At 34.5% G+C, this 105030-nt stretch overlaps 7 protein-coding genes, 2 long non-coding RNA genes and 2 pseudogenes across 12 annotated transcripts; 5 read left to right on the top strand and 6 right to left on the bottom strand.

Annotated features, from left to right (window-relative positions):
* Nucleotides 1-5084: 5084 nt before the first annotated feature.
* On the bottom strand, nt 5085-19752 carry LOC145597571 (uncharacterized). 2 transcript variants are annotated; one of them, XM_081653766.1, is made up of 23 exons: nt 19572-19752; nt 18248-18527; nt 17783-17851; nt 17563-17700; nt 17326-17443; nt 16082-16164; nt 15736-15831; nt 14920-15088; nt 14078-14220; nt 13892-13978; nt 13604-13789; nt 12697-12864; nt 12025-12145; nt 11870-11939; nt 10910-10997; nt 10695-10815; nt 10017-10210; nt 9802-9910; nt 9356-9511; nt 8086-8188; nt 6871-7044; nt 5706-5851; nt 5085-5582 (listed from the first exon to the last, which is right to left on the bottom strand). In XM_081653766.1, the coding sequence occupies exons 1-23, from the start codon at nt 19691-19693 to the stop codon at nt 5392-5394; spliced, it is 3132 nt and encodes a 1043-aa protein (XP_081509892.1). In that variant the 5' UTR covers nt 19694-19752; the 3' UTR covers nt 5085-5391. The 2 variants fall into 2 exon arrangements, with proteins under 2 accessions (XP_081509892.1, XP_081509893.1); XM_081653767.1 differs by having other exon boundaries at nt 5085-5579.
* A 1631-nt stretch (nt 19753-21383) lies between these two features.
* DUT1 (DUTP-PYROPHOSPHATASE-LIKE 1) lies at nt 21384-22529 on the top strand. The gene is made up of 3 exons (XM_081655313.1): nt 21384-21623; nt 21712-21803; nt 22184-22529. The coding sequence occupies exons 1-3, from the start codon at nt 21442-21444 to the stop codon at nt 22426-22428; spliced, it is 519 nt and encodes a 172-aa protein (XP_081511439.1). The 5' UTR covers nt 21384-21441; the 3' UTR covers nt 22429-22529.
* A 1878-nt stretch (nt 22530-24407) lies between these two features.
* LOC145599335 (uncharacterized) lies at nt 24408-25713 on the bottom strand. The gene is made up of 3 exons (XR_014103732.1): nt 25372-25713; nt 25164-25275; nt 24408-24699 (listed from the first exon to the last, which is right to left on the bottom strand). It is a non-coding gene; the product is annotated as an uncharacterized LOC145599335 (long non-coding RNA).
* A 1122-nt stretch (nt 25714-26835) lies between these two features.
* LOC145597371 (glucose-6-phosphate isomerase, cytosolic-like) lies at nt 26836-35979 on the bottom strand. The gene is made up of 24 exons (XM_081653526.1): nt 35828-35979; nt 35529-35582; nt 35364-35440; nt 35133-35214; nt 34988-35035; nt 34668-34823; nt 34477-34573; nt 34334-34376; nt 33587-33654; nt 33420-33504; nt 32757-32805; nt 31774-31846; nt 31348-31408; nt 31195-31261; nt 30962-31018; nt 30780-30833; nt 30513-30641; nt 28605-28668; nt 28413-28486; nt 28041-28094; nt 27890-27958; nt 27636-27725; nt 27342-27449; nt 26836-27004 (listed from the first exon to the last, which is right to left on the bottom strand). The coding sequence occupies exons 2-24, from the start codon at nt 35577-35579 to the stop codon at nt 26954-26956; spliced, it is 1707 nt and encodes a 568-aa protein (XP_081509652.1). The 5' UTR covers nt 35580-35582; nt 35828-35979; the 3' UTR covers nt 26836-26953.
* Nucleotides 35980-38838: 2859 nt separating this feature from the next.
* LOC145596558 (UBP1-associated protein 2C pseudogene) lies at nt 38839-40754 on the top strand (annotated as a pseudogene). Its single transcript, XR_014103257.1, has 2 exons — nt 38839-40140; nt 40363-40754. The product of XR_014103257.1 is annotated as a UBP1-associated protein 2C pseudogene (transcript).
* Nucleotides 40755-44682: 3928 nt separating this feature from the next.
* On the bottom strand, nt 44683-49987 carry LOC145598171 (uncharacterized). Its single transcript, XM_081654484.1, has 5 exons — nt 49649-49987; nt 48804-48865; nt 46471-48708; nt 46259-46349; nt 44683-45990 (listed from the first exon to the last, which is right to left on the bottom strand). The coding sequence occupies exons 1-5, from the start codon at nt 49731-49733 to the stop codon at nt 45383-45385; spliced, it is 3084 nt and encodes a 1027-aa protein (XP_081510610.1). The 5' UTR covers nt 49734-49987; the 3' UTR covers nt 44683-45382.
* A 5844-nt stretch (nt 49988-55831) lies between these two features.
* On the top strand, nt 55832-69082 carry LOC145597296 (ATP-dependent DNA helicase Q-like 2). The gene is made up of 20 exons (XM_081653431.1): nt 55832-56057; nt 57287-57507; nt 58456-58602; nt 58697-58912; nt 59462-59566; nt 59675-59779; nt 59862-59984; nt 60078-60166; nt 61115-61151; nt 61241-61274; nt 62541-62593; nt 62664-62741; nt 62842-62907; nt 63836-63902; nt 64026-64079; nt 65629-65736; nt 66776-66840; nt 67787-67865; nt 68282-68502; nt 68728-69082. Exons 1-20 carry the CDS (start codon nt 55991-55993, stop codon nt 68911-68913), a joined length of 2121 nt encoding a protein of 706 aa, XP_081509557.1. The 5' UTR covers nt 55832-55990; the 3' UTR covers nt 68914-69082.
* A 6976-nt stretch (nt 69083-76058) lies between these two features.
* Nucleotides 76059-77464, top strand: LOC145598306 (F-box/kelch-repeat protein SKIP25 pseudogene; annotated as a pseudogene).
* Nucleotides 77465-78589: 1125 nt separating this feature from the next.
* Nucleotides 78590-83091, bottom strand: LOC145598240 (phytochrome-interacting ankyrin-repeat protein 2-like). The gene is made up of 3 exons (XM_081654571.1): nt 82261-83091; nt 79280-79451; nt 78590-79144 (listed from the first exon to the last, which is right to left on the bottom strand). Exons 1-3 carry the CDS (start codon nt 82402-82404, stop codon nt 78933-78935), a joined length of 528 nt encoding a protein of 175 aa, XP_081510697.1. The 5' UTR covers nt 82405-83091; the 3' UTR covers nt 78590-78932.
* A 564-nt stretch (nt 83092-83655) lies between these two features.
* Nucleotides 83656-87271, bottom strand: LOC145598049 (uncharacterized). The gene is made up of 2 exons (XR_014103473.1): nt 87002-87271; nt 83656-84182 (listed from the first exon to the last, which is right to left on the bottom strand). It is a non-coding gene; the product is annotated as an uncharacterized LOC145598049 (long non-coding RNA).
* A 1114-nt stretch (nt 87272-88385) lies between these two features.
* LOC145599504 (LRR receptor-like serine/threonine-protein kinase FEI 2) lies at nt 88386-104790 on the top strand. 2 transcript variants are annotated; one of them, XM_081655871.1, is made up of 14 exons: nt 88386-88607; nt 89809-90015; nt 91135-91270; nt 92146-92217; nt 93603-93674; nt 96090-96161; nt 96717-96788; nt 96872-96943; nt 97391-97467; nt 97709-97873; nt 97991-98323; nt 101339-101584; nt 103663-103796; nt 104143-104790. In XM_081655871.1, exons 2-14 carry the CDS (start codon nt 89919-89921, stop codon nt 104359-104361), a joined length of 1767 nt encoding a protein of 588 aa, XP_081511997.1. In that variant the 5' UTR covers nt 88386-88607; nt 89809-89918; the 3' UTR covers nt 104362-104790. The 2 variants fall into 2 exon arrangements, with proteins under 2 accessions (XP_081511997.1, XP_081511996.1); XM_081655870.1 differs by having other exon boundaries at nt 97391-97479.
* Nucleotides 104791-105030: the final 240 nt, after the last annotated feature.

Below are 105030 nucleotides of genomic sequence, written 5' to 3'. Positions count from 1 at the left end.
AAGGAAGACAGTGCTTTGACTGCTTGAATCCCAATCGGCCTGCATGCCTCATCCAAACAACACCAGCATGGATCAGCACCGCATTGTTTTTTTGTGCAGCCTATTACTTCAGGAACTACTTTTGTTTTCCTGCTCATCAGCCTCATTAATCTAACTTCATCTCCAGCGTTATTCAACTTAGTTTCATCACCTATACATTTACAAATTATGGGAAAAAAATTAATGAGAAAATTGTAGTATGTAATAAAAACCAAGTCTATATTATTGAATTAAATGAAATTATTAAACTGTCTCCTGTTCTTATTACTTGCAAGAATATTTTATGTCTCACAAATAATACCCATTGTTATGAGTAATAAGAACTCGAGGTAGTATATAGCTAATAATAATTATTATTATTGTTATGATAGAACTCTATTACTAGCTAGCACAATTTGACGACAATAATAATGTACGTATTGCTAAATACCTAGACATTCAAATAACACGAAAAAAATTAAATAATAGTGGGACTTACAATTTGCAATAATCAAAAGAGAGAAGACAATAACAACTGAAAAAATAAAAGTGCTTGATGCCATTATTGTTTTTGTTATTGAATTGATTGAATAATGGAGAGTAAATGATAGTATTAGTGAGTACATCATGCATGGATTCAACTCGAATTATTTATAGGTGCATTTTGTTTGTAATTATGGAACGTTAAGATTTTCTTAGCTAGCAAAATAATAATAATATATCTAATTGATCTGATCTCCTCTATATAATTGATATGATATGATTTGATTATCTTTGTGATTTCAATTGCTTGTCAAAATTAATGTTTGTCATTTCTCATTAAGCAAGTGAATCAATTATTATACTACGTATTAATTGGCTGTTAATTTTAATTTAGAAGATTTTTGAAAGGATTGTTAATATATTATTTATTTCCATTATGCATCTTAAAGATACTATTGACAATATTATTTCCTAGTATTATTATTTTGCATGCCATAATGTAAAATTATTAAGATTCTATTTTAACAAATACTGCCTATACTGGTATATATATAATATTATTGATTTTCTTTGTAAATCTTATAGGTACTGCTGACAGTATTTCCAAATAATATTATATAGAAAATTAGAAATGTAAGAATATTATGTATATTTCTTTCCTTGTAAAAATGTTTTTTTTTTTTTTCCTTTTTATTCATTCTAAAAATATTCACATTTATTTAAGGGAATTACTATTAAAAAAAAAAAAAAAAGCAAGTATCTTCAATGAATTATTTGTACAATATACAGTAATTATTTTGATGTTAAGGGCAGGGTATCTATTCCTTTTTTTTAACCTCTTTTAGACTTATCAATAATCATCGATCAATAATCATCAATATCAATAATCAATAATCAATAATCATCAATCAATAATCAATAATCAATAATCAATAATCAATAATCATCAATCAATAATCAATAATCAATAATCAATAATTATATACTAAAAGACACACCAGCCATGACACGTGTCATCTCCTGGTGTGTCCATAGTATATTTTTTTGAAAAAATAAAAATAAAAATTTATTTAAAGAAACAAATAATATGACAAAGATACAATAATGACAAAGATATGAATATATACTCCCACCATCAATTATCTCACAGAATTAAGGAAACAATAATAATCACCAACAAAATATTTACTAAATATACCATGATTATCCTAACATATATACAGTGATATATAATTATGCAATTTTTCCCTTAAAAAAATCTTTGATTTAACAAAAGGAGAATTCAATTTTAAATATGCAAACTTAAGAAGGATACCCTTCAATAAAAGACTTAACAAAGATAAAATAATAATAATAATAATAATAATAATAATAATAATAATAATAATAATAATAATAATAATAATAATAAAAGGTCAATAGACACACTAGCAATGACACATTTCAATTTCTGGTGTGTCCTTAATATATTATTTTTTAATAATTAATTATTACGAAGTATAGTTTATTTAAGGAAATTATTTTTAAAAAGATGTTTATTTTTGTCAACTATATAAAATGAGCAATAATATTTACCATTCTTATTCAATTTTGTTCAAGATATTTAAAACAATTTTTTTATTTTATGCTATAAATAAATTAATTTGTCAAAAGAAAATATGGGGTAATTAAAATAAACGGGAACTAACCTAGTAGTGCATATATATTTACACCCACGAGGCCGCAGGTCACAACCTAAGGGCCTATTCTGATTTGCCACAGTACCATGTAATAGCTACCAATAAAATCACTTTAGAGCTTTTTTTTAATATTCAATTGTAGGTCAACATGATCAATAGTTTAGATTTAAAACTTTTTTAGATGGCCATGATTATAATTTATAAGCTTATAGTGGCTACAAAGTTTTCTTTTTAGTTTTTTTTTTTTTTTTTGGACGAAATAGTGTTTACAAAGTTATTGTATAGTAGTATATACTCCCTCAGTTTCTTTTTATATGCATCGGTTTGACCGGTATATTTGCCGAGACGTTACTTTGAACATTAGTATCTTTAATTTGTGCATTAGTAAAAATTGTAACAAAATTATATTATGAAACTAGACGTTATGACAAATCTATGATATACTATATAATAACATTTATTTATTTTTTAGAGGTGAAAAAATTAAGTCAACCATAGTATGTAAATAGTGCAATTATCAAAGTGATGCATATAAAAAAAAAAAAAAAAAAAAAAAAAAAAAAACGGAGGGAGTACTAGTAGTCATTGTAAAATTATACACATTATTTTCCCTGTTAAAACATTGGAGTACATTTTCTTTTTGGAAAAGTTAATTATAGACAGATGAAATGCCTTGCAGAAATTAATTTAAATCAATTTAAGTAATTAAAAATGATCACGTAATTGGACTTAAATTTAGGTTAAACTAATTATTAGGACAAATTCTTATGTATGGCTTACCATACCAGGACTTGTTGTCAACTAACTATTATGGAAGTTACTTCGTTGATGGAGAATTAGAGATTTCTCAATTAGAGTTTATATGAGTAACTTTATTTTTGTTATAAGCGATCACCATCATATGATGTGGTCAATCGCACGCAAAACGCAATGAATTATTATTAGATAACCTTAGTAAAATGATTTTAATTGTTGGATCAAGTTTCATAGTAATGGTTCCTAAAAAGAAGAAAAAAATCATTGTAATGTGGGCAATTAATGTATCATTAATTTTCTTACGGAGTATCAAAAAAATAATTGTATCATAGTCCTTAGGGCTATATATAAGAATTAAATTTAAGAAAATGCTATACATAGCCCTTAGGGCTATATATAAGAATTAAATTTACACCTAAAAATCGTAAAAAGTTAAGAAATCATCAAAATATAAACACTAATTACACTGATTTACGCGTGTTTTTGTCATGAATTCCTAATCAATTAACCTATACTAAAAGCGAACCTAAAGTGACACTTGTCACGATGTCATTAAAATTTTTCCCGCCTTTTTTTTTGCCAAATTTTAATGACTTTCATTATATATCCTATAATAATAATACTTATTTCCATTTTGACAACACATATAATCCAATCATACTCAATTAATTTTTTTTTTATTATTATTTTAACATATAGTTTACATACTAAAAATCTTTTAGTTACAAATATACTAACATAGATTATAATTAAGGTATTGAAATATATCATTATCCAAGATTATTATAATATTATCAATTTTTTTTCCTCCAACTTAAAATTTCTTTTCATTAAAAATAGAAAAAAATTACTTTGGTAGCATACTTTGTATAAATCTTAAAATTGTACATAACGTTTATAAGAAAAAATTAACAAAGACATTTTACTATATCATACTCCTCCATTTTTTTATATGTTATAAGAGTAGTTGGATTTGCACATTTGTCAAGACACAACTTTGACCATCAATACATTTAATTAGACACTACTATTTTGTTACATATATTTTTTTTGGTTAAAATATTGTTGAATTAACACCATTCTTTATAATTTTTGTTGTAAAATTTAATTATGACCGTGCATGGCACGGGACTTAACCTAGTTTTATACAATTTCCAAGAGTATATTTAATGCTTATATATAGCACTTAGGGCTACATATAGCATTACCCTTAATTTAATTTACTTCATATCAGTTCAGTACAAGTGTACAACTCCTAATTTTCTTCTTTCATAATATATTCATTTCATCTCACTTCAATTCAGTTCAGTTCAGTTCAACTCAGTTTAGTAAATGTAAACATACCCTAAATTAAGATCAACTTTTAACTTGGGCCATCCATCTTTGTTTTTTCTTTCTCCGTACAACTTTATTTTACTACTCTATCTTCCTTCCGTTTTTCTTTTTCATTACATGGCAAACTCATTCTTTTTTCAGGCTAGTTTTGACTGAAAACTTTCCAAATTTGGTATTTTTTTTCACGGGATTCCAATTTTACAGAAAGGAAGGCTACACATACATTTACACATATTGACATATACAGAAATTTTAGCTTTGTTCTTTGGAAAAAAAAAATCACTTTGTCATCTGTGCTTTATTCGGCTATAGTTAAGAGTTAAGACTTTTGCATTTTGCCTTTTACGTACTAATTACTGTAGTATATTCATTATTTAATACTATTTAATAACTTTAAGCAGCTTTCAAAAAGCCCTTCAAAATAAAAAAAAAAAAAAAAAAAAAACTTTTAAGTAAGAATTTCTTTGGGCAAGTAATGAGCTGTACAAGATAATGACAAGTAAAAAAAAAAAAAAAACGTACGAGTCTATGCATTATGTACATGGTGGGTTCAGGTAATTAGATATAGAGTATGATATTAGGCTACACTTTATGAATTAGCCAATTTTTAATTTTAAGTTAACGATTATATATAAATACTACTTCGTAAAAGATACTTGTAATACATATTTTGATTTAGTACTCCGTATTATATAAACACTATGTCCTCTTCACCTTATTTTTGCTAAAGTGAAATTATATTTATTGAACTAAAAACTAAAATTAATTATCTATAACTACTAGAAATTTATCTATATATTTGAAGACTATATATAGGCTTAGGCAAATGAAATATCTATCCGAGAGAGAATTTGCTCATCAGAATGACCAAGTAAGGTACGGTATTTAAGCACTTTTCACTTGTGTCATTATTACAAAAAACATAATTAATTAAATCTAGTTACTCTAAAACATTTATTAATGGCTTAAGTTTATTCTTCATTCTAAACACGCTTTCATTTTACATTATATCAATGCAAAGGCTGTGAGCATGAATCCAGACGCACCTCTCGGTACAGCGGTACTTGATATCTGGATCCTTTTCCTGCTTTGTGTACGATTACTGAGAAGATACGAGGTACTAAGTCATTTTCACCCTGTATTCATGTGATATGCTTAGAGGTGATTGCTTAGAAACAGGCCTTTGCTCTGACCAGAGCTCCAAATTAACAGTTCCTGTACCCCAGTGGATCAAACACTTGTAAACTTCTTTGATATCAAACCGGTTGACAAGACTAACACCGAGACATTTATCAACTAGTGCCCATTCTCCTGAAAATTCACAAATTTGAGTGTATAAATTCAAAGAAAATATCAGCTAAAACAAATCAGATGATCAAACTAGCAACTACCTTTCTACTACTAAAAATGCTATTATCATTGTTTGAGAATTACCATTTGGTCGCTGGTCACCCTCGTAAGACAACTCATCTGACTCTGGATGAATCTGATGCTTAGATCCATCAACTGCGGTAAATGATACAAATGATTCTGTAGGGTGCATGAGAGCAAATGTTGGATGCACACGCAAGCACACAAGCCTACACAAAATTCCCATCATCAGGCAATGAGTATGAGCATAACTTAGACGACTAAAAGAAGAAGGCTTGGATTGACTCTAAAAAAATATTCTAAAAAAAAAAAATATTCCCATCATATAGAACTGAGCAAATGTACTGCAGAATGACAATTTTAAGTTGCATGCTTAATTGGGTAAGCATTAGAACATTTAAACATATAAATATATAGACATTTAACCAAATCATTATGTAGATTATAACTACTAATCCACAGCACTGGAATTACATAGGTTAAGGTATGCAATATAATTATACATTTTCCAGTAGGTATACTTACAACACAAAAGGCCGACTGTTTACATTAGCATATAAAGATATAATGAAGGCTGTTCTAGAATCAATAGGTAATAAGTAAATACAGTTCAAGATGCAAATGGATCATAAAATCATAATTTCAATGCATAAAGCTTTAATATTCTGATGATAATTAACCTTAGTCTTTCTCAGGGCAAATAGAAAATTCTTATCATGATTGCACCTTGCACCACCAGAGTATGTAGATAAATTACCCAAATTGTTAATCAATCAGCCACCTCTAGGAACAATTTTCTTCAGCTGCAACAGCAGAATTCGCTCATGTTGCTAATCTGTTGTACAGTTGCAAATTGGCACCATTCTTTCCTCAGTTTCATCTTACCCTATATAATAATCTACATAAAGCCCAAGCATAGGGGAAGCCTTCTGAAGTTTGAAATGGGTCTGGGCATTGATTAATAAGGGTTATCCAATCGAATTTAGCAGGCAATATAGGTCATGTCCAGTTTCTGTGAAAATTAGTATATCTAACTAAATATGAAGCTAGGTTGTGCATGTTCACCTAAAACTGTGAAAGCCCTTCCCCAATTCTTTTATAGACAGGCTATGTAAAAGTAAACAAATACACTATAGCATTAAAACCCGTGCAATACAAGTGCATGTTCTGATCATTAGTAATTGTGAGTTGTGAATGAAATGATCCTGGAGTAAAAATAAGGACAAACCTTGAAAATCCTCCAGAACCAGCACCAACATTTCGGCCTATGATACTGGATTTAATTTGGACAGCATTGGGTTCAGTCTTTGGAATAGATATATATCTCTCCAGGATCAACCCTCCACCAATATCACCTTCCATTAACAGGGCTTCTTCTTCTCCAGCTTGCTGAAGATCTCGCCTGCATTAATATGAATTTGGAGAAGGCAACAGGCGCTTGTTGTCATGAGATTCAAGAAAGAAATAAATAGAAGTACATAATGTACATTAACTGCATCCCCAATGCAGTCATGCACAGACAAATTCAATAGTGAGATCACTGGCATCTTCAATGCCCTACAAAGAAGAAGCTCAGACTTGACAGTTCCAAAAATCCAGTTATTATTTCCAGCCAACATAAAGTTTCATCACATGTGCAGAGAAAATACAAAGACATATTCAGACTCAACAAGTCAACAATTCCTGAACTAGTAATTTACAGCCAAAATAATGTTTCATCATTTATGCATAGAAAATACAAAGGTGTTAACTTTGACTTAATATGATCACTACAGCTGTAATAGTCTATATGTGGTGTGATTGAAAATACAAATTAGCATAAAGCGTAATAATCCCATATACTAAGTTGTATTTTAAAAAGCACGCACACAAGTTGGAATACTAATGACAAGCTTGCATAAATTGTAAGCAATATTATTGCTCATGAGGTACATTCAGTCAATCAGAGCGTATTTCAATCTTTTCTTCGTAGAAAAGCTCACTTGTGTAATTGAGAGTAATGTGTAATATACCCATACACTAAGCAGTAATTCCAAAAGCATTAACAGCTAAATCCAGAACACATTGTCAGGCTACGCAAATAAGCAAGCAATAATGCTGATAGGTACAATTAAAGCACATTATCATCTTTTATTCGTAGAATATTCAGCATCATTGGTGTTCATTGCGGGCAAATCAGTACAGGATTTCTTCAGCAGCTTAATATGTGCATTATATGAAATAAAATTTCTGCACTTGAGTTCCAGGCAAATAAATTCAGACAAGTTTTGGAAATCTGGATAAGATCCAATAATGTCCACCCAAGTTCAATTCACTAATAAAATGGGTGTCAGTTTAATGATATAAGTGAACAATCAATTAATCATATTTTAGCATCTTGGCAGCAACTTTCAAACCCAAGAGTCAAGACTCAAAAGTCACCAGCATTAACAAGAGCACTCACTCAATGACAATATATTCCTCAGTGCATCCAGGAGATCTATACTCTGTGCCACTGTACTCCTCATAGCCATCAATTTCAACCCTGCTATGGAGCCACTGTATTCCTGTACCAAGTGAAGGTGCATAGCATTAAACAATTGCATGCAGAAGATGACATTCAAAAGAGGAATTATTATGAGGCAACAAAGTTTGGGTAGGAAGTCCAGCCAAAAAGAGTGGCACAACTGATCAAAACCATAAAAAAGTCGGTTTAAGAATGTTACTTACTCACAAAATCAGGAGTCATGCTTTCTTAAGTATTTTCTGTTATGTGATGTATGCCTACATATACATACTTTTTTTTTTACTAGTATTTTTTTGGGCTATTAGTTCCTCTGAAAAGGACAAGGTTCTTTAGAAATTTTCAAAACATATTTTATGAGCTAAATCGCCTGCATTGCAGATAAACTAAGAGAAAATCGCCTGCTTTGGTTGGGCATGTAAGACAGAGACCCGAGGGTGCACCGGTTCGAAGAGTAGAAGAGTGGGACCATGAAGGGCTTAAACGAGGGAGAGGGAGACCGAAAATGACTTGGTTGGAAGGAGTTAGGAAGGATATGAGGTATATGGTTTTGCATGGGGATGAAGCATTGGACCGTAAGAGATGAAAGAGGAAGATTTATGTCGATGACTACACAAAATAATCAAATTTGGTTCATGTTCGCCGACCCCACTTATGGGATTAAGACATTGATTGATTGATTTTATGAGCTAAATGCTATTTTTACCCACTTTTAACTTGAATGTATAGAGAAATAGATATATAGAATGATACATTCCAGAGAATTACTCCCTCTTAATCAAAGAGTCAACATCAGATTTTCAGTAATGATACAGACAATTGGTGATAATAATTTTTAAGAATTAACAGAGAAAGATTTACTATTCACCCTTGAATTAGTATATAATCTAACAGCACAAAGTTCTTCCTGTCTTCCCTAAAAAAAATAAAATAAAATAAAATCCCTCTTTGTCTAGCTAATAAATTCGGCCACAATAGTTAAAAGAGTTGAGGTGGATAAAAGCAGCTGAAAATTTTCCTTCGGTTGAATGAATTATGCTTTTCTGTTTCGGGTAAAGAAGAGTAAATGTTAATGTTATAGGAGGCTTAAAATGCTGCTTTACTCATGAAAGATTTATGCCCAATCATTTTAGATAAAGCTTGTACCCTCTGTTTTCCTGTAAAGTAAATATTAGCTTAGTAGATGGTCATCAAAGAGACAAAGTCATACCTGTGGGATGATGCTCCATTGCAATAATTCTACCACCAATCCAGGGAACCACTCTAAGAAGCCAGTCACCACCTTTTAGTTCAACAGGAGTCATTGAAAGTTCAGTACCCTTCTTTCCTGCAGTATGTTCAACCTCTGGAATACGCTTCACAGTTTCTGCAAAAAATAGATATAAAATTGAGCTCAAAAGTTAACCAGGAAGAAGGGTCCTATATTTTCTGCAAGGGATTTTAAAGGTAATTTTTTTTTTGAGAAAAGACTTACATGGAACTATTAATGGCAATTAAAAATTTCCTACTTTAGTATTACATAGCTAATACAAGATTACAAAGAAAGTGACAAATTCCTGATGCCAGGTACAGGCAGCTGGAGCAAAATAACTGCAAAGGAGTAGGCAGTCATAAATTCAAAGCATGTAGCAGCTTGCTCAATGTCTTTCAAGTTACCTATACGAGTCTGATACTGCTTCTGACTCACTGAGACCAAGTTAGAAACTTCTTGTTCTGATGGCATGGTAATCTGCACTTCTTCTCCATCAGTGGCCCAGGAATCAATCTGCATGAAAGTAACAAACTCTGAAGACAGATGAAAACAGATCTATCTATGAAACAAAATAGCAATAATATCTAACAAACTGTCATTTTTCCACCAAATTTCCTACCATTGCACCTCCACCAAGCAACAATTGCACACACAGACGACGTTTCGGCCTCTTCCAGGATCCTTCAGTTTTAGAAACTTTTATTGTCACAATAGAAGAGTGGAGTTCAGCAGTGTAAGAAGTTAATAAATAGTTCCCTCTGGTGAATTCATATCCATCACCATCATCTTCAAATAATACACCTTCAGCTTTTCCTGCAATTATACGGAAGCCTGTCATACACCTACTGATAACCTAAGCACAAAAAAATGCTTCCCTTACAGCAGGAAAATAGAAACAAACAATGAACCAGTATAGAATATAACAGCCAACATCTTAGAATGGCCATTAAACAGACTCCAGTAAATGAAGATCATGAAAAAAATGAGAGCAAAGAAAAGGGCAGCTTGTGGACCAAGAAAAGAGGGTATACAGTGGTGGTGAAGACAAGGAAGAAGTTGCAGTAATAGTATAACATGACCTTTATTTTGTGAATAAGTTCATTTAGAAAATATATTTATAATGCGTCTAATTCAAAAATCATGGCATATTCTATATAAAATAAATAATTAAATACATAAAATGACATTGGGATCTCTAACATGACCACATCTGCTACAACCCAATTATTATATCTGCTGTAGCTTAAGGAGTTAAAGATTTCAACTTCTGAAGCTAAATAGAAATGATGGAACATACCATTTTCATCTAAAGCGACAAGAAGTGTTAAGTCATCTGTTGGCTTAGCTTCCCCAACATGTTGATGTGGAGGGACCAAGGGAATTATTGATCCTCCTCTGAGATACAGCAAGGGTAAGTCCTAAATAACACAAGACCAAAAGCTTCAATAATTGTCATGAAAACTTGTTTTCCATCACCCATCAAAGTACGCTTAAAGGAAGGTAGCCAAATACCGGATGTGAATCATTAAAGTCAAACTTCAACCAAATGCCTTTAGGCAGCACTGGCTGTATCTGGTCTGTCCCCTGATCCTGCAAAGTACTGTAGATAGTAGCGCTTGAATCAGTTCAAATTTAAGCAATCAAGTCAGCTCCTAGTTCTTAGTTACTAAAAGATGATCCCTATGAAAAATCATATCCAACTGAGCCAAAAATATATTGCAATTTTAACACATCTACTGCAAAGGATTGTATTACTTCCGCAGTTGCTAACTTGCTACCACATCAATAAAACAGAGATAGATGTTGTAGGTTCAATTAATAAAGACTCCGAGGTTTGGAGTTGTGGAATCCCACATTCTACCATATCATTAGAGGGTGAGATTATGCATATAGCAATAATTATTCAAACTAATCATCCTACATGCACCTATTGTTTTGTAGTTTTGTACAATATTCATATAGGAAGCAGTCTTCTGCACTAGTTTCTTAATGTTTAAGAACCTTTTCACATCCTATTTGGTAGGCTGGAATAAATAGTGATAATGGTTATGAACCGCTATGTAGATCGACAAGGAAAGTCCCATGTCAGTGTCCATGGAGATACAGCCCCTTCTAAGAAGTGCTTCATAAATTCTTATTGCCTCTCAATACCAATACAGTAATAATGGTGGGCGCACAAGGAATTAATGAAGAAAAAAACAAAGCTAGTTGGGACTTGGGAGTGGGCAAGCATTACCAAGAATACTCGCAAGGGACTTTGCTCACAGTTACATTTGCGTTCCTTACCATTATCACCAATGATTACCACCTACCAAATGGGTCGACAAGACAGCAAGCCCTAAAGGGTATTTAGCTGCAATTAATCTGCTTGATTCATATTACAATGAACTAAAATTAAAGATGTTCTAACAACATATCAATGGTGTAATACAATCAACACATGAAAAAGAAATAAGATGATAGATGGAAAACCTTGTATGTATAAGAAGTGGTCCCAGCAGAAAAGAATTCTCAACTGTACGAAGGTGTATATCTTTTGGATCTAGAAATATGAATAACTTTAATGATTAAGATGGCAAATGGATCATTGATGAAATTTCAAGCTATGTCATCGACAATTATACTACCTGCGAAAAAGGCTGGTGAAGCAACTGGAGTTCCCCTCGTATGTGCTAGATAGAATAAAGTATATATGTGTGGTATAAGCCGGTAGCGTCTCTTCAAAGCAAGACGACACACTTCCTCACACTGGTAAATGAAAGGAGGTCAGCAGTTAGCCTCAATCTTACTTTCTAATTGCTACATTTTCCTAATCTAGAAGTTTCGTATTAATTGCTACATAACCATTACATGATCCCTCATTTTATATATCTATCTCTGTCCAATTCCTTACATGTGTGCCACCCCTAGCAATCAACTGAAGTATTATTTAAGAAATACACCTTTATTGTACTAATGGCTAATGAAGCACCAAGCGGTGCCATCAATACACAAAAGGTGGGCTGGATAGGAAATCATCACACTTAATTTTCATGTCATATTATTCACAATCATCATTTTGAATGCAGCAACATTGGTTCAACTAAAGCTGTGAAAGAAACTTTAAACTTTGACATGAAGATGATATTCTTAAAGATCCACAGGTCTACTTTATAACTCTAAACAATCGAATTGGTTGATAGAATTTTGTCACAAAGTTAGCCTTGCAAAAACTAAATAATCAATAGCATTAAGCATTGTAAAAGGGCATATAAACCAGCATTAAATTGAAACTTTTATGTCCTGAATTTCCAACATACCTCTTCACCAAAAGCCCAAGGTTCATGGTCATCTGTACTCTTCTCAGAATGCCCGCGACAAAATGGAAACATGGCACCAATACCCATCCACCTTCCAAATAGCTTTGGTGTTGCATTACCAGCAAAACCACCTATGTCTGGGCCTGAAAGAGGCTGTCCACTAAGGCTCTGTGACCCAAAAAGGGGGGAAACAAATGAAATAATTAAGCACATATCTTTTCAACCTTTGATTCTTAGGAGAACAGTAATTCTACTCATTGTAGTAAACAAATAGAAACATATAAACACATATTTTCATTCCCAATACTTCAATTCTTATTATTTCCTTGCGTGTGTATCAATGTACTTCCTCCTCTTTTTTTTTTTTTTTTTAAACTTTATGTTTTAGAACTTCTACCATTTCTCTTTAGTTGATTTATTACGGGCAGCGGTTCATAGACAAGCCCATAGGTGACTAGGTCAAAAAGGAGCTTTGTCATTTAGAGCATTCTAACATACTAAAACCTAATTACCAAAAATGAACATGTAGATATCCTAAACGAAATATGGTAGAACTAAAAAAACAGAGTAAGTATATAGGATGGCCAAGGTGAGGACGGGGTTTTCCTCCATGAAACTCAATTAGGGCGAGAAGCCCAATTTATGCTGAACCTCACCTTCCAATTACAAGGGTTTGATACCTTGTGGTGCTACAAATCAAGTTATACCAACAAGGAACTTGCAACGTCAATATGTATAAGGAATGGCGCCTTTGGTTGCATTAGAATGACAGCCACACTACTTTACTAATTGACTTCAGATGGCACCACAGGATTCCTTACTAAGTCAAATATTCCTATTAAAATTACTGCATAACAGGGAAAGAATAATAAACAACAAATAAGAAAGACCCCTCCAGATCCCATACCAATTGAAGTACCATGGGAACACTCATGTGAAGGTGTTCCCAAGTTGAAAGGTTGTCACCAGTCCATGTTGCAGCATATCTTTGACTGCCTATAAATCCAGCTCGAGTAAGAACAAATGGCCGCTTATCTTCTTTTGCTAATCTCATGCCTTCATATGTAGATCTAGCCATGAGCATCCCATAGACCTGAAAAACCAACAGAATTTCATATTAAAAGATCAAGCTCTGTCAATCATATAAAAAAATGTGCGCAGGAAAAACAAAAGGCATAAGAATATAGAGTAATACATTGTGGTAGTATGAATGATTTTGGCTGCCGCCTAACTCAGGATCTCCATCATGAATATTGCTCTCAGGCATTGTCTTTGTTACCACCTGATAAACAATTAACAAGATAAAACCAACTTACAACCCAAGAGAGGTAGAAGATTAAAGGTTGGGTGCAATCTAGATACAAATGTCAAAATTCGATACCTTAAATATTGCTGGTTCATTCATATCATTCCATATACCATCAACGCCATTGGAAATGAAGTCTTTAACTAAATTTGCCCACCATAATCGAGCTTTTGAGTGTGTAAAATCAGGGAAGACACAAGGTCCAGGCCATACTTCACCTGATTATAAAAGAAAGCATAAGACAACCACAGGGTTCGACTATTGCTTATGAAAATTTCATATAATCCTATTGAACTTCAAGATGGATAACATTGATAAGCAATGGATGAATAAGGTTTCAAACAATTACGAGTACATAATTATGTTACTTATCTAGTGAGTCAACAATGCATCAACAATAACTCTCTATAAAGAAGCTAGAGAAACAGATTTTCACCAGACTAATCACTGATGCTTTCAATTTTTTCTTTTCCAAATATCCTGCTGCACAGTCCATTACAAATATTTTTCCCTTTCTTCTTAAAATCAAAACTCCTGAACTTAAAATCTTCTATTTATTGGCTCTCTATATGAGTGAATATAGGCACTTTTATTTCAAACCAAAAAAATTTTAAAAAGAGAGGAGTAGCCAACTCGTGACTCCGTAAGAGTATGAGACCAAACAAGTAGACTTTGCACAGCATTAATGGAAAATGTGGAGTTAGTGACCTGCTAGGTGCTATATCTAAGTGATTGAATTGGAAATTGAATCCCATCAAATCGAGCCACTTGTCAGCAATACACTCGTTTATTCAACAGAAACAAGATATTAAATAGGTTATAAAAGATCAGACTTCAAGATAAGTCCATGTACGAGAAATCCTTGTGCTATCAAGGTCAAGTATCCGTAGAAAAAACTTACCTAGTAAAATTCTTACCTAAAAAAGATTTCCCATCAGCAGTTTTGATCCAGACGTCGTTTTTAGTTCCACTGTCATAAACAAAGTAACCCTTTTCATGTTTGATTCCAGGATCAAGCATCCAGATAGCTTTGAAACCATTAAGATGAAGATCATTCACCAACGAGTTTGGGTCTGAAAAACGCTCCTGGTACAATATTTTGGTGAAAAAAGAAAAACTTCATGATCAAAATAAAGAATAAAAAGGACATTCAGTGGGAAGAAGTAATATCATCCAGGGTCTTGACTAGCACAAAGGCTCATTTGCAAAGAAAATCTAGAGATGGTGGCCGGATCCGCCAGAACAGATAATTTTCACTTTTCAGTACTACACTAAGGTTATGGAAGGACCCAAACTGAGACAAAACCCATTTCCCCATTAGGTCCTTTGGCAGGTTTTTTTACACCCTTTTTGAGCACATATTAGAAATAATCCTTATTCATTCACCTTTCCACATTACATAACTGACTAGTGTCTTTTAAAAAATGAAAGAGCTGGGTATATAATATGACATTATGGCCAGTCTTTATGGTAGAATAGTGTTTAAGCACATATATATAACCATGTTGTTCATTCACTGAAGATTGCTGACAGAATAAATGAAAGTTAAAATCACCCATATCTTGTCATTGAGGGGCTCCTCTCCCAACCTAACTTTAGTATAAAGAATGACTATCATACAGAGTTAATTATGGATATTACTGTAAAATTGCAATATGTATTATTGCAAAGGAGCAACTCCTAAAATAGTATTGTTGATATGATCATTTGAGAAAATAAATGAAATAGCTTACACTGTCAAAAGTGAAGCAACGAAAACCATCCATGTAGTCTATATCCATCCAGATCACATCACAAGGTATGTCCTTTTTCCGAAAAGTTTTAGCAACCTGCATATTCAATAGATAGTTACACACACACACACACACACACACACACACACAAAACGACACAGAAATATAGATATGAGTATATGATAGGCCAATAGGGAAAAGGGAAGGAAATCCAGGCTATGAGCAACAAATCACTTAGCAAACACCAAACTTACATGACAGATGAATAGTTTATCGTGCTTATGTTTGCACCACAAATAGAGATAGGATTTAAGTGCATCTTTTTCAAGGACTGAGAATTACTAACCTCAAGAACTTGTTTATCAGTATCATAGCTCCATCGACATTGATGATAGCCAAGTGACCACTTTGGTGGCATAAAGACAGCTCCTGTAACCAGAATATAGGTTATAAGTCTGTACTCTGTACAAAATGCAATTGGGATATCGAATGTCCAGAAAATCAGAAATAAAACATACAATACGGCTTATTTCAATTTGCTTTTTTAATGCTCCTTCCATATTTGAGACAAACTCAACAAAAACAAAGAACTATAGCTTTAAGCATCAATACTGATGTCACTGGTGTGTATCAAATTTCTGAAAGATTCATATGGTGTGTCTCTGTGTTCCAAAGATGATTTAGATTTGTCAAATCCAATTTAAAATTAATAGATGCTTGTTTCTCTTAGGCTTCTACTGTTTCTAAGATGAGCATGTAGATGAAATAGCTAGTTTGAGACACCAAGGAAAGCAAAAATTGGTCAATCAATAGCCACGTGATCCTCCCCTCTTATAACTTGCATAGCAAAGTTGACCCTCCCCTCTTCCCTTTCCTCTAATCATCACATGATAAAGTAGCAAACAAGCACGGGTCTTAAAGAAGTTTTCAAAGGGGTAAGGTGGCCATTTCAATTAGAAAAAATGGCCATAGCATTGAGTATAATACTAATATATACTACTACATAGATAGTCTCTAGTGCATTTCCTAGCCTAAACAAAACAAAGCTCCCAATTAATTGCTCCAGGCAAGAATTAAAAGACAGAAGGTGTACACATATCAAATTTCATTAGGGAGGAAAATGGAAGGTAATGAGGGTGCAAAAGTTATCTATCACAAGAAGCATATTTAATATATATTCATAACTTTAATATATCAAAAGGTTGTAATTCTAATTTGCAAATTCTCTTAAGATTGGTATACGTTATTGATTTTTTTTCTTCCTTTTCTTCTGGTAGAGATGAATAGTGAAAAGTGCAACAAGCCTGTACACAAGGTTATGCTTCTCTAACTGAAAAGAATGTAACCTTTTTCCCTTCTTTTGAAACTTAAGAAGGATTTCCATTATTAGTACAGCATCCACAGATATTGACCATATGAAGTATTAAGATTTAAATAAAGATGCCCATAAAGGCATCATGAAATTCTCCCTTTGCCCTGTTGTAATTCTCTCTAATTCTAAGCTAGCCAAACATCCAGCTGTGTAGAAGTATTGGGGGAAAGTGGGAATATGCAATCAAATAATTGTCTTATATGAGTAACAGTGATTACCAATTGCATGAGATAAAGACACCAGAACCTGAGTTGGGGAAGAAAATGGACCAAATGTGATAACAGGGTAAGATGATGGTGCAACAAACTTTATGGTAGATTCCTTCCGTAAATCAATCTGCACATGAAAGATGATTATTTAGGGAGTAAATGCAAGAAAAGCAACCACTCATAAATTTTCTGTGAACATTATAAAATCAGGGACTTCAAATGGAAAACCATAACTGAGGATTTTACCTCACAGCGTTGTGTTGTATCAGCAAGCACACCTAGTGTTTCCCCATTTGGCAAAACGGCCAGAACCCAGGGATGTGACTGATATAAAGACGTTGTACCAGGACCATATCCCCAAGCATCTGTATTCCAGGTAAAGACCTAATGCAGAAAGAATAAGTGAAGACCCAATATATAAATTATGTGATTCACATAGGATAGAATGCCAGGATTGAAACTTTACTCTCTTTCCTGTCCTCTCAAGCTGTCCACTGACTTCTCCAGTTCCATAAAAAGATGTACCAACAGGAAGCTGCAGTGAAGAAATAAGTTTGAAAACAAACTGTTGTAAAAGTGAAAAATAAGAGCATAACAATTCAAACAAACCAAAGGGCGCCAAAGTGAAGTCATAACTCACCATGTAGAGAACAGAGACGGGGCATAGTAGAAATTTTAAAACTTTAGGTGGAAGAATTAGCAGAAGTTAATCAAAATTTAAGTTCATAAATTTCAAGATAATGTTTGACACCAACAGAGAGAAGAGAAGGCATAACAGATTAAATATTATAATATCTTCAATTATTTAAGGTCATCTACATGGTTTCACTTCTGGATTCAGATAAAATATACCAACCATTCAAACAGAACAGAAGTAAAAAAAAAAATGTCCCAGATTGCAAGCATAAAAATAGTGAGTACAGGATTTAACCTGAAGCTGAACAACTTGTTGCCCTAGAGTGCACTCAAATGTAGGTATATAGAAAGGAAGTTTTTCACTCATCAGAGGTGTGTCTCTGACTTTAGAATTCACAAATGAGAGGCTAGGAAATGCTGCATTTCTATGATCAGATGAGCAGTCGAATCGAAAGACGCCTTCTTCTAATATAGGCTCATAAATCATAGTTCCAGAACAGACATCACTCGTCATTTCCTTCCTGTCGATTCCCTCCATGCTACAAGCAAGCTTATAGCAACTGATTTTTTTGATCCTGCAAACAAAAGCTGATATTGTCAACATAAGCATCTCTTACAAATCTCTACCTTGCAGTACAACCTTTCAATTACGGAGTAACTAATTACGAAGACTTAACACAGACGTAGAAACAAAGATGGCAAATACATCAACACTTCCTAATCCCTTATACCCGAGCACTTCATTCCAATTCAAGTGCAAACTTTGCCCGTGTATCAAATTGGAGGTTGAGAAGGGAGGCAATTTAGTTACAATAGGTTAAAAAGCATAACAAAAAGCCAGGAAAGGTGCTAATGGTTACCCTTAGCAACCTTATGAATTAAAAACAGAAAGTAAAAAAACGGTTATTTGACTCCATTTTCACCACACAGGCACACCATGCTCTAAAAAGAATCAATCATTAAAAAACGCTAAGAAACACACCAATCCCTGATCATTACACTTCCTTCTATTGTGTGTAACAGCTCCTTAATAAGCATTTACATTCACAATGTTACTTCATATGTAACATATATTACATGATTTTTAATTTTGAATGCACGTAGTACTATAAACTTCAAACATTCCCAATTAAAATTATTTGACAAATAATAATTTTTTAAAAAAAAAACACACACACACACACACACAAAATATATATTGAAATCCATGTGTTAGTAATTTGTGGCCAGAAATTAAAATTTCAACCAAAAAGGACCTAAAAACTACTCCATTCAAAAATTAATACAAAAAAACCGACTTATATAACCCTAACTTGAGATCATAAAACATTATATGTTACTTAATTGCATCAGTACAGTATAGTAACAACTAACAATGATCAAAATTCATCAAAAAAAATAATACTGTAATAAGTAAATAAACTTAATAACAATGACCAAAGAAAATTACACAATCAGAAGAAAAAAATTGCGGAAAGCGATCAAATTAACCTAATTAAGTGGAATTGATATTCAAATCATCAATAAAATAGACAAAAAAAAAAAAATCATAATAATTGAAAGCATTAATCATCAAAATTGCATAAATATGAACATTAACATGTGAGCGAGAAATTCACCAAGAGCTTGGAAAACAAAATGAAGATGATCGACGATGATGACGACGATGATGAAAGTAGCACAATTTCAAGGAAGAGGTTGAAGAAGCAGTAAGTGAAACTGCTCCAACTCCAACTGCCATTTTTGTAGGTCGGTCTTTTTATATTTTATTATTTCTCACCTTCATTTTTTTTTTTTCCTTTTTTTGGAAATAATTTTTTATTCATTGGGGAAATTGAAATACAAGTATACAAGTATACAACTATACAAGTACACCATTATTTTTTTTTTGGTAAGGAAAAGGAACCTATCGAGTCAGAATTTTTGAGGTTCTTTTGGACGGGTTAGAGGGTTAGGCACTTTAAAACTAGTGAAACAATTGAAATATAACATACAAATATTAATTAATTTATTGAATTTTTTTCAATTAGAAAAAAGAACTATTTATATATTTATCCACGTGTACAATGAATGGAAATAAAATAATTTTCTCTGTTATGTTTTTTTAAATGTTTAGTGGATAATTGGTTTTTCAAAGTACATATAATGAAACAAATTTGTAAATCACAAAGTTGTTTAAGGGCAGGATAATCCACTAATTCCTTTAGGGTGTGATTGCCATATTGTTAACAATGACTTACATTTACTACTAATGCTTAGATATAGACCATATAGTTATGAAATAATATTAATTATCTTCATGTTTGTAGGTGATATGACAAAGCGAAACGTTGAATGCTCCATCCGTTTTCAAAATAATTAAGAAATGGAGATCAAAGCATGTAAACCGGAACTTTAATAAAAGAGGAAGTCTCAGTTAATCAATTTGATGAATAAAATTGATTTATCAAATGACAAAATGGTAAGTAAAACAAACCCCCTTTTAATAAAAAGCAGCTAAGCAGTCTAAAAATAAACTTACTCAATTGTTCTAGATTATCATGGACTAGGACTGTTGTGTCCCAAAAAAAAACATGGACTAGGACTAGTGGACTAGTTTACAAGGATTTGCATGTGGTAAGCCTGTAAGAGTTGGACAAGACTATTGGGCCACGTAAACCAATTGCACCTGGTCTTTAATTGGCCCAAATAAATCTAGTTTGGTTCAATCCAATATCTTATTGTACTTATTGTATTTCTTTAACCTACATTATTTTACAAATACCCCCATCATCTAATGATTTATCCCTTGTGGAAAAAAAAAAAAAAAAAAAAAAAAAAGATTTATCCCTATAAATACCCCATATCTAAATGCAAACTGGAAATCAGAAAATGAGAGATAATTTGGTTTAAAAAAAAACTAGTTTAAGAGTATTATTGAATTATTAAAAAAAACAATTGACAATTTTCGATTTTGACATAGTAAATAGGAAATGAAGAGTATATACTAACCGGGGATCATCCATTCATCCAAGCCCAAAACTAGTTTATTAACTAAAAGGAAAAGTGTTACATTTAACTTGAAACTTTTATTTTTAGAATGTGATATATTTAATAAAAAAACGGGTGAAGTACTTCTTTTAATGTATGTAATAACTAAAAGTTAATTGTTTAATAAGCTAATTTATCATGGCTCGCCCTGTATAATTTATACTCTATCAAATATTAAAAATTTTCGAATCGAATTTGAATATCGGAGATTACAATTTTCTCGGCTTTCGGAAATGCTTAGCCGGTCATCCCTATGCCCCCTTATAAGTTATAACTACTCATCAGTATCCGTTTTGTTAAACCGGTACATACCAACTTCTCCCGAAAAACACAGATAAAATGGCGGGAAAAATTGGCGCCATAATCTGGAATAAAATTCCTCAAACCCAAACCCTATTTAAACTGCAAAACCCTCTTTTCCGTAGTAATCGTCGCTTCATTCATCACAAACTCATAAAAATGGCAGAAAACAAATCAAATACCCAAAGCCCAGAAATCAAGGAACCTTCCACCAAACTTCAAAAGCTTCAACCCCATGAAAATGGCGATGAATCCTCCTTCTTCAAGGTCAAGAAGCTCTCAGATAAGGCTGTTCTTCCTTCTAGAGGATCCCCTTTTGCTGCTGGTTATGATCTCTCCAGGTTTCTCTCTCTTCTTTAGGATATTATTATTGATTTGAATCCCCCATTTTTTTTGTTTAATCTGGGAAAGTATTGAATGGTTTTGCAGTGCGGTTGAAGTGAAGGTGCCTGCTAGAGGAAAAGCTCTGGTTCCTACTGATTTGAGTATTGCTGTTCCTCAAGGAACTTACGCCAGAGTTGGTAGGTTTTTTTTCTTTCTTATTCAATTTCCCAGAAAATACCCATGATAATTTGATTGAAAATATATCTGTTTTACCTTGTTATTCTTTGAAGCATTTCGTCGAACATATTGTGTGCATGATAAACTTTCCTGCTTCTCTTTTGATAGAACGAACATTTCAACTGCTTGTTTGCCTCTTTTGGTATAAACGGAAATTCCCAATTTGATTTACGTTTTGTTTGATTATGATTGTATGTATTTGGACCTTAATTGGTTTTTATCTTAAATTCTTAACTTTGCCCAAATTTAACCTAATTAAATGGCACATCTTATTTGCCCAAATTCAACTCAACCATGATCTAAATCTTCTGAAACTGGTTTAATTTTGTAACATTTGCAGCACCTAGGTCAGGACTGACATGGAAACACTCCATTGATGTGGGAGCAGGAGTGATTGATGCAGATTACAGAGGACCAGTTGGGGTTATCCTGTTCAATCACTCTGATGTCGAATTCGAGGTGAAAGTAGGTGATCGTATTGCACAGTTGATCATTGAGAAGATTATAACTCCAGATGTTTTCGAGGTCGAAGATTTAGACTCTACTGTCAGGGGTGCTGGTGGATTTGGTTCTACTGGTGTTTAAACTTGCTTAGGAATTTGCTAGTGCAGTAGTGCCGTCAGTAGTAAACTAGTACTCTAGCCGTTTTAATGGGAAGATGGATATTGCTCTGTGATTCATTTTGCGTATATTAGTAGTTTAATTGTACTTTGAACTTGGTATATTAGTAATGAAATTAATGGTTCCTGAATCCTGAGAGAGCAATCAGAGCATTGATCATTGTGATCGAGTGTTTTTACCATTACCATTGTGTTCGTATATCTTAGTTCCGAAGTGGTACAAAATATTGGCTCATTTATCAGGTCACCAGTCTAACCACTGTCCGTCCACTGGTTGAAGATTTAAAGTGTGCATTTTATGCTAGGTGTTTTGAATTTCGGATTCTGAGTTTAGAACTAAAACTATCTCTAGTTCTCTACTTCTTGGCAGTTCTTGGCGTACTGCTAGTTGTTGGCTATTAATTGAGAAATGCTGAAATGAGAGTTAATTGCCACTAGACTCTACAAATCATGTTATCTCTTTGTTTTGGCAGCAGTTAAAATTCAGGCTTAGAATCTTGATCTCCTAATTAGAAAATTATGCATGTTAACAAAATTAGCTTCTACATTTGCAATCATCCAGCCATAACCAACATCTAGCTAGAGGTAGTAGCACGTAACTACGTAAGGATGCTGGAGGTAGGAGTGAGTTTGTATTGTTAGCTCCTTTCCCCAAAGCTTGATTACTTTGGCGAAAATTATTCTCATTTTTAGCTGATGCTCATTTTGAGAGTTATCCCTTATACACTCAGCTAGACATGTTTCAATGTTGTGGATTTCCTTCACTCTGTAATACCCAATAGCTAAGGTTTTTCATATGGAGAATTGGGTTGTACTTTTTTGTGAGCTACTACTTAATAATTGCAAAGCTAAAGTTTGTAATATGATGGTTCTTTCTCCTATTCAATTGTAGGTTTCATGCTAAAAATTTTCTTTTAAAAATTGGTAATCTTGTATTCCAATTTCCAATATTTATTTTTTATTCTGGCATAATTACAGGTATATAGGCAGCATCCATAATCTTTCCTGCATGTAAATTTGGGATCTCATTTTTAAATCCTTAAAATGAAATAGTTTGCAAATAATATTCAGAGCCCCCTTGATCAAATTTTAAACAAGAGCATACGATTCTACTGTTCATCCTTGTACAAGTATAATAGATATGAAGTACTGTATATATTAAAGCATGGGATCAAATTAAAGACTACAGAATAGGGGCATATATCTATGATAAATCAGAAATCATATGAACAAGACTAATATTATAGGCATGAACATTGTAGAAATAGTAGCTCACGGAAGCATTAAGGCGAGACTTACAGGAATGCATCAGTGATCAGGATGCATTGTAAAGGAGTGAAAGGACAAATAGAGTCCAGTTGATTACATTGTGGCAGGTGAGTATTTTACAAGTCTGAAGCCTAGTGTCCAAGCAGTTAAGTAGTTGTTGCATAAGATAATCGGACTTTAGTTAGTATAAAGCATATGACTAAGGAGAGAAAAAAGAAATTTACCCCTAAATTTGGTGAAGCGAATAGATTATGTGTGTGTATATAGAGCATATGATTAATGGTTGAGCTTAGAAGTGCGAGTGAGGGTCATAATCCACCTCCCCGCTTCCTCATGGCTAGAATGACTACTTGAGTAGTGTAAATTTGACTTATTTGAGCCAAAGAAAAACTTCCTAATTTTATACTTGTATGAAGTTATTCTCTGTGATAGTCCATAGTCCATATACTCTGTTACTACACATGCCAAAAGTGCTAATTGAACAGAATTGTTAACAAGAGCATCATTTTCAATTCTAAAGCTCTACTACTTTTATCCTCTACTATACTTTTTTCACCCCTCGATTCTACATAGGGTTATTAAAAAAAAAAAACAAGCAGACTTTTTCCAGAAAACTAGGACAAAACACAACAAAGCAAAAATCATATTACAGTATGAAGGAAAAAAGAGAGCAAATTAAGCCAGAAGCAAGCTGCCTGAACTTTTAAGCTACTGTTCGAAAAGAGTAACCACAATTAATTGTATTTTTTACAACAAGGAAATCATATTAGTGTTGTTGAGACTTGAAACTAAAGTGACCTACAGTTCAAATAAGTTGAAACTGCAGTAGTAATGTTAACTAAAAAACTCATGCCTACAATAAAAAAGAATCGGCCACAGGGATTCATTTTGCATAAATGAAATCTGTGTATAGAAAAGGTGACCGTCCCAACTCCTATGTGGCATAGAACAAGAGATGATTCAGGATCTGCACAATTAGTGAAAATGTATAAGCCATGAAAATTTAGAATAAGAACAAGCTATGAAAATTTAAACATTGAAGTCAATTAACTAGCAAGGGTCTTACCAAATCACCAAAAAGGCTCAACAGAACAATTTTACATTCCACTACAGCTCGTTTGGTAATAATGTTGTATATACCGAATTCCATATTGTACACGAGTTTAAGAATAGCAGCCCAATTCAGAAAACTAAAAGCATAGATAAATGGAAATATTGCTCCCATTGATCTGAACTTTGCCTCGTCCGCCCAAATTAATCCATACTTTTGATTATTATCTATTACTCCCAACTTTAGGGGTATTATATTATATCTATATTATACAAAGTATAATATATAATATATATTATATATTATATGAAATTAATCACCAGAAAGCATAAAAAGGACTAGAAAGCATAAAAATGTAATTCATTTTCATAAACACATACCAAGTCACCGCGGAGGATGATATGAAAGTACTCCTGAAGATTCGCCTCATTAAACATTGCATAAGATTCAGCCATGGCAAGATATAAGGCCCAAATGCATATTATCGAATTCCTAGAAAGAGGAAAATAAAAAGTAAAATTAAAAAAGTCAAGATAATACCACGGCAATAAATTTTAAGTCAAGATGAAAGGAGGAAGGACGTAATACCAGAACCAAGGGCTGTTAGTAGCCCGCAAACTCCTGCAATATATAAGTACCATAACAGATAATCCAGCAAATAGCATTTGCAGCACTCTGAGACGAATACTGGACACTGTCCCGTAAAAATCAGCCATCCTTTATCGCGATGCCCGCGAACCACGCGAGCTGGTTAGATATGTGGGGCAGAGGGCTCGTAGTACCCCTTTTCCTTTTCTTCGCTTCGGTAGTGAATCACCCACACAGCAACACCTTAGGATAAAGGGCCGTCTCTTCACCGCCACTGCTCCGTAATAATTAATTAATTATAGTATTGCTTGATGTTAATTTATAATAGGAATTTTGTGTACTGCTTTTTTGTTCTTTTTAAGTCGGACCATTTGCAACATATTTATAGAGGCTATAAAAGTGTACATTGAAAGAGGTTAAATATGTTGCTAAGAACTTGGAGAACATGCTCCTAAAAATTCTTCCCTAACTCTAATATCAAAAGTTACTGATAAATTCATACTTGATTATAGAAGAAAACTAAATTAATCCCCGTGCAATGTATCGTTGTCAAATAATTATAATGACAATAAATTTTACCAAAAAAAGTATGAATAGACTCGGATTTAGTATTAAAAATTACTGTATGAAATATATTATTTTAAAATCATTGTGTTTGCTCTTAGGGTGGGTACATTGAACCCAATCACCCATTGATTTTTTTGGGAAAAATGTTTTGTTTTTTTTTTTTAAAAAAATAATTTATTTACTTAAAAAAACCGTAAAAATTGGATATATCATATATGTAATGTTGTCTGCATAAGTATTATAGGAAATGTAGTGTGGCTTAGTGCCTTAGTGGTGATTTAATGTTTATTTTAGCACGCCTTTTTGTTTTATTTTTTTAAACTCCAATGCTTTTGTAGAAACCTTTAATGTAGTTATATACGAAGTATATATCACAATGTATTCTGTATAAAGTTTTATGTTATCCGTTGTAATCCGGATTTGAATATATCTATTTAAAAATTAAAATTAATTCCTACACTTTTTTTCCCTAATTGCAACATTTGTACACGCTCCTTTGATCGTTTTTTGCAGTTCCTATGTTGGAAAAAATTTATATAGTCAAGTGCAATTTTGTTAGATTCGTCTCCAAAAATATTTTTATGATGTCAACTATTTCTATTTTTTACAAAAATATTACTTAAGATATTTTAATAATAGAATGAACATTAGCGATCGTGAAATCACCAATAATATTATCAATTTATCATTCAAACAATTGAAGATTAGGTTTTTTTTTTTTTTTATACAAACCGAAAGCTTAGCCATTTATTACACCGTCAAGTTTGTAAGATCATTACAAATAGCCTCTTACTCTTCTAACCAAATATGAGTCATTAAAATTGCAACTTAATTTAGCTAAGCCATGAGCGATGCCTTTTTTCAAGTGATGATAGATTTATACAATTAAACTTAAATAAAGATGAAAATATCTACTATTACTAACATTATTTTTTTTTTTTTTAAAAAAAAAAATCAAAGTGGGGGGGCAGCTGTTCCCCCTTGAGCCCCTCTCCCTCCGCCAGTGGCTACAAGCCTACACCTGTGGTAGCTTGGTCGGAAGCTCAGCAGGGACTTCAGAACTCTCCTGCAAGAAATACGCATGTTAAGATCTTAGTATTATCTCAGATAATCTGTTGGAGAAATTAGGAAAGAATTGAAGTCGTCAAAAAACAAGGCTCAGAACCACCCTACATTGCCTTTCTATTTGTCAAACATCGACATTATGCTAAACAAAAGCATGTCATCCACTCATCTCTGAACTCCTCCATTCTTTCCCTTTTTTTCCTTTATTCCCATAAAAACTTTACAATGCCTATTGTGGCTATAGAAGCAGATTGTGAGGAGTAACTCAGCCACATATTTAATAAACAGAAATCTTACTAGGCATATACTAAATATTAGCTGCATGTTACTTATTATACCTGTAGATACTTTGCCAACACTGTTGTAGTACTGAAATTAAAGCCTTTAATAGCGTCTCCATTAGTGCGAGATGCATGAAGTTGTTTCCTAACCTGAGTTGCCAGTGACTGCATTGACATAAAAGTAATTAGATACTCAGAAATACGATTTTGGGAGAAATGAGAGAGAAGAAATCAGCTTAAAACTTTAAACTCTAAAAAATGGAACAAAGGAAAAGGAAGATCTCACAAAGTTTACTCCTGAAATTGCCAATACAATGGCCTCATAATAACTGTCATATACAAGCAAATTACCTTTCCTAGCTCAACTCCCCATTGGTCAAAAGAATTAATACCCCATACGAAACCTTCAACTGCAATTCTGTGTTCATAGATGGCCAGCAACTGCAAGATAAATAACAGCTAAATCATGATATTATATAACATTTATGCTTAAAATATCCTACTGGATCAACAATTAACAAACTGATCACAACATTATCCAAGTTGTCCAACATCACAGCAAATAAAAAAAATAATATATCTAGAAAGAGGTAAGGTTATCAAACCTGTCCAACATTATATGCAGTCAGAGATGGAAGTAAAAGGCTCAGAGAAGGACGGTTTCCAGTGAAGGTCTGTAAGGGAAGAATGGCAATCAATTATGAAAAGATAGTGTCACAACCTCAAAAGATTACAGAGACATGAACAGAAAATTACCTTGTGCGGGACAAGATGTGGAGATACATTCTCCTTCTGCAACTCTTCTTGAGTCTAAAGAAACAGAACAACAATTAGCTACCCAACCATTTCCACAATTGAACAGTGTGACAAATATTTTAAGGCAAAGAGAGCAGAAGATAATTGATGTAATTTTTACAATACTTTGTACAAAAAGAAAACAAGAACACTTGATCAGTGAATGACACAACTTCAATAAAATCTATGATACTTTACAGAAAATCATTTCAAGTAAAATCAGTGATAAATATAACAAGTACAATCCTTGAGAGAAGACATAAAGTTTGATAAGGAGTTATGGAAAGTATGGCCAACAGTGGATCTAATTCCCAATGTAAAATAAAAACCAACCTTCCCATAAGCTAGTGCATCTGGCTGTGCAAAGAAGTTAGACATGAGCTCATCATGATTACTCACTACTTCACCTGAAATATATAAGCTACCATTAATGAAGGTAAAACTCACAACATAATAATACATTCAATAATTAAATGGAATGAAAAGCTCATTGACACAATTAAAATCTGATATGGAGTTCGGTACCTTTGAGATATACAGGTTGCTGACTTTTTGCAACTCCTATAAAATCACAGGGGATAATACGTCCCTGAAGTAACAAAACCAGAAGTATCAAAGACATTGTTTATTATGGTACTTATATGCTTATCTATGAACTCTCTTAACTAATAGTCTAAAACTCAATTAAAAAAGATAAGAGCAAGAAAGCAGAAGAAATTCAATAAGCAGATCAGAGTGAGAAAATAAAACCATCAGCAAGGAAAGTTTTAATTGTTGGAACATCAAAGTAAAGAAAATAGTCAATTATAATGTCTTAATGAACATCTTCATACCTAATAACTAAAATTGCCCCCTAAAAACCTTAAAAGCTTTCTTCATTTTGGTTTGACACATATTATGAATAGTTGCAAAATGTAAATAAAATATTTTTGGTGGTGGATTGAAATCAAAAAGAATATAGTACAACAAAGTTTTGATATGGCTGACCAACCAAACAAGAATCCAAAAATACCCCTTTTGCCATATGGGTATTCATAAAACATTGATACAGAAAACTAAAGCCACTGGAAGCAAAACCTTTTTTTCTGGATGCTGCTGGTTTTAAGTGTAGCACCAATGCATGTTTTCCCAATGTTACCATTGATTCACCCCTCTCTCCCCCCCCCCCCCCCCCTCATCTTTGATTAGCATAACCCAAAGTAACATTACAAGGCTTTAAAGCAGAGGAGCAGGGTATGTTATCAGTCGTTAATATGGTGTATCAAGCTTCTTGTCAAACCAGATTGGAACCATACTCAAAATACTACCTCTGTTTCTAACTATTTACTACTTTGGAGGGTCGCAAAGACTCCTAAGCAAACTATGTTTATAAGTGTTAAATGGAGAGAGAAAGATAGATTTGCATGTGATGAGGAGAGAGAGAGAAATGACAACTTAAAAAGGAAAGAAAACATTTGTTGCACAAAAAAAAAAAAAAAAAAAAAAGGAAACATCCATTTTTCGCAAATGTTGCAAATAATATGAACAGAGGTAGTATAAGAAACAATATAGAAAGCTACATTTAAAAGCCAAAAAGGGCTTTTCTGGTTTCAAATGTACGCTTACCATATGAGCAGATAATTAACTTCATAAGCATAAAGTAGTTTAGACAAGAAGGGCTCAACAGTAAATGACATTCTCTCCTAGGTATGATCATATAATGGGAAGAGATGAGCATGTTTTCATTATTCCTTCTCAATTTTTTAACATACATATTATTTTACATTCTCCAAGATTACTAGTCAATCATTAACACACAAAGTTAATCAAACATGAAAGCATCTTTAAAGGTCAATCTTGGTAGCTTTGGCTGGAATATTGAGATATCAAGATTATCAACTCCATATATGCAAACTTTTGCTGAAATGTGGAGACACCAACAGTAAGGCAACCAGAAAATTATTTGCTTTCATACAGTATGGCCACAGGGAGGAACTGACTTTTGTAGCCTTCATCCCTCAAATTTCTACCTTTTTAAGCTGTCCTAAAATTTCTTTAAACTTCTATGTTGGATTATATGCAATAATTTTTTTTTGTTCTTCTTTCCATCAAATCAATCGTTTTTTTTCTCTATATCACGATATTTCATTATTTTTCTCTAAGGCATTCCAATTTTTGTTTTACTTTTGGTAGAAAAAGATTGCTGGTCAACAAGGATGCTTTATCACAACATTTCATGTTGCTGGTAAACAAGGATGAATTTCATGTTCCAAGGCAGGCAATGACAGTTAATTTCAATATTTATATTTGCTGAGCACAGTCAACAAGAAGAGTATGAATTGAAGTAGAGAACTGGATAAAGCACGTAATGACTTTTTTAAAATTAAAAAAAAAAACATGAAAATTTTAAACTTAGACCAATATAATAGTACAGCATAATAGCGATTGTATAACCTGATGAATTAGCTGATAAAAGCTGTGTTGTCCATTTGTTCCAGGCTCACCAAAGTCAATTTCACCAGCCTCAAAAGGCAGCACTACACCATCTATGGAGACACCTTTTCCATTACTTTCCATGCTAACCTATGAAAAGTCCAACTCAAGAGTGTTGATTAAAGACAGAATTTGAACTCCAAGGAGCTGAAATACTAACTAATTAGATGATAAGATGAATAACATGAATTAATTGCTACAAAAAAAAATTGGAAATGATATACATGCCTGTTGAATATGAGGAGAAAATTTTTCCAATGCTTGACAATATGGTAATATAGCCTGAATGTAGAAAATTATGGAATCATCTGTCAAGTTTCCCATTGTGGTTTGCTAACAGTTGCTGAAAACATCCAATTCAGAAATCCAATCACAACTTATTGTACTTCTAGTAGACAGTGAACACTTACTCTTGCTGGATGCCCAAGAAATGAAACATTCCAAACGCTCAACAAACCTAAAAGAACCTGAAGCACATGAAAAAAGTGAAAATGTACACATGTATCACATTCAGCAATATACCATCTGACCAAGCAATTCAGAGCAGATGAATCACATAATGTATCAAGCAATGACGAGCCAGTAGCACATCCTTCAAAACAGAAAAGAAATTGAATAAGGATATTAGCAGGTAGGCAGTTACCGGTAAGTTTTTCTCAAAGGGTGCAGAATAGAAATGTTGATCAATGCTTGAAGCTCCCTTCAGAAACCTTGAGTCCAAAGATCAGAAGGTATTAACTATCAAGTTATTTATATAAAAAACAACTAATAAGAAAATATGAGCAAGGTAACATACTTCTCTACAATAGAAAACCCATACTGAAGAGACAAAGGCAAAACTCCAACTGCACTACATACTGAAAGAAGAAATCTATCATTAGAAAACTTATATGAACTAGGGTAGCTAATGTGCACAATGCGCACGCCATAGCTAGCCATGTTAGGGGAGCTCTTTTGGTTTGACCTCATATTACATATTTAATTGTTGGCAGCATTAATGAGGGAATATATGTAAGCAAATTATAATCGGGGTATACCCCAAATCATTTTGGGACTAAGGCTTTGTTGTTGTTGTTGTTGTTGTTGAAAATGTACGCAATGAGGTGAGTAAATAAATAAGCACTTTAGAGGTTATAATAGTTCAATTACTATTCATAAGAGTTATCTCAGACTTTTTAAAAGGTAGGGATAAAATCTTACATGAAATTTTAAGTACACTTACCACTATATCTGCCTCCAACCCAGTCCCAAAATGCAAAAGCATTTTTAGGATCAATGCCAAATTTTTCGACAAGCTGCAAGGAAAACAAAACCACTTCATGAGCGAGAGGTCTCCATTAGACTCTGTTTCATTAATTTATAGAAAACTTCTTTGTCTGCAGATACATAGGTGTTAGACCAACACATTTTCCTAAACTTATGTTTCATACCCCTCATTCTTCCATCAAAATGAACAAATTATGATGAATAAATTAAATCCCTTTTTTTTCATATGCATGCTTACATCTATATATGCAAGTAAAGCTCCAAAACTACCTATCTTATCAAGAAGCTCCTTCTCACAACTTGGGAGCCTTTCCACCATGCTGCCTCCACCCCCAAAACCCTTTTTTCTTAATGGCACGTCATAAGCCAGCATGCTGCTTTGATCACTTTTTATATACTTACTAATTAAAAACCAACAGGCCAATTCCAGGTAGAACCCAAACAGGATCCCTCTCAGGAACATAAACAAACAATCAAATGAGATTTGTTTGCATTTAGAGACAAAGAAGAAGTCATGAGGTTACAGAGAGCTGAATTAAGTCTTCAAATTCGAAATATATTAGGAACTGTGGAAGAGAGGTCAGTCTAGGTAGAATTGAATTCTTCCTTATATTGATAACTTGTACGCAAAGTACTATGCACAAAGACAGTGATTCTTCTCGTTGCATACATTTTTCAGTTCCTTTTTTCCTGAATTTCATATAAAACAAAAGACTAACTAAAATCCATTCTTGAAAAACGGCATGAATTTAAAAAACATGGAGTCGGTTATCTGAGATTAAATATTCAGAACTGTAACAATTTGATTCACATCCAATTCCAATCAGACAAAGTAGCAATGAAATCAAATTAATAACTATTGTCCCTAAAGTAAGATATGACAAGGAATAAACAAAGAAAGTAAAACATAAAGCCCAATTTAAAAAGAGATGGCATCACCGTCAGATTAGTGCTAACAGCAACCATATGTTTTGCAACAGCTGCAGGCCTGCAATAACAGCATAACCATGCAAGTATCAGACCACAGGGGAAGAAAAAAAGATCTAAAAGTAAGATTTCAGCATAAAGAATGGCACAGTAATAAGACTTAATTGTGCAATAGCACACTGCCACTAAACCATCAGAAAATACATAGATTCCAAATGTTGGATGCCTTATCCAAGATGCCACAAAGAAGTAGAATGATACTTTTCTATTATATCTTTCTGCCTTTTGGTGACCTTGGCCTCCATCAGGTATGTATAAGTTTAATTTTGATGCTCTTATTATAGAGGGCGAGTATGTAGGCTTAGTCGTTGAGGTAAGAAACTCTGATTGTGCACTGGTGTTAGCGGCAGCAAGAGAATGGTGGGTACAATTGGAGTGTGGAAATGGCAGAGACCTTGGTGGCTAGATTTGCACTACAGATTGCAAGGAGGTTCAACTTCAATAACAATTGTTAGCTTTAATCTTCCCCTCCAAAAAAAAAAAATAAAAAAAAAAATCACATCTGCATAGTTAGCTACATTTTGCTAACTGGCTCCAGCTTAATCCGGACACTTGATAGTCAGACTTTAAATTATAAAGCTCAATTGCAATATGATTTGAGCATTATTCACTAACCCAAGAGCAGAGGAAATCCATTCTCTTAGTGTTCGAGCATTCAACATGGTTTCAGCAGTCGTGAAAGTCTTCGATACAACAACAACTACATTACCCAGTGAAAAATCAATACTTTAACATATAAATTGGCAGTAGCAAGACTAGAAAAGCATATTAATAACACTTGCCTAGAGTAGTCTCAGGATCCAATCCAGTAATATTTCTTGCAACGTCAATTGGATCAACATTTGCCAAACTGCAGCATAAGAAATTAAAGGACGCATTAGGCCCTACAACAGTAGACATCGTATGAGAGGGAATGTTGGAACTTTACACTAGTAATATCAGCTTAAAAGCCATTCATACATCTTATCAAGAGATGTTTTCAAGTACGCAAGCCAATAAAAGTTTATTGCATTTCTATCATCAGCAGCCTCAGCCTTTAGGTTTGCTCAAGAACTCATTAGGGACCAGACTAGACATATGCACATAATGACCAAAAAATCCTTACCTCCTATCATCATTAAAAATGTGTTAGAATATTGTGTTCTAATGATCTGGTACATTCTGCCATTCTTCATATTTACTTATTTTGATATAACAAACAACTGTACTTGAACCATTAGTTGGGCCAATAAAGAGTGATATCAACCTTTTTCCAATAAGAAGGAATATTTATCCCAATAAAATCAGTTCATGGCTACTATCAGTCAACCATCTTGATGCCTCAAGATGCTCTAGAAGCAACAAAAAGCCCTGTTTTTCCTTGGATGTTAACCATAAACGCATAGCTCCTTGGCCTTTTTTTAGATGCAGGCAAAGATTTACATATGTATGTATGATACGTATCTATGATACATGAATGTCCAGAAAAAAAATTCTTTGCTTCACGTGGCTTCTGGATAGTAGCAAGTACATAAGTTTTAAAGACTTACAAGCGTAGCTGACGCCCTTTTGCACATTCAGCAGCCGCAGGTTCTATATTTGACGCAAATCCAAGTAAAAGAAAATGTAAGATACTGTAGGTTACAGTCAGCCTTTAATTTAGAGCAATTATGAAGAGCCTGAATGTTCCAACCTGTTTGGAGAGCTGTGTGAACAAAGAGTGGTCCTAAGAAGCTCCCTCCAATACCAACAGCAACTACATTTGTCAGCGGTTTCCCTGTGACTCCAACCTAAAAAAAAAAAAATTAATCAATTCTTCTCAAATCAAAGTTAACAGACACCCAAGGCTAAGGGATTTAAATAGAAAGAAAAGATTGTAGCTACCCATGAACCACTTCGGACTTTCTCAGAAAAATCCCGAATTTTATCCAAAACTTGCCACACATCAGAAACCACGTTCTTCCCATCACTGTTTATCACTGCATCTCTTGGTGCTCGAAGAGCAACATGGAGAACAGACCTATTCTCGGTGCTATTAATCTGATGGCATTTAATACATAGAAATGAAATAATCAAAAGAGATATTATGTTGCTTCGCTTGACAAGAAAGTAAAAATTTCTAAAGCAGTTAAAAAGATGTGACTCTTGCGAAACCTAAGATATAACTATGTTCAAACTATATACAGTATCATCATTGAACTTACATGCTCTCCATTAAACATTCGATTAATCTTATCTTTGAGATGGGCAGCCTGCCGAATAACAATAACATTCGGTTAAATATAAGAATTATATGAGAATTTATCATAATTACAAACTCATCATCTTATAAATTGCCTTCTAACCCACCTCTGCCAGCTGAAACAACTTATTTGTGGTATCAAGAGATGCATTTTGCCGGGAATAATCTAACAGCAACCCATCAAATTCACTTCACCAATTATAACAACAAGAACAAAATATTATTATAAATTAATTTGCACAATAATTTAAGCTACAATATATAATTTCCATATAATAACAATCATATTCTTATATTTCTATACATCCAAATAAGAAAAATGAGTGTGATAAACATACACCATCATGGACTTGCATCTGTCAGCATCATTCATCAAATCACGAAGATGGGTCTTCTTAATTTCAGCAACATGGGTCTAAACATAATTTTTTAAAATTAATTAATCCACGAAAATAAAATTAAAAATCAAGCAATTGGAAACTTGTGTAATCAATAACAAATACCTTCAAATTTTGCCAAGAATCTGTGTCACATATAAGTGTAGATGGTGCCATATTCTGTATTTGATTTACAAAAAATTAGATCAAAAAAATTTTCTCCAATTCAAAGGCACCCAAATCAACCAACCCAATAATTCATATTATTATATAATTTAATTAATTATATAAATTAACAAGTGTCATGAACTAAATAAATCTAGCGCATATTATTCCGGATTGTTAATTGAAAAAATAAATAAATAAAATGGTATTAGAAAAACAATCAGATATAGAAAGATGAGAGAGAAAGATATAGCTCTTACAGTTAATGGAAATGGCGAAGGTTAAATCTTTCGATTAGAAATTTGTGGGATTATCGAGTGATAGAGAAGATTAACAATATTTTGGAGGAATGGAAGTACTGAAGAAGCAGGCTTTCAACGCATGACAACGGCCTTTTAAAGCTAATACGTGGTTTTCTGTCAATTGTTGTGTGTTTGTCTGCTTGTAGGATGTTTTGATGATGTGATGGCCTCGGGGGATAGGGACTATGCCATTAGGAGTGTCAACGGGTCGGATTTATGTTGCCATGTGTGTTGGGTTCGGTATGGCTAGAAAATGAAGCAGGTCTACGAGGATTGTTTATAGTGGGTTAATGGCATACAGAGTATAAGTAATGAGTAGGGGTGATAAAAAAAAAATTGGATCAGGCCAGGTCTTAACATCGTATCTCGTACCTAAAGGTTAGGGTTTTTAACTAAAAACTACTACCTCCGTTTTTATTTAGTTGACATGTTTTGACTTTAGCACTATTCACACACATCTCTTTGATCATGTTTTGTGGTTTATACGTAATGAAAAATATAGTCATGTGGGATCTTATTAAATTCGTCACGTTACATACTTTCAAAATATCAACTTTTCATAATTTTTGCTTATTGATAATTAAAGATATAATGATTTGATAAGTGCATTGACAAACGTGACTAAAGAAACGTGTCAACTAAAAAGAAACGGAGGAAGTAGTTTTTTTGACCCGTTTTGCGCACGAGTTGTGCATAAGTTATGATTCATACTTTTTTTTAAAAAAAAAAAACTCACAAATTGCATAAGGGGGTCAATGAATTAAATAAAATGTGATTAGATTGAATATAAAGATAGAGGGAGAAGAGGAGAAGTTTAATAAAATTCAATATGGGAAATAATGCTAATGTGCATTATTTTAGACGGGAAAAAACCTATGAACTAAATGTACTCACCTTTGATAGAGTTTCACTATTCCCACAAATAAGTATCTTGTCATCAACCACCTTACAATAATTTTAAATTTCAGTGGCAAAACTGCGCCAAAATTTATGTCTTTGTTAGAGATTCATCCACATGACTTGGGATATGCTAAAGGATAGCAAGTACACTCATATCTCGGATTTAAGGCCACGTGTTGGTATTTTTTTGAAATGTCAGATGTAATTACCATATAAACAAATGATAAAATAACATATCACATAACATGGAGTAAATTCTTTTGAATAAATTAGGAGTAAAACAACAAAAAATGGTGGAAAACTGGAAACCATCTACATACGTAAGCGTTGATATGTATGATTTGGTTGGCAGACTAGTTAAACCATATCAATCTCAAGATTCTCATCTTGCTACGACTTTGACACATTTAAATTTTTTTTGTCAACGAGAATCCGAGCACAGTCACTCATCCATATTAGGAAAAGGAAAATTACACATTTGCTACCAGAGAAAGGACCCTAATTCACATTTGCTACCCCTTTAATTTTTTATTTTATTTTACTACCACCCAAATCAGAGTTTTTTAAAAATCACTACCACTTAACGGAATCCGTTACGATTTCCGATAAGTTTATTAAAAAAAATTAAAAATTAATTAAAAATTAAAAAATAATTAAAATAAAAAAATAAACCACCCTCCCCCTCCCCTGCCCTCCCCCCTGTCGGCGTCCGGCGCCCAGAACTTCAGTCGGCGCCGGCGCGTACCCACCCCCACCCCTACGCAGCCAACGCGAACCCCCCCTCCCCTTTTCCCATTCTCGCTGCCCCGACCAACCACCCCGAACCGAAACCAAAACCACCCCCGGAATCCGCCCCCAACCCCGTTCCCTCCACCGAATCGACCCCCCTCCCCTTCCTCTACCGCGTTTTTGGCCTCCCCTAACCCTAAACCACCACCCCAAAACCACGAAAAACGAATTAAAGGGGCTGATTGGTTTTCTCGTGAGGGTTGGTGGTTGATCGGGTGGCTAGGGTTTGCGATTTGGGGGTGTGGTTGTGGGAAGGTGTTCGCTGGAACCGGGCTGGGAAAGGGGTTCGTTCTTGGTGGTTGTGTGAAGGTGAGGAGGTGTTGGTGGCGTTTGGGAAGGAGGTGCGCTGCTGGTGGAGTTTCGCGGCTGCCGTGGGATTCTTTAGGCGCCGGCGTTGATGGGAAATGGAGGTTGGCTGGTGGCAATGAGGGTGGTTGAAGATGGAGCGGTGGCGGTGAGGTGGTTGGACGGTGGTTGGGCTCCACTAACGGAAATAGTAACGGCATCCGTCAAATGGTAGTGATATCTAAAATTTTGGGATTTGGGTGGTAGTAAAATAAAATAAAAAATTAAAGGGGTAGCAAATGTGAATTAGGGTCCTTTCCCTGGTAGCAAATGTGAAATTTTCCTTAGGAAAATGGATAGGGGAGAGAAAATGACAATATTAACGTTGTGTTTGAGGAGAAGGAAGCTGAAACCATGATTAAAACTCGCAAAATCATCTCTTTAGAATCACCATAATCCAAGCAAATGTAATGGCAGAAGAACCACCATTGCCAAAATCTCCATCATCAATGTAGCCGCAACCACCATTGCCAAGCTTAATTGTCAAACCCTTGGAGTGAAATTGAAACAATTCACCATTTTTCCGCTGGACTAAGTGATACTAATAATAAAGGAGGGAGAAAATAGACTAGCTAGGGTAAGAGAGGAACTAAGAAGTTCAAAAGTTATCTTTGAACTGCACGTGTGGTTATCGTCAAACAGATTATTATTCGAAATTAATATAGGATACTCGTACTAAATAGACTAAGTGGACTTAAGATATAATAACTACTCGTATACCATTTAAACAAAAGCGTCTTTTATAATGTCGGAATTTCATACATATATGAAGTGAATCAGTGATTAATTAAATTTAACATTATTTTCCTATTTTGGTATGGCTTAAAATCATGATTAAACTTACCAAAATACAAATCTTGATAAAACTTACCAAAATAATGATATTGGGCTAGGTAACCTAGGTTAGCCAAACAAAAGGTCTACTGAAATTCCACCATTATTTATACTTGTATCGTCTCCCCAATTTCTTCAATCGTTTCTTCCTAAAACCCCCAATTTTCTCTCTCCTCCGCCATTGTTAGGGTTTTTTATTCCTTCATCTTCTTCAATGGATGCTACAAAGAAACGCAAAGCCGACGAAAATGGCAATTCCTTCGTTTCCGACGCAACCCCAGATCTACAACCACCTTCTCAAACCCAAACCCTAATTCCCGAAGATGCTCGCAAACTCATCGAACCTTTTACACCCGACCAACTTCGTTCTCTCCTTCAAGACGCCGTCGTTCGCCACCCTGATGTCCTCTTTGCTGCGCGCGCGCTCGCGGATTCCGACGTTTCTCGGCGGAAGCTCTTTGTTCGAGGTCTTGGTCCGAGTACAACCACTGAATCTCTCAAATCGTTGTTTACATCTTATGGTGAACTCGATGAAGCTGTTGTGATCTCTGATAAGACTACTGGGAAGTCGAAAGGGTATGGTTTTGTGACGTTTAAGCATGTTGATGGTGCGCTTTTGGCTTTGCGGCAGCCGAACAAGAAGATTGATGGGCGTATGACGGTTACCCATTTGGCTTCTGCGGGCCGAGGGCCGAATAGCGAGGACCAAGCTACGAGGAAGATTTATGTGGGGAATGTGCCGTATGAGATTTCTGCGGAGAGGTTGCTTGATTACTTTGCTGCGTTTGGGGAGATTGAAGAGGGTCCTTTAGGGTTTGATAAACAAGGTGGGAAAGCAAGGGGGTTCGCCTTTTTCGTGTATAAGACCGAGGAAGGTGCGAGGATGTCGTTGATGGAGCCGATGAAGATGATTGATGGGCACCAAGTTATGTGTAAATTGGCTGAAGATGGAAAGAAAGGGAAGTTAGGTGGGCCGAATCCTGTTATGCCTGGGGAGATAGGTGGTGGTGATAGGATGCCGGGTTCGATGAATCCACCGGTTGGTGGTCCGATGGGAGGGTATGGGAATTACGGGCTCGGTCCTAATTCAGGCCCCGGAATGGGGATGGGGGCAGCTCATGGTCCTGGTGGCGGCGGCGGTGGTTATAATTCTTCTGTTGGAGGGCCGTATGGGTTGCAATCACAGTATCCGGGTTCTGGAGAGTATCCGTCATATCGGATGCCACCACCACCGAGCTCTATGGGAGTGCCACCCCCTTATCAAGAGGGTAGCGGTGGTTACGGGCCTCCTTCGTCTGGTGGCGGTGGGTATATGAGCCAGAACCACCCTCCTTCACAGGGTCCTCCTCAAGGCCCCCCTCCTGGTGGGATGTATCAGAGAATGCCACCCTCTTATTATTGAGGTAGTATATACTTTATCATTAACTGATAGAATTCATGCTAGGTTGATTACTTGTGCTTATTTGTGTTATCTGCTTACATGAGATAATATGCTTAGTTAAATGCTAGGTGTTTTCAGATTGGTTATTAGCTTATTCTTCATCCAATTAATACTTATATATATGTATATGTGGTTGATTATTCTTGATTGTTGAATTAAGTTGGCAATGTGATGTTTGGTTCAGGTGTTTGAGAGCTCCTTGGGCGCAAATTGCTTTAATGGTTTTGGTGATTGCTGACAAATGAATGTGTCGTTTGCTTGAATGGACTGCTGCCCATGTCTTGCTGCTACATGTGTAGATTTTTAGCTGCAAAAGTGGTAGTTATTTGTGGCTATGTTCTGCAAGATAGACTGTTACTCCTTTTATTTCAGTTCTTTAGAAGGCACTCATTATTTTTTCAAGGTTTTATAGAATGTAGGTCTATATGGATTTGGCTTGCCATATGTGCTTTGTATTATCTATTGGTTATCTTAAGCAGAGTCATATGCTACTATCTTCAATATGTAATCTTTTACTTCATATTCTAGTTAGGTTTGGTAGTGATTACAGTAATATTGATCCTGCTACTTGGTTTATACTATTTGTGTCCATACTTTCTTTTCTTGTCAATTGTCAACTAGCTGTCTTATATTTTATGTTTTATTTTATGTATGATATACCCTCTTAGAGAATGACAATCTTTGTTGATAGTTGATGATTCTTTGTGCAAAGGTTTTTTCTTTCCTCATGGGTTTCCATGATTTTAATACCCATGTTTCTTAAAGGGGAGGGGATGAAGGGGTTTGGGATGTTGGCATTTTGCCGTCAGTTCTAGATTATATTTTTGTTTCCCGCTCTTTTTAAGAATATATCATAATCTTCTTTTTACATATATCTGCATGTTTTTTTTATAATGAAACTATTTGGAAAACTACCGTATAGAACCGGTTTTTGTAAGAACTACCTTATATAATAAATGATGTGATAAACTACCTAATCAAGCATAAAGTGTTGTATAAAGGTACCTTTTGGCGGATTTTGTGAGTTTGACTATTTTAGGCATTAATCTTTTTCTTGTCTCTTTTTACCCTTCCTTTTTCTCTCCGTTCATGGTCTCAAAGACATTCTCAACAATCTCAAATACACCAAAGCAGTAAAATTTCCAAATTCGGGAGTTGATTTGTTTTTGCTATCACTGTAGAGGTGCTAAGTTGTCACCCTCTATTTTTACTCTCCCTCTTTCATATAATGGCAAATTCTTCTCCTCAATACCTCCAAAACAATCCCTTAGCTCTTCTCAGCTAAATACATGCTAAAAAGCAAAATCTTTTGAAGCCTCGTCTATGGCAGATACCAGAAGCTGTAATTCCTATAACTCATCTATAACAAATGAGTAATATCTTTCAAGGGTCTGCAAACCAATTAGTTTGAAGCAAAACCCACTTTCCATTTCGGGTGGTGAAGTATTATATAAACTCCTAATGGTCTGGTCTTCTTCAAAAACAAGGGAGAGAAATTTGGACTTATTGGGTAGTTAATGGAGGGATGACAATACTTGAGGCATGAGGGTTTTGAGAAGTGAGAGGAAGAAATCTGAGGAATATGGTAATTTTGGGTAAAAGGAAGAAAATATAGGCATAATAAAGTCAAAGGGATGAGAATAACATGTGGCATGAGGGTTTTGAGAAGTGAGAGGAAGAAATATGAGGAATATGGTAATTTTGGGTAAAATGGAGGGTAAAAAGAAGAAAATATAGGCAAAAAAACAAGTTAATGGAGGGATGATAATAACATGAGGCATGAGGGTTTGAGAAGTGAGAGGAAGAAATCTGAGGAATATGGTAATTTTGGGTAAAAGGAAGAAATTATAAGCAAAAAAAAAAAAAAGTCAGAGGGATGAGAATAACATGAGGCATGAGGGTTTTGAGAAGTGAGAGGAAGAAATATGAGGAATATGGTAATTTTGGGTAAAAGGAAGAAAATATAGGCAAAAATAAAAGTCAACAACGGAAAATAGTCGAATCTTGTAAATGTACCTTTTTACAACTTTCAATGCTTTTTAGATAGTAGATTATTACAACATTTTTTTATATAGGGTATTTTTTTCAAGGTATCATTTTGTAAGCGTGTATTTTACGAGGTTGTTTTCCACTAACTTCTTCCTTTTTAAACGTTTTAGGTTTCTTTTCATTTTTTTTTTGAGGAAATCTTTTTAAATATTACTGAATGCTCTTTACAACTATATACATGTGACTTAGGTGTCAGCACTAATATTTGAAAAAAAAAACATTTGATTTTTCTAGTTTTTGGCTGCAAATACTTTTACTGTGCAACTATTTTAAAGGCATTGAATAAATAAAGATCCTTTGTAATCACAATTGCATATAAGATAGATGTGAGTTGGTAAGTGCGTATATTGGTAATCTGCGAGGCAGACGTGGAGTTGTTTATTGGTTACTGTTGAAATGTGAATCTTCTATTCTATTTATTGGTGATTTCAATAGTGTATGTTATGCCTTGTCTGTGCATAAAGAACATTGTTTCCTTGGTGACTGGTATATTTGTTTTGGTTTCTATCAAGATGGTGAAACAGAAATGGAAGAGGGTGTTTATTGCCTTATATGTATTGTGTGGTTTAATTCGGCCTACAACATTGTATTTGTTATTACTTGAACAACAGAAGCAGTGAATTTGAAATGCAGGATAATATTTTTTGAGAGGGTGCAGCATATACATTTGAACTCAAATTTTGAGCACATAGCAAAGCAGTAATTTAGCTTCTAATATGATTTCCCAGAAGGTTGCGGTTTTGTTTGTATGATTCTCCTTTTGTGGTTAGCTTTTTTCTTTGAGGGATTCCTTGTAGCTTATTTTTTGTAAGAATTTGGTAATTCTTCATAGGTTTGGATACACAGTGAATTGTAGGGTTGCTTACCTGCTGGATATTCCTGTGATATTGTTTGTTTTTGTGACCTTATCTTGGTTTTATATCCAATTGCTCATAAGATGCAACAACAACTAAACATTGCGAAAATGAAATTGCTTACAGTATATGACTTCTATAACATTAGCAGGAGTCTCTAGGAACTTGCTTAATGGTATGGTATGTCTCTGATGGTTTTGGGGTGGGGGAAAAGAATGCCTGCAAGGTGTTCAAAGTCTGTACCTTAGTATTGTCTCTTTTAAGTATACTAGGGTGCTAATAAAAGCTATAAGACCTGCTCAATTGAGGAAATCTAAGTTTAGGAGGCATGACACATTAACTTGTGATGAGTAAATGAAGAAAAAAATTTATGCCTTGTTAGTTGTGATTATCTATGAATGGTTCTCTCTTTTCTCATGCACTAGCCCGTAAAGATTTGAATTGTCATCATTGTTTATTAGCTTCTGCCTTTAGATTGCTCCAAGAACCTAATAATATATGAGAGTGCATTAATACACATAGTTTTCTGTACAAATTTATAGTGCATTATATTATATGCTTAGTAGCTTTGTCTTAAGCTGTGTAACTGTTTGGTTGAAATCTGGTTTCAAAACCCAACTAACGTGCTGGTGCTCAAATACTAGGAGTGAGTGTCCAGTACTTTGTTTGTCTCTTTTTTTGTCAATGTGCAGCTTTGATCTAACTTCCCCTAATAGGTGCTCAAGAAAAGACTTGGAGAGTATACCCCATTCGATACCTTTTTTTTTTCCCTGTTCATTTTACTCTTTGTATCAACATTTTTGCTAGTTTGTTAACCCTAACTTTTACTCCGTACTCTGTATATTTTACACTGTTGTTCTATAATACAAAGTAGCACTTTTGTATTATTATCTATTGCAATGTCAATTGGATCATATTGCCAGACTGAGAACAGGTTCCACGCTTGGGGCTGCTGGACTTTATTGTGCTCCAGCCGGCCGACATCTAGATTTTCTACTAGTAATGTGGGCATCCTAGTTTAAATAGCAGAATTTGCTTTTTTCAAATTGCTCAGCGATCACTGATCAGGAAATCAAGATATATATGAGCACATTGTGGTGCATATCTAAATGAGATCATTATTCGCGTAGATTAAAAGTTTGTGACGATCATCTTGCTGGAAGAATATGTTGTTTTATTTTAGTACATAGTAGAGAAACTTTGGCCATAATATTGTATGAATATATATATCGTCATATAGTTAACGTGGCTGTAGAAATTTTTGCTTAAAAACATGCAATTGAAGGGTCTGAGTCTCTGAGACAATGGGGTATGCAATAAATAGGAAAAATCAAGAAACTAGAAAAAAAAAAGTCAAGGCCTTCCTAATTTCGACCCAATTGTAAAAGAGCGGGAAAATTTGACAATCAACCAAACTTTATCGTTTTTCCTTACAACTAACACCCTTACAAATTCTTACAGTAATGGGAAACAGTTCTATAGATTAAGTGGTCTTTATGTTAAGCGTAGTGGATAATATTATAGATATGTGTTCTAGTTTTAGTAGTGTTAAGTGGTCTTTTGTCAAGCGTAGTGGTAATAGTCTAATAGAGTACCTTTGGCTCATTTTCAACCTTGGGATATGGGTTGGAGAGTGTGGAATAATGTAATCCCTACTTATTGTTGATGTTGCTTCTAATGATTTAGTAATATAATTCCCGCGATGGGTTTTCTTCAAAAAGAAACAGTTCTATGTTCATGACCTCCTTAAACTAATCTCTTACAACAGACTTTGTGCAATCCTGTCATTAACAATGGCTACCCTCACCCTGAAATCCTCACCACCACCTGCCAGGTTGCCAACTCCTTCGATTTCGCCTTTCTTACAAGTGAATTGATGGCTATATGAGAATTACCAACTCAGCTTCCGCAGGTCTTGAGGCCAGTAAGATTGTAAGAGTCGTATTTGGGTAAGAAATGTTGAACTCAATATATGCGGATGATTGTAAATATTAGTGTACAAGTTATGTAACTGAGCTCCTTAGGGCGCCAATTGCTTGAATGGATATGCTGATTTGGTGATTGTTTATAAACGGCTTTTATATCATTGAAATTGCTTTTCCTGATAAATTTTTGATATAAAGTGATAGGTTATATGATACATTTAAAATGTAAGGACGAAAAGCCTCCCTAATCTCAGCAACAACTTAATATCAGATTGTATATTTCTGAAGGGAAAATCTTATGAATAACTTCCACAAAACAGCATACTTTTCTATATACATATGGAGTCATAGACTCATAGATGCTTTACAATCAAATCTATAAGCAGTCATTTGCTAACTCATTCACGAGTTCATCAAGCATTAGCTGCTCTATAATACCTATAGCCTCATCCATTTTAGCACACGGAAATGTCAACTCATTCCAGCCAATGTCCCACATGCAGTTCAACTCAGAATGCCTGTTGTAAATATCAGTTTCCAAGAGTTTAAGTATACAGTTTGCATAATCATCATATTCTTCCCTTCCATTTCTTCCGTAATATCTCAGAGCCTCAAAATCTTTGTGCAGTTGCCTTACCAAATCATCCAGCGTCCTGAACTTTGCGCCGGTCCTAAAGATGTTGGTGCTAGCATAGAAGAATATTTCTTGCCTTCCTTTTCTCTTCAGCAATTCATATCCACAGTCTAGTATGATCTTGCTATCTTTCTCTTCGCAAATTTGATCACTTGCGTAATTAAGAATGCTGATAGGAATGTTAAGCTTGAAGAGAGCTTCTGCTGTGTTGAGAATTAGGTGGCTCTTTATGAGTTTCTGCTTCAAGAACATCTCATCGTCCGTGAGTGGCTCTTGTTTTTCCATCTTTATAGGCTTCTGCTGCTTCTGCTGTTGATTACTGGAGTTATTATTGCAATCCTTTTGGCCATCTGCAGTAGAATGCAAAGAATTAGTATCTATTTCTTTTTGGTAAGTAAATCTGGTTTTCTTGATCAGATAGTAAAAAGATAATAGTTGAGTTATAGGATATTTGATGAGCTTTATTATTTTTTTCTTTAACCAAGAGCATTGATCGCTGTTTTTGCAATTGTGGTTAAAAGGGTGATTGAACATGGATTGGAATTTATTAGATTTGTTGGGGAATTGGAGTCTCTTTTTTAAAAAATTCTCTTAAGTTTTAGGCATATAATTGCTTACCCTTTTCTGTTATTTGGTGCATGATTTCTGCTTCATCAGGTACCAGTTTTTCTCTTTGATCTTCAAAAACTGTTGCTACTGTATTCTCATCCTGAAATATGGATGGTAAAGAACATGTTAGTTAATTAGTAAAAGAGTGTCATTAAAATTATATGTCTAGAACTTGAGTATGCTAGTTTGGTTATTGTGAGTTCTATCATGCCCGATCTTACCTTGTCAGCTGGAGTATTAACTCTCTTCAGGCTTTGTGAAGGTTTGTCTCTGATTGTATGATTTTTGGTGCCTGTCTGTTCAACATCTACATTTTGTTTAAATTCCCCATATACAGGCGGCTTGTTCGTATCATGATTTCCTGGTATGCTTTCTGTTGATTTTGATATGCTTTCGTTTGCCTCTGCTGCTGTACTTGAAACATTGATCTTGTCAACCTTGTTTTGCTTCAGTCTGTACGATGTTGGTCTCTGAGGCCTTAATGCCCTAGCTGCTGTCCTTGGAGTTGTGACTGTCTTTGTGATATCTTCTTTTGTCTTCACCACAGGCCTAGGCCTGATTTTGGGTGGTCTTATGTCACCTACCACCTTTTTCGGTGAATCATGGGTACACTTTGCATCGATATTTGGTCTAGCACAAACTTCTGTCATGTGTGATTCAGATAGCCCATCTGTTGAGGAGCCATTTTCATCTGATCTCAAACTCGATGAGATATTTCTTTTATCTTCTGAGCTCATAAAGTTGCCATCTCTGACTGGATTTTCTTTTTGCCTGCTGCTCAATAATGCTGCTTTTGAATCTGCCAAACCGATATCTTCTGTGTTTTTCTTTCCAGCATTTGGTTGCTTGATGGGAAGCTGTTTCTGCATATGCTTTGATTCTCTTCCTATAGTTCTCGAGTTTTGCAAATTTTCTGCATTGCCTTCCTTTTTTCTTTCCCTCTGGTGGCTTCTGCTGTCTGCTTTCAGATTCTTTCCTTGAGGCTCATATGACATGTTGTGGATATCTCGGTTCTGCTTTTGTTGAGGAATTAGGGGTTTACTTGCTGCTGTCTTTGGTGTTTCACGAGCATTTGAGTTATCAGGTGTATAAGACTGCATTGTTCCTGCCACGATCAAATTTCTATTTTCTGGCGCTACCATTCTTTGGAATGTTTCTGTGGCATATGCGACTTCTTGTTGCCTTTGTTTAATGCTTCTGACTTTTACCTCCTTTCTGATATCGTTTTGGCTCTCAACATCTTGGTTAAAGTGAATACTTTTACTTTGCAGTTCGTTTATCTTGAAGATAGCTGCTTTTGACTCTTTTATGTAGTCTATGATTCCTTCTCCTTCTTCCTCATTCCACGTTGGTTTCACTGGACCAGTTGTCATTTTATGACTATTGGTTGATTTGTACGTTTCTTCTTGCAGCTCTATTTTATGTGTTGTCAGTATTGTTATTTTGTTGCTGTGCACTTTGTTCTGGTTAACTTGGACTTTGGCATTTTTTGTGTACTCTGTGTTTAAGCCTGCACTTTTGGAGCTTCTTTCAGCAGTATGAACCGAAACCAGTTCCCTCGATCCTTGGTGGGAAATTGGACTGTCTGTGGCAACTTTGTTCTGTGGAAGATCCTCAAGTCCCATTAACTTTGCAACAACACTAGGAAGTCTAGCAGCATTGTGTTTCGGTTTTGGGGAATTTGTTAGCTGTGATGTTTGGATTTCTGGACCACAGCTAGAAGAACGCCTATGAGTGCCTTTTGGCGTCATGGACTTGTTCCTCTCGGGATTAGAATTTGAATCCTCTGGGTAAGGAAGAGCTAAAACCTTTTTCTGCAAATCTGTCTGTACACTTGCTTTAGAGTTCTTAGTAGGCTTGTCAAATGAGAACACTGGCCGCTCCACCTGCTTTTGTTTCTCTGAGCTGACAGTGCTGTCATCCTCACTATCTCCATTTTCATCAAGCAGTTTGAGGCGGCTTTTCCTTTTTTGGCTCATCGTGTTTTCTGATGCTTCCTGCAAGCTCACAAGCATTCTGAGAGATTGTTCCAACTCCATTGCTCCTTTCCATAGATCTTTCCCAATATCTATGGAGCCTTCATCTATGTTGATGCCACTAGAGCAGGCTCTAAGTATTTGATTCAATTTTCGGGCTCCCTTTGCTATCTCATCAATGTGGAGATTTGTAAGGGTTGGAAATTGGTTTGCTGATTGCCATTGGATGTCTAGACTTTGTTGCATTGATCTCCTTCCTATTTGCTGCAACAAATTCATCATTGCACCGGTGCTTGCAATGTCTAATCTTTTGAGTTTCCCTCTGTTGTCGAAAGCATAAGATAGTGCCATAGATAGGTCGGCCACTTGTCCCGAGTGTTGGCCTCCAGCATAAGGGACCATCTGATTAGTAGTTTGTATAGTTCCACGAGATTTCTGGCTATTAGTGCTACTTCTGTACCTGCTTCCAATCTTCGGACCAACCTGCAGTAAATAAATTGTTTTGGTTGCTACTGGTACTTCATATACAATTGTTAAAAGCTGCATACAAAGTATTTAGGTGTACCAGAAACACTTACTGTCTCGAGTGTCTTTGTTCCCCTTGATCCTTTTAAGTTTTGCCTCGAGTTTCCGTACATATCTGTTCACTCCAAATCAACAAAGCATCAGCCATAAAATTTACCAAAAGGTTCTCCTGTCTAGTGTCAGAACTGAAAGTCTAGCTGCTAATAACAAGTGCACTATCTGCCTGATTTTTATTTTTTATTTATTTCTGTTTTACAGCACTCCTAAGTCATAAATTGGATCAGTGGCTGACTTAATTGTTATGTTTCATGTTATATCATATGTAAATCCTTTTTAATGGTGTGGACAATAGCTATATAACCTATAGTAAGTGCATGCTGAATATCCTAAATTTTGTTAAAACATGCCTTGATGTTGCCTTTTGCTTTTAAATGAGAAACATACTAATTATTTGCTTATTTCTTTACTGTCTACAATCATTAATATCTGGTTCATAAACTTACTCTTGACAGATTGTTAGGAGCTGAAAGGTGATTAGTTGTAATCGGACAGGTTATAGTTCCTTGTAAGATTGATCAGAGAATGAATAACAATTGGCTAATTACAAAGTTGCCAAGGTTGTGCTGTACATGGTTGTGACATACAAAAGATTAACATGAGAATTAAATAATTAAGGTAGGTTTCTAGACTTCTAATTCAATATGATATGTCAGATACTGATACACATTAGGAATTTAGGACACACATTTCGCAAAGCCAGAATAAGATGCACTGATGTACTGATGTACGTATAGCACTAGGACAATAACTGATAGTATTTGCAAAGCCAGCATAAGATGCAGCAGCTTAAAGATGTACACTGTTGTTGCAACAACTGCATGAACAAAGCTAAATTTACCTGAGTTCTGAGCAGTGGCCATACGCTGCTTCCTAAGCCGTAGGTCATGCAGCAGTTTCTGCGCGAAATCTGGTTTTGTTGCCATCCTATCCGTGTGAACCGAGTTTAGTGATGAGAAGTTCCTCCTATATTTTGGTCTGAGATTGAACAAAGGAGTTTTCTGTATTCAGAGTTAGGCTTTTATGTACAGAGAGTTGCAGTGTGTGTGTATTATATGGTTGAAATGGTATTTTCATTGTTGGGTAAGGTGGGAAGGTTATGTCAGATGAGACACAACACACAATTGAGAATTGCCTTTTTAATGGCGTGTAATTAAATTGACGTTCACATCATTCTTTTACTGAGATTTCTTTCTCTTTCCTTGCTGGACTTGCATTGCAATTCAAGCAATGTCTCAGGTTCTGTGTGGGCTTCTGCTATAAGCAATTGATTAAGTAGGTTGTGGTGCTCTTTCATTCTCTTTGATTTTGGTGTGGGCGGGCGAGCGGGCGGGCAGGCAGATTAGTTGTTGAAATTATGGATCGATTTATGATAGTAGGTGTTAATAAGCATTTATATTATGTTTTCCTACCTCTTATAATCAAGAACATGTAACGATTTTTCAAAAGCACCGTTATGATATTAATGTGTTCTTTATGTTCGTTTATTATATCACTTAATTGATGCATATTTAGAAATTTTAAATAATGGTGCAATAACAAGAGAATAAGAGTTATTAAATTAGTAGTTGACATTTATTTGCTTTAAAGTATATTATACTTAAATATTTTGATGTGTATAATGGTGAAATTTCAATACGGTATCTAAATTTTGTGATATGTTTTATTGAATTGGATGAGAAAAGAAAATAGCAAACAATAATTTCCTCCTTTTAGCTACACTAGTGAATGAAATTAGTGATAAAAAGTCTTTTAATCATCCTCTATTATACACACTTTACCAACACCATACATTTTTGCTTCAGTACATATTTCTTAAACATGGAGTTGTAATTTTAGCATCTTGCACCTTTATTCTTTGCTCTAGTTCACAAGGAAACCACTTATGAAGTTGTTTTCACATGACTTAGCTTCTCTTTTCTTTATTTGTCATGGATACCGTTCTTCGCTTTATTCTCACAACATATTTTAAAAGACAAAATTACCTACATATTCTATACAATCTATAACTATTAAAGCAAAAATCACTATTATTTTTTCCCTTCTAATCTCTTTAATTTCCCTCCTTTTTTTTAAAAAAAAAAATATTAGTATTTATTATTATTATTAGGAAAAAAAATATATGCAGAGGGTTGCAATAAGAAGCTAAAAATAAAAAGAATTGACAATAAATAAATATTTATTACACCGATTTACTCGTGAATTGTCGATAAATTCCCAACTTAAAAAAAATATATTAAATGCATGATGAAGATGGCTCGATTTATATTTTTTATAATTATTATTACTTCTTTTTTAATTGGTTCTATTTAATTCTCCCTAAATTCGTTGAATTTGGATTATTTATGTCAAATTTCCCGAATTATAATACTCATACTTTGTAGTTAATTTTTATTCATTATTAGATGAAGCCCGTGCGATGCACAGTTTATTTGAATTTTTTTAAAACATTTTTTTTATTTATTTGCTAAAATTTGTTACCTATTTAGATAAAATTTCTAATATCAAAAGATAATATTTTATATTTAATTAGTTTAAACTTAAAAATTTTATTCGCCAATTTTGCTTACATGACATTTGTATTATTTAATTCTAAAATAAATTAATAATCTCTTATTTGATTGGTTACAACTAAAATTTATAATCCTTCGTGGTGCGCTAAGAAAATTAAATCCTAAGAGGCTCTCTAAAAACTCGGGAAAAAACTCCCCTTTATATATATAGATTAGATTAGATTAGATTTACTTTGACGGATCTTAATTAAATTTTCCGTCAAAGATTCCTTTAAAATAAATTAAGAATATAGAAAAAAAAAAAAAGGAATATAGGAATTGTGTTTACCTACCACCTAATACTATTTGAGCCCTAATGACGTGGCCTAATTAAACCGCCAAACTCTATACACTCTATTAATAGATCCCTTTTTCCGCCAAACTTATAAATTATAATACCAAGTCTTTCTAAACAACTAACTTCACGCACAAACGTCCGATCATCATATTACCCATGCAATCTCAACCGTCCATTACTTTTCTTAATCCACTATATATATATCTCATACTTTTACGTGATTTCTGATTCTTTTTCTCTCTCCTCTTAATCCATGTCTTCTCTTCGATCAGATTTCTCCGAACAATATTTTGTTCTTCGAATTAATCAATTAATCGTTCTTCAAAATTATTGATTATTTGTTCAATGATTTATTTGATTCACGTCGATTCGCGATAGTTCTTCACTTTTTGCAGATTTGATTGATTATCGAGGTATTAAGTTATCATCCGATCTTATTTATTCAATTCAATTATAATTTATACGCAGAAATTATGATTTCTTGAAATTAATCGGCGATTTTGCTTGATTTTGGTCGAATTTTATGATTCGTTTGTCGTAGGAGATTTGAATTTGATTCGAATAGGTTGTCTCTGCCTTTCTTTGAATCGATTTATCTGTTTGATTATTGTTATTCAATCATATCAAATTAAAGTAAGATCGCTGAATTTTCATGATCATTAAATTTGTGATGTAGAAATTGCTTAATAGTTTGATTTTTACATTATATCTTTCGTTTAATTTAAATGAAATTTACTAATTTTTCTGTCAATTTAAGTGAATTTTTCTGTTTGGATTGAATATATCTATGTGAATTTATGTGATTACATCGGCATTATTTCAAGATTTCGATTGCTGCATGAATCTGTCTCTATTGTTGGAAAACTGTGAAATTGGTTATTATTTTCGTTCTATTGATTATATCTGTCTTTATTGCCATGTGATATATTGAATTTAATCTTTATAGGTTTGAAATTGAAATTTAAAGTTAGTGTATGAAATTGATTTCACGCGATTCAAGAAGCTTGATTCATCTTTGATTGTTCGGCCAGTCGAATTTATAAACATGATATATCTTTGATGGTTTGATTAGACGAACTTATAAACATGATTCATCTTTGATTGTTCGGTTAGAAGAATTTACTTGTTTAGCTTGAGCGTGTTGATTTTGAAAATTATACAATCGATTTAATTTTGCTATATCGCTTGTTGGAACCAGGACTTTTGATTGATTGTCAGATGTTCTGCACGGTTCAGCAGGCTGATAGGGCTGTATAGGAAGATGGCTGCGTCGCGGTTTGGCTCTCCCAAGTTTCTGTGTGTTCATATAATATGTACTTCACAGTTGTGATAAATTACTCTCAATACATGTGGTATTGGTGAGTTTTATGTTGTGTGGATGTATAGTAGTATTAGTTCGTATGGTCGGTGTTGTTGGGGAGAATGGAGTGTTCTCCTTGTTTTGGTGAACTGGTCTTGTTAGTCGACCTTTGCCATGTCGGGTGCGCTTGCTTGGCAGGTCATCATCTTAATAAAAGATCTTTTTTTGTGGTTTTGTTGGGAGATGGCACGGGGTTTTTCCGGCTCTCCCAACCGTGTGTGCGTGTGTTGTGTCTGTTTTTCTTTATTTGTCTCCCTTTCCCTGCACCCCTATGCGCTTGAATCATCAAGCTCCACTGCTATTTCACCAACATCAAGCAAATCCACTTCAAATGATTTCGTTGGACAACATGTTTGGCCAAGATCCAATTTTGCCAAGGTATATTTATCAAAAATCCTATCCAATTTCCCTCTTTTATTACTCGTACTATTTAGATTGCAATGTTATCTGCGAAGGTTAAGGTTGTGTCATTATTCTTCACTAGTCCCTTGACATCAAGGCTGTCTTACAATTGTTGTCTTCCAATTTTTTGCATGCACAGAGCCCTGTTTTTTGAATCTTTTTAAATTAGGAATCTTCAATTGTCTTTTACGGAGTATTGAGAAATTCTGCTTATTTAGAACTTAACTTATATTCAGAATGTTGAGCATGTAGAACTTTTCTTCATTGACTTACTCATACAAAACATTCTTCATGAACTTTAAGTTAACTTCCATGATTATCATGTGGAAAGCTTCATACAGTTCCCTGTTTTATTGCATATATACTTATCAAAAGAATAGGTAATTATGTTCTTGAATAAGCTACTCTGATTAAGCAACTTCCAAGCAATTTGTAGAGGGTATTGCAAAATAGATTGGATTACTACTTGCCAGCTGCACAGATAGGTTGTATAAGCTACATACAGCTGCACCGATCCTCGTTTATGTGTACGCTGCACCAATCCTCATATGTGGACACTGCACCAACCATCATATATGTGTACGTAGTTGCCCCATACAGATTATAATATTTGAACACCATATTGTTTGGGGTTATTTGGCAATCTCTTAACCATGTAAATATTTAGTTTCACAGCTTCATGCCACCGTAATCCTTTGAAGTAAATTCTAAGTTTATTTATTATGCATTCTGTTCAGGCATCTTGATGCTCAAATTAATTTAAGCAATCTATTACTAGCGAGCAATTTTTTATTCTTTTTTAATTCTGCTCTTTGTTGCTTGTGTTTGCATTTTACATTACTGTTAACTGAGAACAATAGTGTTGAATTGTGTTTGGAGTCAGTGGTGTAATAGAAATTATATCATTCTTTTTTGTACACTTTTGTATTAGAAGTTCTTCTACAGATTTTGGACATTCTCTGTGCCAGACTGTTGATACTCTACGATATGTGGCCAAGGTGCTGTTCTGTTCTGATTCCGAGGATCTCATCGGCACAAGTTTAACTGTTAGCTATTTGTTAGATTTTCATGGTTGGTTCGCCTAGACACTATCAAATATGTATCGCCAAAGCAATCAAGAATAGATATTGATCGTTGATGCTTGATGTGTTTTGCCAATGTCACAACTTCAATGTTCAATGCTGAATACCTGTTCTCAGAATGAGATGTGCACCTATTAATAATATTTCCTTGATTGATTGTTTATTGTGACAATTTTTCATAGATATGTTTTCCCAGTCTTACCTCCATCTATTATTCAATTTAATAATATGATTAATAGATTAGAATTTGCTTAAGTTTGTCCCTTTTTTTTTTCTTTGTTTATTAATCGATTAATTATTAAATTTGAAGTTCCTTTGTGTTACACTTCCTGGTAGGAGAGGATGAGGGCATGACACAAATAACAACAGGCAAGTAAGACCTTGTCAATTATTTTGCGTGTTGAGCTGAGTTGCAATGTGACATGATTTTTTTTTTTTTTTTTTTTTTTTTTTTTTTTTTTTTTTTTGGAGTTAGGGTATAATCTTGGTATGAGAAAAAGCATGATGCCCAATTGCCCAGGCCTTGGTTAGAAAATTAGAATTTCATATTATGTGAAGTGCATCATGATCTAGAAGCTCTAAACGGAAAGAGCGCCCAAATTATGTTTGGGAGGTTGGTGGTTCGAATCCATCTAGATCCGTTATTTCAATTTGTACATTTGATTATATTTGATGGGATCATGGGAGATGTGTATTACAATTTATGATTCAGGCCAAAAAACTTATACGCCCTCCGTTTTTAAATACTTGCTTCACTTTTCCGTTTTAGCCGTTTTTAAATTCTTGCTCCATTTCCTTATTTTAAAATACTTTACACTATTTAATTCATTTCTTACACCTAGTGGACCCAAGTTAAATCATATTTTATTAATTTCATATTCTCTCTCCTCCAATTTTCCCACTACTTTTGCTTTTTACAACTTTTTATTCTTCAACTAACTCCACTACCTCCATATTTTATTACTTTATCTAATTTCTCCTAAAACTCCGCGTATGGAAAAATAGAGCAAGCATTTAAAAACGAAGGGAGTTTAAACTTACACTTACACATCAACTCTTTTTTGATAAAACTTTCGATTATAATTCTAGTAATTTTAACCCCTTTTTTTTTTACGGGACAGTAATTTTAACCCTTAAGACCAACTATTTTTCTTTTAAAAAAGGTCAATTTAAGACCAACTACTAGTATTAAATAAAGTCAATTTTATCTTAAAATTAAAAGAAAAGAATGGGCTAATGGTTGTAGGCCTTTTTAACTCATGCTGTACTTCGTATATATTCGGGCAACCCAAAGGCCTAAAGTATTGATACCGATAAATAACAAGGGCATAAGTTACATAACATTTTCTCCAGTTTTCAATTAATTCGCAAATTTAATTGGGCAATAGTCTCTTCAATTACGATTTCTGGGGTTAATTTAATTGATAGAAAAGTACAAATTTTGTTGAAATACAAATTTTACAAACACGAAGAGCGAAAATTCTGGAAAATGGACTGCACCAATGAAGTTCTGGAAGAGCTGCTGAATGTGGAAGCCGAGCTTCAAGATGTTCAAGGTTTTTTCTTTTCTTGTTTATTTTTCTGGTTTTAAATTGCAGTATAATATTGCATTTTATTTATGGGTAATTTAGTATTAGTATTTGGGTATATATTTATATAAATATTTCTATCTTTCGGCAAATTTTGCATTAACCAGAAAATGTGAAGAAAGAGTACATTTTAGTTGAGGAAGTCGATGATTTTTGGGTAAATGAAGCTTAAATAATTGATAGAAATTAGTTTTGGGTCTGGTTTTTCTGTGTGTACAATTGTTTGCAAATAGTGTATAAATCAACATTTTTGAAGCACCCATTAAATAATTGGGGTATGATATGATTTCTGAATTTCGAAATTTAGCTCATTTGATGTGTTAATTGGACTAATTCCAAGAACTTTAACATGTAGATAACAAATGGCAGCTGTAAGAGCCAAGTTCTAATAATAATTATAAGTATACTTTAAGGATTTGTTAGTTATTGCATTGGTATTTGAAATTGATGAGTAGGATCGCATCCGGTGTTGAAATGACGACTTATATAGTGTTGCTAATTGATTTTTGAAGTGACAAATATTGCCTAATAAGAAAAGCTGGGTAAATGGACAGATAATAAGAATTGGAGAGAGTAACAATGGCTACAGAGGCCTTTAGCACTGGCTAGAGACCGAAGCAGTGTATCGAGCTGTTTTCAAAATGTAAAAAACAAGAAATTGAGAATTTCATGCAGTGATGCGATATATTCCAAAGGGGAAACAAAATCCCATTTGACTCCTCTGTCTAATTTCTTGTAGTCTATCCTTGTCCATCTTGGTCTTGATTTGAGTTTTGTAATATTAGCTTATGGGGGCTATTGTTTTGTGGCCTTGTGGTTTGAAATATTTGTTTGGCAGTCTTTTATAATGCTGTTCTGTTAAGTTAACTTTTCTAACTGCCAGTGTCAGTTGCTTTAAGCTTGCCAGAAGACCGTCGCTCCCTTGACACTTTTCACCTTCAATTTACAAGTCCGAACCTTGATTTTTAATACATCACAAATATAAGAAAGTGCTTAATATACAGAATAGCAATTACGTATGCTCTACTTATTTAATATGGATTGTCATTATATGTTGACCTACAACCCAAATTCTATCTTCAAAAGTCAAAAAAAAAAAAAAAAAAAAACTTCTTCGAAACAGGAAATGGATACCTGCGTATAAGTCATCTAATTTGGTATGGTAATACCTGTTTATAATTTTGCATGGATCGCAGATCAAATAAAGCTACTGCTAGATCAGCAAGAAAATCTGTATGCCAGACAATCTGAACTAAAGGCACTCCTTGAAGATTGTGAGGCATCAGGTAGCCACCATAACGATGGTGCCTCAACAGCTCCAGAGGATTGGTCAGGTTCTTTTGGTTGGGATTCTGAGGCTGAGGATCTCCGACTAAACATTTTTGGCATTTCTTCATATCGTGCAAATCAACGGGAGGTAAATACATCAACTTGTTTGTCTAATCTAAAGGAAACATAGATTTCTAAAATCAGTAATGTTGTAAATTTTGCCTTCTTGTCGACAAAATTAGGTTGAGATAATGCATGGTCTATTTAGCTTGAGCCTTAGGGTTTCCCGATTTATTGGAGTCCTCTTTGTATGTTGTGAATCCATTAGCTTAACAGCATGATGAATTTAGTCCAGTTTAAATTATTTTCATAGATTCTCACAAAGCAAATGAGGTTTGATAGATCTCTCTATCAAATGATTTTTTCCTTGCAATGAATTAATGTGTTCTGGTTGACATTTGATGGTCTACAAGGGTACATGACATTTCAGAAGTATCATGGCTGGCTTGAGCAGCATATTTATGTCCATGGAAGTGGTGAAAGAGTTGATGGGCAGTATGTCACATCAACTGGTCTTTTGGGAAACTGTGAAGTTGAGCTTAATTTGTGTGCAGTTGCTGGTTAGGAGATATTGTGCGCGTCAGGGTCAAGTAATGGGTTTTGGGTTGAAAAAATTGCTAGTCTGGGCTCAGTGTCTTTATCCTCAAAATTAGATACTATTCTGGCCGAATACAACAACAATAACAACAACAAAGGCTTGTGTGTGTGTGTGTGGGGGGGGGGGGGGGGGTGAGAACATCTAGATTCTTACTTCATTGGCTAATTTTTGGTGTGTTACAAAAAAGGTATTAAATATTTAAATCTATGTAAGTAATATGTTCTCTTCATGTTTTGGGGATTTTGAGGGTTGAAATACTTGTCATTGTGGATTTTTCCTGTATTTTAGGCTTTTCAGCATTTTTCTTTTATTTTAGTTTATATATACCTTTGCAATGAATTTTTCCTTTGTTGTGACTTTATTTTTCTCCATGTTGAACTATATCCAGGAATCTATTTTTTTCTGCATGTTCTGACTCTGTAAATTCAATTTTACTAGATAATAAATGCAGTCATGAGTGGTAGAGATGTGTTGGTGATTATGGCTGCAGGTGGCGGCAAAAGTCTCTGTTACCAGCTTCCAGCTGTACTTCGTGATGGGGTTTGCCTTGTAGTCAGTCCTCTGCTTTCTTTAATCCAAGATCAGGTATAGTCATATATGCTAATGCTGCGTGAAGCAAAGCATTTATTGGTTTGCCACCTAACAAATCTAGCTATGAAATGTTGAACTTTTGCTTCAGGTGATGGGTCTGACTGCTTTAGGTGTTCCAGCATACATGTTGACTTCAACTACTAGCAAGGAAGATGAGAAGTTCATATACAAGGCCCTTGAAAAGAATGAAGGAGACCTCAAGATATTGTATGTCACACCAGAGAAGATATCTAAGAGTAAAAGATTTATGTCAAAGCTTGAAAAGTGCCACCATGCTGGTCGTCTTTCGCTCATAGCAATAGATGTGAGTTGAAATTGCTAATTCCTCCTTGAGAGTAGGAACTCATTTGATGTATGGTAATCACTTTGTACATGGTGGCTGGTGGTGTAAACAATTTAATACATCATCATAAATAAAAATAAAGCAATTTACTTAACTCCCTCCCACTTTCCTAACCAAAAAAGAACTTATATTGTACTCTATTTAATAAAGTTAAGACGGTGATTTGCTTGGTGGATTCTAGATAAAAAATTTAAAATAATATTTAAAAAAATCTTTCTTTTAAAATAGTATATGTTTGAATGGTGGTCGTCTGCTGAGGCATATACAAGAATATGCAACTTTTCTGCTGTCAATCTGTCAATAAATGCTCGGTTTTCGATTTTTTTTTTTTTTTTTTTTCCTGTGTTGCATTATTTTCGGCTCTCATTAATTTTAAATGTAGGGAGCTAGGGACTTATAAGTTTGATGTATCCTAAAAAATTTGGCTAACTGTGTTTATTGCTGCCATATACAATGATTCTTGTTATAGCTGAAGTTGTTAGCACAAGTCAGTAAGTCACTCTTTTGCAGGAGGCACATTGCTGCAGTCAGTGGGGTCATGATTTCCGTCCTGACTACAAGAACCTTGGTATTTTGAAGACTCAATTTCCAACAGTTCCTGTTATTGCTTTAACGGTATCCTACCCTTTTTTTATTTCTGCCAAGTTGTTTTTGTTAAAGAATCAAGTGTCCGATATATTAAATTTTATGTTTTTTAACCTGATCTTCTCTTATTATTTTCAGGCAACTGCTACAAAGAAAGTCCAACTTGATCTGATGGAGATGTTGCATATACAAAAATGTGTAACATTTGTTAGCAGTGTGAACAGGCCAAATTTGTTTTATATGGTTAGTAGACATATGAGTGCTATGTTTTCTTATTTGCCTGGCTGCCAGAGTTTCCAATGATTATTTCTGTTTTCTTGCACAGGTGAGGGAGAAGTCATCAGTTGGAAAGGTGGTGGTTGATGAAATTGCTGATTTTATCAGTGGATCATATTCAAATAATGAATCAGGAATAGTTTACTGCTTCTCTAGGAAAGAATGTGAGCAGGTCAGTTATACGGCTTACCTTGCCCAATAGATAGTTTACTGTGAACTATAACCTTTTTGGTTTCTGACAATTTTCTGTTTTTCTGGAAAATAGGTTGCAAAGGAATTACGTGAAAAGAGAATTAAAGCTGATTTTTACCATGCTGATATGGAAGTTAGAGACCGTGAAAATGTTCACATGCGGTAAGTTCTAAATTTTCTATGCATCATGCAGCATAGCAATTCATGGTTCTGGCCTTTTTTTTTTCCTGTTAAATTTTCCTTTTCTATTCTTTCCATTTTTTAAATTTTACTATCTCAGCTCGCAAACAGATGTACGCTGTCACCCCATTACTAGCTTTGTAAGATTCGCTTACAGCTTCCATTTATATAGTCACCTTTGCCGCTTAACACCTCAAAAATTCAAAATTGTTTTCAAAACACCTATTTTTTCAGACCTTTTTACTAGCTTTAGGTAGATTTAAGTGGGTCTTGTACTCTTGTTTACCTTTGTTGTTTATGGCGGTTTCTTTGAATTATGATAGTTTTCAATTAAAAAAAGTATTTTGTATACTCATAACATGTTGTGCTGCTTCTTGTTCATGAGAATATGTTATCTTCTATGTTACTCGGACTCTTCATTTTACCTCAAGTACCCGTGTCGGACCCTCGACCCTCGGACATGGGTATGACACATGGACACTTCATTTTAGTTGAAAATCATAGAATTTTTTCACAAAATAGCCGAGTCGGACACTTGGACACGTACCCGTGTCGGACATGGGTAACCGAGTCCGAGTAACATAGGTTATCTTTTTGGGTGTTGATTCTAATTACTTATGGCTTTTACTTTTGGGTTTGTTGCCCTTTTAATGAGAACTATTGTTGCCTTTTCGTTTCTTGTCATTGATCCATTCTATGACTCATCACTTCTCTGTATGTACATATCAATTGATGCAATATAAATGTGTGGTAAGAGTATGCTAGATCATCCTTCACTTTCACAGTGTCTTTTTGTGAACCTTGATATCTAGGTTGATTTAATTAAATATGTAGAGATATTTTAATGGTTTTTAATGATTAAGTGATGGATCTGGAATTGGTGATTATTGGCTTATTTTAGTCTAAGTTGGTATTTCTATCACGATGCAGGTGGAGCAATGGCAAATTACAGGTCATTGTTGGGACAGTAAGATGCTATAGCCAAAATAATTCAGTTTATAATCTATACTTATCGGGTGAATGCCTGCCTTATTTCACTGTGATCATGTCTTTCAGGTGGCATTTGGCATGGGAATTAACAAACCTGATGGTTCGTATTGACATTACCATGTGTACACTGCTATGTGCTCCTTATGTTGTTGACCACTTCCTTCTTAATTGTCTCTTGATAAGCTTGAGGACAATCATTGCTGAATAGTATGCACCCCATTCCCATCCCTATTACTCAGTTTCTTGATATTGTAGTACTCTTTCCTAGAAATTTCACTTCAGAAGTATCATCAATTCCGCTCCCTACTTTCACAACAAACCCTCTGGCAACTTATACGTAATTTAAGCAGGCACATGATGATGCTAAGAATGACTTAATATCCTTAGGGAGTCATATTAGATACCAGGGATGTTATGACTTTACAGTAATCAAGTACCTGGACCATGGATCATAAACTACACTTGGTTTGGAACAACCCTGGTTTAACCCATCTTGTAGGTTACCATTCACTTCTGAAGGATCATTTGGGACCCAATATCAAAACTAGAGTAGGTTATGGAGGAAGCCTACAGGGGTCATTGGAGGCCATTGTAATTCATATATGGCACCGATGCAGCTGCAGAATGGGCACAACTGAAGTGGGTTATGGAGGAAGCTTCTTAAGCTGATTAGATACCCTCCGGCATCATGTGGCTCCAAAGCTTCATCAGGGCCATATAGGGAGGGTCATATGGCTAACTGGCGTAAAGCAATGGAAAGACATAGAGTTGGTCTAAGGATGGTTCTTAGACCATATACACTACCAAGCCTTTAAAGCCTTCTAGAGAACCCAAATAAAGGCTATATTCAGTGTAGTGGTTATGGGGATCCATTAAAGCAATTGGGTGCTTTATGAATGCCAAAAATAAATGTGGATGCTCTATGGAGCTCAACAACACTTTGGAGGTTCTAGATAGCTTTTGTTATTGTGCAGTGAGAGTGAGATATTGCTTTTGAGATGCTATATTTGTTTGGCCATCGATGGTTTGGGTATCTGAGTAGTAAAGGTATATTGGATTTAACACATACCATCCTTATATATTATGTTGGCCTATTGGAGCATATGAAGACTGAAGAGGACCTATCTTTGCTGATCAAATAGATTGTCTGTACTTGGGTGCTTTAGTAAGAGAGGAGCCCCTAGTATTTCCTTGTCATTTTGCCAGTGCATTTGCTTTATTCATTCACTTCTTCATTGTTCAGTCTTACTTGTCTGCAACAGGTGTATGCTGGTTTTACTTTGTATATGCGTTAATCTGTTCCCTTTTTACTCCTTTGTCTTTTAACAAAAATGCCTATGGTGCTAATACATTGGGTTGTTTGCAGTCAGGTTTGTTATTCATCACAGTCTGAGCAAATCTATGGAGACATATTACCAGGTTTCTTTCTTCAAATCGAATTTGCTCTCCTGCAAACATTTGTGCTGTGATTTATGTCCCTTGGATTCAGGAAAGTGGACGTGCTGGACGTGATGGACTTCCGGCGGAATGCCTTCTCTACTATAGGCCTGCTGACATGCCTAGGCAGGTAAAGTTTCTGGGTCTCCTATCTGTCAATCTATTTTACTAATCATGACTGAAGGATTTACTCTCTCCTGCCCCTCCTTTGTGTGTTGCTTCTCTGGCAGAGTTCAATGGTCTTCTATGAGAACTCCGGTCTTCAGAATCTCTATGACATAGTACGGTATTGTCAGGTACTGTTTTGTTATATCATCAAGTAGCATGACTTTCAGATTGAAGAATATGTTGATTAAATAATTTGATTACAGGGTGTATCTGACCAGGCCATAGCAGTTCTGAAAAATAAAAATAATAATATATCACTATATCAGTGTTAGAAGTGCATACCTTTGAACAAGTTGAAGAAGCCAAGTTCTAGAAATTCGCAATGCATATGACATTATAAAATATAGTACATAAAACCAAAAAGGGTCATGAGGTGGAAAGGAGGAAATATTTTTTTTCAATAGGTATTTTGATTGTTTCTAGAAGAGCAAGTTGCACCATAGATTGGTACTTGACAGCAATAGTTTTTTCACCTCCGTACAAAAAGGCTGGTGTTCAGCACTAGATCAGACCCTGATCTGGTGTATTCATGTAGATCCACTGTATGTTCTGAAAACATCAAAGCTCAAATTGATTACGTTTCCACAATTATATCCAGGTACCTGTTTCAAGTGGCCCAGTTTCTGATTTCTGGATTTCGGACCTAGAGTCACTACAAGTATTCTCCTCTTCATTTGATGTTAATTGTAACTTTTAGTTGATTTAACATACAAATCCTCATTAAACAAACTAGCCAAGTAGACACTTCCCTTTGTTTCTAGTTTCAGTTCTTTGCTTCTTTAGGAATGATCTTAAGCAATCCAAAACCAGGTCTATCCTTGAGCTAGCATGAATTTAAAGACTGGATTTAGGATTTGTAGTAGGTGGTTGGATCTCAAATAAGGATGCTTATATTTATATATCTTTGCGGAGACCAGAGGACTCAATGCCCATTTGTTTCTTCTTTTTAAATTGAAGAAAAAGTGCTCCATAACCGTTTTTCAATATTGTTTCGTTTTTAGCTGTTGGTATATGTGTATGATATCTTTATGTTCAAGAAATTTATTTTGTTTGCAGTCAAGGACTGGGTGCAGGCGAGCTGCATTTTTCAAACATTTTGCTGAACCACTGCTAGATTGCAATGGTATATTCTTTATTTTTTCTTTCTTAAATCTTCAGCTTCCCTAGAGATTTCTAGAGTTACAATGAATACGAGTTTAGGCTGATGCTGATTTGTTCTCATAATACTTTGGTGTTGTTTTCACAGGGATGTGTGACAATTGTGTATCTTCTAGTGAGGTCAAAGACATTGATGTCTCCTGTATGTATTGCGTTACTTATCTTTCTGTTTTGTCTGAAATGTTTCTTTCCTTAAATTGTCATATAAAGAAAATATTATATTTATGAGCTTACAAAAAGATCAGTGGGCCAGGCAAACATGTATTACATGTAATAAATGACAAATCTCTCTTCATTTCTTATAACCGACTTTCTTAAAATTGATCGCCTCACCCACAATAAGATAATTCATTGTAACTATACTCAAATATTACCTTCTTGCTATTGGTTGACCTGAATGAGAGACCTATGAGGTTATGATTGAATTCAGTTATATTCAACAAAGAAATTTTATTCACAAATTGCCCTTATAATCATTAATGACCTCTCTTATTACTTATGAAGGGATATAGTGATATAGATGCTTTTATTTGTTAGCAATGCTAAGTAATTTAGATCATATATCAATTTTGAGACAAATTAAAAGAAAAACTTTGACAACCATAGTCAGATAATGATTGCAGTAGTACTAATTTTCTTTTTAAACATTAACATAATTATTTTCATGATAGTAGAAATACATTCTTCTACAACAATCTATTAAGTAGCCAGGATGCTATAGGGACAAGTCATGGCCAAAGACTCAAAGTAGGGAAGGCATGGCATAGATGGTGACTTAATGCAAATTGCAGTTCTGGGATATGCATCCTAGGGTCATTAGAGGTTATTATAGGTTATAGCTATAAACGCTTACTAGTCAGTCAAATAATGGACTAATGAGAAGGGGTGTGTCGAAAGCCAGTTGGATGGGTGGTTAAGAGCCGAAGTAGATGGTCCCAAACACTAAAGAGCCATGATGTGGTCCCACGAGACCCAAGGGAAGCATTTTTTAACCTACAAACTTTCTGGGTTCAGAATTAGTATATAACTCCAAAATGAAGGATATAACACATTCATAATTTTTTTTTTCTTTTTTTTTCAAAACTTAATGACCTGTTGGGGGTGCCTCTCGGTGTCATAGAAGGTGGCTTTCAGGCTTTGAACCATATGTGACTTGAGAAGGCCTTGAGAGCTTGAAGTAATTACCCAGTTGATAAATAATTAGGTGGCATAGGAGATGTTTCCAACCACCCAAGGGGTACCAAGGGCACATGGGAAACATCTCGACGTCCAACCTTTCTGGGTCTTAGAGAGAGTTAATTCACTAAGCAGTCATGTCTATTCATTATCTCTCATGACAGTTTAGCTTTTTGTCCTGGTGACTCATCTCCTTATAAAAAAATATTTTTCTTTTTCTGCAAACTTTTCTCTTAAAGAAATTCAATTTCTTTTGTCACCGTTCTTTGTATATTCCCTCTCTTTTGTGCCTTAAACCGTCCTGCTGCTGTACTGAGTGCTTCCATTTTTTGAAATTTATTTGGAGCTTGTGATTCTCGGAGAATACATCCTACTAATTGCTTGACAGTAGTACATTATGGCTTTAGCTGTATTTATCATGATTATGATTAGTCTGTTATCTTCTGTAATGTTTAAATATTATTTATAAGAAGTGCAATAGTCTCATATGTGCTCTAATTAAAAATCTTGTGCAGGTCATGCAAAAGCTGTGATTTCTTTGATACAAAATATACAAGAAAAAGATCAGAGAGTCACAATGTTGCAATTGGTTGACAAGATGAAAGTAAAACAGAAAGACTTAGGTATGTGTGAAACTTATGACATGGCAAGCATGATTTAGTTTGCTTAGTGTAATAATTTTACTGTTGTCTTTATACTTTCGAGCCCTAGACTTCATTTCTCAGAAAAAGCAATTAACTTAATCATTTTTTTAGTATCAACTCAGGACTCTAGTAATATGGTCTACGTGTTGATTGTCTGCCTTTCTAACTTTCAGATTTTAAGTGTAGAACCTTAGCTGTATGCTGTTATGTGTCCCTTGCTTTTCTTTCTTTTTCCAATGCATAAAAATTCTCCCAACACTCTGTATAAGTTCCCTTGTTAGAAGCCAAGGGAGCAGAGAGAGGCAGCCGCAGGTTATCAGATAGTAGTCTCGACTCTTTACATAGTAATGAATAAAAAATTGAGGTCTAGACACTTTTCCAGTCATACTGTTTATAGCCCATGGTAATTGCATTCTGACATTGCAGTCCAAACCACTTTCTCATAGTCTTTTGGTATCAACTTGAATCTAGTCATGTTCATTACTAATGGAGCAGAAAGAGTGATGATGATATATCAATTTTGGGATATAATGGATATAATGTCTTGTGCTTATCAATTCTTAGAGAATGTGTTAATGCTTTTTCAAATATAAAATGACCACTGTAACTTCTTAGCAAGGAGCCAGTTTGAGGTACGAGTAATGATATGCTATGAATTCTGTATCTTACTGAGTCGATATATGTATGTTACACCTGGAACTGCTTGTTATGAAGCCTTCTGCTTATCAAGTAGTCTCGGAATTTAACTGCTTGTTATGAAGCCTTCTGCTTATCAAGTAGTCTCGGAATTTAACATGTGAATTTCATGAGATGTTGGCGCTCACGTGTTGTTGACCTAGCTATAGCGAGTCATATACTTGTGTATATTGAGACATTAATTTATGGACTTCTTTTGGTTTTAAATCTCTAGTTTTTCTATTCAAATTGCATGCTTGTCATCCCATGGTTCTATGGCACCTGGTTAAGTTAGATTGCAACAAATATCCTTAAGTTTCAATATGCTGGTTTGATTTGCCAGATCCAGACCTGAAAAGAGATCATATGGAGCAACTTATCATCCAACTAATTATAGATCGTGTTTTGGTAAGGAGCCTGTAATTTTCTTGTTGAGGTTTTCTTTGATATCTCTTGCTCATTTGCATACCAAGTTGATATACTACGTGTATGTCATTGCTTCAGAAACATTGTGTCAACTCCGTTGTAATTCATTTAAAAAAGTCCACAGCCTAAACCTTGTGGGATAGCTAATTCACCCTAAAAATAAATTAGGATTGAATAGAGGGAAGAGAGAAATTGAGACTGGGTGGAAAGATGGAGAGAAGGATAAGCAGAAATTTGAACCAAATGTCAACATACCAAAAGAAAGGATATAAGTTTTGTCCAGATTTTCTTTGGACATCATTGAAAAATCTTGCAGCTTTCAAACTCACATAGTATCTCTTAGATTTCATAGTCAATGGGTAGATCAATGGTCATCTGCTACAAAATTTTGCTTGCAAAATATGTTAACGTTTGCAATACATACTGATAAGACCCAATCTGTGTGGCCTGTGGAAAATTTTACAATTAATAGATTTAAAGAAATCTATCTAGACTACAAGTTTAACAGTTTTCTCTTTAAGAGGATTATTATGTATGTAAAGATGAAACTACCATCTTTTGAGTCTAAGGGGCAACAAAGTTTGACAATGATGATTTGGGGTTGAGATAAGGAAATCTATATTTTGCAAAAGACTTGAAGCTACAATAAGTTTTGGATGTACCACAGTAAACTCTAGCCAAAATCAGGAGCTGGTGTAAAAGTTATTGTCTACATTCCCCCAAAAGGATTGAACCTGGCAGGCTGGCACCTGACATACTGCTGTAAAAATATCTTTATATAAAAATACCTATGGATTCGGATAAACCTATTCCTTTCTATTCCAAACTTTTCTAGTTTTTTTTATTGATATGATATTTATTTTCTTCAAAGTGTGCTAATTAGAATCTAAATGGCATATAACTAACCACTTTTTATAATTGTATGCAGAAAGAAGAATTCCAACACACAGCGTACACAACAAATGCTTATGTGACATTAGGTCCATTGGGAAAACAGGTCTTACAAGGTGAATTTCCTGCCTTCTGGCAATTATTCTCTGTCTAGATCTTTGTGGTAGGATGGGAAGTTGCTATATATCGAGCTTGTTGTCCACCTTATTCAGTATGAGTGAAGGGCTTAATGGTGTATGAGGAACTAATTATTTGCAATTGTAGCCTTTAGGGTTAAGGACTTTAAGGTTATAAGCCTCTTTGTTCCCCATCTAACCTGATTCTAGGTGGAATCTCTCTCTGAAATCGTATCTCTTTTTTTAATATTGGAACTGATTGAGTAATAAGATATTCGAGAAGTTTCAATCATTTTGTTCATGCTGTCATCTTTGGTCTTTTCTTGATACGAGCATTTTGTTATGTAATCAGTTTCAAGCATTTTATTCGTTACTTGGCTTCAAAATTTAGCTTCCTTCTCAAATGCTTTATGCAGGAATGAAAACTGTGAAGCTTCAAATCTACTGTGGTAAGGAAATTAAAGCTGGGGTTATGAAGTCTGCTAAGCGTAAATCAGCATCATCCAATTTGGAATTCAGGCTAGATGAGCTGCGTAAGGAACTTGCTTCACTTCATGGAGGAATATTCCCTCATTCTATTTTATCTACTCAGCAGATCAGCATGCTAGCTGCTGAAAAACCAGATTCAATAGAACAGGCAAGTCTCGGTATATATTACCCTTGATTTTCAAAATTTTAACTTCTTTGTGGACAGGTGATGACAATTTTAAGTTGCAAATGTTTAATGCTGTGAATGCTTGACTCTTCAGTAGCTCAGATACAATCTTTGCCTACGTAAATGTTATTCTTCAGTAGCTGTTTTTTCAGTTTAAAGACGACTTGGATTCTTCACGTGTCTGAACAAATATTGTGTTCTCTGCAGTTGGAGAAGATAATCGGGAAGGTGAAAAGTGGAAAGTACGGAAGTAGAATTCTTGAAGAAATTGCCCATTGCTCTGCGTCAGGAAATCCTGATCCTGACATCAATGATGAACAAGACAATAAAACTTCAAAAAAGGCGAAGAAAAAAACTCCTGTTCTTATAGAATGCAGCGAAGATGACGAATAACATATATAGCTTAGTGAGACTGATAATATAACTATAAATCAGTATTATATTGTTTGATTATACTGCCTATACTTCAATATAATTGCACCATTTTGACTTTAGGCACTATTTAATTGTCTTAATTTCACCATTAATTTCAACTGATATATGAAAACAAATTAGTCTGGTATTTGTTTTCTTCACTGTAGTCATTACTCATTAGCTTCTTACGTTGATTGTAGTCCTTGGTATCCTTCTATTCAGGGGTTCTCTAAATGGGCCGGATTGATATGCACTCTCCTCTCACATCCCTTTCTTTCAATTAAACTATTACCTCACTTCTATCTAAAATTATAATTTTCTGACAAATCACACTTTAATATTTTATTCCATTCAACTTATCTTTCTAAAATTAAATATCGGATAAGTAGATTCTTTAAAAAAAAAGCCAAAGTAGAACAAGTATAAATCAACAATATAACTCGTATTGTCAGGAAAGTCGTAAGCTCATAACTAATCTTATTTAAAATCTTAAGTTCAGATCAGATCAGATTAGAAAAATTAAGTTCGGATCAGATCATCGTTTTATGTGCAGTTTTTTATCGTTAATATCGTTAATTTTGTAATGAAAAAATTCTGAAAATCACATATTAATACAAATACACATTATTACGAATCTAAAGAGACCCTACTTGATATATTTTTTTTCCATAATAGATTATCGTATATTTAAGGTCAAAGTTTGATCAAATCTGACATTCAGATCAGACCAAACCAGATCAAATCAGTTCAGATCAGATCAAATTAGATCAGACTGAATCAGATAAACAAATATAAGGCAAACTAAACAGGGCCTTACAGCACAAGTGTAAAGAATAAAGCTTGGTCCATGCATTTTATTGTCAAATATTTTTAGGTATTTGTTTTCTTAAAAAAAGAAAATTTTGAAAATTAAGTGGTAGAAGCAAGAACCCCAAATGAATGAATAAATGGGACCTACAGATATTCTCTGAGATTTTGGTTGGAGTGTACCTTACTATAGTAATTTTCATATACATCAAGGTTCCAACTTCCAACAACAGTCCAAGATTGCCTTTTTGCCACTCAACTAATTTGCCTTTTGAAAATAAACACCAACCAAAAAGCTATTTTTTCCTTTATTTATTTATTATATTAATATTGTTATTAATTTTCTTGTGAATCAAATTACATCTCACGTACTAAACAGCTCACTAAAATTCAATGCAAAAAAGCCGCCTTTATTCCTTTAATGTGAACCGACATTGCATGGTCCATCTTTCTCATCTACGAGTTTGTATTTAACCATGCAATTAATTAGTACTCCGTAATATACACTTAATTACTTATAAATGTTTGCATGGTTAATACTCGTATTGAACTGTAAGTCTCACGCTGTTCCTTTTCTATTGCTCTATAGAACAAAGTTCACGAAATTAAAAACTGATGCAAAATTATACATGCGGGTGCAAATAGATTTGAGGAATAGACATTTGGAGAGAGTATGATGACTCATATTTCGTATAATGGAACAATCTCAAGATGAAGCTCAAAATAAAAATATGAGGCAATTAAAAAGAGGTAAAAGTATGACTGATAGGTAGTTTGTATATAATAGGCTTCTAGCTACTACAGCAACGATCGAGGTTGAAGTGGTGGAGACGCGGAGTTGTATTTTTTCACTTCATATTCTGTGTAGCTTATAATAAAATTTCATATCCGATAGTTATTATCAAATTTTATAAGATTCGTTTAAGGGATTTTGTTTATCTCCTTCTTAGGTGGGCCTCTATTTCTTACCTAGACACAAACTAGTCTCCAACACCCAAGTATACATATAAATTTTAATTCTTTTAGAGGGTTTGACCATATATAAACCGGCATATTACAAACTAAGTACTCTATAATTAGTAAGGTAATTGATGAATTGTGTAATAAGCAGAATTATGAATTATACATCATTGGTTTAAAAGTTGATGACTAACTTTTATGGTTTATAGATAAGATCGAATAAAACAATCATGTCGGATTTTGTTAAAATTATGTATTTGATCCTTAAAATTATTTTTTTTTACTTGCTTTATTTATCTCCTAAAAGTATCAAATTATTTTCCAAACAAGCTTAACCTGAGCTAGTAGATAGCTCATGTTTAAACTAAGCTAGCTAGGCTGTTGATGACCCCATACCAGCTAATAATTTGGATGAGGTGGGGAAATCCGTATGATATGGTATGGGTGTGTGTTACATGTTGCTTCCCAAAAGTCGCTTTTTGCATTTATATGGAAGCTTGACATTTAATTTTGTACACATTACTTAGGTGTTCTATAATATTTAACTTTATCCTTATTTGCAAAATTTTTTATTAATTTTATTTTTTAACTTTTTATTTGGCATATCATCGAATTACATAGAGAAGTTTCTTAGGAAATTCATAGGAGTGAGATATTTTCTTTTTAGTGAGCCAATAGGCGGATAATGAGAATCGATCTAAAGATCTCTTGAAATCAGGAGGGGGGATCTTCTATTTTGATTCAGATATATTATACTTAAGTAATTGATAAGTAAAAGTAATGTTATTTATTTATTACGATAAAATACTTTGTATATGATCTAATAAGTTACTAATGTTCATTCTTAATACATTAAATAGAATCACATCTACAGTGATTTGAGATTTTGAGATAGTAAAATTACGATATTGTTTCATAATAATTGACATATTTTTTTATTTTTTCACTATTCATACTAACTTTGTACGAAGTATATACATTTTGAGTATATCTAAAAAACAATTAATATCCTGAAAATGATTTTAAATATATTAATTTGAACTTTAATAATAGTAACTTTTTTTTTAATACGTACATTTTACTAATGTTTAATTAGACATATAAATGATCAAACTCATAAATTGACATGTTTGACAAAATTAACCGTTTCAATTATTATAAAAGGAGAACATATTTCTTTTTTTTTATTACAAATTATTCGCTTCAATCAAAGTCCATAAAATTATTAATGAGTGAATATAACATGGTAAGAGTACAGCTTTTAAAACATAATGCAAACATACAAATTAAACTTTCAAAATCAATCAAATGAACAATAATGGCTTACTAAGTTACTATATGATTAATGTATGACTGTATGAGCCTCTACATATAGCCTTACGAATAAAGGATAATTCTCTACTCAACCTAATCTAACAAATTTGGACCATTGGACCACTTGTATAGAACAATTGTTTTTCAAATATGATAATTAATATATGTCCAAGTGCTACATGCTAAGAAAATGATAATAATAATGGAAAGCACTTGTGTGTAATTTCTTTTTCTTTTCTTTTTGGTGTAATGGAAAGCACAATGGTGAAAAGCCTAGAAACCCTAAAGGATATATTTCGGGGTCATATAATATCATTTGAAACCATATATGATCATTATATGTTGTCATAAGCGTACATGGTATGCTTGAGATTACGAAATCAATGCAAGTTATGAACAGGTATAATGACCGTTTAAGGGCATATTGGATGGTTCCACAGACCCAATTGGCCACCCGGAGAGTATTAGGGACCATGGTAAACATCTCGGCAATTTTTATTTTCGGGCGAAAAAAGGTCAAAAAATTACAAAATTGAAGGCATAATCCACGCTTTTTGAGGAAATTTTGAGGTTGCAGGGCCCGGTGGCGGAAAGCCTTGAGACCCTAAGGGATACATCTCGGGGTTATATAACGCCGTTTGAAACCATATATGATCATTATATGTTGTCATAAACGTTCGTGGTAGGCTTGAGTTTACGAAATCGGTGCAAGTTGCAAACGGGTAAAATGACCGTTTCATGATATATTGGATGGTTCCACCGACCCAATTGGACTCCCGAAGGATATAAGGGACCATGATAAACATCTCGGCAATTTTTATTTACGGGCGGAAAAAGGTCAAAAAATTACAAAATCGAACGCTATAATCCACGCTTTTTGAGGAAATTTTGAGGTTTCGGGGCCCAGTGGCGAAATGTGTTGGAAACCCTTGGGGATATATCTCGGTGTCATATAATGGCATTCGAAACCATATATAAACATTATATATTGTCATAAACGTCTGTGGTAGACTTGAGTTTACAGGATCACTACAAGTTGCGAACGGGTAAAATGACCGTTTAAGGACATATTGGATGGTTCCACCAACCAAATTGGACTCCCGAAGGATATTAGGGACCATGTAGGAACCATGGTAAACATCTCGTCAATTTCTATTTCCGGGCGTAAAAATGTTAAAAAATTACAAAATTAAGGGCTATAAGCCTATAATCCACGTTCTTTGATGAAATTTTGAGGTTTTAGGGCCCAGTGGCGAAAAGCCTTGAGACCCCTAAAGGTACATCTCAAGGTCATATAATGTCGTTTGAAACCATATATGATTATCATATGTTGTCATAAACAACTGTGGTAGGCTTGAGTTTACGAATTCACTACAAGTTGGGAACGGGTAAAATGACTGTTTAAGGGCATATTGGATGGTTCCACCGACCCAAGTTGCCACCCGGAGGGTATAAAGGACCATGGTAAACATCTTGGTAATTTTATTTCCGGGCTAAAAAAGGTCAAAAAATTACAAAATTAAAGGCTGCAATCCACGTTTTTTAGGAAATGTTAAGGTTTCGGGGCCCGATGGCGAACAACGTTGAGACCCTAAGGGATACATCTCAAGGTCATATAATGCCATTTGAAGCCACATATGATCATTATATTTAGTCATAAATGTCCGTGGGAGGCTTGAGTTTACGAAATCACTTCAAGTTGTGAAGGGGTAAAATGGCCGTTTAAGGGCATATTGAATGGTTCTACCGACCCAATTGGACTCCCGGAGGCTATTAGGGACAATGGTAAACATTTTGGTAGTTTTTATTACCGGACGAAAAAAAGGTCAAAAAAATTCAAAATTGAAGGCTATAATCCATGCTTTTTAAGGAAATTTTGAGGTTTAGGAGCCTGTGGCAAAAAGCCTTGCACACCCTAAGAGATACATCTTAGGGTCATATAATTCCATTTGAAACCATATATGATCATTATATGCCGTCATAAACGTCCGTGGTAGACTTGATTTTACGAAATCATTGCAAGTTGTGAACGGGTAAAATGACCGTTTAAGGCATATGGGATGGTTCTACTGACCCAATTTGACTCCCATAGGATATTAGGACCCACGGTAAACATCTCGACAATTTTTATTTCCGCGCGAAAAAGGTCAAAAAATTACAAAATCGAAGGCTATAATCCACACTTTTTGAGGAAATTTTGAGGTTTCAGGACCCGGTGACGAAAAGTGTTTAGACCCTAGGAGATATATCTCGGTGTCATATAATGCTGTTTGAAACCATATATGAACATTATATAGTGTCGTAAACGTCCGTGATAGACTTGAATTTACAAAATCAGTACATGTTGCGAACTCGTAAAATGATCGTTTAAAGGCATATTGGTTGGTTCCACCGACCCAATTGGACTCTTGGAGGGTATTAGGGACCATGGTAAACATCTCGACAATTTTTATTTCCGGGCGAAAAAAGGACAAAAAATTACAAAATTGACCAATTGAAAAAGTCTCTATCCTATGCACTTTTATTATTTTATTGGTTGGGAATTTCACTTTCCCATATACTTTACGTTCTCCACCTTAATTCCCGTGATTTTCCTTCAAACGTGACAAACAAAAGGGGGCGGAGGGAGTATAAAACTAATAAATTAGCAAAAGAAGTGAAATGAACTAAACTGAATTGATTGGAACTAAACTGGACTGAACTGGTTGGAATTGAACTGAATTGAAATTAAGCTGAACAGAACATGCCCTAATTATTAATACCAAAACAAAGTTAAAGATTGCAAACCAAGAAAGATAACAAATGTGAAGTTCCATTCCATGCATCAAACTTAACACTATATATTGATCAAATTGAAACACTTTTGAAAAGAGGAAAAGAAGCAAAATCGAAACGTTGAATACTAGAACCAAAAAAAAAAGTTAAAATTCTTTAGGAAAAAAAAAAAAAAAAAAGGGAATAAAAAAAATGTAGCAAAAAGGCCTACAAAAAGAGCCAATTCTCCATCCTAAAAAGTTGGCAAAAGGCAGCATAATTCCTGCAAGCTTAAAAAAGATGCCAGTCGTATACTTTTCACTTTCTAGTAGCACGTGCATGATGATAACATAAAGGGTTGCCTAACTTACTAACCCCAAATTTAATTTAAAGTTGCACGCTACATTCCTCTATCTACTTCCTTTATCCACCTTGTGTTCTAAGACAAAATCATGGTTGTCAAAAAACAAAAAAAATAATAAAAAAAAAACAATCCAAGAAAAGTTGGGATTAATAAATTAGTCCAATGGCAAGGTTTACATCTCACTCTATAGAAGAGAGTTTATAGGATCAAATCTCGAATTATTTAAAAATAAAAATTATTTTTATCTTTTCTGTAAATTACAAAAGTTTAACTTTTTTTGTTTCTAAATAAATGCATTAGCTTATTTTTTGTACGCTATACATATATCTTTCTTTGATTATAATTTTTACTAATATTAAAATATAATTCTACACAAATTAGTATACAAGAATCAGGATGTTTTTGGATGATTATAGATTTATAGATGTGTGTGTTATATTATCATTTTGAAAAAGATTGGTTATCTACCAATATTGCACAAATTCATAATAGATGTTTTGCCCATATAACACACAAAACTTAATAAATATTATGAATACCTTTAATAATAATTGCAATTTTTCATGGATTGGAGGTTTCAAATTTGGATATAAATGATATGACAACAAGTAGATTATCACCTTCAATCTAGACATTATAAACCTCTTTTTTTTTTTTTTTTTTTTTTTTTTTTTTTTCAGACAAATATCATAATGAATTGTAAGAGCATTTTCCGTATTCCGTAAAAAAATGTATTTACAATAAGAAAAAAAGAAAATCTTGCAAATTGCAATTATTTTTAATAAAAAGAATATATATTATATATATGAATTATGTTTTATTGTATAAAATACTTATTTTTTTAGGAATAAATAAATAATAAAACACCCCAAAAAGAAGGGCAAGCTCCTATCAATTTAAACCCAAGTCCTCCACTAGACCACTATTATCCTTTCCCACCTCCCTTTCTCTACCACACATCTTTATTTCTATTTCTTTCTTTTAAACACACCCCCTCCCTCCCAAAAATACTAAAAAATCTATGTCTAGAAAAACCCCTAAACTCTCCTACCATGACACTCCCCACCACCGCAACAACCGCCGTGATCACCATCGCAACCACCACCAAAAAAATGAGCACCAACTTATACCTGGTCTCCCAGATCATATTGCTCAATTAATCCTCTCTAAAATTCCACCTTCATTGCTTTATACAATTTCTCATTCATGGCGTAGTTTCATCTACTCCCCTCTTTACCCTCCTTTTTACTCTCTTTACACTCTTTTGATCCCCAATATTACCATCTATTCTTCTCCTTCAAACCCACAACAATTTCTTACTCCTATTTCTTTCTTTGCTTTTGATCCCATTTCTTCTAAATGGGATCCTCTACCAGCTCCACCACCTTTGTCTCTTCTCCTTCGACACCCGCCTTTCATCGCCCGCGACCTTCCGGTCCAGTCTGTTACGGTTGGTAAAAGACTGGCTGTGGTTGCGGGGACTACAGAGCACCTTGCTCCCGCCTTGTCACGGCCCCTGGTGTTTGACCCCATCTCGAGGGACTGGCGGTATGGCCCGCCTGTACCAGTGCCCCGCAGGTGGTGTGCTGCTGGGGCACTTGGTACGTCCCTTTATATGGCGAGTGGGGTCGGTCCTCATTTCTCCACGGATACCGCCCGATCCGTGGAGCGGTGGGACCTATCCAGGGGCCGTGACAAGTGGGACAAGGTCAGCTCCCTCCGGGATGGGCGGTTTTCCCGGGAGGCGACCGATGCCATTGGATGGCGCGGTCGCCTCTGCATGGTCAACGTCAAAGGTGACACTGCCAAGCAGGGAGCCGTATACAGCGCAGAACAAGACTTATGGGGTGACATGAAGGAAGGTATGTTAGGCGGGTGGCGGGGTCCAGCGGCTGCAATGGATGAAGAAATGATCTACGTGGTGGATGAATCCAAGGGAGTGGTGAGGAAGTACATTGAGGAGACAGATGGGTGGGTGGATGTGGTAGAGAGTGACAGGCTGCGAGGGGCGCAGCAGATGGCGGCTCGAGGCGGGCGGCTTTGCGTAGTTTGTAAAGGTGGTAGTGAGATAGTTGTGGTGGATGTGGTGGCTTCGCCGCCGCAAATGTGGGTGGTTGAGCCACCACAAGGGTTCAATGTTGCTGCGGTTCATGTTTTGCCAAGAATGAGTAGGACCTAATCAAGTTTGAACTTTCTTTGACGTCGTACATACCATACAAAAAATAGTGGTAGTTATAGTATTAAAAATCTTAAGATGTGTTCTATTTATTTAATTTTTTGGGTGTAAGAAAATCTTGAATTTTTAATGGAAGGTATGAGAAAGATTTAGCATGTTATGGAAGAAATACCTAAATACTGTATGAAAGATTTGATGACAAAGTCAAATGAAAACTTTTTAGTTCATGTAAAAATTGTCCACAGATTTAAGTATTGTCGTATTGTCAAAGAAAAATGGGTTAGTTCACAACTTTACATTTTGCAACCTCGGCATTTTTTTTTATTTTTGGTAGGGAAAAGTAGTAAATCAATTCAAGTATTCAACGAATAATAAAAACAAAAGAAACATTTTTAAGGTGGATTTTATACTTTTCAAACTAAAGATTTTGTATATTTATAGGTGTTATACAATGTTTTCTTCATATGAAAATTAATTGATTTTTTGAGGAGGAAACAAATTTAAAATGGACTCGTTCACACTTCACATCCAAAGACAGTGAAACTTCCGTGGTAGAGTGGTATGGACTATGGAGTAATGCCATGAAAAATAAGGAATATATTCATATTCAATGGAAATAATGTGCACAAGTATCACACACTATTTTTCTAAATTAACTTGTACTATATTAATGGAGGCCCGCACGAGTCAATTCGGTAAAGGTTAGCAAGAATAATTCCTTAAAAGGGAGCTCCATATTGAAATTTAGTAACTTAACCTTTTGATCGTAAGATGCAAACATCTTTCACTAAACAACCCTTATTTGATATTAGAACATGGTTGGTGAGCGACCAAAACAAAATCGTATTTGCATCAAAGATACCAAATGTCCAATTGATAGTGATGTACTTGCATAACATTATGTTGACAAATTTATGGTTGAATAATTTAATTTGCGTTGTTCTTCAGCCCAAATCATGTACCCATGTCCAATCTTAATCAAGGTGACAACAGACAAATGTCATTAGTTAGATATAAAAAAATCTAAACATCCCTAATAAGAAGTGATCTCGGCTGGACACAAAATGATACATAGTAAACAATTTGATGTTAGCTAATTAAGCTAACATCATATTTTTGACGATAAATAAAAGGAGCTTAACTATTGATTACTCGGTTTATCCAGGATTACAAGATTGCTTACATCCAGAGGGCTTTCCATCATCCATAGCGGCATAACCTCTACTGACTTGATATTTTCCCCTATTCTAGAGATTTGAATCATTGCAGAAAGAGTAATGTAAACCAAGTCTACTTTTATTTCATTAATGCAAACCATCCATGACACAAAACAGATCATACAATGATGACAATTCCATATTACCTGATATACTACTTATGACGCAACCCCAAAGCTACATCGTCATATAACACAACCATATATTGAGCTATTACATACCACATACCAGAGGACAGTAACTGTCTATCATAAACATCAGCAACTAAATAATAGACACATTCAATAAAGGTGGCTAAAAAGCTAAATATAGATGTTGAGAGTGAAATGTGTAACTGAAGGCAGCTTCGGTTATCAGAACAGTATGATATAGATGTTGAGAGTGAAATGTGTGACTGAAGGCAGCTTCAGTTATCAGAACAGTATGATATCTCACCAGAAGATGAACTGTCCTGCAAACGCTTTAGCTCATCGTAAGCCCATTCAAGGCCAGGGCAATAGTGTAATGGTGGGTTAAATCGGCTGTCATTAATATCAGGTGGCAAGAAGGCCCCATTCTCAACCAGAAATCTGACTGCTTCCCTATTTCTTTCTTTAGCTGCTAAGTGGAGCGGTGTCCCTGTAATGCCCAAAAAATCCATAATCAGAACTCAAGAGTAAAGAAAAAAGATAAATAGCTCCCAGCTCTAGGAATTTAAAAGAAATGAAAAGGATACATTAAGCTTGGTTAAAGGCCATAAAGCATAGTACTTACAACGACAAGGACCCTTGGTTCTGGCTTCAATATTAGCACCCCGCTCAAGCAGCACATCCATGACTTTGAGATGGCTTCCTTCAGCAGCAAGGTGAAGAGGCGTGACACCTTGCATTTTGGCGCCCCAAGCAGCCACATTTGCATCCATTCCCTCATTTAGCATTCGTTTCACCTGAATTAGGCCCACAGTTTAGAACTTCAATATCAAGTTTGAACCCCATCGAGAAAATGCAATTCAACTAAGCAGAGGTACTATACTACTATGAAGAAACAGTTCTCTTCTACTAGAAAACAAAAGCAGCATAAAACACTATAATAAACAGGATGCATTCCAATGAATTAAAAGATATAAAACAGAATTTGGTTGGATATTATGACTCTTGAAAAGATAGTTGACATTCACATATGGGCAGCTTCACATAGTCAAAGAAAGGTTCATGAACCTACCATCACACCGATAATATGTGAAATACCAACTCTAAGTCTGCAAGTACTGAGTAGCACCAAGCGGCACACAAGCTAAAGTCTGTAGGTTACATCAACATATGACACACAAATTCTAAGTTTGAAGGTAGCAAACTGCTAGGTTACATCAACATGTGACACACAAATTCTAAGTTTGAAGGTAGCAAACTGCAAGCAGAAACCATCTCAACATTCAATTATAAAAGGTAACATTCCCATATGCATCTCATCATATGTGTGTGTGTGTGTGTGTGGCACCTTGGAAATAGATTCCTAATTCTTCAAGCCTCATGGGTTCTTATTTAGTACTACTTAATTCTTCAAGCCTCATGGGTACTTATTTAGTACTACTTTCCAAAATTACACTAGGTCTGACCCATTGCCCAACTATATTAAGCAAATATTTTCCATAATTATCAAATCAACTCCAATTATACCACAGAAAATTATAAAAGTAAGCACTTATTTCCTAAAGCCTAAAGCAGTGAAGCCAGAAGAGCTCTTAATCTCACGGAATAACCCAATCCTGGACTCAAAGAAAGACGAAATTGAAATTGGTATCCCTTTTATGCCAGTTCAAAAGATACTAAACTCAAGGCAAGCTAATAGTGAGTCAGAGGATGAACTTAAATAACACCAAGTAGCAAATAGCCAAATCACAGCAATCACATCAAGCTGGAGCAACTTAAGCAGCATTTCAGGCCTGAACATAATTGAAATGGAACTATTCATATGGACTACTTTCACATACTAGTTTATCCCACTGCTTATAGGAATTACACCATATAATCCTAGGGGCTAGGGCCATCAGGGTCTAAATAAAGCTCAGGCTAAATCTTTCCAGCATAAAATAACAAAAGAAGTTCAATTTAGCACCAATAATAAGGCCAGTTTAGCAAACATTGAATATTAGCAAGGAACTTAAGTTCAGTAATAACCATTTTTAAACCAAAGTCAAAATGCCCACTTGCCCATTCATTTTCCTCCTTTTATTAATAGGTTAATGGGAGTAGAAGCTCCATCAATGCTGCTTACTATCCTATAAACTCTCTTATGTAATACACAACTACCCTTTAACGAAACCAAATTTGTACAACCCCGTGCATAGGTTAGAATATGATCTAGCCTGCTGTGTGTAGACTTATAGATAACCCAAAGTATAATAATAAAATACAACTCAACAAGATTAAAAATATGGTTACCACAGGGGACAAAATACTCTAATTTCCTATTAATACCTAAATCAGGGAAATACCCTAAAAAACAAAGGAGGATAAATCCTAATCACACTTGTTCCAAAAAACAAAAGCCAAAAGATCCAAGACCTACTTCTAAATCTAAAATGCTCTATCCACATTAATTCAGCAAAGCAATGCGTACTCTTTCCCAAGCTCATAAATACTTTTCATCCATTCCTCTTTCTTTCATACATTATTTAGCTTTTATTGGTTCCCTCTTTCATGTCAAAACAACCCCCCACCTTTGCTTTGGTCAACCAGATCTATAGTTGCAACTTTTCTTGTCCCTGAAATAGTACAAACGTTTATACTATACAATCAGTCAATTCAGACTACATCTAGGACTAAGATGATGAAACAATATCTAGAAACATAGTACTAAAAATTGCTAAGATAGATGATGAAACAATATCTAGAAACATAAAGGGCAGTCACAAATTCTACCAGCTATAATTCAGTGCTTGATCCGTTGCATGTAAGGCCAATAGAGGCAATCTATCTATTTCATTTTTTTACAGGACTAACAAGTGTCCACATTTTAATGGTCTAAATAAAAACAGAGTGGAAACAGAAGCATCCTTCAAGCAATAACTGTTCCAAGGACGTGACACAGCCCCTATATCCAGCACCTCACCCTCTCTATCACATCCACACAAACCCTTGATTACAATTTGACTTCCTTCTGATACCTACTCAATCACTCTATCAGCTAGAAAAATTAAGACTTGCCAGTTGCTTTGAAATACAGGAAGCTGTAAGGGGGATAAGCTGCCAAAGTTGGTCACAGCCTCACAAGCCAGCAGTTATAGGAAACATGTTGGACTGCCAATGGAAACCGGGGCATATTTAGATATATTCTATAACCTTCTAAATCTTATACTAACAATCATTCAGATTTCATATGAAAGCACAGAATAGTATGCACATTAAATGCTATGGGGGTAATAGGATGGCAACGAGCCAACAATGTCAACAAGTAATTGTAAGGACGAAAGGGGTGATCTTTCCGTAGTAAAGAACCCTTCAAGAAACCTGAATCACATATCACACAAAAAGGCTCCACTTGGTTTGCAGATAATAATATAGCAATGACCTAACACTCTACTTAACCAAGAAAATCTGAACACGGAATCAAGTCAATCAACTCCCAAGCTTCATAGAACACTGCTCGAAATAAACAAGGCGTCAAGGCGCATACATACCAATCACTACAACATTTTTCAACAAGCAAGAGCAACAAAGTGATAACAAAATACAATCAAGAAAGACAAAATATACCTCCTTAAGGTCGCCCTTCCGAGCAGCAATGTGAAGCGGAGTCCAACCTCTATCATCGGTATCAAAACTCGACCTATGCGACCGCTTCCTCAATAATCTTCGCCGGGAAATCCCCAACTGCTCAGCTTGAGGAGTAATTAGCATAATTACTATTTCCCTCAATATCACCAAACCCCTTTCTTCCAAAATCAATCACCAACTTATGAAACACTAAACAACCCTCGTCTTTTAAAACTCAGAAACTCCCTTTTCAAAGATTGAAAAATCGATCAACCCAGATGAAAAAAATCACTATTTTACATGATTTTTCAGACAAAACACTACCCAAATCAAAATCAAACTTGTTTCAGATTACTTAAAAGTAGAAAGCGGGAGAAAAAACGCAAAGAAATTGAAATTAGCGAGAGAGAGCTAAGTAATTAGCCATGTTGTAAGGAGCAAAGGGATTCAAACCAGGACCAAGAACACGAAGATTGTTAACAAGGATGATTGAAGAAGCCGTAACCCAAGGTAGCTGATTAAACAAGGAGATTATGAACATTATAATTTTGTGCAAAACCCTAAATTGAAAATTCGATGAACTGGGGAAATAGGATAAGGAAATTATTAGGGTTTCAGACGAAATCAAACAAAACCTCGATTGATAATTAACAACATGTGTGATGATTGTTTGAATGAGGGTAGGAATTGATTAGGGGTTCACGGCTAAAATCGAAGGAGTAAGGTCAAGGAGGAAGAGGAGGCTAGAAGAAAGAGAGAATATTTGTTTTGGTAATGGGATGAGGAAAGAATTTTGTATTTCTAGAATTCTACCTTTTTTTAGGACTTTAATGAGGATAATTGGTTTTAGGTTATCTGAAAAAGAGTTGAAACTGATAGATTTTCGAAGCGATTTTGTATTTCTAATATTCTATCTTTTTTATGCTTCTTTTCATGGTACTCGTATTTGGCTTTAGGATGTATTGAATTTTGACGACTATTTGTGAAAGGTGTTGAAACTGATAAATTTTGTACTAGTTATTCATAATACTTGTGTATAAATTATTAGATTAATAGAATATTAGTCTAAAGGCGTGTTCTATCCACATTGTAAAAAAACCTACTCATCAATTTATGGTATGGACACTACGGAGTACTAATCTAATTAAATTGATTTTTTCAACATTTATTTATTACAGTAGTAACATTAGTTGGTTATTATGGTTTAAATAAAAAAACAAAAGTTTACCCCAACAATGTATATTTGTATTATCAAAATGTCAGAAGATTGTAGTATTTTTTTTTACCATTATTCCTACGAGTACAATTTAATGTGTCAAAACAGTACAGTAATAACAATCATACAAATATTACTCCTACAATTTAATGTGTCAAAACAGTACAGTAATAACAATCTTACAAATATTACTTCATAGTATACCATTCTTAATTGATAGACCATCAATGTTTAAAATTCTCAACAGATTTGTAACTTTGTACATGAAAATTTGCTCTTTAAGAAGTTTAGGAGAAATCATTTTCGAAATTAGTCATGCACAAGGCACACAACCTCTTGGTGAAGGCAATAAGCCACAAATTCTGTTTTTGAAGGAATACTGATCAACATAATGCTAATATGCAATGCCTTTCTGAAAAACATGCACAAAATATACGGATCTAGTTGCATAATTTTCAAAGGAAATTGGTTTAAGTCTAGGTCCCCTGAATTATTTTAAACAGGAAACAACCACAAAGTAATTGTATTTAGTACCAAGCATATATATTCGGGTACAATTTCGACAAATAACCAGTATTATGGAGGATTTTCTACACCATAAAAACTGGTCTATGCTGTTGTGTCAACTTGAGTTGCTTGGTGGCTTTTCCTTGGGATGTTTTGAGCCATAGTGATCAACAAGCTGTTTTTCATTTGCTAGAAGTGCCTGCAAAAGCCAGAAACAAACACACACACTGAATAACATGGAATGGAAAGCTAGAGCATCAGCTACTTTTACTTCCATGGTAAATACCAAATAGTAAAGAACGAGAGAAAATATACAAATCAAAACAGTTAAATCAGTGGAAAGAAATTAAAAAGTCCATTGCTTATGTTCTCACAAGATCAAATTGATTTTTAAAGCCAATGAGTAGTTAATAATACCTACCCCACAGAAAAAGAAAAAAAAAAGGGTAACCACGGATCGATATGGAAAAAACCAAAAGAAGGATGGGTTGACGGCTAAGGAGTAGGAACAAAACAGCAGATAAAGGTACTAGGAAAAACAAGAGGCAAAAAGAGAGATTTGCAATGAGCTACCAGAGGGTCTCCAAACCCATTGCTCCTTTAGCCAAAATTGAACAAGTGGGGGATCATGAGCAGTAAAGAAATTACAATAACACAAACTTGTGAAGCACTAGGGATTTTTTTCAGTTTAACCATTCAAATAGTCATTATATACTATATACATCAATACACCTCTTAAGCAAAGGATCAAAGAAAACAACATTCATCTGTCTATATTGCCAATTTGCCACAAATCACAATACTAGAGATTTATGTCTCCCTTAAAACTATGAGCAAGTTGACTCCGTCATTCAAGCAACACAAAAATAGAGCACCTCATAAACAGTCATAGTCCTTGGCTCATTGCAGCAGAGCAACACAAGGATATTGACCACATATTTTTTCACATCTCTACTAATAAGATACAGAATATTAATTAACTAACCACCAGCAATATGCAAATCAAGAAAAAAATAGTACCCTCAATCTCACTCAGGTCAGTTAACGCTGAGTTCGCTGACAGACCCTGTTTACATTATGATGTGCAAGACCAGAAGCCAGGTTCAGGGTGATAAAAATACAATCTTGGCAATTCATCTAGTGTGTGAGGAATAGTCTAACAGCTGCCACTGTTAAGGCATGCACACTTCTTGTTTACATAAGTCTATACCACAATACAACATAGACGATAGTAAGAAAAAAAGTTTATGACCAACTCAAACAAATATCCACAACACTACATAAAAAAGGAGGCTGCAATAAATTTGGGGCAAACAACAGACTAAGGTTGCTGGAGTGCACCAGAGGAGGTTATAGATGCGAAGAGCACTATGTGATGCAGCTCGTTGTTAACATTCACTGAGGCATACTGGCATGTGGCATCCACCATTCATAATGCAGTGTTTTTGGTGTGATATTCCCTTCATATATAACATAATCACCTCAGTTAATTAGTGCTCAATCTAATAATTTAAATACAGTGGCCCCCTTCGCATATAGAGCAATGCAACAAAGGAGTCTGTAGCTGGGAATACTAAGTGATGTAACTCATTTAACTAAGCTGTGGCATCCACCTTTGAACGCAGTAAAATAATGAACAGTGCATTCCAAAACATTTTCAACCTCAAAAAACTTTTTTCAACCACTTCGTGAGCTCCATCTCAAGAGGCTAGGGATTCTACTAACTTGTGCAAGACAAGGAAATACACTTCATGAGCTCCCGTAAGGGCTTGCATAGTCTTGCTATCAAATGACATTGGCCTGGTTAATATCAATACTCTGAACAAAATACAAGGATCCAACATCCCATCACATATTTTCTACTGCCTTTTATGTTATCGATCACATGGTGAAAGAACAAGAAACTTCTTAATTTAACATCTTTAGAAATGTATGAGAGGTCATTAAACAGTGATTCTTTGGTACTGACAAAAAAGTGATTGCCATAAGAAATAACTAGAACTATCTAATATATCAGTTTGTGAAGTAAAACAGGTAGTAAAAAAAACAAAGGATTAATTTGGTACCTCATGTTACTTGTACACAATTATTATACTTGTACCAATTTTTAGCGTATAGGTTATAATATAGGAAAAAGGGAGGGTATCAATTGCAGACACATATAATGAATGTTCATCAATATCATTTTATACTTGCATTCGTAAACCCTTAGCCCTCACTGGAACCACTGGCATATTTTGAAAAAAGAAAAAAAAAAAGAAAAGAATAGGAAATCAAAACTTGATTACTGAATGGGATCTACCTTATCCAAAGTCCAAACATTACCCCATAAATTGCCATCGTTTACAGGACACTTTTTGGTAAAAATGTATATTTTTTCTCTATTACAGTCTTACAGATAGACCTACTGGTTCTAGTTTATGGGGTTGAAATATGAATTGACATGCAAGCAGCCAAGCATAACCATCTCACTCTCACCGCCTCAACTAGCCTTCTAACATTTATCCCATGAACTCTCTTAACAAACCAACCACAGCTTTTGCATCCCACAAAAACAGCCATGGTACACGAACCTTCCCCTTATCTAGCCCATATCTTGTTACCGTCACAATTAATCCTTTGATTACCAACATAATTCATTCGAAAAAACTATTACTTATACTATTTCACAATGTCCGGAAAAAGTTGAGACCTTCTGTTCAATAGGGGTCAGAACAGTGCTGACAACTATTTTACTAGCAGAGGAGTACAATACTATCAAAAAAGGATGACACTTGCTTTTCCTATCTAATCCATTCAGCAAAATTGACCAACTATTACCCACTACTAGTAATTAAAATCAGATTCACATCGATTCCAACAACAAAAGAACAATTCAATTACCCAGAAAATCATTCATTCATACTCCAAAATTGACACAAAATTCAGACAATCCAGATGGAAAAAAATTACAAAAAACATTCATAAAAAGATCAAATTGCAAAGATTGAAATTGAAAAATGATAGAATGAAGCGAACCTTGCAGATGGGACAGACGACTTTGAGGCCAACAGCACGAGCTTCAATCTGGGAACCCTTAGACTTAGAATTTTTTTCAGCATTTTTTTTCTGAGCTTCGATCTTTTGCTTTCCTCTTGTCATTTCTTGAATTGGGGAACACCAAGAAAGGGTTGCGTTGGTTTCAAGTTTCGATCTTTGTGGTCAGAGTTATGTCTCCTCTCTGATCTGCCCCTTCGGCCTTCGCCACCAGACACCCCCCACCAAGCGGAACACTTAAATAAGGGGGAATTGTTATGTACTCGTAGTTAAAAAATGACCTTTATATCCCACCTTTAATTTCTCTTGTGTGATATATAATACGGAGTAATTTTTTCGGAGTATATAGATAAATAAATACTTCATACTCAGTATTTTATGTTAAAGAAAGTGTTGTTAATTGTTTGATAAGGTCTAGGTAAGCTGTTATGATATTGGCACACATCCATTATGTAATATTTTGTTAAGGTGTTTGGGCACATATTGCCAATATAGCTTGTATTAGTAAGGTGTATTGTAGACGCTAAAGTAACAAGATAAAATTGGTATATACGGAGTAGAAAAGCACTTGTAAGATGTATATCAAATTATCAATGGTTAATAAGTACTAAAAACAATTATTAGCCTAACTTTTGTTTGGATCGGTAATATACAAAATCTAAAATAATTGGATTGGTCTTGAAAATTGTTGAATCATAACTCAATAGTTATCAATGTTAAAGAAGAAAATGAAGTATAAGAGAAATAGTTATTAAAAAAAAGTACAATATAAAAGAAATAACCAAATACTTATTTTTAATTAACTTCACATTCGTTTTTGGCATCATATTATTACTACGGAGTACATTTGTAAAGCCACATGTTGATTAAAAAACAATGCATTTAAAAAAAGTATAAAATTAACTACTATGATCTAATTAATTGAATTTAAAGTTTCAAATTAACACTAAATACGGAATTATGAAGTGCTTACTTACAAGTAAATAAAAAAGGTAAAATACGTACATAAAAACCTTAAGCCTTGGCTCACCTTTGCTCCTCCTTACCACCACCCTCCTCGTCATAATGAGCTTAGTGACGCCACCGCCGTCACCACCCCCCATCCCAAACTACCGCCGTCATATATACGAATTTGAAACAAAAGTCAAAGGACAGTATAGACATTTCCAATGATTGATTACAACGAAGTACTATAGTATTAGTACTCCTACTCCATAATAATACAGTAATCCACTCTACTTACTACAAATGATTGTACTTAAACGACGTCGGTTGCACGTGCGGAACATCCTCCTTGCACGTGCCAACTCTCTCTCCTCTCATTGGCTCGTCTCAGTTCATAGAGCATCTTCCTCACTCACTTTCTCTCTCTTCTCACTTTACACTCTCTCAACTCTTTCTCTCTCTTCGCCATTATCATCATCATCGATTTTCTCTCTCCTCGAATTCACTGCAATTAAGGTGTTGTTCTTAGTTGCGGATTATCGGAGAAACTTCTGGAAGTTGCATTTTTTCCACCGATTTTTTTCGTATCTGAGATGCATTTTCAGTGAAGAAAATTGCATCTCAGATTTCGATCATTTTGGAGGTAATTACTTGATATTTTGCGAATCAATTGCTTAATTTTGAGTTTAATTTTGTTAAGGATTTCGGTTTTTTGTTCAATTGATGATTTTTCTTGTTTTTAGGGTTAACCTTTTTTATTTTGATGTGATTGTGCTTGATTTTTAGTTAGAGTAGTGTAGGATTTACTGAGTATAGTGAATTTGGTTTAATTTAAGTATTTTTAAGGGTTTTAGGGTTTATGTTAAATTGTTTGGTGGAATTTAGTGAAGAAAATTAGCTGTTTACTGAATTTTGGTTATTGTAAATGATTGTGGAGCTTGAGAGCTATTCTACGAGTCATACTTGAAGAATTAAGCTGCATTGGTACGCTGAAGTGCAATCGGAGGTTTTGATGGGATTTTGAGGCGGTTTAACGGGTTAGAATTGGATCGCCCCGAGTCTTTTACTTGATCAATTTGAGCTACCTAATCTTTCTGATTATTGTTAAGTGGTTGCTACAATATTATTAATGCAGTTAGAGGCTTCCTAATCTTTCTGATTGTGTTTTAGTGGTTGCTACAACATTAAATGCAGTTGGAAATTTTGTGCCTTGTGTTGAAGTTATCTTTCTGATTGTGTTTCTTTTTAATTTTTATTTTTATGTCCCAGATGAATGAGATTGCCCCTTGCTATTTGACTTGTGAGTTAATATGGTCTTTGTCATTCTGAGGTCGAGGTTATAGTGAGAAAGATGTTGACAATATTGTGATTTTGGCTAATTGGTGTGGCTGCTTTGAGTGGATCAATGTATATTACTTGTTTTAAGGACTGGTAGTTTTTGATCATGGGATTTCAGAGCTGTAACCTGTCCCTCTATCCAATGTCATTGCTTTACCTTGAATTTGCCTCTCTAAGCTTTCATTATGTAAGCAAATCATCTATGTCTGACATGTCCAAGTGGTAGTTCTTTTTGTCGCTATCTGTTATGTTTGTGTATTACATTTCGTGTCCATTTTTAAGATTTGAGGTACTAATGAACATGTTAACTTATACTGTGTATTCTATGTTTTTCTTAAAAATAGTGGTGCTTATATTCTCCCTTTGCATACTTTGGGAGTGATAAATGTTGACTTAAAATCTTATGCCTTATGCTATCTGACATTAATGATCTTAAACATGGTTGTTGGGTACATCGTACATATACTCATTATTGTATTGCTGATCTTCTCTGTTATTCTTTGCAGTTATTTGATAGATAAAACTTGTAATGACGATATGCGGAGCAGAAAGAGACACTATAATAGGGTATATCAGATGATATACTGTGTTCTTATCATGCTTTGCTTTCTCCGCCATGGAAATTGTTCAGTTGAGACTTGGTCACATGTACAATGTATTTGCTGTAGTGATATGCATTCTGGTCGCTGGTAGCAGAGCTCTCAGTCCTGACGGTAGGTTTTGTTTCTTTATTGCCCATTTCTTGTTTTCTTACCACTGACTGAGTCTGCAGAAGTTTATTTGCCTTTTGTAAGGAATCTAGGACATGAACTTTACACTGAGCCTCTGCCGACCTCTTTTTCCTATGAGATATATTATAAATAATATTTAAATGTTTGTCTTAAATGATATCACCCATAATTTGCCTCCTGTCAGGACATGCCCCCCTTATACAGGGTATGTATGACCTCATTTCCTATATTATAAATAATTTACATCAGGTGGATGTTATTAATGTAATTTTTATTGAAATGTTTTGTGATATTAAATTATTAAAACAGAAAAATATTTTTTTACACTGTATTATTATTTTATTGATGATTGAAATAGGTTCAAGCTGATCTAAACCTTGCATCCTAGGTCCTATTTTTCTAAATTTGTGCTATTAGAAGTATTTAACGGGGAAATTCAAAATCAACAAAACAAACTCGTTAAGAGGCAGAAACCTGTCTAAACTATAAACAGGAGGTGTCAAGTCAGTCCATCTTCACCTCTTAAGAAATAGTGTAAAGGGATTTAGGAACTTATAGATGAGCCACATGTTTGCTCCATATACAAATCAATTTGTAATGGATTTATTAATGCATCAAATTATTATGGTGTTTCCTCTTTCATGTATAGTGCACTTCTTGACATATGTTGAGGAATTATAAATCTGTTGTTCAGTATGTGCTGTTAGTCTGTGATGATATAGAGTCCATCATTAGCTGCCACATTTAATACAATTTTTGGCACTTCTAATTGTTATTCACGTAGAAATGATATATGTTCATAATTTTGGTTTTTGCAAATGTCAAAAGCTTTTCATTTAGTAATTATAATGCTTTTTTCAGGTGTAAATACGTGGAATCACTTAAAGTGATCATATACCATCTTGGCGTTTGAAATTTATCACTTTATGTCGTAGCTGCCATAATCGTCCATGTATTGCCTGCCACTTCTTTATCTTGGAATTGCATGCTGTATATCTGTGTCTGTTGACTGGAAAACAATATATTGCCTAGAGAACCCAAGGGTTTTCTTGCTCATTTTTTTATTACTAAAATCATGTTGATCTGTTTTTATACATGCAGGTGAGGCCCTTGTGAATTTTAGAACATCAGTTCCCAACTCAGATGGTATTCTTCAAAAGTGGAGACCTGAAGATCCTGATCCATGTAGGTGGAAAGGAGTGACATGCAATGAGAAATCCAGGCGGGTTATACAATTGTAAGTTTTGGTGATAAATTCGTAACCTTTAAGAGTATTGCATGTGGCTTGTTTTTACAAAACACCAGAAGCATGAGCTTAAGACATCTAACCCTGGATATGTGAGGTCGGATTTTAAATATATATGTACATGATAAGAGGTTAGGGCTCCCAGTAGTTTGAGATAAAATGGATGGAGCATTACTTTCATACGACTCAATTCGTTGCCTTGTTTCCTGTATTTATACCTGTTTAATCTTTGCTGATTAAGAAAAATCGTGCCTCCTTCACTCTTTGAATATTAACCATTTGAAAATTTGAATAATTCACAAATTCAACCATATTTATTTATTTATTTTTATTTTATTTATTTTATTTTTGTGATTTTTAGGCAAGAAAAAAGTATAGGCATGTGGGTTCTTGTTCGATTTGTCTTGATTTTTCACTTTCAATATCAACTTTTTACTAATATATATTTAAACTTGTGTTTTGGTAAGTGTGATACTCAAATAGTGCAATTGTAAAGCAATGAAGGAAGTAATTGTTGTGGATATAATCTTCAATTTGTCATCAGAAATTTGAGGTTTTTTCCTACTCCTCTCTTGCGCTAAGGTTTGACGAATGTTAATTTCAGTCACTTCTTGAAATCTTATTAGTTACTTTGTGACAATTAAGGAGTTAAAATTCATGGGCTTATATTGATGACGTGTATGGGTGACATAGTGTACTACATTTGGGGCTCACAATTTGCATCAAATTTATATTCTTGTTATCTTTATACGTTTGTGCTTGCAACATGTTCAATTTCTATTCCACCTCTTGTAGCATTGTCTATTTTCCTTATTGCGGGTTTTGTTGGCTATAAATGATGTTTGTTTTCATGTCTTTACTTCTAGGAATCTTTCACACCATAAGTTGAGTGGACAAATACCTCCTGATATTGGGAAGCTTGACCAATTGGAGATCTTGTAAGTAACTCGCGTCACTTTCATTATTGGCTTTATTCCATTTCTAGTTTAGCTTTTGTCCTGAATAATTTTGTTTAGGATCAATTATGTGCATGTGTTCATGTATATACCTAATTGGACACACACGCACACATGTATTGATGAATTTATGACTTTATTTACAACAACAATAAAACTAAAGCCTGATATTTCTCTCATGGTCATCCACAAAGATTCTTTTCATTCGTTTGCTTTTGTTTAGCACACTACATATATGTATACTCCTTTATATGAATTTCTTATTAGGAAAATTTGTGAGAAACTACCTTAAAAAAACCAGTTTTTTTTTTTTTTTTTTTTTTTTTTTTTTTTTGTGAAAAACTACTTAATATTAAAAATATTGTAAGCTACCTTATATTATACTTTCTGTTGTATTATGGCACCTTATCCAGATTCTAGTTGTTGACCAAATATTTTCAGGCGTTGACCCTTCCTTGTGCAAGCCACATGACCTTAAATGAAGATTTATCATTGTTTTTCCCACCCGATTTCCCTCCTTATTTACTTTGTTTTTTCTCTCTCTCTTTTCAATTCTCCTCAAATATCATTGTCAATCCTCAAATTAATTGATCAAATCCTATCAGCCTTCAAATTTCAACTCTAATAGAAGGATTTCTGTTGCAAATTACAATGGGAACCTCCATAATAAACTCACTCATTTAAGCAATTCATAGGTAACGTGTTATTTTTTCCCCTCCTTTTCTTTTGGTGGCTGCATGGATTTATAGTACTAAAGTTTTTTTTTTTCCAAATCTTTGCAGCAACTCTAGAAAACTAGATGAAAATTCAGTTTCAGTATGCAATTCCGGAAGAAAAAGAAGTATTAAAATACTTATGTTTAATTTTGTGTTAAAACAGAGCGAGTATTGTGAGTTTTAAGATACCAAGGAATTGAAATTTTTATAATTTTATTTTGTTTGGGGTAGGGTTTCATGGGTTGTTAATTGAGATTAAGGATGATGTAAATGTGGGTTCGAGATTGGGTGATTTTTATGCATAATGTAAAATCAATTGAGGATGCACATAAGGAGTTCAATGAATTGCCTGAGAAAAATGTTTCTTTAACATGTATGCTTGTTGGGTATGGTAATTTTGAGGACAGTGCATAGAGGGTTTTTGATGCAAAACAAAGAGGAATCGGGGTTTTGTTGAATTTCATGATATGTGATACTCAGATAATTGAATAGTGCTAGCCCTGCTAGGATGTTGATTGATGATTTGTCTTCTAAAAGTGATGTTTTGTACACTTTTATGAATTATGGCAGATCAATTGTCTTATCATATACATTTGTCTTAGATATTAGTAATTAATAAAAATTAATTTCCATCATTTGCCTGTTTTCCAGGGCACTTAATAACAACAATTTTTATGGAAAAATTCCTTCAGAACTGGGAAATTGTACAAGGCTGCAAGCACTGTAAGTCACAGAGCTATTTATTTTGTTACTTTAAATTTGTTGTATTTGGAGGCCAATTGACCAAATTGATAAATAAAAAAGACCCTTAGCGACAATTTGGTAAAAAAAAAATAACTCCGGCGACAATTTGGTAAAAAATATTTACCCTAAGCGACAATTTGGTAAATAAAATTATCTCAGGCGACATTTAACCCAAAAAATACAAAAATTTTCATTAAATTACTCGCGAATACTTAATTTAGTTCGTTTTTCGTGGTTTTTTTACCAATCCTTTTTTTTTTTTTTTTTATAGAAATAACAATTTCAAGAAAAAAACATGTTAAGTATCAATTTTCACTTAAGTTTCATACCCCCTATTAACGAAATGTTTTTAAAAAGGGGTAGGAAATAAATTTGGTATCGGGATTTAGCAAAGTAAAAAGGAGATGACATAGTTATTCAAAATTTTGAAAGGAAAAATAAATTTAAAACACAAAAACAAATTAAATTATGATTTTTAAAAAGTTTGTTGGGAAAAAAAATTGATTTTTATTGTCTAAATGTCGTTGGAGTTTATTGTTTTTACCAAATTGTCGCATATGGTTAGGTTTTTTTTACCAAATTGTCGCCAGAGTAAGTTTTTTTAGCAAATTGTCGCTAGAGGTCTTTTTTATTTACCAATCTGGTCAATTGGCCTGTATTTGGATGGCTGCCTATCCTCTATTTGGTATCAAGATAAAGATTCTGTGTCAAATTGGATGGGCAGTTTTGAGACTGCTCACTTGTGTCCTAGTGTAAGCTGGTATAATCAAGGACACATATTAGGTATATAACTAGTGTGTGGTCTCGCCTGGTTGCTAGTTTGTACTTCTTTAATTTGATAGTTATGTTTGACTGTTTGTATAGCTAGAGTGTGGTCCGGCCGTTGCTTCGGTGTCATTTTTTATTTTTTATTTTTTTTTTATTTTTTACCTCATATGTATTTATTTTCTAATCTTGTGTAAAATAAATGAATTATATAACCTCTAATTTACTTAATAAGTGAAAGGAATATATAAATAAAATGTTATGTGAAGTTTAAAACATTAAGAAAAGTTGGTTCGGAGGTTACGGGTTTGAATCTAGGTCAAGGCATAATTTATTTTGTTAAATGAAGTGGCAAGCTTAAGTGGTGCATAAATCTTTATAGTGACGTGACATTGTGACATGGCGCATATACTTTGAATAGTGCCACGTGGCACCGTTCCCTTAAAAGGAACTCCTTTTAATATCATCGTTCCCTTAAAAGGAACGCCTTTTAATATATAGTATAGATTCTTGAGATCTTGTCTAAGAAGTTCCATTTATCGATGAATGTCCATTTACATACTATTAAGGGAGTAGAATTATTTTGTAAGGAAGGGTGCAACTGGATAGGAAATATTTTGACACTGTTCAGCTGCAGAGTATATCATGTAATTAGACAACTTTGACAATGCTGCTTGCAAGTGAAAGATTTTGGATTATAAGTGTTGGACAAAGAGAATTTGGAGAAGTATCTAGCATGATTTGTGGTTTACCTGCTTTGGAGATTATCAGGATTTCAAATTTTTTGTTACCTCACTTGGTTAGGAACTTTGGGTCATTGGAGCTTTTAACAGATGATGTGGATTCTCAATGTTGGCACTTTTGGTTATGGGCATCTCTTTGCCTCTTTGGTCTATATTTGGATAGCATATTTGGCAAAGTATCTAAGTGATCTAGTGTTTGAAGGCTGTGTAGCTTGTCTTGCTTTCTCTTCTTTGTTTGTGCAGTATATGTGGCTTTCCTGCTTAGTAGGAAATAAGAAAATCAAATTTCCGTGTTACCAGGCTTGGTTAAGAACTATGGATAATTGGAGCTCAATTAAAAGTTGATGCAGATAAGATGTTGGCCTAGTTGATTTTTGGTATCTCTGTAGTTCGTATTTTCTTAGAAATAATCTAGCTGGGACTGCATATTTTTCTAAACAGAATTAAATGCCTAATGTTTTTAATTGCATTCAAAAGAGCCAAGATATTGAAACTAGATGGTATTATATACTGAATAATACAAATTGTTGATATTAACAACTTCTAGTATACTCTGGGTAACGTTCCTGTTTTCAAGTCACTGATCTCTAAGCCATTCCGCCATCGCTATCAAGTGGTTCATTGAATTTTTCCAGTAGAAGGGGTTCTAACATATGCTTCTTCATATAATTGTCATGAGTAACAGTATTCAGAAGACGTCAAGAGGATGATGAAAGTATAGCTCCTCATTAGTTATCTTCGGACTGTATGAACTCAATGTTAAAGTATTTTGTCGGGAAATGTCAATATTGAGGATTTGGCTGCTAAGTTATTTTTGTTGATCTAATTATTTTTAGTATATGTGGGATACTGCTGTTAGGTAATACTTCTCTCTTCAATTTTACAGATACCTGCAAGGCAACTATTTAAGTGAACAGATTCCCAGCGAGCTGGGGAATCTTACCGGGCTTCAATCTCTGTAAGTTATTTTCAACTATACTCTAATGTTTGTTTCCTGGATGTTCTGTTCATATTATTCAATTTTTGTTCTTTGTTGAAGCTGTACACCATCAGCTGCTTTCTATAGTGGAAGAAGCTTAGTTCTTTCATGTTTTTGTCATAATTGTGAACAACTCCAAGGTCATTTGGTGAATTGGTTGTTGATCTGCACCTCAGCGAGAGCTCACACTGGTTTTTTATTGTGTATATATACATGTATTGTGGGTTTGTAATTAGTTTGATTGTGACGTGTGATGGTATGTGAGTGTGACCAAGGAAATGAAACTTTTAGGTAGTTTCTGTCTTTTTATCTGATGTGCCATCTCCTAAATGCTATATTCAAAACTTTTATATAGGTTGTACCTAATATTTGTACGCATACAATCAATTTCCCTTGTTTACATTTCATCTTTTGTCTAGCTTTTGAAATTGATTTCGTAGAGCCTTGGCTTTCTGTCTTGTGAAAATTTCAACACTTAAGATGATGCATCTTCTTAAACTATTTATAATAAGTGATTGTTTTTTGTGTTCACAGTGATATATCAAGCAATTCACTCAGTGGATCAATTCCTGCTTCACTTGGACAACTAAACAAACTCACTGCTTTGTAAGTATCTGTACAAACTCAAAGATAGGTGCTCATGTAATTGTGTCGAATCAATATTGAGCTGATGTCTTTATGTTTCATAGCAATTTGTCTACGAACTTCCTGGTTGGACCCATACCGTCAGATGGTGTACTTGCCAAGTTTGCTCAAGACTCGTAAGTATGCTGTTGTTTAATTCCTATTTGAGATTCTTTGATGTTCCTGATTTCTTTTCAGATGGCTATGTTCTATGTCTATTTTTGTCCACTTAGTTTTATAAGTTATAATGCATTGCTTGCTGAGCTTTGCTCTTGTTGTCATGGTTAGCTGTACTCTCACATCTTGCCTTAGAGACTTAGACATTAATGCTCTTCTTGCCCCTCCTTTCCCCCTGTTTTAAACAACCTAGTCCATGATTCAACTTTGCAAGTACCATAGGTCTGTAACTTCAGGACTGCAGTATTTAGGCTTCTGGATGTTTCACATCGATCTGATGTATCCAACATTCTACTTTTTGTGCGGGTTTAATTTTAAGGAAATTTGGTTTCTGATGTTGCAGTTCTCAGCTACAGATGATATTTCCTTTTTTTCAATTTCTGTGCGTAATATTTTCGATCATGCAGTTTTGTAGGAAATCGTGGCCTCTGCGGTAAGCAAATTGATGTGGCTTGCAAGAATGGAGGGATTGGAGGAATTCCAGGTAGTTCTCCAGGTAATCTTGAATGTGCAAATGTGAGCATTTATTTTAATTTTAGTGTTAGAATTCATGCATTTTAAAGGCATATCTTGGTTCACCTCCTGTTTAAATCAAAGCCACAATTGTCATGGAGCAGGTCACATTTGTTTGGTTATAGCTCAATTTATTCTTTTTTATTTATTTATTTATTTATTTATTTATTTTAATCCCTTGTAAGTTGTTCATTTTCAATCATACCATGTAGGCCAAGGTGATGGCAAGAAGCCGTATTCAGGCCGACTACTTATTAGCGCATCAGCAACTGTTGGAGCCTTACTTTTGGTGGCTTTAATGTGTTTCTGGGGATGCTTTTTGTATAAGAAGCTTGGTAAAAATGATGCCAAAGGTCTTGCAATGGATGTTAGTGGAGGTGCTGTTCTGTTGTGGGCTATCTTCAAATTTTATGTATCCTTGTTGAGATTTATCATCTTTGATTTGCACTGAAAATATTCTGAGCATATAAAATTCATGCTTTTTGTTGCTTCAGGTGCATCAATTGTGATGTTTCATGGAGACCTTCCATATTCTTCAAAAGACATTATTAAGAAGTTGGAGAACTTAAACGAGGAACACATAATTGGCTGTGGTGGCTTTGGGACCGTGTACAAACTGGCTATGGATGATGGTAATGTCTTTGCATTGAAGAGAATCGTAAAGTTGAATGATGGTTTTGACCGATTCTTTGAAAGGGAACTTGAAATTCTTGGGAGCATCAAACACCGATATCTTGTAAATCTTAGAGGATATTGCAATTCACCCTTATCAAAATTGTTGATCTATGATTATTTACCTGGAGGTAGTTTGGATGAAGCACTTCATGGTAAGATATCTATACATTCTCATCTATCTGGACGTTGTCTAATAACATGTAAACTACCTGTGTTTATGGACCAATACAGGGGTTTTATTTTATTCCCATGAAATGGCTGATGATATTAATTTGTAATCCACCCTGTCATGTCGACTGTTGCGGTTTCATATGCTCATGTTTTGCATAGGATTAACTATTAAGGTCATCCTAGTTTAATAAAGATTCATGCAGAGATACTGATGGCTTGCAATTTATCTTACATTATACATAAGTTTTTTCATTGAATCTAAATATTCACTATTCAATGGCCTTTGAATCATAGTGGACTCATATGAAATGGCGCTGTGGACCGTGTGCACTTATATAGTTATCAGATGGTTGCGTTTCAAATTAAGGGTTAGTTGGAGACATCTTTTCTGCTTAAGACTGTTATTGTGTACAATTAAACCTACCCCAGCCTTTGCTAGGCCAATGCGGTCCTTAAATGAATTTGTGTTTTGGTTTGAATGCTTGAATAAGATGAGAAGGGAAAATAAAGAGTTTTTTCTATCAAGGAACTTGTGCTTTCAAGTGTACTATGATCGAATGTATTTATACTATGCCTTATTATAGAGCAGGCCTCTAAAATGTTCTAACCTCTAGAGCGAGTGATGTTGGATCCTAATGCAAAAGTCAAGCAGAGTAGACTATCATCGAGAAATACTATGTGTGACCGTCTCTGGACAAATCCGGTTATTTATATCCATCCACAACATCCGCTAGATAGCAAAAAAAAAAAGAAAAAGAAAAAAAAAAAGAATAGAAAGCTAAATTTCCTCTTATTCATATACATTTGGAGTTGTGCTAATAACCAGACAAGTCATAGACCATTTTTCTCGTAGAGCTGCTCTGTGAACTGTTAATTTTTTTGCAATAGTTTGAAGTCGAGATGGATGTTGGAGGGCTTTATTTATATATATAATTAGAACCCCGCTATTCTATTCAAGTGAGGAATAAAATTTTGGCAATTTGGATCAAAATCACAAAAATGGAATAAGTAGATATTTTTGGTAATCCTATTGAACCAGGATATTTGCTGAGGTGTGCGAGGTTAAAAGACATACTTTGTTGTATGACTGAGATTGCTAACTAGTACCTAGGACCCTATTAATGGTGCTCTTGGAGACGATGATACTGTAATGATGTGTTCGTGTGTAAAAGACTTGAAACCAACTTGCATCACCCAGGGGTATTGTGGGTAGTATTGAGTATTGACTCACAACAAAATTCAGGTTTTGAATCTATGTTGTGTTAATTGTGATGAAAGATGGTCTTCACAAGGGGGTAGACTCTGATAAAGGTTTCAGTCTAGAAAATGATTCCAAAGCCCATGAGTTCATGTGCTGATTGACAGAAATGTTTCTTAATCTCTTGGGGTTCTTGTGCTAAAGGCTAAAGCAAATTGTTCATTTGTTTTGAGTTAGAAAAATCTGATGGGTTGGTTGTCCAACTCTTTTGGAGCTTAAATATTTGTTGCTCTCTTGTATTTAGATTATTATTAATTATAATAAATTGGCTCATCAAGCTATTTAGGGTTCTTTGTTAATCCTGATTATGAATTAGAATATGGGTACTCTGTTTCAGATTAAGGATATGGAACCTTTCTGTTATTGTTGTATCATTGTAGGCTTATAGCTGTGTATGTTTCATCCTCTCTTAGCTTGCCATTGGCAGGTTCTTCTGTAAGAGCATTGCATTGGGTTTATTTTGATGTTAATATTTTAAAAATTATTGGCAGAGTATTTCTTCCTACTAGGTTTTTTTTTTTTTTTTTTTTTTTTTTTTTTTTTTTTTTTTTTTTTTTTGGGGGGGGGGGGGGGGGGGGAGCTTGTTGGCCTTGTTCTTTGGCAAATAGATGAGTTTCCTTAGCTAATCTCACCTATACACTCGAGATTCCTATGTAAGCCAAATGCTTGGTTTTTCCCAGTGAGTTTGACATTTTGGATTTGTAGAATAAGACGAGAGTGGGAGTTACTCAGTTTGAAGGAGGCAGGCAGTTTGTTGTCTTGGGGGATCAACAACTGGACTTATACTTTGAGATTGTTGGAATAATTTGTGGAATGGGGTTGTAGAGTATTTTTGGTGGTATTGGCAATATAAAGTGTGAGGGAAGTATGTTTGTCTGGAATAAAAATCTATGAAGGGAAATCTATTGAAGGGATTTCATCAAAAAATCTCAGATTAAGTCTGTCAGGATTGACTGATTGTCATCAATTCATTATATAATGCTTTAAACTAATGATAGAGCCATGTCCCTTGAGGTCATGTTGATTATGGGTCTTAACCATAGGGATTTTCATATACTCTTGCATTAACAGAATCTGTAAAGAACACAGCACTTGAAAAGATATCCCCATCTGTCATCTGGCGTTGGTGGGATGACAGCAATTTTATGTGAAAAAAGAAAGAATGTAGTCATAAAAGGACACAAGGTGATCAATAGAAGACTTGTGTCCTTCCATTGCTGATGCAATTTATCTGTTTTTGTTGGGATTTGTGATAGCAATATGTAATGAATTGACTTAAGGGAGGGTATTATGGGTAGATTAGTGTGTTAGTAGTTATCAATGTAGTATGGGCAATTTGGTAAATCTAGTATTATTAGGTTAGTAGTTTGTACCCTTAGTATAAATAGAGGGAGGGTAGAAAGAAGAAGGTAGGCAAAAATTGGATTGAAACTTGTTGAGAGTTGTGACCTCAAGTCACTCATCTTAGAGAGTTGTGAGCTAAACTCACTTTTGAAGATTGATAGCCTTAAGCTATTAACCTATCCTTGTAACCCTTTCACCATTATCAATTAATCTTAAGCTTTTATCTTTATTATATCAGAAATTCTTGCTGTTACATTGATTTTACTAAGTGACCGAACTCAGTTCATTACACAATAATAGAAAACATTTAAACCTTTATATTTATTTTGTTTAACCTTTGTACCTTCTTTATTTTGAAGTTAAAATTGTGCTAATGGTGATGATGGATTTACAGAGAAATCTGAGCTGCTGGACTGGGATGTGCGCCTGAATGTAATTTTGGGGGCAGCAAAAGGGCTGGCCTACCTGCACCATGATTGCTCCCCTCGCATAATTCATCGGGATATTAAGTCAAGCAACATATTGCTTGATGCAAATTTTGAGGCCCGTGTTTCTGATTTTGGACTGGCTAAGTTGTTGGAGGATGAGGAATCCCACATCACAACAATTGTTGCTGGAACATTTGGTTATCTTGCTCCTGGTGGGTAATTCTGAGACACTAACTCAACTTAAATATCATGAATAAATTATCTGCTTATCCATTTCTACAAGATTTTATCATTTTATGTTGCCAGTGTCCAACGACGAAAATTTTCTGATGCTGAAAATGTTCATGTGTAGGCTTGTTGTGATATCACATCTAATTAGACTTACATTTATCACTTGTTGTTTCTGGCGCATATATTTAGTAAAATCATAAGTATTATATATCTTCTGTGGTATCCTATATTTTTCTTTTTGCACAATACTAAGGAATTGTAGACTAAATATGTTGTGTTGTTTTCCCCTAACCCACGTACATCGTGATTTATACTGAGTTGTATTTATCTCAATCCCACTTATAATGATATGGAAGCTTTCCAATCCGGTGTTATTCTTAATCAATCAATCAATCAATCAAAGCCTTAATCCCATAAGTGGGGTGTTATTTTTAATGTTATTTACTAAGCAATTCTATAAACTCCTTATGGTATGAAAGTTAAACTGGTTCGTGGTGATCCACCTATTATTATGGTAGGATCATGCCCAAGTGTCCTTTAGATTTGGCCAACAGATCTGCTGAATTGTGGCAAGGTTTGCTCAAGAGCTAGAGGAATAGGCATCCAATTCCTGTTTCTTGAAATTTTTTTCCCAACTCTCTTAGACTCCCCACACCTCTCCTCTCTCCCCTCCCCTCACACTCCTCCTACCCTTCATTATTCGTGCAATGATCTGTCCAATCCCCCTTCTCTTTCAAGTATATTAGGCTGAAGCAGTGGTGGAGAACTGGCGACTCTTAAATCCAATGATGGTGGTAGGATTGGAATGTCTTAGCTTGAGGGGTCTTTGGGGATTCAGCTGGGGTGGGGTTGGGGTGCTCAATGGAGGGGCAGGCAAGATTAGTTGATTTTGGATAGGGGAGGTATGGGGCATGTCAGTGGTAAGGCCCATAAGTTGTGATTCTATGGCTCTTTTGTTCATGTGTGGCATCCAATACTATAGTTAATACAGAATATTTTTGTGGTATTCGACTATCCGTTACAAATTGAGACTTCGGCCTTGTTCTCTTCAGCTTAATTTCATTTCATTTAAGTTCCTAATTTCCTTCTCTCATAAACAATTCAGCTCAACTCAGCTCAGAACAGGCCCTTCCTCTATGTTTGGATAACAATAGTAAAGAGAAAGAAATAGGAAGTAAAAAAGAGAAAAGAGAGGGAGGTGAGGGGAGGGAAAGAGTGACCTTTCACTTTCTATCTAAATCTTTTCAACAATGGAAATATTTGGTTTATTAATAGGGGAAGTAAAATGGATTCCTCCATTTCTTTACCTTCTCTTGTCATATCCAAATAAGGGAAAATGTATCCCTCACTTCCCTTGCCTTCATTTCTCTTTCGTTAATTAGTTGACTGATTAATTAAGTATCCCTCCGCTTCTTTTTGGTTGCATCACTTTCTTAAAATGGAAGTTTCAAATTAGTTGCATCACTTTCCATTTTAGTTAATAAACTCTCTTTCTCTCTCCTATCACATGGGTCCATTTTTTTTACCCTCTATCTCTCTCATCTCCAAAAATTACCTAGGAGACCACAATTTACAAAGTGATGCAACTAAAATTAAAAACGGAGGAAGTATATATAATGATGCTTCATGTGGTCATAACATAGTGGTTTATAAATTTGATATCCAATTTTTTTGCATGCACAACTATTGATAATGAATCAGCACGTCCAGCTCAGGTTAAGAGGGTAAAATGAATAAGTTGCCTAAGGCTGGTGGAGTGGTGGGAAGCACTAGAGTTTGGTTTTATTTGCATCATCAAGAATTTAAGCCGCTTCCTTTCGTGGATTTGATGGCCAAATGACCCCCTAGATGCATTTTCTTGCTTGATATGAGGAGCCTGGTTTATATCTAGAGTTTAGTGCTGACTTTGTGTGGAACTGAAATGAGTGTATGCCTTGGAAAATAGTTTTTACTTTTGTGGGTCTGTATCATGCGAAGTAATAATGACTAAAAACTTTACTAGCAGCAAAATTATTTGCTATGGTCTTTTAATTAACTAAATTTTCACTTTGTCCTACAGAGTATATGCAAAGTGGGAGGGCTACTGAGAAGACTGATGTTTATAGCTTCGGTGTTTTGGTTCTGGAGGTCTTGAGTGGAAAACGTCCAACAGATGCCTCTTTCATTGAAAAGGGTCTAAATATCGTTGGTTGGGTATGCAATAATTTTCAGATGCTCATGTTCTAACGTCTTCTGATTTTTTATGTACTTTGGCTGTTGGCCATATATCTGTGTGATTAAAAACTGTGGCTATTTCAAACCTTCTATGAGATAATAATCTATATTATGATTTACTCCACTATGTTTCTGGTCCAGTTCATGATTTATTGAACATGCCCAACAACTTCATAAATTTTATGTTATGTGCATCCTTTCTTTTTTAAATATCTAGGTATGCACATTTATGCAATTATTGCAATATGCCCCTCCCCCCACCCCCCCTTTTTTTGCTAAGATTCCACGTGTATAATAGCACACTCATACACAACTTTCATTGCAGTTGAATTTTCTAGTGACGGAGGATAGACAAAGAGAGATAGTTGATCAACATTGTGAAGGGGTGCAGCAGGAAAGCCTTGACGCCCTGTTGTCAATGGCTATGCAATGTGTCTCTTCATCTCCTGAAGATCGACCAACCATGCATAGAGTAGTTCAAGTACTGGAATCTGAAGTGATGACGCCATGTCCTAGTGATTTTTATGATTCAAATTCTGATTGAGCTATGGGAGGAGCAGTGTGTTGGGATTTTTCTCTTCTCTAGCGACTTCTTAAAGAGCAGAGGGAGTGATGCAGTGGCAAAAACAGCATTTGCTATTTGTTCATTCTTTCAGAGCTCTGAGGCAATTGGAAGTAGCCATTCTCCGCAAGATGACGTTCCCATGGGAAGCTATCTGGTGGAATTTTGCCATTCGTGATTAGGATTGGGATAAGTTGAGTATCGACAAATTGTGTGAGTGCAGTTAATCCATTTATTTACCATAGTTTTGTTTTGTTTTTTGTTTTTTTTTCCTCCAACATTTGTTGAAGTGTATATACTTTATTGTACAAATTGAGACACTACTGGCCATAAATGATTACCCTGTTACTTGTTTGTCATCTTTGTAAAGTAGAAATCACCTGAATAATTTAGTTCATCAGCATTTCTTGTTTTTGGGACTCAGTTATCGATTATTGTTGTACTTCATTGCCATAGTTGCATAGTTTTTGCGCATTACAGGCGGCTATCATATCTCTAATTTGTTGAGCAAGCTTGTCGTTAATCAACACTGATACTTCTGCATCCTGAAGCCACTCTTTCTGCAGCAGTTGTTTTTTTTTTAATTATTTTTCGTTCTCTTTTTCAGTTTGATGTTATTGTTGATTTGGATCCTTTATATTATTCAGTTCA

This window comes from Chenopodium album, chromosome 20, assembly GCF_948465745.1.
Source record: "Chenopodium album chromosome 20, dcCheAlbu1.1, whole genome shotgun sequence".
NCBI lineage: Eukaryota > Viridiplantae > Streptophyta > Magnoliopsida > Caryophyllales > Amaranthaceae > Chenopodium > Chenopodium album.
Note: the sequence above shows the minus strand (reverse complement) of the source record. Positions and strands in the feature narration are given on the sequence as shown.

What these genes read in the sequence shown, in the direction of transcription:
- LOC145597571 (XM_081653766.1), bottom strand. Translation starts at nt 19,693, where the DNA reads ATGGCAGTTGGAGTTGGAGCAGTTTCACTTACTGCTTCTTCAACCTCT. An exon ending in CTGATAAACAAGTTCTTGAG is followed by an intron (nt 15,832 to 16,081) that starts GTTAGTAATTCT and finishes TTGAATATGCAG; the next exon opens with GTTGCTAAAACTTTTCGGAA. An exon ending in TTCACCAGCCTTTTTCGCAG is followed by an intron (nt 11,940 to 12,024) that starts GTAGTATAATTG and finishes TCATATTTCTAG; the next exon opens with ATCCAAAAGATATACACCTT.
- DUT1 (XM_081655313.1), top strand. Translation starts at nt 21,442, where the DNA reads ATGGCAGAAAACAAATCAAATACCCAAAGCCCAGAAATCAAGGAACCT. An exon ending in GCTGGTTATGATCTCTCCAG is followed by an intron (nt 21,624 to 21,711) that starts GTTTCTCTCTCT and finishes ATGGTTTTGCAG; the next exon opens with TGCGGTTGAAGTGAAGGTGC. An exon ending in AGGAACTTACGCCAGAGTTG is followed by an intron (nt 21,804 to 22,183) that starts GTAGGTTTTTTT and finishes TAACATTTGCAG; the next exon opens with CACCTAGGTCAGGACTGACA.
- LOC145597371 (XM_081653526.1), bottom strand. Translation starts at nt 35,579, where the DNA reads ATGGCACCATCTACACTTATATGTGACACAGATTCTTGGCAAAATTTG. An exon ending in TCACACAGCTCTCCAAACAG is followed by an intron (nt 34,377 to 34,476) that starts GTTGGAACATTC and finishes CGTCAAATATAG; the next exon opens with AACCTGCGGCTGCTGAATGT. An exon ending in GGGTTTTCTATTGTAGAGAA is followed by an intron (nt 31,262 to 31,347) that starts GTATGTTACCTT and finishes TTTGGACTCAAG; the next exon opens with GTTTCTGAAGGGAGCTTCAA.
- LOC145598171 (XM_081654484.1), bottom strand. Translation starts at nt 49,733, where the DNA reads ATGGCAACAAAACCAGATTTCGCGCAGAAACTGCTGCATGACCTACGG. An exon ending in GGCCACTGCTCAGAACTCAG is followed by an intron (nt 48,866 to 49,648) that starts GTAAATTTAGCT and finishes TGGAGTGAACAG; the next exon opens with ATATGTACGGAAACTCGAGG. An exon ending in GAACAAAGACACTCGAGACA is followed by an intron (nt 48,709 to 48,803) that starts GTAAGTGTTTCT and finishes TATTTACTGCAG; the next exon opens with GTTGGTCCGAAGATTGGAAG.
- LOC145597296 (XM_081653431.1), top strand. Translation starts at nt 55,991, where the DNA reads ATGGACTGCACCAATGAAGTTCTGGAAGAGCTGCTGAATGTGGAAGCC. An exon ending in TACAGGTCATTGTTGGGACA is followed by an intron (nt 61,152 to 61,240) that starts GTAAGATGCTAT and finishes CATGTCTTTCAG; the next exon opens with GTGGCATTTGGCATGGGAAT. An exon ending in CAAAGACATTGATGTCTCCT is followed by an intron (nt 64,080 to 65,628) that starts GTATGTATTGCG and finishes AATCTTGTGCAG; the next exon opens with GTCATGCAAAAGCTGTGATT.
- LOC145598240 (XM_081654571.1), bottom strand. Translation starts at nt 82,404, where the DNA reads ATGCTAATTACTCCTCAAGCTGAGCAGTTGGGGATTTCCCGGCGAAGA. An exon ending in GGAAGGGCGACCTTAAGGAG is followed by an intron (nt 79,452 to 82,260) that starts GTATATTTTGTC and finishes GGCCTAATTCAG; the next exon opens with GTGAAACGAATGCTAAATGA. An exon ending in AACCAAGGGTCCTTGTCGTT is followed by an intron (nt 79,145 to 79,279) that starts GTAAGTACTATG and finishes TGGGCATTACAG; the next exon opens with GGACACCGCTCCACTTAGCA.
- LOC145599504 (XM_081655870.1), top strand. Translation starts at nt 89,919, where the DNA reads ATGGAAATTGTTCAGTTGAGACTTGGTCACATGTACAATGTATTTGCT. An exon ending in CTAAACAAACTCACTGCTTT is followed by an intron (nt 96,789 to 96,871) that starts GTAAGTATCTGT and finishes TATGTTTCATAG; the next exon opens with CAATTTGTCTACGAACTTCC. An exon ending in GTCTAAATATCGTTGGTTGG is followed by an intron (nt 103,797 to 104,142) that starts GTATGCAATAAT and finishes CTTTCATTGCAG; the next exon opens with TTGAATTTTCTAGTGACGGA.